The sequence below is a fragment of the Mus caroli genome, unplaced genomic scaffold (genome assembly GCF_978045245.1).
Source record: "Mus caroli unplaced genomic scaffold, Mus_caroli_1 scaffold_18, whole genome shotgun sequence".
NCBI classification, from domain to species: Eukaryota; Metazoa; Chordata; class Mammalia; order Rodentia; family Muridae; genus Mus; species Mus caroli.
Window position 1 is genome coordinate 74,561,192 of NW_028227273.1, and position 144,179 is coordinate 74,705,370.

A 144,179-nucleotide genomic window follows, 5' to 3' on the forward strand; every position below is an offset into this window, starting at 1 on the left:
TTCATATTATTGATTATATCATAACATGATGATTACTTATTTTGTTATTAGTTATATTTTTACCTCTTATTGTGCCTACCTTATCAATTAAACTTTATTACAGTTGTAAATATACAGAAAAAAACATCCTAAAAAGAAAAAAAAAAGCAGTCTCAGTCTGCACAGTAGAAACTGATAAGTTAGCTATACTGTGGCTGGGAGTCAATTACAGCTGAAAAAAAACCCTGCTGAGGGCCGATTGCAAATGTAGCTCTTAAAGGGGCAGGCAGCCTATTGCTTGTAACAAAAAGTTAACTTAAAATTGGGAACACAGGGTTGGAGTCATTCTAAACAAGATGAACGAACCCAAGAAAACAGGTCTTTAAGGATACTTCAAAATAGGGATAATCTTTGGGCCAGGACTCTGGCAGAGTGTTCAGATTGAGAAAAGTTTGCATTTGGGTTGAGGCTGAGCTCAGAGGGGAGCAGCCTCAGTGCAGCTTGTGTGGCACTTCTTTTGTTTTGCAAACCATGACTAGGGACACCTGGAACTTCAGCTCTCCCTCCCTTTCTTTTAGCTGCAAGAGCCTTGTTACAGACCTAGCCAGATGTTGTTCTAAATAAAATTTAAATTCAAAGTTTATAAAAGGTCAATCAGGCAGCAGTGAAAGCTTGGAAAGGATTGCCTGATGGAGGAGAGGTATCTGGTAATTTGACAAAAGTTATTCAGGGAGTTAATGAGCTGTTCTCTGAATTTGTGGCTCATATTATGGAAGCAGTAGGATGCATATTTGGTGATTCTGAGGCCGCAATGCCATTAATTGAACAATTAGTTTATGAGCAATTTACCAAAGAATGCAGAAATGCTATCACACCTTGGAAAGGGAAAGGACTACAGGCATGGATGAAAGCCTGTAGAGAAATAGGAGGACCCCTTTCAAATGCAGGGCTGGCTGCCGCAGTTTTGTGGCGCAAACAAAAGGAATAACCTGCTATAATTGTGGACAAACAGGTCATATGCAATAGCAGTGTCCAAAAAGCACAGTTAAATCGAATAAATTAGCAAGAACCTTTGTACCTATGCATATTAAGAACCATAAATTTGCCAACTGCTGTGTTATGGCAAGATGGCCCTATAGTAAGGAGACATCCACATATATCCCCTAATAAGACTATAGAGCATTATCCCACCATGGTGGCAAATATGGCCCATAAAGGTATAAAAAGTTCAATTACTTCCTTTGGAAAAATGCCTGATAGCATAATTATTCCATGTACTGCCGCACAAATGCAAATATTATGTGCTACTATAGATGAATGGGCCATTCTTAGATTCAGTTATTCTGGTTTAATTGATAATCATTATTCTAAACATCCTTTATTATATTTTGTGTTATTGCATCCAGTGATATTTCCAAAGGTAACAGCTAATACCCCTATAAAGGGAGCCATTGATAATTATACAGATGGATCCAAAACAGGAATTGGAAGTTATGTGATTAATGAAAAGGCTGTACAGTTGCAATTTACACCAGGAGCCCCTCAATTGGTAGAATGTTTGGTGGTTTTAGAAGTTTTTAAAAGATTCCTTATACCCATAAATATTTTCTCTGATTCTGTTTATGTGGTTAATGCTGTATTAACATTAGAGTCTGCCGGAAATTTTAAGCATTCTAGTCCAGTATCTGAAATTTTGATGAAAATACAAGATTGTATTTTCATGCATGAGCACCCCTTTTATATTCAACATATTAGAGCACATACATCATTATCTGGCTCCTATTCAAGGGAGAAATTCCTAAGCTGAAGTTAGCCACTGGCAAGAATGACTAAACAGATAAGTCCTAGCTGTTTATTTTGTAAATCTAAATAGTATATATGACTGATGCTTCCTAAAAGCTCTATGGTTTTGGGCTGGAAAGCCACCCTGGAAACAAATGTTCTGTTCCTTTTAGGCAGAAACACTCATGACCAACATCAGAAACCTACACCTGGCATCAAGGCAACTGACTCCCACAGGCTCTGTCCTGGGGAGGACACTGAATGTATATGAAGGCCTCTATCTCAAACCGGTTATTAGGTAACTAGGAGAATTAAAACTTCTTTGAAAAACAAAAACAAAAACAAATTCAAAATTCCTATAGAAACAGCACTTTGGAGTGACCAGTGTTAGGTGTTAGCATCAATTAACCACAGAACAGTACTTTCCTTCCCACTTAATTTACCAAACAAATCAACACCATCACACATTAGAAATACCATCCTATAAGCTGCTTGGTTTCACTAAGACTGGTCACAGCAAACCTATAGAACACCAATGAGGAGGTGAAGTAAGGAGTATCCAAGGGAAAGGACATTGGTTATTCTAACAATATAAAACATAGCTAAGTACATGATAATCTAAGCCAAAGGGGAGGATTGAGGTTGCAGTATCCAGCAGGGCTAGGTGCAATACCACAGTAGATGGGAGTCTTCAGCCATTCCTTCCTGAAGCTCTTGTGCTAACTCCCTGCCTGGATTCACATACAGCAGGATAATCTTATAATGACAGGACACACAGACACAGAGACACACACTCTTAACAGGAAAGTCTTAAGTCCTTAATTTGGGCCACAGCACAGAACTTCTACTGCTTCCTGTGCTGTTTCTGGGGTAGGTTACCATTTAATAAAAACCTACTCTCTTCTACTGGAGACTGCAGGACTACAAAAACACTCTTAAGACCAATAAAATAATGAAATACATTAGCTGCTCCATTTTCATTCCACTGTTTTGAAATCTTGGAATCATAGGTGTCGATACCCACAGGAAAGGCAGGACCTTACTGTGACGTCCCAAAAGAAGCCACTGCTTTCCTAGGTGGTACTTGAGTAAGAGCCTGGCTCATGGGTCCTCTGAAGCCATGGCAGGGAGAGATGTGCATTAAGGTGGCTACGTGGGCAGAAGAAATAGAAACAAATTCCCGGAGGATGTTTTTAGTCATCTCAATGTTGTTGTGGGCAATGACCAAAGCTCTGAATGTCCTGGTAGGAATATCCCTGACTCATGAGGCAATCAAACTCACTTGAGAGCTGTGGTGACGGTGCTGTGGCCACAGGGTTAGCAGTGGCACCTCTGCCTTGTTGATAGCTACTGGCTTTTCGTTCTGAGTTGATTACCTGGACCTGTGGTTAAGGGAAATGCAATTGCTGATTCAGCCACCAGAGACATGGTTTTCCTATCACAAAGTTCTATAGAAGGTGCTAAGAATTTTCATCAACTTTATCATGTCCCTGCTTCTACATTGGGAAAGAAGTTTAAGCTCACATGAACAGGAGCTCTAGATATTGTCTTACAGTGTGGTAAATATGTAGAATTTATTAATGCACCTTCCGCGGGCATTAATCCTTGCAGATTGCGAACCCTAGATATTTGGCAGATGGACGTCATGCATATCCCAGCTGTTGGTAAATTACAATATGTACATGTGTCCATCCATACCAGTTCTGGTGTCCTACATGGCTCTCTATTAACAGGGGCAAAGGCAGTCCATGTCATATCCCACTGCTTAGAGGCTTGGGCTGCATGGGGCAAGCCCCTGCTGCTAAAGACAGATAATGGTCCTACATATACTTCTTCTAAATTTAGTCAATTTTGCAAACAAATGCAAGTGAAACATATTACTGGGTTGCTCTATAATCCACAGGGCCAAGGCATCATTGAAAGAGCCCATTGTACTTTGAAACAGTATTTGCAAAAACAAAAAAGGGGGAATAGAGGCTATGACGCCAAAAGATGGCTCTATCTCTTACAATTTTTACTCTTAATTTCTTGAAATTGGATGATGCTGGAAGATCACCAGTTGAAAGACATGGACAATGGCCTCAACCGCCCAATGAAATGGTCAAATGGAAAAATGTCCTTGATAATAAATGGTATGGCCCGGATCCCATATTAATCAGATCCCAGGGAGCTATTTGTGTTTTTCCACAGGGTGAAGATAATCCACTTTCGGTTCCAACGTGACTGACAAGGACCGTGAAAGATCAAGATGAATCCCAGGATGATCCTGTTATTCTTACTCCTGATGATTGAGACAGGGATAAATATACCTTTGTAGGCCGTAGTGAGATCTTGGCCAGTACCCTTACCTGTACATTCCAATTCCTCTACCTTGCCTTTGTTTTTTGCAACTGAATGTTTTTTGGATGTGCCTTGTGCACAACAAACTCCTCAAGAGCCATGGGTGTATAATAGCACAAGTTTTCATTTAAATTATACACTATGCTTTATCCATAATGTGGATAAACCTTTTACACCCTGTATGTTTTTAAAGAAAAAGATTATATCTAATTGGGCAGATCCCATTAGCCAAAATAAAGTGAGCTCTGGAGTGTTATTTAATGTTTTAAAGCAACTTGTTCAAGAAGCGCAATCAGGCTCAGGTGATGTTGGAAATATTGTAACTTCACCTATAAACATCACCATTATTATGATAAAGGGAAATGTGACTATTCCCAATAGATCACGATGGCCTGTTGGCAATGCTACTGCTATACGCAGCATGCCTTGGTGTCATCCAGTCCTCACATTTCCTATAGTTTTTTCACCTTGTCCATCAAAAATTTTTTCTCGGAAAGAAATAGCAAAGGGTTTTGTTTTGTCACCTCCATTAGATTTTGCTGTAATGAATCATAAAGGAGATGCTACAGGAAAAGAAAATATTTGGCCATATTACCAATGAATTTTAAGTAATGAGGCAGGTGCTAGTACCAGTTTGTCAGCCTTAGCATTGCTGACTGGAACCTTTTATGAGATATTGAATGTTTCTGCCACACTTTCCAATACCTCTGCTCATTAGATAATGTGACATCTAATAGAGTTATCAGAAATATGACTACTTCTCCAGTAGAAGTTTGGGTTAATCCTCCATTTTTCTTTATATTGGCTGAATTTCAAAATAATACAGAATGGTTAGATTGTACCAATGTCACTTGTCTTTTGATGCAATGCTGGAATGGAACCAAATTCTTAGCCTTAGTGGTACATCTACCAACCTTTGTCCCTGTGCCTGGTGAGGCAGATCCAGAGAAGTTCCTAATAATGAGTCTTGTTCGGCAAAAGAGAGGTTATGGATACTGCAGCACTGCGTGAAAGTAACTGATAAAAGACCTAGGGCGAACTCTACAAAAGAGGCCAGCCAAGTTTTAAGGAAATGAATTAGTGGGGAAATCATGATCACACTACTGCATGCAATGAGGAAACCTCAGCGATGTACAAGGGCTGATCAATGATCGCTGAGTCTCTCTCATTCCAGTGCAATGGATCCATCAATCCGTGGGGTGTAGTAGTATGACTACTACTGGAGAAGTAGTCATATTTCTGATAACTCTAAATTTAGTTATATGACACTGTGAAGGTAGAGATTGATTACTTTTATGTTTTGTTTTATAATTATTCTTATTTATCATGATTTTATTTTTAATTATTAACTTTAGATACTGGTACCCCCTCCATATCACCCTCTCCCACAATCCCACTCACACTCCCATTCTCCTCTGCACAGGTGTGGGCAACCTGTTTGTACTCCCACCATAGCACTTCAAGCCTCTACAAGGCAGGATAAGGTAGCCCACTTAGAAGAACTTATTCCACATATAGGCAACAGATTTTGATCCAATTTTTCTGGACACACATGAATACAAATCTGCACATCTGCTGCATATGTACAGGGAGGCCTAGTTTAAGGCCCTGTATTCTTTTTGCTTGGTGGTTCATTCTCTGACAGCCCCATGAGACCAGGTTAGTTCACTCCATTGGTTTTAATGTGGAGTTTCTATCCCATTGGGGCATGCAATCATTCTTCCTATTATTCATTTAGTTCCCTATTTCCATCCACTGTATGGCTGCACATAACTGTATCTGTGTGAGTCATCTGCTAGGGCTAAATATTCAGAGCACAATATAGTGGTCATGGGGAAGGGATAGATTTTTAAGTGTAAAGTATGTGGAAGGATAGGTGAGATGGCTAGATGGCCATGAAATATGCAACTGATAGGATGGAGGGGGACATCTCCAGGAAGATAAATGGGATAACAAATCTGGAATAACAGAAGCCCTCAAGAATCAATGGGCTTATATTGTTGTTCCACCTATAGGGTTGAACACCCCTTTAGCTCCTTGGGTACTTTCTCTAACTTGGGCCAAAAAGTAAGAGTACATGGGGAGTGGAGGGTATGGGGGACTTTTAGGATAGCATTGGAAATGTAAATGAAGAAAATACCTAGTAAATATAAATAAATTAATTGATTAATAAATAAATAAATAAATTAATTAATTAATTTTATAAAAGGAATAAATGGGCTTACCTTATATGTGACTCACTCTACTGGGGAAATGGAACCTGAAGAGGCCACCACTTGTTATCAGTCAGGATCCTAAGTACTTTCAACCCAAACTATGTACTTTTAAAAAGAAATGAAGACATGAAGAATGGAGCAGAGATTAAGGGAATAACAATCCAATAACCAGTTCTAATTGAGCAACATCCTATGAGTAAGCAATAATCTTTGAATCTACTAGGTATACTCTGTTAGAAACTTTAGTAAAGCTCAAAGCACACATTGCACCTCACACAATAATAGTGGGAGACTTCAACAGATCACTTTCACCAATGGACAGATCATGGAAACAGAAACTAAACAGGGACACAGTGAAAATAACACAAGTGATGAAACAAATGGACTTAACAGATATCTACCGAACATTTTATCCTAAAACAAAAGGATATAACTTCTTCTTCTCAGCACCTCACGGTACCTTCTCCAAACTTAACCACATAATTGGTCACAAAACAAGCCTCAATATATACAAAAATATTGAAATTGTCCCATGCATCCTATCAGATCACCATGGACTAAGGCTGATCTTCAATAACAAAATAACTAATAGAAAGCCAACATTCACGTGGAAACTGAAAAACACTCTTCTCAATGATAACTTGGTCAAGGAAGGAATGAAGAAATAAATTAAGGACTTTTTGGAGTTTAATGAAAATGAAGCCACAACATACCCAAACTTATGGGACACAATGAAAGCATTTCTAAGAGGAAAACTCATAGCTCTGAGTGCCTCCAAAAAGAAACTAGAGAGAGTACACATTAGCAGCTTGACAACACACCTAAAAGCTCTAGAACAAAAGGAAGCAAATTCACCCAAGAGGAGTAGAAGGCAGGAAATAATCAAACTCAGAGCTGAAATCAACCAAGTGGAAGCAAGAAGAACTATTCAAAGAATCAACCAGTCAAGGAGCTGGTTCTTTGAGAAAATCAACAAGATAGATAAACCCTTAGCCAGACTCACTAGAGGGCACAGGGAAAGCATCCTAATTAACAAAATCAGAAATGAAAAGGGAAACAACAACAGATCCTGAAGAAATTCAAAACACCATCAGATCCTTCTACAAAAGGCTATAGTCAACAAAACACGAAAACCTGGATGAAATGGACAAATTTCTAGACAGATACCAGGTACCAAAGCTAAATCAAGATCAGGTTAATGATCTAAACAGTCCTATATCCCCTAAAGAAATAGAAGCAGACATTAATAGTCTCCCAACCAAAAAAAGCCCCGGAACAGATGGGTTTAGTGCAGAGTTCTATCAGACCTTCAAAGAAGACCTAATTCCAGTTCTTCACAAACTATTCCACAATATAGAAATGGAAGGTACTCTACCCAACACATTCTACGAAGCCATAATTACTCTGATACCTAAACCACAAAAAGACCCAACAAAGATAGAGAACTTCAGAACAATTTCCCTTATGAATATCGATGCAAAAATCCTCAATAAAGTTCTTGCTAACCGAATCCAAGAACACATCAAAACAAGCTTTCTTCCTGACCAAGTAGGTTTCATCCCAGGGATGCAGGGATGGTTCAATATATGGAAATCCATCAACGTAATCCAGTATATAAACAAACTCAAAGACAAAAAGCATATGATCATCTCGTTAGATGCTGAGAAAGCCTTTGACAAAATCCAACACCCATTCATGATAAAAGTCTTGGAAAGATCAGGAATTCAAGGCCCATACCTAAACATGATAAAAGCAATCTACAGCAAACCAGTAGCCAACATCAAAGTAAATGGTGAGAAGCTGGAAGCAATCCCACTAAAATCAGGGACTAGACAAGGCTGTCCACTCTCACCCTACCTGTTCAACATTGTACTTGAAGTCCTAGCCAGAGCAATAAGACAACAAAAGGAGATCAAGGAGATACAAATTGGAAAGGAAGAAGTCAAAATATCACTTTTTACAGATGATATGATAGTATATATAAGTGACCCTAAAAACTCCACCAGAGAACTCCTAAGCCTGATAAACAGCTTCGGTGAAGTAGCTGGATATAAAATTAACTCAAACAAGTCAATGGCCTTTCTCTACACAAAGGATAAACAGGCCGAGAAAGAAATTAGGGAAACAACACCATTCTCAATAGTCACAAATAATATAAAATACCTTGGTGTGACTCTAACTAAGGAAGTTAAAGATCTGTATGATAAGAACTTCAAGTCTCTGAAGAAAGAAATTATAGAAGATCTCAGAAGATGGGAAGATTTCCCATGATCATGGAATGGCAGGATCAACATTGTAAAAATGGCTATCTTGCCAAAAGCAATCTACAGATTCAATGCAATCTCACATCAAAATTCCAACTCAATTCTTCAACGAATTAGAAAGGGCAATCAGCAGATTCATCTGGAATAACAAAAAACCTAGGATAGCAAAAACTCTTCTCAAGGATAAAAGAACCTCTGGTGGAATCACCATGCCTGACCTAAAGCTGTACTACAGAGCAATTGTGAAAAAAAAAACAAAACTGCATGGTATTGGTATAGTGACAGACAAGTAGACCAATGGAACAAAATTGAAGACCCAGAGATGAACCCACACACCTATGGTCACTTGATCTTTGACAAGGGAGCTAAAATCATCCAGTGGAAAAAAGACAGCATTTTCAACAAATGGTGCTGGCAAAACTGGCGATTATCATGTAGAAAAATGCGAATTGATCCATTCCTATCTCCTTGTACTAAGGTCAAATCTAATCGGATTAAGGAACTCCACATAAAACCAGAGACACTGAAACTTATAGAGGAGAAAGTAGGGAAAAGCCTCGAAGATATGGGTGCAGGGGAAAAATTCCTGAATAGAACAGAAATGGCTTGTGCTGTAAGATAGAGAATCGATAAATGGGACCTCATAAAATTGCAAAGCTTCTACAAGGCAAAAGACACCGTCAATAAGACAAAAAAGCCACCAACAGATTGGGAAAGGATCTTTACCTATCCCAAATCGGATAGGGGAGTAATATCCAATATATATAAAGAACTCAAGAAGGCAGACTCCAGAAAATCAAATAACCCCATTAAAAAAATGGGGCTCAGAGCTGAACAAAGAATTCTCACCTGAGGAATACCGACTGGCTGAGAAGAACCTGAAAAAATGTTCAACATACTTAATCATCAGGGAAATGCAAATCAAAACAACCCTAAGATTCCACTTCACTCCAGTCATAATGGCAAAGATCAAAAATTCAGGTGACAGCAGATGCTGTCGAGGATGTGGAGAAAGAGGAACACTCCTCCTTTGTTGGTGGGATTGAAAGCTTGTACAACCACTCTGGAAATCAGTCTTGCGGTTCCTCAGAAAATTGGACATAGTACTACCGGAGGATCCCGCAATACCTCTCCTGGGCATATATCCAGAAGATGTCCCAACCGGTAAGAAGGACACATGCTCCACTATGTTCATAGCAGCCTTATTTATAATAGCCAGAAGCTGGAAAGAACCCAGATGCCCCTCAACAGAGGAATAGATTCAGAAAATGTGGTACATTTACACAATGGAATACTACTCAGCTATTAAAAAAAGAATTTATGAAATTCCTAGGCAAATGGATGGTCCTGGAGGGCATCATCCTGTGTGAGTAACCCAATCAGAAAGGAACTTGCACAATATGTACTCACTGATAAGTGGATATTAGCCCAGAAACTTAGGATACCCAAGATATAAGATACAATTTGCTAAACGCATGAAATTCAAGAAGAACGAAGACCAAAGTGTGGACACTTTGCCCCTTCTTAGAAATGAGAACAAAACACCCATGGAAGGAGTTACAGAAACAAAGATTGGAGTTGTGACGAAAGGATGGACCATCTAGTGATTGACATATGCAGGGATCCATCCCATAATCAGCTTCCAAACGCTGACACCATTGCATACACTAGCAAGATTTTGCTGAAAGATCCCAGATATAGCTGTCTCTTGTGAGACTATGCTGGGGCCTAGCAAACACAGAAGTGGATGATCACAGTCAGCTATTGGATGGATCATACGGCCCCCAATGTAGGAGCTAGAGAAATTACCCAAGGAGCTAAAGGGAACTGCAACCCTATAGGTGGAATAACAATATGAACTAACCAGTACCCCGGAGCTCTTGTCTCTAGCTGCATATGTATCAAAAGATGGCCTAGTCGGCCATCACTGGAAAGAGAGGCCCATTGGCCTTACAAACTTTATATGCTCCAGTACAGGGGAACCCCAGGGCCAAAAAGGGGGAGTGGGTGGGTAGAGGATTTGGGGGGTGGGTATGGGGGACTTTTGGGATAGCATTGAAAATGTAAACGAGGAAAATACCTAATAAAAAATAAATTAAAAACATAAATAAAAAGTAATGCATACATGGAGAATGGAGCAGAGATTAAGGGAATAACAATCTAATAACCAGTTCTAATTGAGCAACATCCTATGAGTAAGCACTAATCTCTGAATCTACTAAGTATACTTTGTTAGACTGCACACAGGAGTATATTGTGCTCTGTGAGGGTCCACCCAGCATTGACTCATTTTTTCCCAAAACTTAGATTTTATACTTTTTTTTACTAACACATGTGTTCTGATTTTGTTTTGGTCATAAGTATATAAGTATAGTCATTATTTATAAACCGTGGTTGAATACAGTTATCATTTACAATGAAGTCTGGAGTCATACATTTAGTCATCATTGATAAGCCATGATAGAACAGAATTATCTTTTATAATTATTTTTCCTCAACAAACACATATTTCAACATTTAAGAGTATGGAGGCATTCTTTATAAAGGAATAACATCCCACTCCTGGGTAGGGAAAAATTTGTGCACAGAGTGAAGAAAGTTTGATCAGGGAAGGCCCAACTTGGAATGCATTCCATGAGAAGGCACCAAATGCCTGACACTATTACTGATACAAATAAGTGCTTAAAGATAGGATCCAGCACTGCCTGGTCAGAGGCCCCAGACACAAATATAACTGGACTACCTTGTGAGAATGAGAGAGGAGAACCCAATAATTGTAAAGACATTATGCCCATGGAAAGGGGTATTACTGGGGGGGGGGGAATGAACATTGTGTGAGAGGTAAAGGGAAGGAGGAATCGGGTGAAAATATTTGTGAAGTGAGAACAACAGGGGTTCATCATTTAGGTAGTAAATTCATAAATATATATTTTTAAAGGTTCTAGAAGCATCTTTTCCCAAGTATTGCAGCCTGTTCTCTGGCTGGCAGCTTTCTAGGTTTCTAGGGCACTAGACATAATTAAAATCTCCAAACTAGAGTGTGAAGCTTGCATGTCCCAATGGGTGTATTATGCATTTTGGATATCCAAATTACCAATTGTCATTTGGGTCCAAGAAAAACCTTCAGGCCAATGCTACTGTCATTATTTTTCAATTTCTGTCACAATACAATATTTATTTTTCATATCTTGGTAAAATTTCATTTGTCTAATATTGGTCTTATACTGTTTCTTGGTCAGTAAACGTCACAGTGGCCCTTTGTAAGCTAACTTCTCCAAGAAACAGAGGTCCTGATAACTTGGTGCTTTTTTAAAATTAATTAATTAATTAATTAATTAATTAATTTATTTATTTATTTATTTATTTATTTATTTATGTTTATCATTCTCTCAGACCATTGTTTTTCTCTCAGTATAAGCCCTGTGCAAGAGAATATAAATGTTATCCATTTTAAATTTGTTGGTGAATTTTTTTTTTCTGAAGAGGCTTACCATAGATGAGACTAGCAATCTCATATGCCAAGTAATTGCCTGAATGCACTGTAATTAGAGGCTTGTGATTTGATTTTGGTTTAACTTCTCTATCCCTTTGAATCTTGCTGACTTTTTCAAAATTTGCTTTGTTTTGATTACTTTCTTAAATTGTTAGTCAAAAAGCAGATCTTCCAAGAATATCTTGAAACCATATCATCATAGGGAAATCTGTGACATATTTATATGTGTCATAAACTGCACAATGCTAGGGAATCTTCAAGTACACCAAGATAAGGACATCTTCCTAAATGCAGGATATATAGTATACTTTGTAAATACCTGGGCAAGCTTGGGATAGTACACATGAAAGGTGGCATAAATGATTCTTAAATGATCTTCCACCTATCTAATATCCCCAAGTTTTACAAATAATTAAGCTTCCCTCAAGCCTGCAACATGTGCAGATCTAGAATACAACTGAAAAACTGTTGACCATTATCTTAACAAGGACGTCTCCTTTATTGGATCTTTGTCAGAAAGCTGTGCTGGATTTTTGATTTACTGTTCCCTTTAGATATGGGTGTGCCAATGTTATTTTAGTAATGTGGGAGGTGTATCTTCCCCTCCAAGGCTCCTGGCATTTCTGTCACTGGTTAGACTTTTATAGACTTCCAGTGAAGATATAGATTCCCTCTAGTCATCAGACAAATAGGTAAGTTACCAAGAAAATCTTAAAAGTTTATAGCCAAGGATATAGTGATAAGAGAAAATATAGTCTATGACTAAGAGTCATAATAATAAACAAATTCTTATGCTATTGTTCTAACCATCTTATATTTGTTTTCTTTCATATAACAAGGATGACAGAAAGAAAAGCTTACTTTAAGCATGTCTATTATTTTTACAAAATTATGATGAATCATGTAGGAATGCGTAGTAACAAAATAGAAGGCTATATATGATTTTGGATTTTGATTGAGTATTTTATAGCAATTTAGAGAAAATTAGGTAAGATAATAATAAATTAATAAAAACCAAATGAACATTTTATATCAGAGAACATTACAAAAATTCAAAATGAAAAAGTTGTGACATCAGCAATTCTCAAATGAGTTGATTCACCAAAAATGGAAATACTACAAAATATATGTATAAATCTTTAAATTTATTTGCATGTGAAAGTATCTGCCTAACTTAGAAACAGCTGGAAATGTCAGAAATTTTGTCAAACTATGAATATCAGTGCTAAGTAGATTGCTCTGGTGGACTCAAATTTTACTTCTTGTAGTAAACAACATTTCTAAATGAACTCTCAATGAAGTTAGTATGCAAAACATAATGTCTGGATCTAGACTGCTATAAAATTATAAAAATTTTCAATTAATTTATGAGAGGTGGTAGTTTCAATATAAAAATATAAATCCAAAGAGAAAATTATAAATTAACTAAATGCCAAGAGAACTTTACATATATTATTTTGTTCATTTTCAAATATGGTTCATTGAATATATAATAATTTAAACACAAATTATATGGCAACTGTGTTTTTAGTATGATTAATTTATGTACATTAAAAATTATATCCCAATGGACTTTCCAAATTAAATATTTTGTTATTTCAGGCAGAAGGAAGAATACTCATGAAGTTTAAACAATTACAACAATACATAAAAAAAAAGAATTTCTATCCAGAAAAGACTGAAACATTTGCCATGATACAGGAATTATCATTAGGCCTTAGACTCAGAGCACTTGAATCACCAGAGCAAATGTAGTTGTCAAATATGCTAAATAAATGTCTCTCATGCTATAACACTATAATATAGTTGAATAAAGGAATAAAACCTGATAAAATTGCATTCATATTATGATTGTATACTATATTTTAGAATGATATATAAATTATACATTTTATGAAGTTGTTAACATAAAAGCTACATTTATCTTCTTGAACTATATTTTAGGAAAATTCTTCCTTCTTGAGTGTGTTTTCTTCTGGATATGAGTAAATGAATTCTCCTCTGGTCTCAACAAGATAATGTAACACTTGGGTCCAAATATGAAGGCAAGGAGTGCTGTGGTGGAAGCCAAGATTGAGAATACTTCCATAGCCACCATGATCTTCCCTTTAGTGCTGTGGAAGACAGGAAGAAAAGTGACCCAGACACAGAAGAACACCAGCATACTGAATGACAGAAATTTGGATTCATTGAATGTATCAGGCAAATTTCTAGACAGGAAGGCCATGGTAAAACTCCCAAGAGCCAAGAAACAGAGGTATCCCAGGACAGAGTGGAAGGCAACAGCTGAGCCCTTTTTGCATAAAATGATGATGTGTCCATGTTCAGTATGAGCATCTTGGTCAATGAATGGTGGAGAAGTTGTCATCCATATTCCACAAATAAGAAGCTGGATCAGGGTGCAAATAGGAATGATGTAGTTTGGACCTCTTGATAACATTAGCCACCTTACTATTTTCCCTGGAAAACTGATCTTAAAGGCAAGGACCACAGTAATAGCTTTGGCCAACACAGTAGCAAGAGCCATAGTGAAAGTAACTGCAAAGGTAGTCTCCTGAAGGATGCAGGTAGCTGTGCTTGGCTGACCAATGTAGTTCAAAGAACATAAGAAACAGAAGGTGAGTGTGATGAGCAAAATGTAACTGAGAGCTTGATTATTTGCCTTTACAATAGGGGTATCTCTGTATTTCACAAAGATGCCAATAACAAAGACTGTGAGTGCAGATAAGCACAAAGCGATGCTGGCTAGAGTCATCCCCAAAGGGTCTTCATAGGCAAGAAAAGTCACAGATTTTTGGAAGCAGTCTTTCCTCTCTGTATTTGCATATTGACCTTCTGGACACTTCACACACTGGTAAACATCTGGTCAGAAATATAGGTTATCATAAAAACAGGAATCCGTTCCATAGTAATTCCTTTTATTATGAGACATTTCTAACTACTAGACCTGGCAAGAAATCACTATCTTTTGTTTTCTCGGGGCCAAAGTAATACATATAATAGTATGTAGAATTCTTGACTGATAAAGTGAACTTTGTTCCTTCCATATTTCTTTCCACATTTATCTTCACATATAGGATTTTATGAAATCTTTTATAAATACAACTATCTTGCACCTTCCTTTCCCTCAGTTTTTTCCTTACAACTCCTTCTCTCTATTTCTAACTTTTACATATTTATTGCCACTTTGTTCATTCAGTAGAGCCACTGTATGTATAACTGGGAATGGCTTAAATGGGAAAATAGGTAGACTTTCAAGCCCTCCCTTTTTAATGAAAAGTACTGTAGCTTTTCAGCTAGTCAACAACTTTCAATAAATTCCTTAAAAATATTCTTGACTAACAATTAAATTTGAATACATATGCCTTTATTCTCTTTATACACAATATTTTTCTGCCTTTATTGACATTGCTGTAACTCTTTTGATAGTAACTATAATACTAAATTACATTGCAAAAACCTACTGTTGCCTTGATAGTACTCATAATTCACAAATCCTTCTTAACTTACACATGGAAAATCTAGATTAGAAGAAAAAGTTTTGCAAAAATTTTCAGGTTAGGTTTTCTTATACATGAACACTAAATTTACTTTCCTGTTTAAGATTCCTTATGTTTTGAAATTCTGTTCATTCTCTGCTAGAGATAATGGAATATAACTTATTACATTGTATAGTGCTTAAAATCATTCAAAAATATATTTTCATAAAATCTGAATGAAGCACATATTTTCAGGTATTATGAATAATTTTAGAAAAAGTGAGGGATTTTTGAAAAAAAATATTATTATGCTCCAGAACCTATTAATATTTTCATAAATATTATGATTAACATAAAATAGATGCTCCAAAATTTATAAGATACATAATCATTGTATGACAATTTGAATATACTTGATTCAGATAATGGCACTCTTTTGAATTGTGGCCTTGTTGAAAGATGTATGTCACTATGGAAGTTGGCTTTTAAACCCTCATCCTAGAAACCTAGAAGTGATTCTTTTCCTAGAAGATTTCACCTGATAATATAGAACCCTCAGCTCCTCTTGTTCCATGCCTGCATGGATGCTGTCATTCTCTATACTTGAGGAAAATTAACTGAACTTCTGAAACTGTAAGGCAGTAACAATGTAATATTGTTCATATATATATATATATATATATATATATATATATATATGAAGTTGACTTTGTCAAAGTGATTGTTCACAGCATAAAACCGTAACTAACACACAAGTTAGTACCTTTAGTGAGATATTTTTTGATAGATCTGATGATGGCTTTGGTTGGGAAAATGTGAGTTTTGAGATTTTGAATTGCTAAAGAGTAGCATTCTTTAATTTAAGCTTAATGGGACACCCTTGAATGAGTATGGAAACCTTTGCTGCTAAGGGTGATTTGAACTGTGGAAGACTGGTTCTAGATGTTTCAGAAGAGAAGAATTTCTATATAGGTCTGCTCTTGTTATATTTTGTTGAAGGAGGTGGCTATCTTTGACCCCTTTCTAAAGAGCCTACCTGAGAGTAAGATAAAGATATATATATTAACTGACAGAATTAACAAAGTAAATCCCATAAAGCTGAACAGAGACTTTGATCTCTGATTAAGTCTCATGAAGAATATTCTCATATAAGCATAGCAAGTTTAAAATGGAAAAATAGAAAATATATGGTTCAAGTAAGAAGAGATGGCTACCAGGAGACAAAATGAAGCTGGATGCTAATTTCAAGGAGAAAATATAGTAAAGAGAGTGGTGATCTCTGTGCAAGATCTCACCCAACCAAACTATTTTTTGTATTTTCATTTGCAAAGGGAATAATTTGGAGTTTTAATAAGGAATGTTGTCTAGAAATTGATGACAAATGTGTGATCCATATTTTCAGGTTGGAAGACACAGTCTTTTGACCTAGATGATGGATAATAATGATCATGAGAAGCTTGGACAAATGCATGGTCTTACATTCCTTTAATCCCAGAAGACAAAGACAAGCAGTATGGGGCTATGCCCTGTGCACAGACAGTTGGCTACCTGGTTGAGCACAGGTCTGGAACTCCAGTAAGCCTATGAAAGTTAAGTGTTCAGCCATGCCTCCTGGGTCCCTGCATCCTCTCAGAGCTATGCCTCCCACAGACCCCTGCAGAGAGGTACATGTCCATCAGTCATGTAGGCAATGCCCCAAGATCCTGGTATACTGTCTTCACTCCACCCTTACATGGCAACAACCATGTACCCTAGAGATACCTAGCAACTGCCAAGATAGTGCAGCTCACTATAAAAGAGTTGCTTGCCCACTCCTTACTCTCTTACCTCTTATTTTCATGCTCTCTTGCTCCCCCTCTCTCTGCCTTCCCTTCCCACATGTCTTCACATGGCCACCATGTCTGGCCTGTATTTCCCTACTCTCTTTCTCTTTCTGCCTTTCTAAAATTTACACCCGAAAACCATGGACCACCTCTTCTTGTTGAGATCTACTGTGCAGGAGCAAGGGAGTATATTTTCCCCTAAAGACCTGTATGTCTAACTTTCCACCAGAAAGCCTGCACTTTAGCCAAGGCTGCCAGCAAAGTAATCTTAAGAAACCTGCCCACTTACCAAACAAAGATTCTCTTCCATGTGGGAATGCAGCAAGAGATCTTCTCCTGCCCTTTTCTTCGGCCCTGGGTCAGAGTCTGCCCACAAATTCCCAGTCCGTTCTCAGTCCATCCATGACATAGAGCAGTATGAGGTATGACTAACAATGAGAACCTGTCATCTCTGGCCTCCTTTTACCCAGAGCCTCTAGAACCTGCTCTTCTATGGTAACATAAGGCATCTTTGGTGGCCAATAATTGGAGCCCGAATACATCTGGTTAGAGGGGACCCAGACAGTGACCTCCCTCACCCCCAGAGTGACATCTGCCCAGCAGTTCTACGGAGATATAGACAGTCAAATTTCAGGAATCTCACATCACCCAGTGGACATAGCCTGAGCAGATATTGGACCATACTTTTTTTCCTGCAAAGCAGATCCTTGAGTTTAAGGCCAGCTTGTGACAGAGCAAGTTCAAAGTATGGAAAAGCTTAAATCCAGATGTGATATAGTACATGCATTATATCTAAGTATTGTGGGGACAGAGCCATACAGATATTTGAGTTCAAAGCCAATTTAAAGAACAAGTCGAAGGAGAGCCAAGCTTATGCAGTTAGAGAATTTTAAAACAAAAGCTGGTAATAGAACAAGCTTAGAAGCACTGGCCATGTGGCTCTGGCTTGTTATTAAATAAGAATTAGGGACTAACAGAACAATTGATGCTGGTTAGCTAGACCTAGGAAATTAGCAATAATTAAGAATTGAGCAGCATCACTGAGGGAAAATCATCTGCAAACTCATTTCTGAGAGTAAAAAAGATGTGTTCCTGAGAGGGCCATGGTTTTACCTTGATCTGCCTCTTGACTTGGTGTTAAAGTTACCCAGGTGTTACTGGATTTCAAATTATGATAGGCTCATGGAGAGTAACTGAGGCTTGGTACTGTGAGAAATCTTGAGATGGCATTGGAGATTGTAAAGCTTCAGTTGCAGTTCATGTCCTAGGACTAGAGGGGATACAAGGAAGTTGAGTCTTGGCAACATGAAGAAAGCCTATGAGAGGCTACTAGTAAAGCCCAGCTGAACTGCAAGACCCAGTGTATTGGAGATGTCAATAGCATCAGATGATCACCAAAAACATGAGCATGAATAGAGTGGAATCATCCAAGGACTAGAGAGCTGTAGAGAGCAGAGCTAGAGATATATTGCAAGCCCTTTGGAGGAGCCTAGAAGATCATGTCTTTTCAACATCAGGGATGTTGAAAGAAGAAGCAATAATGTTGAAGTAGACTTGGAAACCCCAAAATGTTCATGATTCCAGACCCATGAGATATCTGCTGTGGAAAGCTGCTAACAGGGATTGAAACAAGCCCAGGAGAAAGAAGTTTGTTACAGTCAACAAAGGTGAAAAATTAGTGGAGATCTGAATATCTCCTTGATGTCAGACATGGATATCCAGGGTTGGAATTTGCCCAACTGGTTTGTGTCTTGCTTAAGAGTTTGAATTAATCTCAGAAGAGATTTTGAACTTGAATTTTTATTAATGTTCAAAATGTTATAAAATATGTGAATGTTGTAGTTTGGACAAAATGTAATTTTTCAAAATGTTATGCCTAGATATTGACTTCATAAATTCAAGTGTTTAAACATGCAAATGGAGCCAAGGGAGTGGAAAGTCCTAGTTTGAATACATGTGGCCCAGGGAGTTCTAACTATTTGGGGGTATGTATTGTTGAAGGAGTTGTGTCAGTGTGGGCATGGGTTTTAAGACCCTTATCTTATGTGCCAAGAAACCAACCTGTCTTTTATTAGCAGCCTTCAGAAGAAGATGGAGAATTCTCAGCTCCTCTGAATCATGCTTGACTGGATGATGTTATGCCCCTACCATGATGATAATTGACAGAATCTCTGAATTGGTAAGCCAGTCCAATTTAAAGGTTGTCCTTATATAGTTTGCCTTTTTCATGGTGGTTTTGTACAGCAGTAAAACTCCAAGACAGTGGATTACATAATATTTCTATATTTCTTAAAATATGATTGATAACCAGGGTGTTAATTTTACTGCATTAATAACATTGAATTGATATTTTAATGTATAATAGATAATATTAACTTTCTGTTCAACTTTATATCAGTATTCTTTTCCAATTTACAGTGTTTAGCATTCTTTGAGCTACATAATGTTGTACAATGTAATTAATTAAATACACTGGCCAGATTTGTTCTTAGTGTGTGAATGAATCTTATTACACATAAACAGGATACATTCAAGAATGCCTTTATATATTCGTGTGTGTGTGTGTGTGTGTGTGTGTGTGAAGATTATGCTTGGTTAAAATCTTGAGAGTAAAATTTATCATTATTTATCATTATTGAAATGTGGTATTAAAGGAAGATAGTATGGACACTTCATAAGAATCAGAAGTGTCCATTTGAAGTTAATTGTCTCAAAATTTGTGAAGAATTGTGTTTGAATTTTGTTGGAGATTGTAATGAATCTGGACATTGATTTTGGTTAGATGGCCATTTGCACTATGTTAATTCTACGGATCTGCAAACAAGGGAGATGTTTTCATCTTTTGATAACTTCCTCAATTTCTCTCTTCAGAAACTTGAATTTTGTGTCATACAGATCTTTCACTTTCTTAGAGCTACATGAGGTTGATGCTATTTGTATTTAAAATGAATGGTAGTGTTCTCTAACTTCTTTCTCAGACATTTTGTTGCTTAGGAATAGGAAGGCACTTAATTCTTTGTGTTGATTTTGTATCCAGCTACATTCTTGAGTGGTTATATCAGCTGTATGAGTTCTCTGGTAGAATTTTAGGGATACGGAGGTTGTTGAATATACAAAGTTTCACCAATGTAATCCACTACATCAAAAAACTCAATGAAAATAATATGGTTATTTCACGAGTAGCTGGAAAAGCATTTGACAATATACAACAAATTTTCATGTTAAGAGTATTGGAGAGATCAGTATTTAAGGCCCTAATGAAACATAGTAAAGGCAATATACAGCAAATCATTAGCCAATCTCTGATTAAATAGAGAGATACTTTTAGTAGTCCTACAAATAAAGGGACAAGGATGCTCACTCTCCAGTTACCTATTCAATATAGCACTTGAAGTTCTAGGTATAGCAGTAGGACAACAATAATAGACCAAGACGACACATATTTAAAAAGAAATACTCAAGATATCATTATTTGTGGATGATATATCAGTTTGCATAAGCGACCTCAAAAAAAATCTACTAGAGTTCTTCTATAGCTAATAAACAACTTAAGCAAAGTAGCTGGATAATAAATTAACTCACATAACTTATTAGCCTTCCTCTACACAAAGGATAAACAGGATGAGAAAAATATTTGAAAAACAACACCCTTCACAATAGGCAGAAATATTACAAAATATCTTGGTGTAACTCTTACCAAGTAAGTGAAAGATCTAGATGACAATAACTTCAAATTTTTCATGAAAGCAATTGGAGAAGACCTCAGAAAATGTAAAGACCAACCATGCTCAAGACTCCATCAAGATCCAAACATATTTCTTCACAAACATTGAAAGAGCAATTCTCAAAAGCAAAAAGCATAGCTTAGCAAAAACAGTTCTTAACCAGAAAGAACTTTTTGTGGAATTACCATATCAGACATCGAGCTGTACTACAGAGTAATACTGATAAAAACAAAGCAAAACATTGTATTGGTACATATATAGACAGGCCAGTAAATGTAATAGAAAAGAAGACCTAGCAATAAGCCCCTATACATATGGACTCTTTTAATTTCACAAAGAAGCTAAAAACATACAATCAAAAATAGAAAGAAAAGAAAAAGGAAAAAGAAAATATAAAAGAGAGCATATTCAACAAATGGTGCTATTCTAATTAACAGTCTATATTAAGAAATATAAAAACAGATCAATATTTATAACTTTTCTGAAAACTCAAGTCCAAGAGGATCAAGGAACTCAGCATAAAGCCGAGAATTCACAACAGAAAAAACTCTAAAATCTAAAACCCACTTAAAAAGTAAAGTTCTTATTGATCAGTGTAATGCAAATCCAAACAACCCTGAGATTCCACCTTATACAAATTAGTATGGCTAAGACTGAAAACTCAGGTGGGAGTACATGTTGGCAAGGATGTGGAGAAAGTCGAAAACTATGCTATTGCTTTTGGGATTACAAACTGGTACAACCACTCTTGTAATCACTCTTGCAGTTCCTCAGAAAATTGGAAATAGACCTACTTGAAGACCCAGCTATAACACTCGGGTATATACTCAATTAATTCTACAACATAACACAGGGATAAGTGCAATACTATGTTCATAGTGGCCTCATTTGTAAGAGTTAACAGCTGGAAGCAACCCAAATGCCCTATAACAGAAAAAAAAATGGATACAGAATATGTGGCATATTTACACACTGGAGTATTTCACAGTAATTGAGATCAAAGGCACAAGGATTTTTGAAGAAAAATGGATGAAAGTATAAAATGTCATCCTGAGTAAGAAAATACGAACCCCTAAAAATGCATCACATGTACTCACCTAATAAGTTGATATTAGCCAAAAAGCACAGATTACCTTGGATACAACCCACAGAGATTAAGAATTTTAAGAAGCAGAAAGGCCAAGATGGAGATAAATAACAGGTTAAAGAACAGTGGGAGGGTTGCCACAGAGAGGGGACCATTACTGGATTGCAAATAAATAAATGAATTAATTTCATATGGTGTGTGCTTATAGATTTAGAATATTTGTTCATTTCCATAAAAGCAGGAAGCATAGAAGCAACAAGGGAGAGATCTCACCGGAACCCACATTAACTGCTTAAATCCTGATTTGAAGGCAGCAGCAGAAAAAAACTAAATAGAGACCAGATGCCACATGGACTTTTAAAATCTAAAAACAGTTCCTATCAGTACACCACCCCCTAAAAGTCCACAACCCCTAATCTTTCCTAATGTGTCTACTAACAAAATAAAATGTTCTGTAAAACTAATCCCATAGAAGCCAGAAAGTTACCAAGACCTTCAGTGTACAGAAGACTACAAAATAATATTTTTTTTCTGAACACAGTGAAATTGTTCCCATGAATTCATAACACATGAGAAATGGTGTTAGATTAATACTGGTTTAACACAGACAAATTTCAGCATAGATATTGGAGATAGCCATGAAGACACCACTATCTACAGAGGTGTTAGGAATTGATAGATACTGGGAGGATAATCAGTTTTCTTTTTCAGTGTGCAGGAACTGGTTAGTTAACAACCTTTAAGTGTCATCCACACATGTAAGTATACATGAGTATCATTAAGTGTATTAGTTTTTTTGTTTGTTTGTTTGTTTGTTTTTTATTTCTACAGTAAATGTTAGGAAGGGTGCAATAAATCTGGGAAGAGTGTGAGTGGTAAATGTAATAAAAACTTATTGTATACAAATATGAAACAAGTAAAAATGACAAATAAGCTGTTATTGTTCCTTATAAAGATACAACATGTCTGAGCCTTAAATGGTTCTTACAAATCATAGAAATGCATTTTGAAAAACTATCTTTGATAGTTTATTAGTACGTGTTAAATTGTGCTGTGAAATGAAAAGCATAGAAAAGTACAGGAAAATATATTGTGTCTACAAATACCACTATTGGCACTGGATTAAAGATATAAATCATGAATGATCTTTAGTGGATGTGTTGAGCAATTTAAAGGGGATGGTATGAATATGACATTTTATGTCCTTTAAAGAAGTAATAAAATCTTCATATCTGACTTCAACTCAGATCTTTTTCATTTGCCAATACATTGTGGAATCCAGCAGAAAAACAGAAAATTTCCATAATATCTACCTGTCTCATTGAAAATCTCATTGTCTGCATAAGGAGTATACCTGAAGCAACAGATGGCCTTGCCCTCCAGGATTACTTTCCTGAATCCAGGCCCACAACTGTCACTGCACACAGACTGAGAAATTCAGACCAATTTCCCTTATGAATGTCAGTGCAAAATTACTCAATAAAATTCTCACAAAATGAATCTAAGAACATATCAAAATGATCATCCATCATGAATATGTAGGCCTCATCCCAGTGATGCAGGGTTGGTTCAATATTTGGACATTCATCAACGCAACTTACTATAAAAAAACAAAAACAAAAATAAACAACAACAACAACAACAAAACCCATATGATCATCTCATTAGATTCTGAGAAACCATTTGACAAAATCCAACACTCATTCATGTTAAAAGGGTTGGAAAAGTCAGAAATTAAAGACCCATAACTAATCATATTAAAAGCAATATACATCAACCCAGTAGTCAACATCAAATTAAATGGAGAGAAATTTAAGTAATCCCACTTAAATCAGGGAATAAATAAGGCTCCCCACTCTCTCGCTACATATTCAATATAGTACTTGAAGTCCTAGCCAGAGAAATTAGAAAAATAAATAAATAAATAAATAAATAAGAGATCAAAGGAATACACATTGGAAAACAAGAAGTCAAAATATCACTATGTGCAGATGATATGATAGTATTAATAAGTAACCTGAAAAATTCAACTAGAGAACTCCTACACCTGATAAACAACTTCAGCAAAGTAGCTGGATTTAAAATTAACTCAAAGAAATCAGAAGCCTTCCTCTACTCAAAGGATATACAGGCTGAGAAAGAAATAAGAGAAACAACACTCTTCACAATAGTCACAAATAATATAAAATACTTTGTTGTGACTCACACTAAACAATTGAAAGAACTGTATGATATGATCTTCAAGTCTCCGAAGACAGAAATTGAAGAAGATATCAGAAGATGGAAAGATTTCCCGAACTTATGAGTTGGAAGGATTAAAGTAATAAAAATGGCCAACTTGCCGAAAAGAAATCTACGGATTCACTGTAATTCCCAACAAAATTCCAACTCAAATTTTCAAAGATTTAGAAAGAGCAATTTTCAGATTCATTTGGAATAACAAAAAACCTAGGATATTGAAAACTAATGTCAACAATAAAATAACTACTAGTGTAATCAATATCCTTGACCTCAAGTTGTAGTACACAGCAATTATGTGGGAAAAACTGCATAGTATTAGTACAGTGACAGGCAGGTAGATAAATGGAATAGAATTGAAGACCCAGAAATGAATCCACACACCTATGGACACTTGATCTTTGACAATGGAGCTAAAATCATCCAGTGGAAAAAGGACAGCATTTTCAACAAAACGTGTTGGCTCATCTGGCAGATAGCATGTAGAAGAACACAAATTGATCCATTGTACAATGCTCCTATCCAAGTGGATCAAAGAACTCCACATAAAACCAGACACACTGAAACTAAAAGAAAAGAAAGTGGGGAAGAACCTTGAGCACATGGGCACAGGAGAAAATTCCCCGAACAGAACACCAATAGCTTTGCTCTAAGATCAAAAATTGACAAATGGAACATCGTAAAATTCCAAAGCTTTTGTAAGTCAAAGGACACTGTCAATAGGACAACAGATTGGGAAAATATCTTCATGAATCCTTCATCTGATACAGAACTAAAATTCAATATGTACAAAGAACTCAGAAAGTTAGATTCCAAAGAACCAAATAAACTTTTAAAAATTTGGGTACAAACCAAAGAAAGAATTCTCAAATGAGTAATACTGAATGGCTGAGAAGAACCTAAATGTTTAACATCCTTAGCGTTCAGGGAAATGCAAAAAAAAAAAAAAAAAAAAAAAAAAAAAAAACCTGAGTTTCCACCTCAAACCAGTCAGAATGCATAAGATTAAAAACTCAGGTGACAGCAGCTGCTTACTACATTGTGGAGAAAGAAGAGCCCTCCTCCATTGCTGGTGGTATTGCAAACTGGTATAACCACTCTGAAAATCAGTCTGGCGGTTCTTCAGAGAAGTGGACATAGTACCATCCGAGGACCCAGAAATAGCACCCCTGGGCATATACCCAGAAAATTCTCCAAATTTTAATAAGCATGGTCCACTATGTTTATACCAGACTTATTTATGCTATCCAGAATCTGGACTTGTCCCAGATTTCCTTTAATAGAGAAATGAAAATAGAAAATGGGCGACATTTACACAATGGAGTACTAGTCAGCTATTAAAAACAATAAATTTATGAACTACTTAGGCAAATAGATGTAGCAGGAGGATAACATCCTGAATGAGGTAACCCAATCACAAAAGAACACATATGATATGCCCTCACTAATAAGTGGATATTATCCCAGAATCTTGGATTACCCAAGATACAAATCACAAACCAAATGAAACTAAAGAAGGAAGACCAAAGTACGGATCCTTCAATCTGTCTTAGAAGGGGGAACAAAATATCCATGGAAAGAGTACAGAGTCAAAGTGTAGAGAAGAGACTGAAAGAATGATCTTCCAAAGACTGCCACACCTAGGGATACATCCCATATACAATCACCAAACCTAGATACTATTGTGGATACCAACAACTGCTTGCGGAAAGTAGCCTGATATAGCTGTTTTCTGGGTGGCTCTGCCAATGCCTGACAAATACAGAAATGGATTCTCACAGCCATCCATTGGATGGAGCACAGGGTCCCCAATAAAGGAGCTAGAGAAAGGACCCATGGAGCTGAAGGGGTTTGCAGTACCATAGGAGCAAGAACAATATGAACTAACCAGAATGCCCAGAGCTCCCTGGGACTAAACCACCACAAAATGAACACATGGTGGGACTCATGGCTCAAGCTTCACATATAGCCTAGGATGGCCTAGTCAGTCATCAATGGAAGGAGAGACCCTTGGTCCTTTGCAAACTCTATGCCCCATTGCAAGGAAATGCCAGGGCTAGGAAGTAGGAATAGGTTGGTTGGTGAGCACGTATATTGCTAGGGAATAAGGGATTTTAGGAGGTAAAACCAGGAAAGAAGATAATATTTGAAATATAAAAAAGAAACTATCTAATAAAAAAGAAGAAATTAAAAATAATTACATATGTCTCTACTCAGGTCTTTTTCATTCGCTAATGTATTTTTGAATCCAGTGGAGAAATAGGAAGTTTTTCATAATATCTTCATTTACCTGTCTCATTAGAAATCTCATTGTCTCCACAAGGAGTGCACTTGTAGCAGCAGATGGCCTTGCCCTCTAGGTTTACTTTCCTGAATCCAGGATTACAACTCTCACTGCATACAGACTGGGGGATCTGAGAAGAATGAGAAGAACGTTATCTAATGCTTTGTATTTTAATAAAAAAATCATATAAACAGATTTGAAGGTCATACACAGAAGACAGGAGTATTGTTATTTACACCTAGAGCTATTTATAAGATACTTTGTAGTAATAAGGAATGGGAAAATGGTGGTAGCTCCCATAAAGTCACAGATTCCAGGATCCATTGGTGATGACATTAGCTGATATGCCACATAAAGAGTAGAGATAACCTGTTGAGACCATATCCACAGGTTAGGCAATGCCCCGGGATGAAGGATGGTGGCATTAAACCATCTGAAAAATATTAACCCAGAATTACTCTTACCTAAAGAAAACACAGGGACAAAGAGAGGAGCAGAGACTGAAGGAAAGGTAATCCAAGACTGCCCCACCTAAGGGTCCATAGATATGCAACCTCCAAACCCAGACACTATTGTTGATGCCAAGATGTGCTTGCTGATTGGTGCTAGATATAACTGTCTCCTGAGAGGCTCCAGTATTGCCTTACCAATACAGGTGAGTATTCTTGCACCCAGCCATCTGAGTACAAGGACCCCCAATGGAGGAGTTAAGCACTGAAGGAGCTGAAAGCCTTTCAGACCCCATAGTAAAAACAACAATATCAATGCATAGGAACCCCCAGATCTCCCAGGGACTAAACCACCAACCAAAGAATAAACATGGATAGATCCAAGGCTACAGCAGCATAAGTAGCAAAGAATGGCTATATCTAGCATCAAGGGGAAGGGAGGCCCTTGGTCTTCTGAAGGCTTAATTCCCAGCTTAAGGGAATGCTAACTAGGGCAATGAGTTGGGATAGGAGGATATGAGCAGCACCCTCATAGAAGCAGGGGAAGGGCGATGGAATAGGGATTGGCATATGGGAAACCAGGAAGGGAGATAATATTTGAATTGTAAATAAAGAAAATAAACAATAAAAATGTTTAAAAAGATAGTGAAAAAAGTAATAAACTATTAGGACCTTGAGAAGGCAAACGTGTTAAAATTCCATCTGAGAATGATCGCAGTGTTAAAATATTTGGAAACTTAATGAGTTAAGGACAAGTTTTTGAAACATTAGTGATTAGCAACATGATTTAGGAAACAATGAGATCCGTCTACTCTAATACTACCTTTGTATTTTCTGACACCTGTGTTGAGCATCACAAGTTCCACCATTACTGTGAATCTTGACTGTCAATTTGAGGGGATTTATAATTATCATGGAAGCAAAAATATGTATTTGTACATATGTTTATTTGTAAAACATGTAGATAAATTTAGCTAAGGTGAAAATGTTCATTGAAATTTTAAATGTCTCTATTTATTTTACAAATGTCACAATTGCAGAGAAGATAGAAGAGATCTAAAGTATTCATTGCTTTTTGCATTCAGAGAATATCATATCATCTGTACCCTCTTACATGTTAAAATCATACATTTCCAAATATAATACTTTGCATCCTCAAATTGTCCTGTTAGTTCTTTCAAGATATTATTAAACATTGGATGAGGTAGGACATATTGAGAATCAAAGGACAATTAAGGGAGGTTAATGAAGTTCTTATATGATATTATGAAAGAAAAATATTCCATACAGGATAAAGCATGTGAATGTTTATTTCCTTTTTTGGTGACATTATATAGGAAGTTATTGAAACTGTAAGGGATCCAGATTTTCTGATGAAATTACGGCACAGTGTTTGGGAATTGAAAAAATTAAAAAGTTTCCTCAGTTCCAGGTTTGTAATTTTATTTAATGTTAGTGTATTTGGATAGAAACATTTTCTTTAAATTTCCTATGCCTGTCTCCAGTACAACCACTTGTTGTCATGCTTTTATCCTTGGTAGATTCTGATACTTCAAGAACCATAAAAACTTTTAGTCATTCTTATAAAGAAAATATTTGGTCATTGTTTTTCAATCAAACAATAAAAATAAATGTGATATTGTTTTATGACGTTAATCCCAAATGAAATTTTTATAGAGTACATTAACACATGAGTCAGTTGGAGATCCAAATTCCCTTTTACATTGTGTCACATCCCTAATTTGTTACAAATGGAGAAAACAAATCCTCATGTGAGTTAGCAGGGGAGAACTTATTGAACATTATATAATTCCATTGATCTGAACAAAGGAAAATCAAAAGCCAGTATACTAGAAATACTTTATGGTATTTATACTGATAAAGTGTCATGGAATTTAAGCAAATCATCATTATATTTGAAAACGTAATTGTGTAACTAATATAGGCACTAAGCATTTAGATAATATATAACCCACCTCTGAAAATATTTCTGGCCATTGTATCATGTGTTCAGATAATGACAACTGTTGACGCTGAGGAGCATTTGCAGAAAAGGATCCTATTTTCACTTTTAATCCAAGGCCTTTTGGTAAATTCCAAAGGTTAAGAATATCATAATCTGTATCTATTGTCTGTCTCCAATTTAAACTCCTTTTGTCTTTCAGTTCAATATCCTTCAGGAAAGTGTTAAGCTTAAAGAGAAATATAAATTTAGATTTAACTGTGCACAAGGGGAAGAATAAAACATTGGTTTTAGAAAGTTTCGTATTTTACTTAAATTCTTCTGTGAACATCAACATTAATGAAGATTTCATTAATGATGACTAAGTAAAAACCTAAGTGTTCAAAATACCATTATTATTGATCTTCAAGTGAAAACTGAGAGCCAAGCTCAAGTAAGCAATCAATGACCACTGACGTATAAGAAAATATGAACTTTTTTGAAACCTAGCAAGACTCATTTGCATTTAGAATATGTTCAGAGCTACAGAGCCAAAAATGAGGATACTGATGTCAAGGAATTAAATAAAAGGCATCGTTTCTATATAAATCAACCATCGTGGTTTCACTTAAGTGTCCCTGTTTTAATTTTTTTGGTAATAAATATATAAAGTAATGATTATATTAATTGCTACTATTTCCGTAAGAAGGCTGTACAGCTAGGTATTCATGACAAGAACTTGAATTTGACTAAGCATATTTGTTCCTGGTGTCTTACACACGACTTCACAACATCATTCACTTGAAACTATCTTGACTTCTAGGTAAAATTAGAAACACAAATAATTCTTGATTGTGGACAAGACAACTGAATTTTACAGTACCTAAGTTAGTGTTGTTGCAAATCTCTTATGCCAGAGTGCTGACAATAAAATACAATAGAAAGGTTATTACCTGCCATGGAAAGAACACCATCCCTTCTCCATTTTCATATGGTTGCATTTGAAGTTGCTGAAGTCTAATCTCATGGAGGCTGTGAGCCACAGCATACACACCATTGTAAATACTTGTGCTCTCTGCATTCATGACCACATCAAATATGTGTCGAGGTAATATATCCAAAGAAGCATTGGTTTGACAGTTGTTCAAAACTTGACAATTAGTGTCAGCAAATGAGCACTTGAAGAACAAATACCACAGCTTAGGAAGATAAATGTCTTCTGGGTATTTATTAGGATTAACTGTTTCAATAAATTTGGTAAACTCAAAATTCTCTCTATAATTGTGCTTAAAAATTAGGCTTCCATGGAATGAATCTAACATGAAATAGTCAGCTCTGTCAATAACATGATGTTCAATGTTCATGATCCAGACATTCCGTGTCAATAACCTTTGTTCAATATTCCGCATTACACCTACTAGCGAATCAACATCACCATAAACAATTGTTACATTTGTCTCATCCATATGTTCCCAGAATTTGGCAAAATGTGAAGTCCATGTGGCTGGGACCATTTTTACAAAAGCTAGGCAGATGCCTTTTCTCTCCATCTCCTCCCTAAAATCTGATACAATCTTATTTCCTTTGTGGTCATCAGGGAGTATGAGACCAACCCACGACCACCTAAAATGAACCATTAATGAAACAATGGCAAGTGAAAGATATGTGTCCTTGGGGGCCATCTGGTAGAGAGAAGGATACTGATCACGGTCACTTAATAAAGGATCATAAGGTCCAAAAGTAATCTTAAAGTAAATTGGATAGAAGAAGAAAGAATATTAATACCAATCAAAATTTCATTCCTGAAGCAATAGAAGAAGACAGGAGAACATTTTAAAGGGACATGCCAGTTACTACATTTAACAGAAATGTTTGTGAGGACTGTAAGTCTCTCCCAAGGATTTACTGTATTTCATTTACTACATTCAATCTTTATTTTGCAAGGAAGAGAATTCAGAATTTACCCCATGTTCTGAGTATTTCTTTGATGTTTAGATAATTGGACAGTCACTCTTTTAGTTTAAAGACAGCTCTAATATGAACAAGGAGAACTGACTCTTAGTTCCAACAATCCAAATTTTCTCACCTGTGGAAATTTAAAGAGTTGAAGCAATGTCCCTATTTGGGCGGATGTTATCCATGATGTTCCTGTGAGTGCAACAGTAAAATTTCTCTTTTTACAATTGTAATTAGGTAAATACTTTCTTTGCACAAGAGCTGTGAGCCAAATAAAAGCATTATCAAGAGTGTACTTCTCAGTGAATCTGACATTGTAGAAATCAAAACCAAGAGATATGTTGGGTAACAGATTGGGGTTCCCATTGATCTCCTCAATTGCAAATTGCAGAGCAAGAATATACTGGTAGTTCTTAAAGTTATACCTGTGTAAGTGGCATACAAACACAAAAGGGGATGATCAACTTTACCATACACATCTACATATTTAAGACAGTAAATTATATAGTTTAATTTTGAATCTATAAAATGTGTAATTTAATTTCTTCAGCATGACCAAATGTATTCCATTATGTAAACAAGTTTAGGTAAGCTCCTTTAACATTACTATCTATTATTTATAGGTCTTCAAAGCATATATTATTTATATTTCATAGATTGACTCTTTATACATTCTGTTTACAAGTTAGGAATCATTTTCCCCCCAAATGCCCATCTGTTGGAATGTAGATCTTTTGCCTTTTGCGATCTTCTTATATGAAAACCCACTATTTTATTATCAACTTAACTACTTCTTAAAAAGAGATCTTGATTAAATAATATTCTGAACTTCATTTCATTGCATGAGACCAAGGTAGATATTTATCTGATGTAATTTTTTGAGTATGGCAGCATGAAATTACTAATGTCATAGAAAGAAATAGGAAAGCCTGTTTCTGCGTCTGAATAGATGACATTAAATGAGTACAGTGCCTTGACCTTTCATTTTTATCATTGTGTATATTATGGTGATTTTATGTGTGACTGTGTGCATGTATGTCTCTTAAAAAGTATGTTTGTATATATTTCAGAAAGAATAAATTTAAGTCAAGAAAACAACAGGTTGATTCCTAGCTATTAACTTTACTTATAGTATATTATATTTATTTGATTATGTAGTTCTGTATTAATGCACTAATATATCTATGCATTTCATTCATTTACTGCTCAGTTGCTTGCTCCCTTTACTCAGTAACTCTGTATATATGACTTGACTATATGTTGTTTTGTTTATCATGCTGATATTTTTTATTAAGTATTTTCTTCATTTATATTTCCAATGCTATCCCAAAAGTCCCCCATCCCCTTCGACCCACTCTCCTACCCACCCACTCCCACTTCTTAGCGCTGGAGTTCCCCTGTATTGAGGCATATAAAGTTTGCAACAACAATGGACCTCACTTTCCAATCATGGCCAACTAGGCCATCTTCTGATACATATGCAACTAGAGACAGGACCTCCGGGGAGTACTGGTTAGTTCAGATTGTTGTTCCAACAATACGGTTGCAGACCCTTTTAGCTCCTTAGGTTCTTTCTCTAGCTCCTCCATTGTGAGTCCTGTGATACTTCCAATAGGTGACTGTGAACATCCACTTCTGTGTTTGCTAGGCCCTTGCTTAGCCTCACAAGAGACAGCTATATCAGGGTCCTTTCAGCAAAATCTTGCAAGTATACGGAATGGTGTTAGCCTTTGGAGGCTAATTATGGGATGGATCCACGGGTATGGCAATCTTTAGATGGTCCAGGCTTTCGCCTCAGCTCTAAACTTTGTCTCTGTAACTCCTTCCATGGGTGTTTTGTTCCCAATTCTAAGAAGGGGCAAAGTGTCCACATCTTGGTCTTCTTGTATCTTGGGTATTATAAGATTCTGGGATAATATCCACTTATCAGTGAGTACATATATTGTGAGTTCTTTTGTTATTGTGTTACCTCACTCAGGATGATGCCCTCCAGGTTCATCCAGTTGCCTAGGAATTTCATAAATTCATTCTTTTTAATAGCTGAGTAGTACTCCATTGTGTAAATGTATCACATTGTCTGTATCCACTCCTCTGTTGAAGGGTGTCTGGGTTCTTTCCAGTTTCTGAATATTATAAATAAGGCTGCTATGAACATAGTGGAGCATGTGTCCTTCTTACCAGTTGGAACATCTTTTGGGTATATGCCCAGGAGAGGTATTGTGGAATCCTCCAGTAGTACTCTTGTCCAATTTTCTGAGGAACCACCAGACTGATTTCCAGACTGGTTGTACAAGCTTGAAATACCACCAACAATGATGCACTGTTCCTCTTTCTCCAAATCCTCGCCAGCATCTGCTGTCACCTGAAATTTTGATCTTATCCATTCTGACTGTTGTGATGTGGAATCTAAGGATTGTTTTGATTTGCATTTCCCCGATGATTACAGACGCTGAACATTTTTTCAGATTCTTTTGAGCCATTCAGTATTCCTCAGGTGAGAATTATTTGTTTAGCTCTGAGCCCCGTTTTTTAATGGGGCTATTTGATTTTCTGGAGTCTACCTTCTTGTGTTCTTTATGTATATTGGATATTAGTCCCTGATCTTATTTAGGATAGGTAAAGATCCTTTCTCAGTCTGATGGTATCAGGCTGATATTTAACTCAAAATTATCCACCTGTCCCATTTTCCAGACTACTGGGGATAAAGACTTGCACTAGCATATCTGCCTGCTCAATTTCTTAGTTTTATTATCACATATGCCTAGATCTCTGCACAGTCAACCTAAAGATATTATGTTGTTTCTTTCTCATACCCCCCATATGATCACAGGATTACAGGCATATACTCTTATTCTTTTGGGAGGTATAAACTCAATAACTCAGACTTCTTGTGTTCTACTCTCTGAAACAAATCTTTATCTGTTTATTAATATATTTTGTGGAAAAATACATGTTACCTTGAAAGGCCCCAAATACATAACAACAAAAGAATATTACTTAATATATATGTCAAAGTGAGTTGATCACAGAAACAAAACAAAACAAAACAAAAGTTCATTAAGATTTCATTGTAGACAGAGCTTCTAAGGCAGCCCCCTTTTCGGGCCCCAGTCATATGGCCTCTTTCCCAGCCAGAGGATAGGGTTCTGCCCGGCTTGGGAGCGCTTTGCCTGAGCATCAGCAGCAGACATCTTAGTTCTCGAACTCCACCGAGAGTATTCTGCATATGTGAGAGTGCGGAATACAGAAGCTAGCAGCTTCAGGGACAGGCAGGAGCCACAGAGCTTCTAAGGCAGCCCCCTTTTCAGGCCCCAGACATCCAGCCACTTCCCGGCCAGAGGATAGGGGTCCACCCGGCCTGGGAGGTCTTGGCCTGAGAATCTGCTGCAGACATCTTGGTTCTGGGACTCCTCCAAGACTGTTCTACACAGGTGATAGTGTAGAATACAGACGCTAACAGCTTCTGGGACAGGCCAAAGCAACTCAGGGACTGGTCCTGTTTTGAGCCTTCATCTTTGGCCAGAAGGGAGGTCCTAACGCCAGATATCTGTGCACCTCCCCTGTAAGAGGAGAGCTTGCCTGCAGAGAGTGCTCTGACCACTGACACTCAGAGGAGAGAACTAGTCACCCAGGTATGCTGATAGAGGCTAACAGAATCACCTGAGGAACAAGCTCTAACCAGAGACAACTACATCAACTAAATCTAGAGATTACCAGATGGTGAAAGGTAAACGTAAGAATCTTACTAACAGAAACCAAGACCACTCACCATCACCAGAACCCAGTACTCCCACCTCGCCCAGTCCAGAGCACCCCAACACACCCAAAAAGCTAGACCTGGATCTAAAAGCATATCTCATGATGATGGTAAAAGACATCAATAAGGACCTTAATAACTCACTCAAAGAAATACAGGAGAACACTGCTAATTTGGTAAAAGATCTTAAAGAGGAAGCACAAAAATCCCTTAAAGAATTACAGGAAAACACGACCAAACAGGTGATGGAATTGAATAAAACCATCCAAGACCTAAAAAGAGAAGTAGACACAATAAAGAAAACCCAAAGTGAGGCAACGCTGGAGATAAAAACCCTAGGAAAGAAATCTGGAACCGTAGATGTGAGCATCAGCAACAGAATACAAGAGATGGAAGAGAGAATCTTAGGTGCAGAAGATTCCATAGAGAACACTGGCACAACAATCAAAGTAAATACAAAATGCAAAAAGACCCTAACTCAAAATATCCAGGAAATCCAGGACACAATGAGAAGACCAAACCTATGGATAAAAGGAGTAGATGAGAATGAAGATTTTAAACTCAAAGGACCAGCAAATATCTTCAACAAAATTATAGAAGAAGACTTCCCAAACCTAAAGAAAGAGATACCCATGAACATACAAGAAGCCTAGAGAGCTCCAAATAGACTGGACCAGAAAAGAAATTCCTCCCGACACATAATAATCAGAACAACAAATTCACTAAATAAAGATAGAATATTAAAAGTAGTAAGGGAAAAGGGTCAAGTAACATATAAAGACAAGCCTATCAGAAATACACCAGATTTTTCACTACAGACTATGAAAGCAAGAAGAGCTTCAACAGATGTTATGCAGACACTAAGAGAACACAAATGCCAACCCAGGATACTATACCCAACCAAAATTTCAATAACCTTAGATGGAGAAACAAAAGTATTCCACGACAGAAACAAATTCACACATTATCTTTCCATGAATCTAGCCCTTCAAATGATGATAACAGAAAAAAACCAATACAAGGATGGAAATCACGTCCTAGAAAAAGCAAGAAGGTAATCCCTCAACAAACCTAAAATGAGACAGCCTCAAGAACAAAGTGACAACTTTAACAACAAAAATAATAGGAAGCAACAATTACTTTTCCTTAATATCTCTTAATATCAATGGAATCAACTCCCCAATACAAAGACATAGACTAATAGACTGGCTACACAAACAGGACCCAACATTTTGCTGCTTACAGGAAACCCATCTCAGGGGAAAAGATAGACACTACCTCAGAATGAAAGGCTGGAAAACAATTTTCCAAGCAAATGGTCTGAAGAAACAAACTGAAGTAGCCATTCTAATATCTAACAAAATCTACTTCCAACCCAGGGTCATCAAAAAAGACAAGGAGGGGCACTTCTTACTCATCAAAGGTAAAATCTTCCAAGAGGAACTCTCAATTCTGAATATCTATGCTCCAAATACAAGGGCAGCCACATTCATTAAAGAAAATTTAGTAAAGCTTAAAGCACACATTGCACCTCACACAATAATAGTGGGGGACTTCAACACACCACTTTCTCCAATGGACAGATCATGGAAACAGAAACTAAACAGGGACAGAGTGAAACTAACAGAAGTTATGAAACAAATGGATCTAACAGATATCTACAGAACATTTTATCCTAAAGCAAAAGGATATACCTTCTTCTCAGCACCACAGGGTACCTTTTCAAAAATTGACCACATAATTGGACATAAAAAAGCCTCAACAGATATAAAAATATTGAAATTGCCCCATGCATCCTATCAAATCACCATGGACTAAGGCTGATCTTCAATAACAAAATAAAAAATAGAAAGCCAACATTCATGTGGAAACTGAACAATACTCTCCTCAATGATACCTTGGTCAAAGAAGGAATACAAAAAAAAATAACGACTTTTTGGAGTTTAATGAAAATGAAGCCACAACATACCGAAACCTATGGGACACAATGAAAACATTTCTAAGAGGAAAACTCATAGCTCTGAGTGCCTCCAAAAAGAAAATAGAGAGAGCACACATTAGCAACTTGACAACACACATAAAATCTCTAGAACAAAAGGAAGCAAATTCACCCAAGAAGAGTAGAAGGCAAGAAATAATCAAACTCAGGGGTGAAAAAAACAAGTGGAAACAAGAAGAACTATTGAAAGAACCAACCAAACAAGGAGCTGGTTCTTTGAGAAAAATAAAAAGATAGACATACCCTTAGCCATACTCACTAGAGGGCACGGGGAAAGCATTCTAATTAACAAAATCAGAAATGAAAAGGGAGACATAATAACAGATCCTGAAGAAATCCAAAACACCATCAGATCCTTCTACAAAAGGCTACACTCAACAAAACTGGAGAACTGGATGAAATGGACAAGTTTCTAGACAGATACCAAGTACCGAAGTTAAATCAAGATCAGTTTAATGATATAAACAGTCCTATATCCCCTAAAGAAGTAGAAGCAGTCATTAATAGTCTACCAAAAAAAAAAAAAAAAAAGCCCAGGATGAGATGGGTTTAGTGCAGAGTTCTATCAGACCTTTAAAAAAGATCTAATCCCAGTTCTCCACAAACTATTCCACGAAATATAAACCGAAGGTACTCTACCCAATCATTCTATGAAGCCACACTTACTCTGATACCTAAAACACAAAAAGACCCAACAAAGATAGAAAACTTTAGACCAATTTCCCTTATGAATATCGATGAAAAAATACTCAATAAATTCTCACTAACCGAATCCAAGAACACTTCAAAACAATAATCCATCCTGACCAAGTAGGTTTGATCCCAGGGATGCAGGGATCGTTCAATATATGGAAATCCATCAACATAATCCAGTATATAAACAAAATCCAACACCCATTCATGATAAAAGTCTTGGAAAGATCAGGAATTCAAGGCCCATACCTAAACATGATAAAAGCAATCTACAGCAAACCAGTAGCCAACATCAAAGTAAATGGTGAGAAGCTTGAAGCAATCCCACTAAATCAGGGACTAGACAAGGCTGCCCACTTTCTCTCTACTTATTCAACATTGTACTTGAAGTCCTAGCCAGAGCAATTCGGCAACAAAAGGAGATCGAGGGGATACAAATTGGAAAAGAAGAAGTCAAAATATCACTTTTTGCAGATGATATGATAGTATATATAAGTGACCCTAAAAATTCCACCAGAGAACTCCTAAGCCTGATAAACAGCTTCAATGAATAGCTGGATATAAAATTAACTCAAACAAGTCAATGGCCTTCCTATACACAAAGGATAAACAGGCTGAGAAAGAAATTACGGAAACAACACCCTTCTCAATAGTCACAAACAATATAAAATACCTTGGCGTGACTCTAACTAAGGAAGTTAAAAATCTGTATGACAAGAACTTCATGTCTCTGAAGAAAGAAATTAAAGAAGATCTCAGAAGATGGAAAGATCCCCCATGCTCATGGATTGGCAGGATCAATATAGTTAAAATGGCTATCTTGCTAAAAGCAATCTACAGATTCAATGCAATCCCCATCAAAATTCCAATTCAATTTTTCAACAAATTAGAAAGGGAAATCTGCAAATTCATTTGGAATAACAAAAAACCTAGGATACAAAAACTCTTCTCAAGGATAAAAGAACCTCTGGTGGAATCACCATGCCTGACCTAAAGCTGTACTACAGAGCAATTGTGCTAAAAACTGCATGGTACTAGTATAGCGACAGACAAGTAGACCAATGGAATAGAATTGAAGACCAGAAATGAACCCACACACCTATGGTCACTTGATCTTTGACAAGGGAGCAAAAGCCATCCAGTGGATAAAAGACAGCATCTTCAACAAATGATGCTAGCACAACTGGCAGTTATCATGTAGAAGAATGTGAATTGATCCATTCCTATCCCCTTGTACTAAGGTCAAATCTAAGTGGATGAAGGAACTCCACATAAAACCAGAGACACTGAAACGTATTTAGGAGAAATTAGGGAAAACCCTCGAAGATATGTGTACAGGGGAAAAATTCCTGAATTGAACAGCAATGGCTTGTGCTGAAAGATCGAGAATCTACAAATGGGACCTAATAAAATTGCAAAGCTTCTGCAAGGCAAAAGACACTGTCAATAAGACAAAAAGGCCACCAACAGATTGGGAACGGATCTTTACCTATCTTAAATCAGATAGGGGACTAATATCCAATATATTAAAAGAACTCAAGAAGGTGGAGTCCAGAAAATCAAATAACCCCATTAAAAAATGGGGCTCAGAGCTGAATAAAGAATTCTCACCTGAGGAATACCGAATGGTAGAGAAGCACCTGAAAAAAAAAGTCAACATCCTTAATCATCAGGGAAATGCAAATCAAAACAAACCTGAGATTCCACCTCACACCAGTCAGAATGGCTAAGATCAAAAATTCAGGTGACAGCAGATGCTGGCGAGGATGTGGAGAAAGAGGAACACTCCTCCATTGTTGTGGGGATTGCAAGTTTGTACAATCACTCTGGAAATCAGTCTGGTGATTCCTCCGAAAACTGGATGTAGTACTACCAGAGGATCCATCAATACCTCTCCTGGGCATATCTCCAGAAGATGTTCCAATCCGTAAAGAGGACACTTGCTCCACTATGTTCATAGCAGCCTTATTTATAATAGCCAGAAGCTGGAAAGAACCCAGATGCCCCTCAACAGAGGAATGGATACAGAAAATGTGGTACATTTACACAACGGACTACTACTCAGCTATTAAAAAGAATGAATTTATGAAATTCCTAGGCAAATGGATGGACCTGGAGGGCATCATCCTGAGTGAGGTAATCCAATCACAAAGGAACTCACACAATATGTACTCACTGAGAATTGGATATTAGCCCAGATACTTAGGATAATCGTTACCCTGGAGAGTTCTATCACAGCTCTTGCACCTTCAACAGCATGAAGTATTCCAGGCTTCTCCTTTGGAGTTTGACATAATGGCCCCTCTAAGTCTCCATACACAGATATTCCTTATATAATCCTGGCCTTAACTGATGTACTTAGTTACAGACAATGAAGCCAAAGTGTTTCAACAATACTTGACTCTTAGTGCCAGAACCAGATGTCAAAACCTGCCAAGATATGCTACATGCTAGGGCATTAACTTGGCTCCCTTGTAAAATTAAATCTTTACCACTTTTCTATTCCTGTTATTTTCCTTTACTTTCTCAATTTTGATATCCTGAAAAACTATATATAGTCAAGGCTGGTATCCTTAAATTCCTTTCCCAAATTGGAGGCATAGCTCGGTAGAATTTTTGCCCAGAAATTTTTGTTCCCTTTATTTCATTTAGCATCAGGCTTTCCTTTAAGATCTTCATGTGGTTGAACACAGGAATTAGGTCAATGGCAGTTTTTAGTCCTATTTTCTCCTCAATCTGCTGTATTTTTGGTTCTAAGATTTGTATTTTTTCTATTTATCTTTTTCTTTTTCTATTTCTTTTTCTTTTTCTCTTTTTCCTTATTTAGAGACAAGGTTACTCTGTGTAGCCCTGGATGACCTGGAACTCACTCTTGTAGAACAGGCTGGCCTTGAACTCAGAAATGCACCTGCCCCTGCATCCCAAGTGCTGCGATTAAAGGCACGTACCACCACTGCCCAGATGTGTGCTTTTCTTTATATATCTTCATATGCTTAAATACTAATAATTACATGGCAATATCAATAAGAGGCTGTGTTGGGATTTTCTTTGCTAATGGAATAAATATATTACCACTTTATCTTCAGGGTCACTTTTTGATCTCAGTTAAAATGCAGCATCATTCTTTACCAAGATATTAAAGAGCAATGTCTAGTAAAGACTAGCATTCATTTCCTCTCTGTCCACTTGAGCCAGGAACTCATAGATCAAATTATAGTCAGCAATCCTTTCTTTCACATTCTTCCTTGATTTGCTTATTAAGCAGCACTTAAAGGATTTCACTACTTTCCCAAAAATCAAACAAAAAAAAGTCTAATATCAATATTTCTTCAAACCAAAAACATTACCCTTAAAAGCAATAACCCTTTCTTTAGTATCAATTTCTGTCTTCTTTGCATTTGTTAGAAGTGAAGACAGAATGAGCATAAAAATTATGAAAAAAAAAACCTTTAAATTACAGGTAGCTTCTCTATTTCATACTAGAGGAAAGCATTCTAGTGTGCAGGCAGTAATGGTCTTGGATAAGGAACTGACAGTTCTACATTTTTATCCACAAATAGCAGGAGTGAAGACAATGGGCAAAACCAAGCCTCATTGTGTTCTAAACCACTCATGTATAGGGACACACTAATTTTACTAAGGCCACACCTCCTCCAACAAGACCACTGACTATGGGCTAGGCATTCACACACTTGCGTCTATCGGGCCCATTTCTACCAAAAGCACAAAACAATTGCTATTTGATAATGTTTTTCTGTGAGTGCAGAGATGATTTGATGATGTTTTAAGATTTTGCTAAGTTACCTTCCAAATAAAAAGGAGGGGGGGCAACAGTTTTTCCTTACATTCATGCATAGGACCAGAAAACATAGAAGGAACTTAAACACGTCCAATAGAGAAAAGAAAATTTCTAAATTGAAGCAAGATTTGTAATTCTTTAACTTGGGGCTACCATTGTAAAATAGCTATAAAACAGTGACACAGATTTTTTAAAAGGAGCTCGTCCTTAGTATTTAAGAAACAATAATTTGCTCCATTTGTTATGCAAAGGTTCCTTGTGTGAGGAAAATCATTTTAAGATCTTAACAATTAATGTAACTTGTTTGAAAAGTAATCATGTATAAATATTTCTGTGGAGGATCAGTCCTGTACTGCCAGTGGTTGATTGATGAACCTGTTAGAGAGTTCTCCATTAACAAATTGATTGGTTGCCTGAGACTATTGGATTACCTCTATTTTATGAGAGGCCTGAGGTAGGTTCCTCATACAGTATGATAAGATGCCTGTATTATTACATGTTATAGTAACACCAGGTAAGGCAGTGCCATTTTTATGAAAGCTATTTTGGCACTATTTATACCAGTGATACCTTTCAGACAAGGAGGATACCCTGTTGTATTTCTGCTCTGAGTTGGACCAGGAGCATTAAAATTCATGGTACCTCCTTTCATTCTGGGATATTATGTGCTGATGAGTCCAGGGTTGTTACTTGAATAATTTTTTGAGCCAAGCCTGATTTATTAAAGATTTTCTGTCTTCGATTATTACAATTTTGGATAGTCTTCTGGCCTTGTGAGGTTGTTGTAATGGATATAACTTGAAAATATGAAGTAGCACATGCTTTAAATAAATTTCCAGAGTTTTTCATTGTCTTTAGAAGGGATTGACAAGTGGGTATAGCATTCTCAAAGGCCAAATGTTTTCCAGCAATATATTTTGCTTCAGAGCCTCTATCAGTTAGGCAACAGAGTCCTCAAAATATTTTTTTCTTGTTTCTGTATTATATTAGCAAGCGTTTTGCTATCTCTATCTCCACTAGGCAAGCATCTCCCTGCTTCTAGATTTGCAGCTGCTAATTTTTACTAGAACTTCCTTTGTCATTTTTTGGTTAGTTGTTTCTTCAAATTATTCCCCCATTCCCATAAACATTTCATATGTTATCTCTTTCATTCTCCTCTTTTTTTCAGACACCTTAGATAACTCCTTTTGTGTATAGTTCATATATATGGGAGGCTATGGCTATTTTAAAATAATCAGGAGGAATCATAAACAATTTAAAGGGTAATATTTCCATAAGAAATCATTATACTCTTTGTTATTCTCTATAATCACTGTAAAACAGCCTGACAATTTACCCTGTTCTGCATTTTGGAATACACCTGCAGAAAATCCCGTAGACCTCTTTGGTTTCATTTTATATTTTTCAGGAAGTCTTCTGGAATGACTTATATTTAAATGCTTTAGGGTGGGGCACTTATGTTTATTATGTTTTCTTAATTTCTTTTCTGAGTCAGTTTCCTCTTCAGAGATTGATTTTTCCAGTTTTGATTTATTACTACCCTCTTGTGAGCTACTTTTCACAGACTTTTATGTTGAGGAATAAACATTGTTCTTAGATCCTGATCAAGACAGTAGTCATTAATTCCCCCCAAAAGAAGGTGAATTGAATGTCTCCTGAGCACATATGCCTTTTTTGTCATTTGTGAATGCCTTTCTAAGTACAGTCCAAATAGTAAATGCTGTAAGGGACATACCTAATCCTCCATTCTCTGTAATCAAGTTGTTAATATCTAAACCTGTTTTCTCCCATACATCTATATCTAAATGTTTCTTCATGGAAACCAAGGAGTGACTGTTTATAAAAACTAAAGAAAGTCAGTCAGCTGGCTATTGCTAAACTTAATGACTATTTTCTTTAAGGGTATGCTTAATAACATCTGTAAAACACTCTCTCTCATTATAATTACTTTGTGTCATCCTGAGAGATACAGGAAATGATCACAACCCAGACCTGAAGGCTCTTGATCTAAGTTTGGCGCTGACAGCACCCACCAAAAATGCTGAGAGAAGAGCCTGGTGCCATCAATCAATTTTACCCAGAGCTGATGGCACTTTATACCCTGGACTCGTATGGTACTCAACCAACCCAACCGAGTGCTGATGGTCCCCATTATCAGCCTCTGCTGATTGTATTAGTCAATAAGAACTCTTATTTCTCACACTCCGTAACAACTTACTCCCTGGCCAATGGGTTTCTAAGGTCCAGTTGAGAGTCCTGTCTGTGTGGACACAACTTCTTCACAGTTTCTGTTGTAAGATGCCAATTTAGATTACAGTAGCCTCCTGACCTAGAGAGGGTAGAGAGTAAGTCTCCAGCGTGGCGTTAAACTCTGAGGGTCTCTGGACATTCTAGCTTTCCAGATATAATGAAATGCTGATGATAACTTCCAAAAGTTCTAAAAGCTTTCTTACTCTTTTGGGGGGTAAAAGGCTGCCGTTTAGGAGAATGACAACTGTAACCTGGCAACAAGGGATTAAGTAATGTGTCCTTTGATCTATCTAAGCAAGACCTGCACATGTTTAATCTGCTAGTTCAATGTCTCAGGAAGGAAAACGGACACTTTGAAAAGTGATTTTATAGTTTATTTCTAAGTTATAAAACATTTCTGATGCTAGCTATCTATAAACTAAGGAAAACCATAAAGATGCTAAGTGGGCAAGTGAAATTTTTTCTTTCTCTCCTTTTCTTTGTCAAAGAAGTGTTCTGTCAATAAATAAATAAATAAATAAATAAATAAATAAATAAATAAAAAATTTCCTTAGCTCAGTTCCTCTGACACTTCTCTTGGTCATCATCACTTATACATCTTTCAGAATAATTGATCATATATTAAAATGTTTATCACAATTCACACAGAAAATCAAATCATAAATTAAAATAGCAGTTTACAGAAGAGAATGTCTACATGTGTATCCATTAGGAGTAATTATCTGCCTAAACATTCATCACCTGTCATAGCTCCACAGGTTCATTGAAAGTTAAAAAACATAACTAAGTAACTAGTTAATCTTCTATAGATAAATTCAGTCAATGGTTTATCTTCTGTCCTTCACCTATAATAAACCACATTTCCCTTTTTATGACTTTGCTTATTTGTTTTAAAACTTCTTGGAATGTACTCTGAATATTACAAAGTCTGTTTACTCTCTAGCAGCAATTAACTGGTGATACATGGAACATTAGCAGAGTTCTCATTTCAGTTATGACTATCTGAAAAGGATCTAATAGGTGTCCAACTGTGAAAAAGCTTAATAAACAGATTTAATTTTATGAATTCTTATAGGATCATCATTAAGAATTAAGAAGTCCTCCATTTTTCTATATAGCATTACTACAAGACAGTACATCTTCCTGGATCTACAGAGATCTGCTCAAATAATTGAGCAAATACTTACCGATTGTTATGTATGTTTAATAGTAACAGTAAAAGGATATTTATAGCAGGAATATTCCCTAAAATGATTTATTCCTAATCCTTGACTATTGTAGCTTCATCATATATTTAATCTAAAGCAAAATCATTTCAAGAAGATCACTTGCAAGTTATAAGCTTGTCCTATAATAGATCCAGTCAAAACTTGGTATTAGGCATGAGAGATATGGAAAGAAAGGGTGGGAACTGGACTATCTGGGAGCTCTGGAGAATATGACCAATGAACTGAATTTTTTAAAAGTTTAAATATATTATCATTATTAAGGTTTTCAGGGAAAATTTTTATGGTGGGGAGAAGTACTTTCCATGGAATTAAGGGTGTCCTTTTTCCAGAGAATCCAAGGTTGAATTCCAGAAATTCAATGTGTACAAACATGAAAGGCTCATATATTCACACATAAACAAAGACACATTCACATACAAAAATAAAGAGAAAACATAGTCATAATAATATCAATATGATGACAAGCAATAGAGGTATTTGAAAGTAAAAAGCAAGATCAACAACCTAGCAGCCTTGGTATAGGACAATTGCTTATTGAACCTACTTGAGAACATCGTGATGGAGTTCATCAAAAGACCCTCACTCACAAAGACCACAGAGATCACCATCATTGCACACCTCATGAGGATTTTTTTATTGATACAACAGGTTGGGGACTCCCATCTTAGCACACAGGCCAGACAAAAGACCCAGAACAAAAAAAGAACAATGTTTATACCTTGTAAGGGGCAGATCTGAGCAACAGGGTAACTGGCTTATTATAACTGGTGTAACAAGTAAACTTTTCAGACATTGGTTGGTTTGTATAGTGACTACCTCTGGCCTAGTAACTCACTTTGCTTGCCCCCATGGTGGGTTATTATGATTTAGTCAGCAAAGTTATAGTACATTTTGAACTTATGAGTCAGCTATTACTGTCACAGGGAATCATATCAAGGTTAGGGAAGTTTGTGTTTTGTTTTTCTCAAAATTCAGTGTGGAGTGTGAGTAAGAGAGTTCTTCTGAGAACTGTTATTTTTGTTATGATTATTTCTCTGAGAACAGCTAATGTTTTTTTTTTTTGACAGCTGTAGGCTTAATTATTTTGACCACTAAAACTATGTTTTTACATTTGTTTAGTCAGCCAACTTCCTTATCTGGCTCTGCACTTGCCCTGCAGGTACAGTTGGGAAAGTCTTTTCTGAAGTGGGAAGGTACTAGGTGGTCTTTAATTCATTTTTTATATTACTCTCTTTGATATTAATTATAAAGCTCCATTGTGAATGCATGCATGTGTTTTGAAATTAAAGTTATTTTTTTACTGAAATGATAAAAATACTCTTTGATATCACATACAGAAATGAAAAAAAATTAGTAAATGGTAATTTTAAATGAAAGCAGACAGATAAAAATACAAATAAAGTAATATAGTTCATAGGGAAAATTTATATGTATGATATAGAATTTAAGCAAAAAGATCAATGACATTTTTCATGTATAAATATTATATACTCAAATAAATACATACAAAAATTCAAAGATATATATGATTTTTGAAAGTTCCATACATGTGAGGAATTAAGTAATAACTGTTACTAATAGAGCAAAGGAACTCAAAATTTACAGTCACAGATTAATGATCAGAGGCAACATCAAACTCTTTTGCAAACCTAATTTTTAAAAACCATGCTTTATAATAAATATATTTAAAACTTAAAAATATTTTTTCATTTTTCTTAAGATCACAAAATGCATCATTTCCCTCTTCCATTCTTTATGCAAATTCTTGTGCACTTCATTTCTTATTTTAATTTCAAGAACTCAACATTCCTAAGTTGCTTATATGGACTGAAACTTACACAACACAAACACGTGTGCATATACACACACACAAACACACACACTCACAATTGCAGGTAACTAAAGGATGCTGTGAAATAGTTTACCAAGGTATAATATACTTTCATAAGAAATATTATAACTTGCACAAGTAAAAATTTACTTAATGAATATGAATTTTTGAGTTGGATGCACTCATTCACCTCTATACGATGAATGGTAAAATAATCCTTTCAGTGCTAATAAAAAGGACCATGAGTCCTTACCACAGAGAGAACTTGAAAAACAAACTTATGCTGCAAAATCTGCCATACATGCTATGAGCTGCTTTTGTTTGTACTTTTAAATTTGATCGAATACACCTCTGGAGATTATATTGTCCTTAGAATACACACAAAGAAAAAGAGAGCTCACAAAAAAAGACATTACTGCCAATGAAAAGTATAAATGGGATTAATCAAGCTGATACAAACAGGGTAGATTAAGTCGAGCTTGGATAAAATCAACTTATTTACTTGATTAAGAAACATACATGAACATTTCTGTCCAACTCAGCAATATATGTCTGACACTATCCATTAACCTGGATTATTTAACTAACACTAAGAATCAGCAGCAAAATGAAAATCTCATAGCCAGTAAGTCTTGGTAGGTACATACATAAAAATCAGAATAAATACTGCAAAATGTCTGAGGAAAAAAAATTAATTTATCAAACAAACACATAATAAAACATGAGATAGATGACATAACTATGGAGCCCAGACATATTCACAACTTCAAACTGTGACACTGTTAATTCTGGAATCAGCTGCATGTAACACACATGGCCTCTTTACTGAACTATCACAACAGAGAACGTACAGCTTTTAGTGACATCACCTAATATCCCAGGCACAAGCAGGATTTCCAAAATGCTAAAAGGAGCAATGTAAGGCTTAGAATAAATCATCATTCCTTGAAATCAAAACACTGAAAATTATTCAGATATTGTGGCATAACAAGAATGGCAAATAAGAGGTTATGGTTAACAATCAAAGAAGAAACTAAAATGAATATAGTCGATGTTTCCATTTCCATTCTGGCTGAGTGAGGAAAATATTCTAAAAGGAAGATAAAACTGATGAAAATATTTTAGAAACTCTAAGAGTGAATTTGTCAAAATAAAAAATAAAAGAAAGTAAATTTTAATTACTACACCCTCTAAGTCATAAGAATTCTGAAATTGGGAAAGAAATATATGTACTTACTGTATTTGATTGTCCAAATATTCATATGGTACAGTTGAATGTGGCATTTTCTTTTCCGTGTAGAAAGTATGAAGAGGGAAAAATGCACCAACCACAACATCTCCTTCATGGTGAAATTCTTCAGTGATTATGAAATAACATATACTGATATTATAGGTAGAAGCAGAGACAAATTTGGGAATATGCAAAAGCCTGAAGATAAAAATCCAGAAGAGCATCCTATTGGTACATGGGTCTGCTTAATGCAAAACTGTGTTCAGTACATATATGTTTGGTTCATGTTTTGTGACCATGTATGTTTTGTATTTGTTGTTGAGTCACTCTGTCACAATAATTATTCCAAGGGATTGAGAATGCCATTAGGAATTTTGAAACTATTTTTTTCACATGGACTCTGGTACTTAGGCCCTATATTCAAGTGAAAAAAAAAGTTCAGATATATGTTTGTTCATATTCTTCACTAGCCAAAGGCACTATGACTTCAGCACAGACTAAAAACAGCAAGAGTTTAGGGTTGATCTCTTGGGATGAGTTAGCTAACCATATGAAGCAAGAAACTTTTAATATGAAAAAAATAATATTGGCTGATCCCCACAGGTTCCATCACAGGAGGCCAAGCTACTGAAAAAGGAAAAGACTAAAAATAAAGCAATGCAGGTATAACCACTCAAAATTAATATATTGAAGGGTTTTGGTGGCAACCAACAAGTGAGAACTTTGGGGAACAACTTCCAAGATAATTTATACAATATCCATTGGTTTAGGTTATCCCAACATTTCCTGCTTTTAATTCAAGAAATGGACTTTATCTCTAATATCTGTAAACTTTATACAATAAGAATACTTTTGAGAATTGTCAGGGTAATGCAATGAGCTTCCAGCTCAGCCAGTGAAGTGGTGGATTCACAGACTAGCACTCTGGTGATGGCTTTCAAGTCTGAGGGTCTCCAAGCTTTCTAGCTCTCTAATTGTACTGAAATGATGATGATAACTTCTAAAAACTGACAACTTTCTTGCTCTTTCTGAAGGTAAAAGATTGCTGGCTTAGGCGATTAACTGTAGCCCAACAGAAGAGGATTAAGTAATGTAGCCTTTGTTCTATCTCAGCAGAAACTGCTGGGCTCTACCTTTCAGCCTGCTAGTCAGAAGATGCAGGAAGAGAAAACACTTAGAGAAGAGATTATAAAGTTTATTACCAAGTTGTAAAAAAAATTCTTGTGAAAGCAATCTAATGGGATAAGCAGAGAGATCCTAAGTGGGTAAAGGGAAAAATTCTCTAAGTGAGGAAAGGGAAAAGATTCTAGTCAATGTGGGGAAAGGCAAAAAGGTCTCCTGTATTGATTTTTGCTCTGTTTCATCTCTTTGTTCTTATCCCATCCTATGGGATTCATTTATTCGTGGGTGCGAGGGGGACCGGCAGAAGACCAAGCAAAGAGTTGTCAAGGTCTCCGTTTATTAGGCTGAAGTGCCTGGTTTTAAAGCATACATTGAGGGGAATAGGGAGGGGTCGAAGGGGATTTTAACAAAGAGCAAAAAAAAAAAAAAAAAAATGGGCATCTGCTGACATGAGGGCCGAAGTCAGGCTCCAGGCAGCAGGCACTCTGTGTCTTATCTCCGGAACATAGATCCTCCATGACAGCCTTGGGGTGTCAGGCCGGGCTCAAGCATAGCTCATGTCCTTGGAAGTCATAGGAGTTCAGGAAGATATAGGGAAGAGAGCTCTATAATTCAGCTTTTATAGCCTCAGGTGCCAGGAAGGGAACAGGGAGGAGGGAGTGACAACCGACTCCAAGCACTAGGCCATTTGGCCTGTCAGGGTGGGAGATTGTGAAAAGCTTGCTTTCTCAAGGTATGGTCTCTGACATGCTCTCAGTACTTAAATATCTTTGAGAATACGTGATCACATGCTACAAAGTTCATCACAAGTTCACACAAAACATAAAATCAAGAATTGAAATAGAAGTTTACAACAGCAAATGTTTACATGCATATTCATTAGAGTAATTATCTAGCTAAACATCCATCACCTGTCTGAACTCCACAGGTTCACTGAAGGTTTAAAACCTTAACTAAATTATTAGTGAAGTTTTGTGTAGATAAACCCAGTCAATATTTTATTTTCTGTCCTAGCACCTATACTAAATAGTTAGTTCCCTTTTACTGACCTTTGGTTAATTGTTTTACAACCTCTTGAAATGTGCTCTGGGTACGGGAAAGTCTGGTTACCATCTAAAAGCAATTAACTGGTGACACTTGGGAGACTGACAGAGTTCTCATTACAGATTTGACTATCAGAAAATGACCTATTAGCAGTCCCATTATAAAAAAGCTTAATAATCACAGATAACATTTTAGGAATCCTTATAGGGTCATCATTAAGGCTTAGGTAGTCTATATGTCAATATATCATCAACAAAATAGTACATCTTTGAGTATCTGCAGAGATCTGCTTCAAAGGGGGTGTGCTCCTACTTAGTGAGTATTAAATATGTTTAATAATAACAGGACGCATATTAATAGCAGGAATCATTCCTAAAATGAGTCCCTTATAGCCTTGCTTAATGAGGGCTCACCTGTTGCAGATTATATAATAATCTGAAGCAGGCCAATTTAGGATGATCACCTGCTACTTATTAGATTGTCCCATTATGACTCCTGACAGGGTAAGAATTATTATTAAAATGTCTACTTCATTTGTATTTACAATTTTCAGGAAATTACTTCTATTCTATCTTATTTAGTGCAAAGTTCTGAAAAGGATTTATGTCAAATTAACACCATTAAAAGTACATTTAAAGTTTATAATTAGAAGATAATCTAAGGAAATCTTATTTTGGGGGTATATGAATATAATAATATTATTAGAACTTAAGTGATTGATGTTAAACTCTGGACTTTGGCATGCCTATCATTAATCTACTTTTCAAACTCATCAAATACTTGAGAGGAAAAAAATTTTTCTGAGTAAGCAGGATGTGCAAACCAACTAGCTTCTACTTGAAATAAAAAGACAGAGATATACTGGCTCCTAGAACAATCGCCCATCTGTTTCAGTGGAGACATCCACTTTAGCAGCCATGCCTAGAAGTTCTGACTGTAAAGCAGAAATTTGGAGGAATTGCCTACCTTGTCTAGGAAATGTTGGGTAAGTTCCTATCAAGTATCTTGCTTGTCAACAATTTGGACTCTGTACTGTCATCAGTAAAGGTAGAGAGCACTTTTTAGTCTAGTGGACAGTTTTCTCAAATTTGTAGCAAAGTCAGGGGAAAGATTGATTTTTGCCCATCATCTTTTTTCTTTTTTTTTTTTTTTTTTTTTTTTTTTTTTTTGGTTTTTCGAGACAGGGTTTCTCTGTATAGCCCTGGCTGTCCTGGAACTCACTTTGTAGACCAGGCTGGCCTCGAACTCAGAAATCCGCCTGCCTCTGCCTCCCGAGTGCTGGAATTAAAGGCGTGCGCCACCACGCCCGGCTTTGCCCATCATCTTCTTGGGAGGAGATTCAGAGTGTTGCCTTCCTTGATGTGTATCTTTATCACAAAAAAAGCTTTTTTTTAATTAAAATATCTTAAATGCCATGATCCCAAGTTATCTGTAGTCTGTCTAAATTCTATCTGGATAGAAAAAGCTTTGCTTGTTTCTTGTTACTCATTCTAAGCTTAAGCACACAATGTTAGGCTTATTCACTTAATTAAGTACATCAGTTCTGAGCATGGCTACAGTGGTAATTCTGAATGCACTAAAGGATTTGAGTATTCGTAAGGTGACTGACTTCCAACATGAATTTCTTAATTATTACTATCAGTTTATAATAGTAGTTTTTATACGTGTAGAAACTTAAACTAAGGATTTTAAATTCAAGCTCTTTTATTATCAAATTAAATATGTAGTCATGGACATAGTCTATATGGTAACAGGCCACTAAACTGAATATGAATATAGGAAAATTTTTTTTTAAAAAGTCCATGCATGGGTTAAAGAGAAGAGGGTAATCTAATTTTCCAAAACTGTCTTCCAGGAAATCATAGAGAAGTCTTAGTAGCCAGCATTGACTTTTACATAGCAATAAGTACCAGTCATATATTAATGGAAGAGACACAAGTTGTGCTTCTCAGAGATGGGAGAACTACGCCCCTTTTAGACAGTAGTCACCTTCTTCAACCTTCTGATAGATTGGATCTTCTGTCTAAATTACTGCCATTAGAAAAGGATTTTCTTGGGGGACCAAAAAATTCGGTTGTTACTTATGTAACAGCTTGGTGATGAACAGCTGGCAAAGAGATAAGTAGTTAGGCATAAATCTTTAATTATTGTTAATCTAATTAGGTGTTTATGACATTAAATTTTCAATCATCTCCAAAAATCCTTACCAATCTATCTCGAGACATTTGTCCCTTTCATATTCTAAATGGGGATATTATATTCTACCCTTCTTCTCCTTTTCACGACAAAATTACCTTCTGTTTCACACCCTAACACTAGACAGAAGAGAAAGGAGAGAGGAGAAAGAGAGACACAAAGAATCACTGGATATTTTTTTCTTCCATCCTTGACCATCAACAAATTGCAACCAATCTCCCTATATGACCAAATATTGGCAGCAGCAAATTTCACCCCACCTCTCACAGGAATGAGAGAATTGTTCTCTACAGAAAGCTTCTTCAACAAAATGTTTGGAGACACAAAGTAAATAGGGATATTGGCAAAGTGTTGGGAGCACTACCTCTTTCATTCATTATAAAGGCCTTTCGGAAACATCTGACCAGTAAACGACAAGCCCACATGATGCAGACATTGAATCTGGAATAACTAGGGCTAGTATCTTTGAAGCTGTCTTGGAATGCAGATTTTGAGGGAACAGCTCTACCAGGTAGGACCCTGGAAGAGTTGTTGATATTACCATCTTCGAAGTGATTCTTGTCAGGATATTAAATTTAATGGTGTCTGTGTGCTTTTAGTTTGAAAATCTGCAGTGCTTTAAAAGTAACAATGTAGGTACATGTTTGTAAGGATATATTATGAAATGTGTGGTGTGCACAAAGCAGCTAATATTTTCTCTGCTCTGTGCATGGACATGTGAATGAAATCTGTTGATCTTTTTAAGCCATTTTGGAGTGCATAAAGTAACTGCAATACTGGGTCATATCATCAATTGTGACTTCTGAGTTGATGATATGTAACAATAAATCAAGGATTCCAGGTTGCCAAAAGCTTCATTAGCTACTGTAGAGACATTTATGTCTCCTTCAGTTATCTCACTGATTGTTGCAAGTGTTCTGGGAAAAAAAATGAGCATTGTGACCTATATTGTTATCATTAATACCTAAACCAGGAAGAAGTTTCAAGCATTCAGATATTTTTGACGTCTCTTCCTTTTGAGTTGTTCCCATGTAATGGGTTCAGCTTTTTTTTTTATTTAAATGTTTTTTATTATGTATTTTCCTCAATTATATTTCCAATCAATTACATTTCTATCCCAAAAGTCCCCCAGACCCTCCCCATCATATCATCTGCAGAAAGTGATATTTTGACTTCATCTTTTCCAATTTGTATCTGATTGATCTCCTTTTGTTGTCGAATTACTCTGGCTAGGACTTCAAGTACAATGTTGAATAGGTAGGGAGAAAGTGTCTAGTCCCTGATTTTAGTGGGACTCCTTCCAGCTTCTCACCATTTACTTTGATGTTGGTTACTGGTTTGCTGTAGATTGCTTTTATCATGTTTAGGTACGGGCCTTGAATTCCTGATCATTCCAAGACTTTTATCATGAATGGGTGTTGGATCTTGTTAAATGCTTTTTCCGTATCTATCGAGATGATCATGTGGTTTTTGTCTTTGAGTTTGTTTATATGATGGATTACTTTGATGGATTTCCGTATATTAAACCATCCCTGCATTCCTGGAATAAATCCTACTTGGTCAAGATGGATGATTGTTTTAATGGGTTCTTGGATTCGGTTAGCAAGAATTTTACTGAGTATTTTTGCATCGATATTCATAAGGGAAATTGGTCTGAATTTCTCTATATTTGTTGGATCTTTCTGTGGTTTAGGTATCAGAGTAATTGTGGCTTCATAGACTGAGTTGGGTAGAGTACCTTCTACTTCTATTTTGTGGAATAGTTTGTGCAGAACTGGAATTAGATCTTCTTTGAAGGTCTGATAGAACTCTGCACTAAACCCATCTCGTCCTGGGCTTTTTTTTGGCTGGGACACTATTAATGGCTGCTTCTAATTCTTTAGAGGATATGGAACTGTTTAGATCGTTAACTTGTTCCTGATTTAACTTTGGTACCTGGTATCTGTCTAGAAATTTGTCCATTTCGTCCAGGTTTTCCAGTATTGTTGAGTATAGCTTTTTGTAGAAGGATCTGATGGTGTTTTGGATTTCTTCAGTATTTGTTGTTATGTCTACCTTTTCATTTCTGATTTTGTTAACTAGGATGCTGTCCCTGTGCCCTCTAGTGAGTCTAGCTAAGGGTTTATCTATCTTGTTGATTTTCTCAAAAAAACAGCTCTTGTTTGGTTGATTTTTCTATAGTTCTTCTTGTTTCCACTTGGGTGATTTTGTGCCTGAGTTTGATTATTTCCTGCAGTCTGCTCCTCTTGGGTGAATTTGCTTCCTTTTGTTCGAGAGCTTTTAGGTGTGTTGTCAAGCTGCTAATGTGTGCTCTCTCTACTTTCTTTTTGGAGGCACTCAGAGCTATGAGTTTCCCTCTTAGAAATGCTTTCATTGTATCCCATAGGTTTGGGTATGTTGTGGCCTCATTTTCATTAAACTCTAAAAAGTCTTTAATTTCTTTCTGTATTCCTTCCTTGACCAAGGTATCATTGAGAAGAGTGTTGTTCAGTTTCCACATGAATTTGGCTTTCCATTATTTATGCTGTTATTGAAGATCAGTCTTAGTCCATGGTGGTCTGATAGGATGCATGGGAATATTTTAATATTTTTGTATCTGTTGAGTCATGTTTTGTGACCAATTATATGGTAAATTTTGGAGATGGTCCCGTGAGATGCTGAGAAGTAGGTATATCCTTTTGTTTTAGGATAAAATGTTCTGTAGATATCTGTTAAGTCTATTTGTTTCATAACTTCTGTTTGTTTCACTGTGTCCCTGTTTAGTTTCTGTTTCCACGATCTGTCCATTGATGAAAGTGGTGTGTTGAAGTCTCCCACTATTATTGTGTGAGGTGCAATGTGTACTTTGAGCTTTACTAAAGTGTCTTTAATGAATGTGGCTGCCCTTGAATTTGGAGCATAGATATTCAGAATTGAGAGTTCCTCTTGGAGGATTTTACCTATGATGAGTATGAAGTGTCCCTCCTTGTCTCTTTTGATAACTTTGGGTTGGAAGTCAATTTTATTCGATATTAGAATGGCTACTCCAGCTTGTTTCTTCAGAACATTTGCTTGTAAATTTTTTTCCAGCCTTTTACTCTGAGGTAGTGTCTGTCTTTTTCCCTGAGATGGGTTTCCTGTAAGCAGCAGAATGTTGGGTCCTGTTTGTGTAGCCGGTCTGTTAGTCTATGTCTTTTTATTGGGGAATTGAGTACATTGATATTAAGAGATATTAAGGAAAAGTAATTGTTGCTTCCTTTTATTTTTGTTGTTGGAGTTGGCATTCTGTTCTTGTGGCTGTCTTCTTTTTGTTTGTTGAGGGATTACTTTCTTACTTTTTCTAGGACGTGATTTCTGTCCTTGTATTTTTTTTCCTGTTATTATTCTTTGAATGGCTGGATTCGTGGAAAGATAATGTGTGAATTTGGTTTTGTCGTGGAATACTTTGGTTTCTCCATCTATGGTAATTGAGAGTTTGGCTGGGTATAGTAGCCTGGGCTGACATTTGTGTTTTCTTAGTGTCTGTATAACATCTCTCCAGGCTCTTATGGCATTCATAGTCTTTGGTGAAAAGTCTGGTATTGTGGGACGCCTGACTCACCAGCAAGTAAGACGCCACAGCGGGATCCTTCTGCAACACATTTATTGCGAGAGCATTGACTGCATAGGCGAAAAGACCCCGAGCCCTGGGCCTCTCACTCTTATATACTATCAGTTCCCATCCACTCACAGCAGGCCACATCACATCACCAGGTACACAGCTTCAGCTAATCAGGGCAGCAGGGGCATATCTCCACCAAAATGGCTTTGCCAGTAGCCTGGTATACCTGCGCAGCTCTCATGATGTTTGTGGTTTATGTGAGGAAGTCAGGTGCAAGTCATACCACTTAGCTGTAGTCCCTGGCGCCTTCTTGGGACTGCTGCCACACCTGCTCCTCACATTTCCCCCTTTTTTCTTTTTTGGCAGAGAGAATGTCTGTCTTAGATTGCCCCCTGCAGCAATGTCCCCTACCTGTCCTTGAGAGACAAACAGCATTGGTTTGATCCTTGTCTTAGGTTGGTGACATGCCCAGGGAGTCTTATCCGTCACTGACTACTTCTCTGTCATGCCAAGCCACACTTGGGGAGATTGTGTTTTGCTTGCAGCAGGTGCATCAAAAGGCCAGGATGTTGATTAATCTATGGCCAGATCTTAATTGCAGAAAGCAAGCCTCATGGGTGAAGGTAGAGGTCTGAGCCCCAGTGTGCAAGCATAGGGGCCCTACACAAAACCATCCCTTGGGCTCATCACCCAGAGAGGTCTTGGCCAGCTCCCATGTCGTTTTTACTGGGGGAAGGGAACTAGGACACTGAACCTTCATGCAATCAGACATGCCTTCCACAGGATGCCAACAGCAAGCTATCCTCTGTGCAGTGCTTAGCCTCGCAACCCATGGCATAATGCAGCATAATTTCTTTTAGAGTGGCAAACCAAATCTGAGGAGATTGTCCCGCCTCCACTGCAGCAAAAGCTTACGCTACCATGGCGAAAGTGTGGGCCTGCACACACTGCACCTGACACATGCGCCAAACACACAACTCACATACTATTACAAGCATACATCCCAGGGCTCCCATCCCTGCTCATCAGCCCTGAAGCAAGGGATCTTATAAACAATAAACACACAGAAGGAGGTCACATACAAACAGGCATAGCCAGAAAAGAAACATTCCTTCCTCCAGCAAATTGAAATACAGAAGTTTCAAACACATTAGAACCATTCCAATAAAATTTGCATTACCCCAGGCCCCTCCTGCCACCTGGCTTAAGGGGGAAAGATCAGTGCAACTACCATTCACCCCACATAACAACCATACATATAAGGGGCACTGCCCAAGGTGGAAGGGAATCAGGAACACTCCTACAAAAAGGAAAGGGGGGCCCATCAAGGTTGGGAGGGTATAGTGCCAATGCCCTTGGATATACTGGCAGGCCACACCCCTCGAATCCAGGTAACATTAACTTTAGTAGATACAACTGAACACAATCACACATCTGTGAAATATTTTGAATCATCTGAAAACATAACAATCCCTTTAGCTAAAGCAGCATAGAAAAAAGGCAATTGTAGCGAAGCATTAGATATAAAGAATTGAGGAAACACTTGAATGCCTCAATGACATGGGTTTCAGGAACACAGCCCCAACGTAGCTCTTCAGTTCTCACTAGCCGGAGCATCTCCAGCCACAGGAACATCCAAGTCCTCACAGCTCCACCTGCCCTGAATTGCTCTGGTCAGCTACTCCAGGACCTGCAGCTGTTGTCCATGATCCTGAGGAAACACAAACAGACCCTCTCTCCCAAACCAATTGAGAGCGCTCCTCTCTAACCTGATTCAGTGCCTCATTACCTCTCTGGAGTTCTGTGCCACATCTTTCTCTATTTTCTATGCAATTTCTCACTAACTTCCAGATTAGCAAAACGCCTTTTGGTAAAACCCTCTGTTCCTCTGCAAACCTCAATTCCCCATGGTGCTTGGTGCAACTTGTCCCAAAACCGTGAACCTTAACTTGTTCCACAACCATGAACCTTAACTTGTCCCCAAATCAGGAACCTTATCATTACTTTGTGCCTGCTTCCTGGCAACTTTATATTTGCCTCTAAAACAACAAAACAAAAACAAACATGAATTGACAGACATATGGACAATTTGGTGCACCAAAAACAGATAATAGGCAGGGAATAGAACTTGGTGTCTCAAAGGAACCCAGGTATCCTAACCAGAGCTAAGAATATCTCCATAGGAGCCAGAGAGGAAACAGTATGTCTCCCGTTTTCCTTCTGGCCCTAGGAGAGCTCTGAAATAGCTTATTTTCATTTTTCTCTTCTTATATTTCTTATTTTACTTATATTTCTGCGCATGCCTTCTTTTTCATTTCTCTCTGTTTCTGATATGCTTCCCTGGTGCTCCTGCAAAAGTTGCTACCCTTATCAAGGCAAGCGACAATTACCAGACATACTGCATAAGAAAGCATACCTCTCAGAGACTCACATTAATTTCTTTTTACTTAATGGTACCACTGTTCCCCAGATGAAGAGTTCTGAATCCACGCAGTTGAATCCTTCTCAACAGTCTGTGTTGTGGGAACACTTCATTAACCGTTCCTTCCCCGTTATGCAGTTCTGAATCCTCCCTGTAACAGGGGGTCTTCGCTCATGCCTGAAGATGTTACTTCCCGGGTTTCGGCACCATTTGCGGGATGCCTGACTCGCCAGCAAGTAAGACGCCACAGCAGGATCCTTCTGTAACACGTTTATTGGGAGAGCATTGACTGTGTAGGTGAAAAGACCCCGAGCCCTGGGCCTCTCACTCTTATATACTATCAGTTCCCATCCACTCACAGCAGGCCACATCACATCACCAGGTACACAGCTTCAGCTAATCAGGGCAGCAGGGGCATATCTCCACCAAAATGGCTTCGCCAGTAACCTGGTACACCTGCGCAGCTCTCATGATGTTTGTGGTTTATGTGAGGAAGTCAGGTGCAAGTCATACGACTTAGCTGTAGTCCCTGGCACCTTCTTGGGACTGCTGCCACACCTGCTCCTCACATGGTATAATTCTGATAGGCCTGCCTTTATATGTTACTTGACCTTTCTCCCTTACTGCTTTTAGTATTCTCTCTTTTTTTTCGTGCATTTGTTGTTCTGATTATTCCGTGTCGGGAGGAATTTCTTTTCTGGTCCAGTCTATTTGGAGTTTTCTAGGCTTCTTTTATGTACATGGGCATGTCATTCTTAAGTTTGGGAAGTTTTCTTCTATAATTTTGTTTAAGATATTTGCTGGCCATTTAAGTTGAAAAATCTTCATTCTCATTTACTCCTATTATCCGTAGGTTTGGTTTTCTCATTCTGTCCTGGATTTCCTGGACGTTTTGAGTTAGGATCCTTTTGCGTTTTGTATTTTCTTTGATTGTTGTGCCAATGTTCTCTATGGAATCTTCTGCACCTGAGATTCTCTCTTCCATCTCTTGTATTCTGTTGCTGATGCTCGAATCTATGGTTCCAGATTTCTTTCCTAGGGTTTCTATCTCCAGCGTTGCCTCACACTGGGTTTTCTTTATTGTGTCTACTCCCCTTTTTAGGTCTAATATGGTTTTCTTCATTTCCATCACCTGTTAAGATGTGTTTTCCTGTTTTTCTTTAAGGACTTCTACCTGTTTGGTTATGTTTTCCTGTTTTTCTTTAAGGACTTGTAACTCTTTAGCAGTGTTCTGTATTTCTTTAAGTGAGTTATTAAAGTCCTTCTTGATGTCCTCTACCATCATCATGAGATATGCTTTTAAATCTGGGTCTAGCTTTTTGGTTTGTTGGGGTGCCCAGGACTAGATGGGGTGGAAGTGCTGTGTTCTGATGATGGTGAGTGGTCTTGATTTCTGTTAGCAGGATTCTTACATTTGCCTTTTACCATCTGGTAATCTCTGGAGCTAGTTGTTATAGTTGTCTCTGGTTAGAGCTTGTTCCTCAGGTGATTATATTAGCCTCTATCAGCAGATCTGGGAGACTAGCTCTCTCCTTAGTTTCAGTGGTCAGAGTACTCTCTGCAGGCAAGCTCTCCTCTTGCATGGAAGGAGCCCAGATATCTGGTGTTCGAACCTGCCTCCTGGCAGAAGTTGTATTCCACTCACGAGAGGTCTTAAGATCTGGTGGAGGATCCTGTGGTGGTCCTTGTGGGTGTGTGGTGACTCACAGGCAAGGAGCCCTGGTGCTGGCATGGACCCGAATGGATTTGTGACCCTGATCAGTCTGGGTTTTCTGCTTCCCTAATTAATGATGGGTTCAGCTTTTATACCTTCACCTGCTATGTTGGCTTTTTCGTCTCTTCTTTGTACTTTCCATGGTAGGAATCAAGAGATTTTTAGACTGTGTTGCTGACATACAACATTTTGAAGTTAATAAATCATTATAAAACACATCTCTAACTGGGCAGTGGTGGCTCATGCCTTTAATCCCAGCACTTGGTAGAGGCAGGCAGATTTCTGAGTTCAAGACCAGCCTCATGTGCAGAGTGAGTGTTCCAGTACAGCCAGGGCTATACAGAGAAACCCTGTGTCAAAAAAAAAAAAAAAAAAAAAGGAAGAAAGAAAGAAACAAAAGAAACAAAGAAACAAGGAAAAAATGCATCTCTAGGAGATCCCATTTCCCTCTTTTATTATTATCTTGTTTAAAATACAGTTATATTTTTCTAAAATTGTTTGATCTCTAGGATTGTACAGAATACTCATAATAGGTTTTATGTTATAATATAAAATTTTTTTATTTAACTGCATACATAAACCAGAACATTATTAGCTTTAATGTATAAATGTACTCCCATGATAGCAATCAGTAAGACTTAAGGAATTAATTCAATGGTGAGCCAAAGCCAATTAATATCACCCAGTAATTTTCTAAAATAATTAGTAGTTGGTAACTGATCTTGTATAATCTCTATTTTATGTTACTGAATTTTCTGAAGATATAGCTAACATTCTAAATAGTTGATAGAATCTCCTCTTTGTATTTTTCAAGGAAAAAAATTGCAATCTCAAGTAAGGCAACATATTTTTACTTAATAAGTATTTTTTTAAGGTATCAATATTGGGATAAATCAATAGTATATCATTCATTTCATGATGTGAAAAAAATTGGGAAAACTGTTTATTATTATTTACAGTATCTGCTTTAAAATTTTTGGAAAAAAGTAACAGCTATTTAGAAATCCTTTTGCCAACTTTTCCTTGACATCTTTTTTTTTTTTTTTCGGGGGGGGGACAGTTAAGAGTAAATCTCTTTGTCCTGTTCTTTTAAGGGTATAGTAAAAGAAAATAATCTTTTAACTTAATCACTAAAATGTTTCATGACTTAGACACCAAAAATTTTAAGGATAAATCATGTTGCAGAGAACAAATGGGATGAATTTATTTATAGCTTCTAATTCTATTCACATTCATTATTATATGAATTTTTAATAAAAATTATTGGAGATTTCTAAGCATAGGTGGACTCTTCTATACATCCAGTTTCTTTCTCTTCTTGGCCCAACTCTTATAAGGCCTGTAACTTTTTTTTTTTTTTTTTTTTTTTTTTTTTACTTAAGTGCCACTGTTCTACATGACCATATTTGTTAGTTAACCATTTCAATGGCATAATGGAGTGACCCATTTCAAACATTTGGAGAGTCAAAACATGTTGTTAGTTGTTTTTTATAATATTTTCCAATCTCTATCTGGAACATGCCCTTATTTGTGGCTTCTATATGAAGTTGAAGAAACATTAGTCTATTTGTTCCACTGGTATAATAGATTCCTTCCACATAATTCCAAGACTATATCTGCTACATATAGCTTTCATCTCAACATTTGAAATTCTGGACCAATACATTTAATCCATTTTAGACTCTGTTTTATCTGAGGAAATGTCCCAGTCAGGTATACTTTTTGAGATGACCAAGTTGAATTCCAAGAGTCATGTGAAATTATCATTACATTTGTCCTGGCATTTACTAGGCCATCAATCCCAATTCCATCTAACTGTAACTTTAACTTTGGTCTAAGATCTAGTTTAATATTTATAGCACTTACAGTTTGCAAAATATGTTTTTCCGATATTCGTAAAATTTATTCTATGCATTAGAATTGGTTTGCCCCTTTTAAATGAGTTACATGTGGGTAAGTTTAGAGCAAATCGTTCTGTCATATCAAGCATTAATTTTTCAATTTGCTCTCTAGAAAAGTATCTCAATGAATAGCAGAATAAATAGCTCATTTAATTTTATTTGGGGGAGGGGTCCAGAGTAAGCCCCCAAGCTATTTTATAATAGTAAGCAATGTCCTCATATTCCCATGATGAACTATATTCATAATCTCTGTGTGCCTTTTTGATTTCTTATACTTGGGCCAGGAATCCTTCTCTTTGATAATTATAAACAATGACTTCATGAAATTTGTAAGCAAATGTTGGAACTAGAAAATATCAACTTGAGTGAGGTAACCCAGACAGAAAACTACACACATGGTATACACTTACTAATAAGTAGATATTAACCCAAAAGTTCACAATGCCTAGGAGTTCTTATGCCTATGGATCATATGGAATATATAAGGAAGGAACAGAAAATAAGGATGACTGTATCAGAAACTGGAGATGTCAGAGATGTACAAAGGATCAGGAAACTGAACAAAAATCGGTAGCAGGGGAGATGAGGAACTGGGTTTGGCCAATAGAGGGTCCCAGACACCAGAAAAATGTGAGGTTCCCATGACTCAGAGAAAGGGACTTTAGCCATAATGCACAAAGAAGGGGAGAGAGAACCTGTGAAGACTACCTCCTGTAGATAGAAACTGTCCCATGTCGAGGGATGGGGCTACCAACCTGTCTAAAAGTTTTTTAATCCAGAAATGTTCCTGCCCAACGAAGAACAGGGACAAAAAAAAAAAAAAATGGAACAGAGACTGAAGGTCAGGCCATTAGGGGACAGCCCCAACTGGGGATTCATGATGTTTGCAGACAGCAAACCCAACACTGTTGCTGTGGTCAAGTGGCATTTGCTGACAGGAACCTAGTGTTATGGGCCCTTGTGAGGTCTAGCCAGTAGTTGACCAGTGCAGATGCAGATACTTGGAACCAACCATTAGACTGAACTTAGGGAACCTGGTAAGGAAGCTGGCAGAAAGACTGGAGAAGTGTAGGGGGATTGCAACCCCATTGGAAGAACAACATATTTTGGCTGGTCTACCAAGTTCTCCCAAAGGCTAGACCACCAACCAAGGAGTACACTTGGAGGACTTCATGGCTACAGATGTATATGTAGTAGAGCATGGCCTTACCTAACAGCAATAGGAGGGGAGGACTTGATCCCTGGGAGGTTTGTTGCCCCCGAGGAAGAGGATGCTGGAGTGTTGGGACTGGAAAGTGTGGGTGGGTAGGGAAGCACTCTCATAAAGGCAAAGGGGAAAGGGAACAGCAGATGTGGGATGCTGAGGTTGGTGGATAGGATAACTGGAAAGTTCAATATCATGGAATGAGAATTTGATGGAAGGGGTAATATGGAAGTGGTATATCATTTAAGATGTAAATGAATGTTATGATGAATAAAAATAAAAGATGACAGGAAAATGCTAGTATCACTGTACTAGAAACAAAATGATCTAACTAGGCTGAGCTATTTTGCTGGCCATTCGGGTCGCTTTTAAATAATTCTAGGTAGCTATGAAACAATGGGGTAATTTTGTTAAAATTTTCATTTACATTCCATTTCTGTCCCTTTACCCAGTGGATTCTTCACTGAAATTTATTTGTTTATAAATTGGGTTATTTGGTTTGTTGGTGTCTAGTTTCTTGAGTTCGTTATATATTTTGGAAACCATCACTCTTTTATATGTACGAATAGCTGCTTTGGGAAATATTAAAAAGAATGGCAATATCCTTTACTATGCCCACCACCAGCTGGCCACCTGGCACCAGTGGAGTATTTTCATCTAGGAAGACAATCTGTCCCAGAGCTCCTGATGTCTCTAAATCCAGCTCACTAAGATCCCACTGGTGGGTCACAACCATGACAGCTTCAAACTACAAAACCCCTGTGTCCTTTTGATACACATCTGGCAAACCCATGCTTTGCCAACATACTTTTCTATCTGGACCACAGTTGTACAGCCATGTGAAGGAAAACACCACACAAACATAGGTCAGAAAAGATGGTAACTCTATTGTTGGGTGCAACAACTAGAATCCTAATCTTGTAAGCCATATTAAATCTAAATCCTCTGGTAGTAAATCCTGGGGAGTCCATCACACAAACCTGGAGACCATAGAAGCTACATCTTATCCATATGCTATCCCCATCTAAAAGCCCCTAATTATCTTCTGCTTCCTTTCTTCATCCAACCTGGAAATCCTGTCTCCTCACACAGGGATTGAACCCTTTATTCATTCTGGGAAATGTTCAGTAATAGTCACCTGAGTATGTGACTCATTCTCCTTCTAGGAAACCCCTCCTGGGAAAGCAGAATTAGCATCAAAATATATGCAGTACCAGGGCTATTCATGGCATGCAGATAGTAAAAATTTCTCCCCATTAGTGTTTAGATTTTCTGGTATTTCTTTTGTTGTTGAAGTCTTGCTTTAACCCAAGGGGGTCTGATAAAACACAAAGCATTACTTTAAAATTTATTGTATTTCTTGAGGATAGCTTAGTGACCAAACGATCTACCATGCTCATGGATTGGCAGGAATAATACAGTAAAAATGGCTATCTTGCTGAAAGCAATATACAGATTCAATGCAATCCCCATCAAAATTCCAACTCAATTCTTCACTGAGTTAGAAAGGGCAATTTGCAAATTCATCTGGAATAACAGAAACCTAGGATAGCAAAAACTGTTCTCAACAATAAAAGAACATCCGCTGGAATCACCATCCCTGCCCTCAAGCTGTACTACAGATCAGTTGTGATAAAAACTGCAAGGTACTGGTAGAGCTACAGACAGGTAGATCAATGGATTAGAATTGAAGGCCCAGAAATGAACCCACACACCTATGGTCACTTGATCTTTGACAAAAGAGCTAAAACCATCCAGTGGAAAAAAGACAGCATTTTCAACAAATGGTGCTGGCTCAACTGGCAGTTAGCATGTAGAAGAATACAAATTGATCCATTCTTATTTCCTTGTACAAAGCTCAAGTCTAAGTAGTTCAAGAAACACCACATAAAACCAGAGACACTGAAATTTATAGAGGAGGAAGTGGAAAAGAGCATCAAAAATATGGGCACAGGGAAAATTTATTGAACAGAGCACCAATGGTTTGTGTTGTAAGTTCAAGAATCAACAAATGGGACATCATAAAATTGCAAAGATTCAGTAAGGCAAAAAACACTGTTAATAAGGCAAAATAGCAACCTACAGATTGGTAAAATATCTTTATCAGTCCTAAATCCGATAGGGGCTACTATCCAATTTATATAAAGAACTCAAGAAGTTGAACTTGAGAAAAACAAATAACCATATTAAAAAATAGGGTACAGAGCTAAACAAAGAATTCCCAACTGAAGAATACCAAATGGCTGAGAAGACCCTAAAAAAATGTTAAACACCCTTAATCATCTGGAGAATTCAAATCAATACAACCCTGAAATTCCACCTCACAAGAGTCAGAATGGCTAAGAACAAAAATTCAGGTGACAGCAGGTGTTGGCAAGGATGTGGAGAAAGAGAAATACTCCTCTATTGCTGGTAGGATTGCAAGCTGGTACAACCACTCTGGTAATCAGTTTGACAGTTCCTCAGAAAATTAGTCAAAGTACTACAGTAAGATCCAGCAATACTGCTCCTGGGCATATACCCAGAAATGTTCCAACTGGTAATAAGGAAAGATCCTCAACTATGTTCATAGAAGCCTTATTTATAATAGCCAGAAGCTAGAAAGGTTCCAGATGTCCCTCAACAAAGGAATGGGTACAGAAATGCTGGTACCTTTACACAATGAAGTACTATGCAGCTATTAAAAACAATGAATTTATGAAATTCTCAGACAAATGGATGGCTCTGGAGGATATCATCCTATGTGAGATAAGGTAAGAATGCACATGATTTACACTCACTGATAAGTGGATATTAGCCCAGAAACTCAGGATACCCAAGATACAATTTGAAAATCGAATGAAATTCAAGAAGAAGGAAGACAAAAGTGTTCATGTTGTGTTCCTTCTAAGAAGGGGAACAGAATGCTCATGGGAGGATTTACAGAGACAAAGTTCAGAGCAGTTACAGAAGGAATGACAATCAAGAGAGTGCCACTTCTGAGGATCCATTCCATAAACAGCCACCAAACCCAGACTCTATTGCAGATGCCAACAAAAGCTTGTTATCAGGAGCCTGATAGGCTGTCTCCTGAGAGGCTCTGCCACTGTCTGACAAATACAGAAGTGGAAGCTCATAGTCATCCATTGGATAGAGCAAAGAGTCCCCAAAGAAAGAATTATAGAAAGTACCCAAGGAGTTGAAGTGCTTTGCAGCCCCATAGGATGAACCACAATACGAATTAACTAGTATCACCAGAGCTCCCTGGGACTAAACCACCTCTAAAGAAAACACATGGTGGGATTCAAGCTCTAGCTGCATATGTAACAGAGGATGTCATAGTGGGTCATCAATGGGAGGAGAGGCCCTTGGTCCTGTGAAGGTTCTATGTCCCACTATGGGGAAATGCCAGGCCCAGAAATTGGGAGTGGGTAGGTTGGTGCACAGAGGAAGGCAGTTGAATAGGAAATTTCAGAGGAGAAACTAGGAAATGGGATAAAATTTGAAATGTAAATAAAGAAAATATTTAATAGAAATAAATAAAACTTAAAAAAAGAAAATGCTTACTTTTTTTATACTTTTTATTAGGTATTTTCCTCATTTACATTTCCAATGCTATCCCAAAAGTCCCCCATACCCTCCCACCCACTCCCCTACCCACCCACTCCCACTTTTTGGCCCTGGCGTTCCCCTGTACTGGGGCATATAAAGTTTGCATGTCCAATGGGCCTCTCTTTCCAGTGATAGCTGACTAGGGCATCTTTTGATACATATGCAGCTAGAGTCAAGAGCTCCGGGGTACTGGTTAGTTCATAATGTTCTACCTATAGGGTTGCAGATCCCTTTAGCTCCTTGGGTACTAAGAAAATGCTTTCTTTTCTTCACTGTATATTTATGACTTCTTTGTCAAAAAAAGTCATGTATCCCTAGGTATTTATTTCTGTGTCTTCATTCAATTTTATTAATCAAAGTATCTATGCATATACCAATATCATACATATAATTTTTATTGCTCTATAGTTCAGCTTGATATCAGAATTGTCATACCTCTTTAAGTATTGTGTAGTATTGTAAATGTCTTCAATTATTTGTTTTTCAAAGTGACTCATAATGTTTTTCAAGGCATATAATAAATTGTGCTGGAATTTTTGTGGGAATTGAATCTGTAGTATTCCCTTGGTAGTAAGACCATTATTTCTTTAAATCCTTTCAAATCATGATGGGAAAAACTTCCCATATTCTGATATCAATACTTTCTTTCTTCAATGACTTGAAGATCATTCCACACTTGACTTAAACTTCTTTGGTTAGACTTCCAACAGATACTTTCATATTATTTGTAGCTACTGTGAATGGTGTTCTTTCATTGATTTCATTTACAGTCCATTAACCATTTGTATAAAGAAGAGCCACAAATAATTTTGAGATAACTTTGTATCAGTATACTTTACTGAAAATGTTTTTCAGATGTGGTAGGTCCTTTGTTGGATTTTTGCTTTGGCTCATTTATATTATTATACCATCTGCAACTTGCTGTACTTTGACTCATTTTTTAAAATATTTGTATTTTCCTTGTCTTATGGTTCTATCTAAAACATAGAGTTCTATATTGAATGCACATTGTGTGAAAAGACTTTTCTTATCCCTGATTTTGATGGAGTTCCTTTATGTTTAATTGATGTTGGCTCTTGGTTTGTTGTATATTGCCACAATTTAGAATAGGTATGTACATTTTATCTCTAATATGTCCAAGAAGTTTATGATCAAATGGATTTAATTTTCACAAAAATTTTCACCATCTAATTTGATTGTCATTTTCTCAAGTTTGATTATATGGTGGATTACATTGACACATTTTTTTTCAACCTACATCTGTAGTATGAGGAGCTATCCTTGATTATGGTAGATAAATTTTTATATGTTCCCAGATTCCATTTGTTATTTTTTATTGAGTAATTTTCTATCAATATTCATGAGGACAATTAATCTGAAATCCCACTTTTCTTCCCTGATTCTTTGTGTTGTTCAGATATCAGTGTAAATATGCCTTCATGAAATTAATTTGGCAACTTTTCTTTGGTTTCTGTGTTATGGACTCATTAGTGGGTTATTTTGTTAGGCTTTCTTTAAAAGTCTAGTAGAATTCTGTTCTTAAACATTATGCCCGTGGTTTTTCTTGGATATATGACTTCCAATGACTGCTTCAATTTTCTTACAAGTTATAAGTCTACTTAGATGTTTTTTCTGTTACTGATTTAAATTTTGTAAGTGTTATTGTCCAAGTTTGGGTTTAACTGCTGTGAGCAGAAACCAAGCATATTTAAACAACCACATTCCACACCCTGGCCCCCATAGGCTTGTTCAAGCATATGAGTCTATGGCAACTGAACCTAAACATAGCATAATGCAAAATAAATTTAGTGTATCTTCAAAAGTCTCTATAATCTAAAGCAGTCTCAACAATGTTAAAATTCCAATGTTCCACGTTTCTTCTGAGATTCATCCATTCACTGCAATCCCCAAATCAAGAGAGGAAACCAGCTGGGCAAACTCCAAACGCTGTATCTCTTTTTATGCTGTCAAAACTGTCTCCAGGTATCCAACTCCTTTTTCATCTTTGTTGAATACAACAAACCATTTCTTCTGGGATTGTTCCACACCCTGTTAGCTGCTTCTCTCAGCATATAGTCCACATATCTGGCTTCTCTAGCATATTGGGGTTTCTAATACAACTACAAAGTTCCAGCATCTTGTTTCAATGTCTGGGATACACATATGATCTTCTGTGCTCCACTAAATGGCTGGCATCATTTCTCCAGTTCTTCCATCTATAGTGCTCTAAACTTAGTTTTATGCATTCCACTGTTCCTGCTTTCTTTGTGATTGTCCCATTGTACTGGCATCTAAAATATGCTAGGACCTTACACTTCAAGTAGGTTTCACCAATAGCCTCCTATAGGCTTGCTTCATGGTGCCAAACCTCAACTTCTGTACATTACCTCTTCAGTCCTGGAACATCAACTGCAACTGAGGCTTCACTTTCACCAATGGTCTTCCATGGCCTCTTACAGTGCTTTTCCTCAGCTACTCTTCTTGGATCCTTCATGACTTCAAACACATACCAGCAAGGTGACTATTACACAATATCATGAACATTTGCAGCACAAGGTACAACTTTGACTTTTTCTGTAACACAGCTTCTTTGAGCTCTCAGAAAATATTTCCCAGAAGATTCCACCCACTGACACTGATCTCTGCTAAAATCATCACTAATTTCTTAGCTCCAGGTAACCAAAATCGATTGTCCCATCAGTTTCCTCTGCTCTTGACTATAAATCCAGAACCATATGACCAAAGGTACTGTGTTCTGCTGCTTCTAGGGCATGTTCGATGGGCCCCTTCTTATATTTTATATTATATTATATTATATTATATTATATTATATTATATTATATTATATTATATTATATTTTGTTATGTTATGTTATATTATGTTATGTTATATTATGTTATATTATGTTATATTATATATCATTAGCTTTCAGTTTTCCAGCTCTTTCAAAATGTAAGCTTTGGTGTACTTAAACCTGACCTGTAGATTTAATTTGAACTTATGCCCATCTTCTAAGTGCTGCTTTTGAAGGTTTGTTATACTACAAGTGGATCTAAAACAGTAATGCAGATCTGCTTACTACAGGCTCCTAGAATTTTGCGCATATACTGCCATATCTTGTCCAAACTTACCCTAAAGTCACCACTCCCTTACTTTTATTTAATATCCTTGAACAAAGAATTCAGCTCCATTTGACTTCATGGTGCCCTTTTAATACTTGAAACATATCTTTTATATTCTTTTATTTTTATTCTTGCTATGCAGCTTCAAAATGCTTTTACGAGACTTAACCTGAGAACAAAGTTTCTTCTGGTCTTTTTTGAGATTTTGTTTGTCAATGCAATTAATATAAATCTCTATACATTAGTCTCAGTAGACGCCTCAATAAAGAGCAGAAAGCTGGAAATTCTTCAGCAAAATATCACAAAACAGTCACTGGATCTCATACTGAAATTCTTCTCCACTGAACCATCTTAGGCCTTGACTGCACCACTCAAATCAATCTCAGCAACAAATGTTTTCATATTCTTACTTGAATAGCCCATTAATCCCCGTTTAATGCATTCCATTGATTTCCAAATCCAAAGTCCCCAAATCCACATTTTTCCATACAAAAGCATGGTCAGGCTTATCAATACAATCCCCAGTCCCTGCTAACAACTTCTGTATTAGTTTGAATTTTACAGCACTAAACAGACACAAGACCAAGTCAACTCGTTTTTATTATTATTAATTATTTTATTTGCTTACATTTCAAATAAAACCCCTCTTCCTGGTTACTTATCTACCACTACCCGCTACTTGTTTCCCCCTTCCCCCCCTCCTCTTTGCCTCTATGAAAGTGCACCTCAGCCCACTCACCTACTCCTGCCTCACTACTCTAGCATCCCATTATTCTGGGGCATCAAACCTCCTAGGACCAAGGGCTTCCTTTCACTATGATGTCATATAAGCGTGTTCTGCTACATATATATCTGGAGCCATGGATCCCTCCATGTATGCTCTTCGGTTCCTGAGTTCTGGGTGGCCTGGTTAGATAATATTGTTCTTCCTATCATGTTGAAATCCCCTTCAGCTCCTTCAGTCCATTCCCTAGCTCTTCCATTGGGGTCTGCAGGCACAGTCCGGTGTTTGGCTGTGAACCTGTGCATCCATATTGCTCAAGTGCTAGTATGACCTCTCAGGGAACAGTCATACTAGGCACCTGGCAGCAAGTATTTCATGGCATCAGCAATGTTGTCTGGGTTTGGTGTCTGCAGAAGGGATGGATCCCTAGGTGAGGCAGTCTCTGGATAAACTTTCCTTCAGTATTAGTTCCATTTTTGTCCCTGTCTTTCCTTTGGATTGGAACATTTCTGATTTAAAATTTTTAAGATGTTGATCTGATAGGATGCATGGAATTATTTCAATCTTCTTGCAACAGTATGTTGAATCTTGCTTTGTGACCGATTATATGGTCAATATTGGAAACAGTACCATGAGGTGCTAAAAAGGTAGTATATTCTTTTGTTTTTGGAAAAACAAACAATATCATCGAACCAGACTGCCCTGAGCAACCAGGTACTAAACCATGGAGCAAAGGATGCTCATGGAGGCATCCATGACTCCACTTGCTTCTGTAAGAGATGATGGCATTATCAGGCATCAATGAGAGGAGAGGCCCTTGGTCCTGTGAAGACTTGATGCCCCAGCATAGGGAAATTCTAGAGCAGTGAGGCAGGAATGGGTGTGTGGTTGGAGGAGGCCCTCATAGAAGCAGAGGTAAGAAGGTGCTGTATAGGGTTTTCAGGGGGGAAACTGGGAAGTGGAATAACACTGGAAATGTAAATAAATAAAGTAGAGAATCAAAAATTAAAAAAAATAAGATGGGAAGTTGGCTCCACCCCTCGTGTGGGAGCCATGCTTATCTACTACAGGTAGTCTCTACAGGTTCTATCTCCACTTTGTTGTGTATTTCGGCTAAAGGCATCCCTGTTTTGTTTTTTGTTTTTGTTTTTGTTTTTGTTTTTGATTTTGTTTTTGTTTTTGTTTTTCCTAGAGACTTTCTTCTCTGGGACTTTCTAGTAGCTAACCCCAGTTACCCATTCCTCTTTGCAACATATTTTTATTCAATTTCTTAACCATCTGTAATTTAATTGTTTCTTTCAACACCTGGCACATCCCTCCTTTTCTTCCATCCTGCTATACATTGCCTCCCTGGTCCCTCCCTTTTTCTTCATCCTGTGATTACTTTTTCACCCTTTCTATATAGGATTGAAGCATCCACATTTTGTCTCGATTCATATAAAGGTCCATATGGTTTGTGTGTCCATATGGTTTGTGAGAAAATGGACATTCTGGCTTTTGCACCAATATCCACATAATATAAAATATTATTGTATTACTCTAACCAAGCAAGTGAAAGATCTGCATGACAAGAAAGTCAAGTCTTCAAAAAAAGAAATCTAAAAAGACATCACAAGATGGAAAATTCTCCCATTCTCATGGATCAGCAGAATTAACATAGTAAAAATTGATATTTTACCAAAAGCAATTCCTCACAAAGTTAGAAAAAGCAATTCTCAACTTGGAATTCCAAATATCCCAGGATAGCATAAACCATTCTCAATAATAAAATAACTTCTCAGGGAATCAATATTCCTGACCTTAAGATGAACTACAGAGCAATAGTGATAATACCTGCATGCTACTGGTACTAAGCAAGCAGGTATCTCAGTGAAATAGAACTGAAGACCCAGAAGTAAATTCACACTCTTATGGTCACTTGATCTTTGACAAAGAAGCTAAACCCATCCTGTGAATAAAGACAGAATTGTCAAACAATGTTGCTGATTAAACAGGATGACATCCTATAGAAGAATGAGAATTGATCTATACTTATCTCCTTGTATAAAGCTCAAGTTCAAGTGTATTAAAGACCTCAACATAAAACCACATATGCTCAGTCTAACAAAAGACAAAAAAAAAAAAAAAAAAAAAAAGGAATAGAGTGGAAAAAATCTGCACAAGGGAAATATTTCTGACCACAACACCAGTGGCTCATGCTCTAATATTAACAATTTACAAAGGAGATCTCAAAAAAAAAAAAGAAAAACTTTTGTAAGGCAAAGGGCACTGTCAATAAGAAAAAACGGCAACCCACAGATTGTGAAAAGGTCTTTATGAACCTACATCATTTACAGGTCTAATATCCCAAATACACAAAGAACTCAATAAGTTAAACGTTGAAAATAAAATAACTCTATTAAAAATTGGGTACAGAGAATAACTTTGTCAGGAATAATTTGATACGGAACCAAGGCCTGATTGGTAGTGATTTTTGCAATGCTGCTCATCTGCTGCTTTAGAAACTGAATGAGACAGGGTGCCAAGAGAAGTAAGGATCCAATGGCCAATATGGGGCCAAGGAGGGGAAAAACCCAGGCTACCAAGGGATTAGAGTACCATGGGGTAAGAGTGTTGGGATTATAGTGTGCCTGGAGGTTCCCTCAGAGTTCTTTGAACATTTGTATATCTTGTTCTACCAGCTCAGATTCATTGACATAAAAGCAATATTTCACCCCCAGCAAAACCCAAGTTCCTCTCTGTTCAGTAGTCAGTAAGTCCAGGGCTGTCCGGTTTGGAGAGTAACTCCTGCTAAGAAGGTTGTCTGGTGTTGAAGAGACTCAAGAATCTCTGTAGTGGAAGCCATTGCCTGGTCAAGCTTGTCTTGGAAGCAACTGGCCAGAAGTTGTATTTGGATGAGGGCTGCTCCAGTGGTTCCTGTTGCACCCAGTGAGACAGCAAGGCCTAGTCCAAAGAGGAGACTGATGAAGATCTCTATCTTCTTTTGGCTTTCTCCCATTTGCAAGGAGAGTTCCTGAGGGACAATTATCACAGGGGTGCAGGAACCTTGCAAAGGAGAGGTAATAGAGGCACCTGTAGTGCCTTTACACCAGAGGAGGGCAGGAGTGTTAAAACACTTAATTGATGATGGAGATGTCATGGACACATGTAAGATGGGGTATTTAGGATGGTCCTACAAGGCAAGGGGTTGGGAGGTCAAAAAGAGGAATGTCCTGTGCTTTCCTCATGGGTAGGGTTCCATGGAGATTATGAAGGGAAATGTTAATGGAAATAGCTGCTAGTAATGGTCTGGAGAGAGAAGTACAGAAAAAGCATTGGGAGGATTTGGAGTGGGTTGTTAAGGGAAGGGGCCTTTATTGTGTGTTGGATGTGGCCAGGCGAGTGTAGCTTGCAACTCGTTCTGAGTCTAATTTTCCTGTTGGATAATATTAGCATGGATAAATGCTGATTTGGAGGCAGGAACAAGCTCTCAGGAGATGTGCAGGTCAGCAACTGAGTATTTGGTATAGTCATTGGGTAAAAGTTTACCCATGACTCTTGTCTGCCAACATGGATTGCTGATGGAAAGCTGAAAATGAGTTTTAAGATTGGTGATCACGATGCCACCATGACTGGTGGATTCCATTCTGCAGCTCCAGTATCTGCAACCTCCCTATGTGGAGACCTCCTGGAGACATTCACCTGTGTTTAGATAAGGATAGCAGAGAAAAAGCCTGAGCATAGTGGAGATGGAATCTGTGTGTAGAGGAATTTCAATCCTGCTTATACATCCTTTGAGTGGACAGTCCTGGGTTACTATAACTTTGTTGTGTCCATTGAAGGTTTCCCGAGCATAGAATCTCCAGTGGTAGGTATTGGGAAGACTAAGGAGAGACTGATCAGCAGCAGAGTTAGGATGAAGGATGACAAAAACAGCCAAGAGAATAGAGGAGAGGGGGCCTTGTGGAGGGCACAAGACCCAGGCAGCAGTCACCAGGTCATGGATGTCCTTCCAGGAGATCTTCTTGTGCTTCTGGATGTGGTGTTTCCTTTGCGTCCTCCTCTTCTGTCCTTGTTCTGTTAGCAAGAGGAGGGCCATCTTCTTGGTTGGTGGGGTGGTGTCAGACATTTCTGGCAGGAACCCAGATAGGCTTAGGCTGGTTCTGTGGAATGACACAAGCAAAACCCCTCTTGGTGGTAAGCAGGTGTTCTGGTCTCTTCCAGATTTCATCCAAAGGATCTAACCATTGTACTAGAATGGGTGGGGTGGGGGTGCTAATTCTGCACCTGAGATTCTCTCTTCCATCTCTTGTATTCTGTTGCTGATGCTCGCATCTATGGTTCCAGATTTCTTTCCTAGGGTTTCTATCTCCAGTGTTGCCTCACTTTGGGTTTTCTTTATTGTCTACTTCCCTTTTTAGGTCTAGTATGATTTTGTTCATTTCCATCATCTGTTTGGATGTGTTTTCCTGTTTTTCTTTAAGGACTTCTACCTGTTTGGTTGTCTTTTCCTGTTTTTCTTTAATGACTTCTACCTGTTTGATTGTGTTATCCTGTTTTTCTTTAAGGACTTGTAACTCTTTAGCAATGTTCTCCTGTAATTCTTTAAGTGAGTTATTAAAGTCCTTCTTGATGTCCTCTACCATCATCATGAGATATGCTTTTAAATCCAGGTCTAGCTTTTCAGGTGTGTTGGGGTGCCCTGGACTGGGCAAAGTGGGAGTGCTGGTCTGATGATGGTGAGTGGTCTTGGTTTCTGTTAGTAATATTCTTACGTTTACCTTTTGCCATCTGGTAATCTCTGGAGTTAGATGTTATAGTTGTCTCTGTTTAGAGATTGTTCTTCTGGTGATTCTGATTAACGTCTATCAGCAGACCTGGGAGACAGGCTCTCTCTTCTGAGTTTCAGTGGTTAGAGCACTCTCTGCTGGCAAGCTCTCCTCTTACAGGGAAGGTGCACAGATATCTGGTGTTTGGACCTCCTCCTGGCTGAAGAAGAAGGCCCAAAACAGGACCTTTCCCAGATGCTGTGTTGCTTTGGCAGGTCACAGAAGCTGTCAGCTTCTGTGGTGCACACTCTCACCTGTGCAGACTAAGTTCCTAAGTTCAGCGGAGTCCCGGAACCAAGATGGCACTCCCTGCTCCTGAGGCAGAGGGCTCCTGTGCAGGGCGGACCACTGTCCTCCGGCTGGGAGGGTGCTGGATGTCTGCGGCCCCAAAAGGGTGCTGCCTCAGCGGCTCTCTGGTCCTGCCTGTCCCAGAAGCTGTCTGGCTCTTTGGTGCACACTGTCACCTGTGCAGACTAAGTTCCTAAGTTCGGTGGAGTCCCGGAACCAAGATGGTGCTCCCTGCTCCTGAGGCAAAGGGCTCCTGTGCAGGGAGGACCACTGTCCTCCGATTGGGAGGGTGCCGGATGTCTATGGCACCAAAAGGGTGCTGTCTCAGCGGCTCTGTGGCTCCCGCCTGTCCCAGAAGCTGTCTGCCTCTGTGGTGCACACTCTCACCTGTGCAGACTAAGTTCCTCGCCCTCAGCTCTTATAATAATCTCCATCCCCCTGAGCTCTTTTTTATAGCAAACACAGAGTTATTACATAGACTTCGAGAGTGGCAGAGGTATTGTAGTAACAGTCGTTCTTCTAACAGATGTGTGAGGGCTCTGAGCTTCTCCCTTGATAGAGGCCATGGTTGGACTCAGATGGCTTCATTGGAGAGCCAATCAAAGCAGGGAGTACTAAATCTGAGAGAGGTCCCATTTATCAATTCTTGATCTTAGAGAATAAGCCACTGGAGTTCTGTTTCAGAAATTTCTCCCTGTGCCAATGAGTTCAAGGCTCTTTCACTGTTACTCTCCTATTATATTCAATGTATCTGGTATTATGTTGAAGAACTTGATCCACTTGGATTTGAGCTTTCTGCCAGGTAACAATTGTGTCTATTTTCATTTTACTATATGTAGACAGACAGACCAGTACAATATATTGAAGATGCTTTATTTTCTTTCCATTGTATATTTTTGGCTTTTTTGTCAAAAATCAAATGTCTCTAAATATTTAGTTTTGGTTTTGGTTCTTCAATTCTATTCCATTGATCAATATGTCTGATTCTGTACTAGTCCCAAGCAGTTTTTAATCACTATTTCTCTATAGTAAAGCTTGAGGCCAGGGATGATGATTCCCCCATCTGTTCTTTATTGATAAGAATTTTTATTTTTGCCAGATACATCCATTTGCCTAAGAATCTAATAAATGCATTGTCTTTAATAGCTGAGCCAGCAAGCTTATGTTGAAAGGACCCTGATATAGCTGTATCTTGTGATTCTATTCCAGTGCATGGCAAATACAGAAGTGCATGCTCATAGTCATCTATTGGATGGAACACAGGGCCCTCAATGGAGGAGCTAAAGAAAGTACCCAAAGAGCTGAAGGGGTCTGCAACCATCTAGGTGGAACAACATTATGAACTAATCAGTACCCCAAGAGCTCATGTCTCTAGCTGCATATGTAGCAGAAGATGGCCTAGTCTACCATCATTGGAAAGAGAGGCCCCTTGGTCTTGCAAACTTTATATGCCCCAGTACAGGGCAATCCCAGGGCCAAGAAGTGGGAGTGCATGGGTAGGGGAGCAGGGGAAGGGTGGAGGATATAGGGGACTTTTGGGATAACATTTGAAATGTAAATGAAGAAAATATCTATTAAAAAATGAATTGTTTTCACTTCCACTTCCGTATTTGCTAGGCACTGGCATAGGCTCATAGGAGATATTTATATCAGGGTCCTGTCAGCAAATCTTGTTGGTATGTGCAATAGTGTCTGGATTGAATGGAACACAGGGTCCCCAATGAAGGAGCTAGAGAAATTACCAAAGGAGTTGAAGGTGTCTGCAGCCCTATAGGAGGAACAACAATATGAACTAACCAGTAGCCCCAGAGCTCTTGTCTCTAGCTACATATGTAGCAGAGGATGACCTAGTCAGCAATCAATGGGAGTTGAGGCCTTTGGTCTTGTGAAGATTCTATGCCCCAGTATAGGGGAATGCCAGGGCCAAGAAGTGGGAGTGGGTGGGTTGGGAAGTAGGGAGATTGGGGAGGATATAGTGGATTTTCAGAGAGGAAACTAGGAAAGTGGATAGTATTTGAAATGTAAATGAAAAAAAAACTTCTAATAAAAAAAGATTTATTTTTGCTTTTCTGGGTGTTTTTCATTTCCAAATGAATTTGAAAATTGCTCTTTCCATATCTTTCAAAAATTGTGTTGAGATTTTGATGGAGATTACATTGAATATATATATTGCCTTTGGTAGGATGACCATTTTAACTATGTTAGTTCAGCCAATCCATGAGCATGGGAGATCTCTCCATTTTCTGAAATCTTTGACTTCTTTCTTGAGCAACTTGAAGTTATTGTCATACAAGTCTTTCACTTGTTTTGCTAAAGCTACCCCAAGATATTTTATATTATTTGTGGCTATTGTCAAGGGAGTTGTTTCCCTAATTTCTTTCTCACCCTGTTTATCATTTGCATAAAGGTGAGGGAAATGGACTGAATCTCTGAGGGTCAGAAGAAAGAATGGAAACAGGCAACCTCAGGTTGGGGGAACCCTTCAAAATGCAAAAGAGATCTGGGAGGTATGAGCCTCACAGCAATCAAAGGGAGAGACCTTAGATGAAATGCCACATAGTAGGGAGAGTGAACTTATACAGACTGGAAGACAGGACATCAGTTGAGGGATATGATTGCCACCCACCCACCCACACACACACTTCTGAGCAATAATTGTTCCTGTCGGAAAGAATTACAGGGAAGGAAATGGAGAAGGGCCTGAGGAAAAGAAGGTCAAGGGATAGAACCAAAGTGGGATCCAGCTCAATGAAAGGTCTCAAGGCCTGACACTATTACTGAGGAGTGCTCACAGAGAGGAACCTATAATGAAGAGAGGCAACTTCAATAAAACAGATTTGATCGTTCTCTTGCACAGCTAATTTTTAAAGAACATGCTTTATAATCAATATATTTTGGAAATGAACACTAAATTTACCAATTCTATTTCTGGGATTATAACATGATTATGTCATTTCTCCCTTCATTTTTCTCTATGCAAATTCTTATGCACTTCCTTTCTCATTTTAATTTCATGGAGTCATCTTTCACTAATTGCCCAGGAGGATTTAAACTTAAAAATCACGGACACAAACATGCAAACACACACACAGAGACATATCCACACATACCCACACAAACATATATGCACCCATACACACAATTATAGGTAACTAAAGAATGATGTGAAATAGTTTACCCAATGTGTAATATTCTTCCACAGGAAAGATTATAATTTTCCCCCAGAAAGATTTTACATAAAATCACTCTAAAACTGTCTCAATAGTTATGAAATGTGAATGTTTTAGTTGGATATACACATCCACCTCTATAAGATTAATAAAATACAATAATTACAGTGTTGACAAAAGGACCATCAGTCCTTACCACATTGAATACTTGCCAAACTTATGCCACAAAGCCTGCAGCATATACTATGAGCTACTTTTATATTATATTTTTATATGTGATACTATATAACTCCGTGGTTTATATCTTCTGTACACACAGAGGAAAAGAGAGCTCACAAAAAAGACATTATTGCCAACGAAAAGTGCAAATTGGATGAATGAAGCAGTGGTTAGTTACAACAGGGTAGACACCAAGGAAGAACTTCTGTAGTTAATTCAAATAAAAATAAGGCCAGGAAGTACTTGTGTTTGCATTCAAAATCCAGTCAATGTTTTTGTACTGAAAAATTGTATTGCTGAAATTCAAAGAGAGAGTGAGATTAATTATAAAGCTAATAAAGAATTGCAATATAGTGAGGAATGGAGCCATATCGATTGCTAATATTCATGAGGAAAAGAATGGTAGAAAGAATACAGAATGGGATTATCTACATGAGAAATATTTTGGAAAATTGGCTTGTCTTTTAATATGTAAAATTGTTCAGAATGGTGCATAACTCCAGTAATTAATAAAGGCTATTAAATTTTTTGCCTAGAATTAAATCTTGGGGATACATCAATTTTTTATCAAGCCAGGAACAGTAAAAATGTATATATTAGATGAAATTAATTTGGAAATAAATATTGAAATCCATATTTTACTTAATGTGAAAAAAAAATATTTCACTCTCATAAACCTTGAGAGAAAATTGTTAGTTTGACTTTAAAAGATTCAAGATAAGTCAACCAAAGGATTGAACATATTGGCCAATAGTATGAATTATGCATTTCAGGACACAAGTTCTGGACCTGGGGATTTGATCTTAATCTTACCACAAGCATAGCAGGATGAGAACATTTGTAAGAAAAGTTTTACCTTCACCTGCAAATGTGGGCAACATCAAAAGTATGGAAATAATGGACATGATAACAATTTTGTAAAGACTGTACCAAGAATATGAGTATAAAACAAGCTACTTCTCTTAAAATTATTCCATACTCATTAGGAACACTCTAAACAATAAATATCCTTAAAAACTATGATAAATGCTACTAAATTTCATCATTAATTTAGCTTATATTCCTCTGAATATTTGCAAGTTCAATCTTTTTCACATCAAATACAGTACTAATATTAACTGTAAAATCAGAGGAAAATTTGGGAATTTGCAAGAGATAGAAACTAGAAATCCCCCCAGAGCTCGTGTCTCCAGCTGCATATTTAGCAGAAGATGGCCTAGTCGGCCATCACTGGGAAAAGAGGCCCCTCAGTATTGCAATCTTTATATGCCCCAATACAGGGGAATGCCAGAGCCAAGAAGCAGGAGTGTGTGGGTAGGGGAGCAGGGTGGGGGGAGGGTATATGGAACTTTCAGGATAGCATTTGAAATTTGAAATTTGTATAAAGAAAATATCTAATTTAAAAAGGAAAGAAAAAAAAGAAAAGAAAAGAAAAACAAACAAAAACAAAAAAAAACAAAAAACAAAAGAAAACCAACATGTAACCTCCGGTCTCCCTGAACCCTAAAAGCAGGAGGTTGGACCTGCTCCTAAATTTTTCATAGGAAGAGTCCCAGTTGGTCTTTTACCAAAAATTTATTAAAAACAGCATTCAAAAAAAGAAAGGAAGAAAATAGAAATCCAGGAGGACATCCTTTTATTACATAAGTCTGCGTGATGCAGAACACAGTGTCCAGTACATATATGCTTAGATCCTGTTTTTGTGACATGTTTGTTTTTAATTTTCTGAACACTCTATCTGTCATACTAATCATTCCAAGGCATTGATAATGCCATAGGGAATTTTGAAAGTATCATTTCCTTGGACTCTTCTTCTGAGGCCCTCTATTTAAGTGAAAAACAAATTTGGAAGTAGGTTATTACTTATTATTCAGCAAAGAGTACAAACGGCAAGATCTCAGGGTTGACCTTCTCTTTGGATGAATTGGTTAACCATATAAAGCAAGAAACTTTCAATATGAAAAAATATATAGCCTGATCCCCACAGGTTACATCAGAGGAGGACAACTAAGTGAAAAAGGAAAAGGCTAAAAAGAATGCATTACAGGTATATCCAGTCAAAATTAATATATTACAGAGATTTTGGTGGAAACTGACAATTTGAATTATGGGAAACAACTTCCAAGCCAGTGTACACAATATGCATTGATGGAGTTTATCCCAACATTTTTTGCTTTAGTCCAAGAAAGGGGCCTTATCTCTATTATCTGTAAACTTTAAACAATAAGAAAACTTATGAGAACTGTCAGGGTAAGAATTACTGTGAGAATGTCCAGTTCATTTGTATTTAACCACTTTCAGCAATGTACTTCTACACTCTATTCTATCTTGTTGAGTCCAAAGTTCTGTAGAGGATTTGTGTCTAATGAGTTAATTAGTACAATTAAAATTAGATTTAAAGTTTATGCTTAGAAGGCAAGCAATCACAATGTTAGATTTGGGGCTTGTGACTCTCATTATGCTATCAGAAATCTGCTGATTAATTTTAAGCTCTGGACTTATGAAATCTACCATTATTCTAGTTTTCAAAACTATCAAAGTCCTGAGAGGGACAAAGTTTACCTGAGTAAGCAAGATATTCAGAATGAGGAGCTTTTGGGTTAAACAGAATGACAGAGATATACTGGCTACTTGGACAGTCAACCAAAGTTTATCTATAGCATTGGGGACATCAATCTCTAGCAGCCAGGCCCAGAAGTTCTGAGTGAGATGATATTGAAGCAAAAAGTTTGGAGGAATGTCCTACCTTGTCTAGGAGTTTGCATGTTGTATTGTCATCAGTCACGGTACAGGGTACTATACATTCTAGTGGACAGTTTTGACAAATTTTTAGCAAATTCAAAGTGAAGGCTGCTTTTTGCCAATCATATTCTTTTGAGTAGATTCAGAGAGCTTCCTTAATATGATGTACCTCTCTATCCCAAAAAGCTTTTTTCTTTAATTAATATATCTCAAATGTCCCATTCTGAAGATCTAAGTCTGTGAGAACTACATGTCTATATAAACTCTATCTGAATAAAAAACTTTGCTTGTTTCTTATTAATCCACCTAAGCTTAAGCTGAGAAACACACATTGCAGACAATCTTAGGCTTATTCAAGTAACTAAGTGCACCAATTCTGAGCATAACTAAAATCGTCATTCTGAATGCATGAAAGGATTTGATCATTTATAGGTTACTGACTTTCAACATGAATTACTTAGTTATTACTAAGGGTTTATATAGTAGCTTGTATACGTGTAGAAATGTAAATTAAGAATTTTAAAATAGAGCATTTTTATTATCAAAATAAATCTTTAATCAGGGATAGTCCATAAGGAAACAGGACACTTAACTGACTATGAAAATAGGCACAATGAAGAAGCCTAAATAATAATTCCATGGGTTAAAAGGGAAAGAGTAATTATAATTTGACAAACTATCTTCCAGGAAATCATGAAGAAGTTCTAGTACCAGCATTAATCTTCACATGGCAAGAGGTACCAGTCCTACATTAATGGAAGATATATGGCTTCCTTTTTCCAGAGATAAGGAGAATTACTCTCTTTTTAGCAAACAGGAACCTTCTTCAACCTTCTGATAGATTGGGGCATTTGTTTAAATCGCTGACCTTGTGAAATAAATTTCTTGGAGGACCAAAAAACATATATTATTACTTTTCTATATTATTTAACAGCTTGGTGATGAGCAATTAGCAAACACATAAGGAGCTTGGCATTCATATGAAATTAATTATTGTTAATATATTTAGGTCTTTATTAAATTGTAATCATCTTCAAAAAATCCTTAATAATCTATGATATTCCAGATTTTTTGTGACTTTTTTTTCTAAAAGGAGATACAGTATTCTACCCTTCTTTTACTTTTCACCACATATTTATGCCAAATTTCATACTATAACACTAGACGGAAGAGAAAGGAGGGAGGTGGGAGAGAGAGAAAGAGATACCTGAATATATTTTTGTCTTTTTTCCCTGACCATTAACAACATCCTGCAAACAAATCCTATATGACTGAGAACAGGAACTATCTACCCGATCTATCCAAGGAAAGAGAGAATTGTTCTCTATAGAAACCTTCCTGTTCTCTGGCTTCAACAACATGCTTGGAGATATAATGAAAATTGGAATGATGTCTGAGTCTTGGGAAAGGTGGCTCTTTCTTTCATGGTACAGTAGTTTTTGGGATCATCTGTTACTAGGAAACTGCAGACCTACCTGATACAGTCTATGAGACTAGAACACCTAGGGCTAGCCTCTTTGAAGCTGTCTTTATCCAGACTTGGAGGAAACAACTGTAACAAGCAAGACTCAGAAAGTAATGTTGATCTTACCATCTTCAAGCTAAATCTTTCAGAAAGATATTAACTTTATTGGTATCTGAAGAATATGCTCTGAAAATGGACAAACTTTTAAAAGTAACATTGTAGGGATGTTTTTGTATTAATGTAGTATGAAATGTGTGTTATGTACCAAGCAGCTAATATTAGCTCTGCTCTATGTATGAGCATACAAAAGGCATCTGTCCATTTCTGTAAGGCATTTTGGACTATATAAGGAAACTGTAATAATGGGTCATATCTCCAATTATGCCTTATGATTGAATGACATGTAACAATAAATCAAGAAAACAAGAGGTGGTCAAAAAGCTCCATTAGCAACTGTAGAGACATTTATGTCTCCTCCACTAATCCCACCAATAGTTGCAGATGTTCAGGAAAAAAAAAAGTTTTGACAATTGTTACATGTATAATACAACAAATACCATAACCAGGAAGAGGTTTAAAGTACTCAAATGATTTTCACCTCTCTCTCTTTGAGCTGTTCCCATGTGAGGGGGCAACTTGCACATCTTCATCTGCTTCATTTTCTTCTTTGTCTCCTGCTTTATACTTTTCTTGTCAGGAGTCAAGGTTTTTATGACTGACTTACTGATATTCATATTTTTTAAGTTAATAAAGTATAAAATAATCCATCTTTAAGAGGTCTCATTCCTCTTGTTTTATTACTATCTCATTTAAAGTATAGTTAGATATTTCCACAATTATTTGATCTGTAGAATTGTACAGAATTCACATAGTATGTTTTATGTTATAATATGTAAAAATTCTTTCATTTTACTGTATACATAAACTAGAGCATTTTCAGGTTTAATGTGTAAAGTTATCCCCATGGAAGTCAACATTAACTCTTGAGGATTTAATTAAATGGAGAGCCAAGTCCAACTGATAACTCCCAGTAATAATTAATAGTTTGTAACTGATCTTGTCTAAACTGTACTTTACATTACTGAATTTTCTGAAGACCTATCCTACATAGTAAATATTTAATAAGATCGACACTTTGGACATTTTCTGTAACAATTTATAATCTCCAGGAAGGCAAAATTGTTTTATTTCAGTTAGTAATTATTTTAAAGTATAGGTATTGGGATTATTCGATACTATCACATCAATTTCATTATAAGTTATAGATTGGGATAAATCTTAAGTCTTTTTTCTAAAGTCCATTTTAAATATTATTGGAAAAGTCAAGGATGTTTAAAATTCCTTATGCAAAAATGTTTCATTTATATCTATTTGTGGGTTTTTGTTGTTGTGTTTGTTTGTTTGTTTGTTTGAATGTGGGCACAGTGGAGAGTATCTTTTATTTATCTTGTTCTTTGAGGGAAATAGTACAAAGAAAGAAATAAACAACTACAAAAAACAAAAATAAAAACAAAAATAAAAAAACCCAACAATCTTTTGAATTAATCACTAAGATATACCATGACATGGACAATAAAAATGTTTAGAATAATCCATGCTACAGAGAACAAATTTGTTGAATTACCTTATTTATAGCTCTTAAGTCTGTTAAAATACAAAACTTTCTGAAATTTATAGTGATAAATACTGGAGTCTTCTAAGTTCAGGTGGACTCTTTTATATGTTCAGTCTCCTGCTCCTCTTGGCCCAGCTCTTCTAAGGACTGTAACTTTTCCTTAGTTAAGGATCATTGTTCTATATGACCATGTATGTGTGTGCAGGCATACATGACGCAGGAGGATCGGAGTGTTCTATCTCTTCATCTGTAAGTTTCTAGGGGATGATTGACTTCAAGGCAGCTAGAATGAGTGCCTGAAAGTCCATGACCCCAGTTACACAACTTCTTTAGCAAGGTCACAACTACTCCAACAAGGCCACAACTCACAATAGTGTCATTCCCTGGGCCAACGATACCCAAACCATAAGAGTAGATAATATTACTCACATGAAAGTATATGTTATATAGTCTGTATATGATATGGTTCTACTAATAAATAATAGTACTTTAAGCAGTCACTTTATCTATGGGCCAACTGGAGATTGTTTATCTATAAATACCGTGTCATGAGAACTGAGTGTCTCAGCAAGACACATTGCTCTTTTACCGTGACAATCCTTAACAGTTGTAAAGATACATTTAAAATAGTCAATATGGATTCAAATAACACAGAGAATTTATTGTTACATCTTCCCTGGTATCCATTAGGGCTACTAAGTCTTAATCCTAATTTTAATTTCAATATAGGTCCCTGATCATTTATAGCAGTTAGCCAAAATACTTGTTTCCTCATAACTTTAAAATCTCCTTTTAAATTTCAATCTGTTGGTGTTGGATACACATCTATTACACATCTATTACAACACATTTATATATATATGTTATACACAAGGACATACTGTGAAGATGACAAATATAAGCTTTAGCTTCATTATTTCATCATATGTCCTTTGTCCTGCACACTCTTTCTGTTGAAAGTTGACAGTTGATTATGTGGAAATAGTGGAAGATGAGCTAATAGAATGGGACAGTCTGAAGCAAGTCATATCATTACAGAACATCTGGATTGAGGAGAAGAGGGATATTATACACTAATGAAAGTCAATTGTTCTGGTTAGAAAGTCATTGGTAACAAACTAGGGTAGGCCTAGGGAAGATGAGTAAGAGAGGAGAAAGATAGTCTATACAACAGACTCTGTTTAAGACAAGAGAGAATAGTACTGAGGTAGAATAAGTTTCTCTCTGTGCCTTTGACTGGTGACTTGATGAATTAAGAGCCTGCCTCCTTAATTTCTTTGTCATGATATACTATAACCCACAATTCTAAACCAAATCAACAACTTTCCCCTATCTTGCTCAGTTTTAACGATTTTCTTCACAGCAACAAAATTGGACACCACTCTATCAAGGTAATATGAGATAAGAGTAAAGTCTGACTCTCTTTTTCACAAAATAATCAAGAATTACACATCATTCATCATCACTCATTTATTTTTCACCCTTCATGATAGACAAGATGCAATGTCTATCTTTGCTAATGTTTTTTCTTTCTTTCTTTCTTTCTTTCTTATATGTACTGATTGAAAGATCCTATTTCACATCTATTCTTTTAGCCTGTGTCTTTTAATTGGGAAATAGATTCTATTGATGTCAAAGATTTTAATGAACTGTGATTGTCAATTTAAATGTGTGTGTGTGTTTGTGTGAATGTGTATGTATGTATGTATGTATGTATGTATGTATGTATGTATGTATGTATGTATGCCTCCCTTGATTTGCAGGTATGTAATTAGTTATTTCCTGTATTTTTTTTTTTTTGGATGTCATTTTCTTTGTTGGATTGGACTTTCCTTTCTAGTATTTCTGTATGGCCAGATTTGTTTATTGTTAATGTTTGAATTTGTATTTGTCTTAAGATACCTTATTCTATGTATTGTGACTTTAAGTTTTTCTGAGTATAATATTATAGTATGCCTCATGTGGTTTTTTAGAGGTTACAAGATATCTATTGAGAGTCTTCTAGTTTTGAGAAATGGGGTGTAATTATCATTTATCTGCCTAGTATTTTTCCTAGACTTATTCCTGTGTCTGTTTTAATACTCTTTCCTTGTTGTGTAGGTTTGATGTTATTATTTTATTATTATTTTGTGGCAGTTTCTCTTTTCTTGTCCAACATAATTGTTCTTCTATAAGTCAAAGTATATAGGCATCTGTTCTTTTAGCTTGGAAATGTTTTCTTCTATGATTTTATTGAAAATATTTTGGGGCCTTAGATTTAGGTCTTTTCATGGTATACAACCCACAAAATATTTGATTTCAAATTTATCTTGTTTACAAGGATATAGGAATGAGAGATGGTGCAGAGACTTAGAGAATAGTGAAACCTGCACAAATCGATACCCATCCCATTGACAAGCATAAAGAGCTAGTACTGTTAATGACATTTTGTCATGCATTCAGACAGGAGTCTAGCTTCACTGAACTGTGAGAGGCTTCACAGAGAAAGTGAATCAGACAGATGCATAAACCCACAGCCAAAGAGTAGACAGAGCTTTGGGACTATAGTGGAAGAACAAGAGTAAGGATGGGGAGCCCCTCAACTGGATAGGAACTCCACAGGAAGACCAATAGAGTCAAATAGCATGAAACATTGGGGCTCTCAGAGACTGAACCACCAAACAAAAAAGAAACATGGTCTAGATATTGTCCTTTCTTCATATCTATAGTACATGTGCAGCTTATTCCTGAACAATTGGAGTGAGTGGTATCGCAAAAGCTTTAGCCTGTTAAGGATATGTTTTTCTAACTGGGCAAACTTGGATGTCTTAGATGGGAAGAGTCCTATCCTCCCTCCCCCTGCTTTTATGAGGAAGTTGTGGTCCACACTTTGTCTCTGTATTGCCTTGAGAGTATTTTGTTCCCCCTACTAAGGAATGAAATATCCACACTTTGGTCTTCCTTTTTCTTGAGCTTCACGTTTTCTGTGAGCTTTCTTTACAAAGATCCACCTCACAGGTTCTGGCCATCAGGAAGAAAGGCTTGTGGGAGGAGAAATCAAGACCTGAGAAACTTCTGATCCTCCAAGACTCTTCAACAGCAGTCTTGTTACCCCAAGATCCTCTTCATCCAAATCTCCCTACCCTTGACCCATGGCCCTGCCAGAGCCAGTACTGGTTCTAGAATTCTCAGCCCATATGAGACCAAGGCCAATGCAACTCCCTTAACCAGAAGAAGGAACAGGAAGAGACCTGAGAGCCACCCCTCCCCTGATATTATGGTGGCTCTCTTACTGAGGGCATATGGACCCCTGGAAAAGGGCAATCAGGCTATGTAATATTGACCCTTCATTTTAGCTGACTGTACAACTGGAAGGCGAAACTCTAGTTCCAAAGAATTGGTTAATCGCTATGAGACTGTTTTATTTATAATATATGAAGCCAGAAGTCAGAAAGAATACCCCCTCAGATTCGGGGGCACAATTGATTGACCAGGTTGTCACAGACAGTGGGCTTTCCCTGACCAGACCTGACTGGGACTTTAATATGGCAAAAGGTAAGAGGCACCTAAAGATTCATAACCAGACTCCACTGGCAGGTATCAGGGGGCTCCATGATAACTCACAAATTTGACCAAAGTATGTGAGATTAAACAGAGACCAGAGCACCAATATACACCTTATGACTCCAGCAGCAAAGAGCATAAAACTACTGTGACAATGGCTTTTATAGACCAGGTGAGTAGAAATATCAGGAAAAAGTGTCAGAGGTTAGAAAGACAGGGTAAGTCATTGAGGGATTTAGTGCGGGTAGCTGAGAAAGTCTATCATAACAGGGAGACAGGATAAAAAGGAGCAGAGAAAGAGAAAGAAAGAGACAGAGAAGGAATATGCAAAGTCCTGGCTCTCAGACTATAAGTTGTTTGAGACCTTGGACAGGGCACCCTAGGACCTCGACTGGTGGTTCGAGTGCCAATCTGTTTGTAATACTCCTGCCTGTGAAGAAACCTGGGACCCAAGACTAAGCAGCGCTGTCTAGAGGGGACTAAACACCTCTTAGAGATGCTGAGAGGATTGAGATACAGATCTCAGACAAGAAGGCCCAAATCTGCCAGAGAAAAGTTATCTGGGCTACCTGCTTAAAAAATTCCTGGGCACCGCCAGGTTCTGCTGGCTATGGATTTCAGGATTTTCTGAATTGGCTGTCCCTCTCTACATCCCGACTAAAAATGGACAGCCTTTCCATTGGGGTAAAGAAGAGCAACAAGCTTTTGATGCGATTAAGCAGGCTTTACTGGAGACCCCTGCTCTACGACTGCTCGATGCCAGCAGACATTTCCACCTTTATGTAGGAAAAAACAGGGGGATAGCCAAGGGAGTGCTCACTCAGTGGCTGGGCCTCTGGAATCCACCAATTGCCAATATGTCAAAGATTCTGGGTGGCCTGCTTGTCTACTGGTGATGGTGTCGGTTTTTATTTAAAGATGATGATAAATTAACTCTGGGGCAAAATCTGACCGTGACAGCTACCCATGCTTTGGAGAGCATTGTTTGCCAGCTCAAGGATCAATGTCTGACCAATGCCCCCATGACTCATTTTCAGACTCTGTTTCTAAACTCGAATAGTTAGACCTTCCTGTCACCAGGGGCACTCAACTCCGCTGGCCATTCTGCTAACCAACCCTGACCTCAATCCACCAGTTCATGATTGCCCATCAGATTCCAGCTGAGGACCAGGGATAGGGAAAGGACCTGTCTGATCAGCTGCTCCCTAATGTTGCAGAGACCTGGTGAACTGATGGCAGCAGCTACCTGGTAGAGGGACAGCACAAGTTGGGGCCACCATTGTGGAGAGACGCCAGATGGTCTGGGCAGAACCGCATCCTCCCGGATGTCAGCCTAAAAGGCAGAGCTGATAGCTCTGACCAAAGCCTTGGACCTGGGGTAGGCACAAAGATCAACATCTACACGGTTAGCAGGTATGCCTTTGCCACAGCCCATTTCCAAGAGGCTGTATACCAAAGAGAGGACTGCTCACATCAGAGGAAGAAGGGATAAACAAGCAAGAATTCTTGGATCTGATGAAGCCAGCAACTGTCAGCATCATTCATTGCCTAAGACATCAGAAGGGAATAAACTCAATGTCCCATGGAAATAACCAGGCAGATCAAGTAGCTCAAGAAGTGGCTATGAAAGAACCTATCCTGGTTATGGGCCTGCAAGAAACACTTCCTGGGAAATTGGGCTGGACTAAGGAATGGCTTCACATAAAATATATAGTTGAAGAAAGGACTCAGATTTCTAGCCACCCTACCAACTATTGCCAAGAGAAGGTAGGCCAATGATGCACACAAGAAGAGAGAACTATACTCCCCAGAAAGCAAGCAAAATGCAACGATAGATTCATTTAGGGGATAAAATACTTGTCCAAACACTTAAGGGACCTAAAGATTATATAATAGACCTCAGGTTCTGGGCCAGACAGATAGTAGAACAGTGTAAGGTATGCCAGCAAGTAAATGCTTATGCATCTAAGAGTAGACAGAGCAAATAGGGGAGAACATCCTGGAGTTTATTGGTAGGTCAATTTTACAGAAGTTAAGCCAGAAAAATATGGTTACAAATACCTTCTAGTGTTTGTAGGTATTTTCTGTTGATGGGTTGAGACATTCCCCACCAAACAAGAAACAGCTACCATGGTAGCTAAAAAGATATTCAAAGAAAAATTTCCAGAGATTTAGAGTGCCCAATGTAATTGGATTGAACAATGGTCCTGCTTTTGTTTCTTAAGGTAAGTCAGAGATTGGCAGAGATATTGGGGACTAATTGGAAGTCCCATTGTACCATCCTCAGAACTCAGGGCAGGTAAATAAAATAAAAAAAAAAAAACCCTAGAAGAGACCTTGACAAAATTGACCTTGGAGACTGGCTAGGACTGGTTGGTGACCACCCCCGGGCCCTGAACACCCTCTACCATTTTAATCTGACCCCTTTTGTTATCCTGCATGGGATACCCAATTCCTTTGACCCTGGCTCTCATTACCCACTGAATGACTTTTCAGGCTGACAAGGATCTTACAATTTCCTACCTGGAAATGTGGCCTAAACTTAATGTCCAGTATAACATAGGTACCCCAGAGGTTCCACACAAGTACCAAGTAGGAGATTGGGTATATATTAAGAGACATTGTGCTGAAAACTTGGAAGCAAAGTGAAAAGGGCTGTTCCTGGTGTTCCTGACCACCTGGGCCTCTGTTAAAATGGATGGAGTAACTGTCTGGGTTTATATCAGATCAGCACCTGTGCCTGATGCCAACTAGATGGCAGCCAGACACCCAAACAACCCCCTTCTGCAAGGCCAGAGAAACTGTGAGATGGCTATTGTATATCTTCCAGCACTGAGCCTCAGCAGCCCCCACAACCCTAGCAGATGCTCTCAGCCACTGGTGATGTGGCTTTGTCTACTACCCTAGTTTATCTGGTGGCAGGACCCTCTCTTTGATCTCTGTGATTTCGTGGTGGGCCTTGACTTTTGGGGGTATTGCTGCCCTAGAAACACAGGGGAAAGTATTGCGTGAATGTGGGAAACAAGGGACTTGTAAATCTAGACCATGATCCCAGAAGTGGCCTTGGAGGGTGGGATTAGGGTGCAGACACCCTGTCCCGAGCTATTTTTCTCGCCCCGCAGGAACGCACACAGGACACAAGGATCCTTCTGCAGCCAAACTTTATTGCATATTGATGAGGAAGACAAAGAAGCCTCAGAAAGGTGCTGCTTAAATACCCCCTGGTGTGGCATGTCCATGCCTGACTGGTTGCTTATCCACGATCTCATACACCCCGGGGGTTGGGCTTGTGACTTTGGCGTGCTTTTACTCCTGCACATGTGCATGTAGCTTGTTCTTTGTTTAGGTGGCATAAGGCACTGTGGAAGCCAGCACCATCTTATGATGGTAAATCTTATTGCGGCTCTCCACATCTCCCCGTTTATGTTTTATTAAAATAAGGCTGGTCTAGGCCTCTGCAGTTACGTCCATCTGCTGTGGCCCCTGTGTTAGGTCGTTCCTCTAATGTCACAGCCTTACCCATTATCCGGTAACCCTATCACCACCGGACCCCATTGTCTTAGGTTGGTCTGTGTACTAGGAAAGTTGCCCGTCTCTGGATACCACAGTGCTGCGTGAAGATAACTGTTAAATGGCCTAGTGTGAACTCTACAAAAGAGGCCAGCCAAAAAATGAATTAGTGGGGAAATCATGATCACCCTATCGAGTGCAATGAGGAAACCTCAGCAATGCACAAGGGCTGATCAATGTTCATTGAGTCTCTCTCATCCCAGTGCAATGTATCCACAAATCAGTGGGATGCAAAAGCAGAGAACTCAGATGCCGACTAATTCTTGAGAATAGATAACCAAATTTCAGGGGAGGTGCCTTGCTCTATGGCAGCAAGTGCTTGAACAATCACTACCTTGTCACGTCTCTGCTGAGATCTGAGTTTGCAAACCAGCCATAGCATGAACACTAATCTACAACACAGGGCTGCTCCAAACAGAGCCACCACCACCCATTCTTTGAAGTAAGAAAAATGCAGAAGTAAGCCAAGAGGTGAAGTCTCCAAGGGTCACTGGTTCCACTCTGGTTCCAATAAGGTTCAGAATATGTATCTGCAGCTTCATCTGCAACCTTTCCAGCTTCTGCGACCAGTTCCCCTTCAGATAATTTGATAAATCTGTACTTTTAATAAAAGAATTATTAATATACCTAACAGGAGTAATGTACATATGCAGAGTTGATGACACACAACTCATTTGTATGATATCCATCATCTGTTCCACATTATGTTGTAAAATATCTACTCTTTGATTCACTAACATTAATCCTGAGGCAATAAGATAATTCACACTATGTAGGGTAAGCAATGCCTCAGACGTTTTTTCTGTTATCTGACTTATAGTATCAGCAGTATTGACTTGATAGGCTATATGATTTTCTGTGGTAACTGCGGATGCTGCGGACACTGCAATGGCAGTAACAATGGCGGCTGTGATTCCAAAATCTCTCCTCTGCCGGACAAGACTCATGATTGGGAATTTCTCTGGATCTGCATCAAGAGGCACAGGGACAAAGGTTGGTAAATGTACCATTAAGGCTAAGAAATTAGTTCCATTCCAGCATTGTGTCAAAAAACAAGTGACATTTGTACAATCTAACCATTCTGTATTATTTTGAAATTCAGCCAATATAAAGAAAAATGGAGAATTGACACAGACTTCTACTGGAGAAGTAGTCATATTTTTAATAACTCTATTAAATGTCACATTATCCAAATGAGTAGAGATATTGGAAACTGTGTCAGAAACATTCAGTATCTCATGAAAGGTTCCAGTCAGCAGTGCAAAGGCTGACAAACTGGTACTAGCACCTGCCTCATTACTTAAAATCCATTGGTAATATGGCCAAATATTTTCTTTCCCTGTAGCATCTCTTTTATCATACATTACAGCATAATCTAATGGTGGTGACAAAGCAAAACCCTTTGCTAATTCTTTCCAAGAAAAAACATTCGATTAACAAGGTGAAAAAACTATAGGAAATGTGAGGTTTGGATGGCACTAAGGCATGTTGCGTATAGCAGTAGCATTGCCAACAGGCTATCGTGATCTTTTGGGAATAGTCACATTTCCCTTTATCATGATAGTGCTGATGTTTATAGGTGAAGTTACATTATTTTTAACATCACCTGATCTTAGTTGTTCTCCTTGAGCAATTTGCATTAAAGTATTAAATAACACTCCAGAGCTCACTTTATTTTGGATAATGGGATCTGCTCAATTAGCGATAATCTTTTTCTTTAAAAATATACAGGGTGTAAAAGGTTTATCCACATTATGCACAAAGCATAGTGTATAATTTAAATGAAAATTAGTACTCTTATACACCCATGGCTCTTGAGGAGTTTGTCGTGCATAAGGCACATCCAAAACACATTCCTTTGCAAAAAACAAAGGCTAGGTAGAAGAGTTGGAATGTACCAGTAAAGGTACTGGCCATGATCTTACTATGGCCCACAACCAGAATAAGCACATCTAAGAATGGTCCATTCATCTGTAGTAGCACACAATATTTGAATTTGTGCAGCAGTATATGGGCTCATTTATACAATTCAACTGTGCCTTTTGGATATCTGTTTCTACCTTCCTAAGAGTTTCAGAAGCCCCAGGTGTTAGTTGTCTCAATGAGGTAATATGTGATTCTTCTAAAATTTGAAATAAAGGTTTTAATTCCGAAGTAAGGATCCTTAACAAAGTCTAATCCAATTTATATCTCCTAATAATTTTTGAAAATCATTCAATGTCTTTAAATGATCTTTTCTTATACTAATCTTTTGTGGGGTGACATACCGTAAAGTAATGGTGGCTCCTAAAAAATGACTAACATTAGACTGCTGTACTTTTCTGGTGCAATAATCAATCTATTATTTTTTGAAGTTTCATTAAGCAAGCCATAAGCTTGCTGTATACTTTCTTCTTTAGGTCCAAAATTTACAATATCCTTCATATAGTGACATACCTTTAAAGAAGGGAAACCATCTCTAACTGGCTGCAAAGCTTTTCCCACATATAACTGACATATGGCAGGGCCACCCGCCATTCCTTGGGGCAATACTCACCATTGATACCTTTAATCAGGCTCCGTATAATTAATAGAAGGCAAGGTAAATGAAAATCTAGGTTCATCTTTTCCACTTAATGGAATGAAAAAAAAACAATCCTCAACATCCACCACTATAATTCTCCAATCCTTAGGTAGAGCTGAGAGTAGGGGGAGTCTTCTTTGTACAAGACCTATAACTTGCATTTGTGCATTAATAGTTCTTAGGTCATGAAACAATCTACATTTACCTGACTTCTTTTTTTACAACAAAAATAGGGATATTCCAGGGTGATTGCGTGGGTACCACATGTCCGAGGTCTCATGCTTCAACGAGGAAACAGACACATGGCAGGAGGGCCCCTGCTAGAAAAACTGTTCATTATAGGGAAAAAAAGTGGGGTGGGGGGGGAGTCTACAGCCTCTTAGTTTGGGGGTAAAAAAGCTGACAAATGTTTTTGTTTTTATTTTTGTTTTTTTTTCCTGGAGGGTTCTCTACAATCGTGATTAATGTGTTTGGCAAATGATAAAGTGCTTTTTATTCTATGATTGTAGCTAGAAAAATTAAAATTCTCTAATTGGTCTAAATGTAACTGCTTCGTTTGGGTTTTTTATTGGTAATGTGCTCTGCATGTTTTCACTATCAGCTCATAGGTTATGGGTTAATATTAATAATTGTTACATTGCTACAGATGGTTAGTCTTAAAATTGATAACTCAAGTTTAATGTCTTTCCAACACGTGGCATAAGGTAGTCCAAGAGGCTGGGACTCTAAAGATATTTCTAGTTGAGATAATAATTAATGTGGTTCCTATCCTAAAAAGTAAAACTAAATATAAGATTTAAAGCAATGTCTCTTTATTAAAGAATTAAAGCTTACATGTATTCATAGGTATTAATTGGCAGGAAAACTTTGTCACATGATAGTAATGGTTCTAATATTGATTTTAAAGATGATACATTGTTTTAAACTTGGGTTTTGCTTTCCCAAGGTTGTACATATTATCCTAACGTTGCAAAAGAAACTTGAAAATTATGGTTTAAACGGCCAGTGTTCCATTGACTGCAGCTTGCAGTTTGAGCGCAAATTTAAGATTTTCTACTCACCCATATATTGTTAATTAAGATTGTTACAAGAGTAATCTTCTTATGAGAGCACTGATACATCTCTCTGTGGCCATACAGTTATACAAAGCTCAGAGCAGCCTCAGCAGGGCTTGTGTGACTTTCATTTGTCTTGCAAACGGTGCCTAAGGACACTCTTGAAACTTGCCTATCCCTGCCTCCAGGGGAATTTTGTTTTAGCTAAACAAACAGAATTGCAGATCTAACCAGATGTTGTTCTAAATAAAGTTCTAATTCAAAGTTTATAGAAAGGTCAATCAGACTGTAGAACTTATAAAGGCATTACAATCTGGCTTGACTACTTCATGTAAAGTAATTATAGGTTTAAAGTTTCTGGGTTTTTTTTTTCCCCTTGCATGATAAAGGGTTTGCTTCTAGTGAACTGGTAATCACTGGAAAATTTTGCCTCTAGGTATGGCTAATATAGCTTTACATTATGTAAGAAAAAATTTTATTGTCTCTGCTTCTATACAAGAAGCTAAGAGTTTGAATCTTTCAGTGTATATTGTTTCCTAAGTGGAAAGTATTTTACTAACTAATGCTTCTCAAGGGAAGTTTACCTTAAATCCTTGCTCTAACCCAAAAGATTCAGAGACAATATCTTTTTATTACTTAGGGTTTTAGTTTACTACAAAAGATTTTACAAAAAATAAGAAAGCTTTTATAATTGTAATTAATTATATTCATTGGTAATTAAATATTAGCTGTGCCCAAAATAATTCCTTGGCCAGAAAAAACATTGTAAAGTCATATTTCTCATCCTCCCAGACAATTGTTGGCCCACGTGGACCCAGCTAGCTGCTGGCTGCTGTGGGGGGGCCTTGAGACACACAGTTTCCCAGAGTTATAGTACTGTGAGAGGCTGCCATAGGCGGGCAGCCTTACAGCAAACTGAGGCATTCACCTTTGCCCTGAGCCTCCACCTGTCCTGACCAGAGTAGCCATATTTTCAAAGTAGTCATATTTTTCCCACTAAGGCCTGGGGTGCTCCGTCACCCTTGTTTGAGTTTTCTAGCCTGAGAAGAAGGTCAAGGTGGCAGTGGTCGTGACAAAAGTGGCTGTGGCAATAGGGCCAGCTCTGCCCCAATGCCAGGACCTGAGCTGCCACTTGACAGTGTCTCATCAGGCACGCACCGCCTTCTCTGCTTCAAAATTACAGGGATCAACAGCGAGTTAAAATCCAGAGTCCTTTTCAAAGTGACTCCACATGCCAGGGCATCAGGCAATCAGGGCTAAAGAAGACTTAGGGCAAATGCCTCCCCCCCGCCCCGCCCCTGCTCCCAGGTACCCTGTGGGTGTCAGGCCCTAGACCACAGAGCCATGACTAGACAGGTGGTCGGAGCTGAGATAGCACTCACCTCAAAACACAGTTTCATCATCCTATTAAAACCACTGTGATACTAATAAAAATTGTAAGGTATATTCGTGTATTTTAGAAAACCTATAACAAAATTGTGTCTTAAAAACCTAAGTGTCTGTTCCTTGTTCCAAACAGCAATTAATTTGGTTATTACAAAATATTAATGATTAACCTGTTATGTACCATCATTTTAAATAGATTAACAATCAATATCCCAAAGATGAGTTGATTGTTTTTATACATACTTTTTATAACTTCTATAAGTTCATGCATGCATACATCCCAATTATTGTGTTTAATAACAACCCCTATATAAGACATAAGTAAATGTAAATTAGATCTCATGCTTTTCTCTAAAGTTTCTCCATGTTTCAGTGTAGTGTGCTGTAGATGGTGTTTTAAAATGCTGAACAATCAAACCTTAATTTGTATATTAATAGTCAATGCTATAACTCAGAGTTCACAATTGCTTAATATTGTTCGTCCCTCAGATGCTATTAATTCTCAAATTTACAATTGCTTATGCGTATACAACTCATAAAAAAATGATGTCCTTTTAAGAAGGTGGGTTTTAGACATTTATTTAATTGTTCTAGATTGCCTAGACATTTTAAAACAATGCCAGGCTAGATTTATATCTCAGACAGTCTATAGGTCGTCCTTATAAGGTAGATTAGATATATAACCTCATTCTTTGTATATTCATAACAGTTATGGCTTAAGATAATATTTTAGTATTCTTAATAATTGTGCATGTATAATTATTTCCTTTTAGTGTTCTCAGTTAGTACTTGAATCCACATAATAGGGTTAATTATTGAGGATTTTTACTTAATAATTTGCTACAAATGAATGCTCTTATTTCTAGTTAATAAATAAATTATGCACATGTGACTCTTAATAACTTTTCAAGCTTTCTAGTTACAACCGCTCCTTAAGAAAAATGATTAAATGTGCAATTAGTCACTGCCCCTTTACAGCCAAGTATTTAAAATGTTTTGTCAACAAGTTATTAATTCGAATGATTAGATATTGAGAACTTTAAAACTTTAATTTCTTAAAAGACAAAGAAGGGGAAAATTGTACCCCCGTAATACTATTTAGTGCATTCCCATGCACACTATTTAAATCATACATTTAAATGTCAAAGAATTTAATAAATGCTTTATAGTATCTTAAAAGGATCTACTTATAGATTGATCCTAAACAGCTACATTATTAGGGAAGGGAAAAACAGGTTCTCTCCACAGAATGCTGCAAAAGCATGATGGTTAATTTGTGTGACAAGCTGGCAGGTAAGTTGACTCAATGCCCTGATTGAAGTGACAAGGAAACTAAATTGAGTACATGTTTTAGATCCATCCTTGCTTACCATTTTTCCAGTTTAGACTAGCTTCAAGCCTTTTTAACTTTATGGCAAAAGAACATCAGAGACTGTATATGCTGACTTAGTAAGATTAGTCATTTAATAGAGTCATAATGATTTTTCTCTTTTTTTCAGTGTGACCAGTCATTCTAACTCAATGTTAGACTGGCCGAATATTTAGTCCAATATTAGAGATTCCTATTGTAAATAACTATATTCTTAATTACCTAGCAAAGTTAATTCAGAGCACATCCCCCACTTCCAGAGAGTCTCTGGCCTCTTTACTAATTCTAAAACCATCCCAGAGACTGAGCTTGAGCCTTGCTAAGTTGCAACTGAATAAAATACCTGGACTTCCCCAAAAGAAGCTTTGTGACGTTACTCTTCACTGTCAAAGATTTTTGTCTTTCTTTCTTTCTTTTTTTTTTTTTCAAGAGAAATTTGTGGTTTTATTTCCAGTGGCAAGTATTTTATTATAATAACAAAAGTGGGTAAATACAATTAGGTGCATCTTTTACATATTTATTCTTTGGCTGTCTTGAGCATTGCTTCAGTTTTTATTGACTATTTTGTTTATTTTCATTTAAAATGTTATCCCTTTTCCTCATTTCCCCTCCAGAACCCCCCTCCCATCCCACCCCTCTCCCCCTGTTTCTATGAGGGCTCCCCCACACACCTACCTAGTCCCACCTCACAACCCTGGCATTCCCCTACACTGGGAAATTGAGCCTTCACAGGACCAAGGGCCTCTCTTCCTATAGATGTCAGACATGCTGTCTTATGCTACATATGTAGATGGAGCCTTGAGTCCCTGTGTGTGTACTCTTTGGTTGATGGTTTAGTCCATGGAAGCTCTTGGTGGGGGGGGGGGTGAGAGTCGGGTTGGTTGATATTGTTGTTCTTCCTATGGGATTGCAAACCCCTTCAACTCCTTCAGTCCTTTAACTCCTCTACTGGGGACCCCAGGCTAAGTCCAATGGTTGCTGAGAGCATTCACCTCTGTATTTGTTAGGCTCTGGCAGAGCCTCTTAGGAGACAGCTATAACAGGCTTCCATCAGCAACCTTTGTCTTTTAAGCAAGTCAATCTACACCTTCAGCTGGACTGCAGTGGGCATGCATCCCCACCCCCTAGAGTGTGGTAGAGGCAGCTGTTATTTTCATTCTAAAGACATATTGTGGCTTTTGGTCTGACTTTAAATTTAGGTTTGCTATGAGGGCTAGAAAGGCAGAAATTTCAAATATTAGAAGAGATTGGTTTTTATTCTGATAGATGGGCTTAGTCCCTTAGCTGGTCTCTGTTTTTCCACCCTTGCTGTTATTTCAAGGTCCCCTTAGTTCTTTAGGCTGTGGGAATAACAGAGATGAGGAGGGTGACCTCCAGCTCCTACTATAGCCTAAAGCCACAAATTGTGGTGTTACTAGTGACATAATTCTTGTTGAGGCCTTGCTAAATCTGAGGTTGACAATTCTCCTTTAGGAGCTGCACAGTACTCAGAACTGTGCATACTGATTCGTGATCATATGAATAGAGTATGGGTACCTCTTGGGTGCAGAAATTTACTGCAGGGGAAGGTCCAGCTTGACCATTTTTGGGTTCCTTGTGAGATACACCCAATTTGGAAGGAGGTTGGTATATAGTTCCAGTTACAACCAAAAATATCTTGCTAAGGCACTGCATCCCCTCCCCAAAAGATACCAAGAGCCACAAGTGTGGGTCGTGATAGCACCCACGGGAGGAATTGGGTCAATTTCCGCCCAAGCCATGGTTAAAGCCTACTCATCTACAGATGAGAAAATCATTTGATCACCTCAGTTAAGTGTGGCCCTATTAAACTTAATTAATGGGGGGGTGGGGGTTGGAGACTGTACAGCTAGAAGGGCAAGCCCTTCACAGCCTCCCACCCTAAAAAGACAATTGGCCTTGCACTATGGAGATGGTCCTCCTTGTTCTCCACCTGTAATCCAAGAATGCAGAGGAGGATCCATGTGCTCTCCTTTAGTGTTATCTTATTATAGTGCTTTTTAAAATCAAATCCTGATATAGTTAAGTCTTCACCAGAGTTCCAACATCTTGGTATGACCGTAAAATTCAGTAGGAATTCAGCAAAGAAGTTACTATAACAGAAAGGTCAGTATTATCCAAATAAGGGTTTACTGTGAAAAAAGTTAGGGATTCCCACTGAGACAGGTTTCTTCATTGGACCCTAAGAATTCTGGCAGAATTATAGAGCATAAATAATTTTTTTGCCTCAGTCCAGTTTTGTTTAATATTATTTAAACAGGGGAAATGTTACCTCCTTCCAGCCTAGCAAGGCTGGCTGTGACCATCCTCCACTTAAGCAGAGCCAACTGCTGTGCTGCTCCCTTGATGTGCACTACCTGCCTGAGGCCAAAACCTGTTCTCTTCCAAGATTTTCCGGAGTTTACACTGAACTGTTATCTTCGCTAGTTCCCACTAAAAGGTTGATCTGTCTACTTCAAAAGAACTTTACTTGTCTAGGGATGAGCCTCCCCTCTTCTTTATAAAGGTGTTTGCTGACATTATAATTGAACTTTGATCAGAATGACTGTCTTGGTTTCATCTTTCTTTTGTCTGCCTAGCTCCCTCTTCTCTTCCAGATTCCAAGATGCTTTTCCAGACTAAACCCCACACATGTGAGCCGCTGGCCGGCCACAACAGTCCAGGAGTGGTATCACTGTGTCATCAGGTAGTACTATATCCAAATTTCTGAGGAACTGACAGACTGATTCCAGAATAGTTGTACCAGCTTGCAATCCCACTAACAATGGAGGACTTTTCCTCTTTCACCACCCAGCATCTGCTGTCACTTGGGTTTTTTATCTTTGTCATTTTGATTTGTGTGAAGTGTAATATCAGGGTTGTTTTGATTTTCATTCCCGTGATGACTAAGGACACTGAACATTTCTTTAGGTGCATCTCAGTCATTTGCTATTCCTCCATTGAGAATTCTTTGTTTAGTTCTTCACCTCTTTTTTAAATAGGGTTATTTGTTTCTCTGGTGTCTAACTTCTTGAGTTCTTTGTATAAATTTTCTTTTTAAACTTTTTTTACCATGGCTATTTTTCAATTTTTTATTAGATATTTTCTTCATTTCCATTTCAAATTCTATCCTGAAAGTCCCCAATACTCCCCACCTCCCACCCTGCTCACCTACTCACCCACTCCCAATTCTTGGCCCTGGCATTCCCCTGTACTGGGCCATATAAAGTTTGCAAGACCAAGGAGCCTCTCTTCCCAATGATGGCCGACTAGGCCATCTTCTGCTACATATGCAGCTAGAGACATGAGCTCTGATGATACTGTTTAGTTCATATTGTTTTTCCTCCTATAGGGTTGCAGATCCCTTTAGTTCCTTGGATACTTTCTCTAGCTCCTCCACTGGGGGCCCTGTGTTCCATCCAATAGATGACTGTGAGCATGCACTTCTGTATTTGCCAGTCACTGGCATAGCCTCACAAGAGACATCTATATCAGGGTCCTTTCAGCAAAATTTTGCTGGCATATGCAATAGTTTATGCATTTGGTGTCTGATTATGGGATGGATTCCCTGGTGGGGCAGTCTTTGGATGGTCCATACTTTTAACTCAGCTCCAAACTTTATCTCTGTAACTCCTTCCATGGGTATTTTGTTCCCTTTTCCAAGGAGGAATGAAGTATCCAAGCATAGGTTTTCTTTCTTCTTGATTTTCTTGTATTTTGCAAATTGTATCTTGGATATTCTAAGTCTCTGGGCTAATATCCACTTATCAGTGAGTGCATATCAAGTAAGTTCTTTTGTGATTGGGTTACCTCACTCAGGATGATATCCTCCAGATATCATCCTCCAAAAATTATCTGTATAAATTTTATATTAGCCCTCTATGGGATGTTAAGTTGGTAATGATCTTTTCCCAATCTGTTGGTTGCTGATTTGTTTTATTGGCAGTGCCCTGTGGGGCTGTGAGTGTTGGGGAAGAGGAGGGAGGGAGTAAGGCCATGTCTGGCCAGAGTTCCTTTGCTCAGGGCAGGCAGGCACTGGAAGACTGCAGGATGCTTTCCACTCGGCCCTGGGTGGGCATCTTGCTCTGTGAAGCCACTGACCCTACTTGGCAGGGTGTGGACAAGGGGCAGCCCTCATACCAGGTTTTCAGTCTCTGGCATCCCACACTGGATACAGCAGAGGAGATGAGAACAGAATATGGGCCCCAAAGCAGCATCTGGACCCAGAGATACAGGAAGAGAGGGCAGGGGGAGAAGGTTCCCAAGCAAGTGAGAGTCCTTAGTTTGATCTCTGGCTGGAGTACAGGAAGGCCTTCTGACAGGAGATTAGGCACAGCTCATTAGGAGAAAGCCTATCCTATTTTCCAAGTACAGTGGGCCTTAATGAATAGAGACAGTCTATAGTTTTAGAGCTTTATTGTAGAAAGGCAGGGAGAAAGAGAGAAAGTGGAGAGAGAGAGGGAGGGAGGGAGAGAGAGAGAGAGAGAGAGAGAGAGAGAGAGAGAGAGAGAGAGAGAGAGAGAGAGAGAGAGAGAGAAAGAGCAGCCCTGGCCAAGAGGAAGGAAGGGGGAAAGAGAGAGAAAGAGGAAAGGCAAGAGAGATAGAGATAGAGTAAGGAGAGAGCAAGGTGGGGTCAAGCAGACCCTCTAATAGTGGGCTTGTTATCTTGTTGTTGCTGGGTAACTGGGAGGAGTCTAGCTTGAAGGTCAGAAGCTTGGAACATTGTGTAGTTGATTAAAAGCCACACTTCTGTGTGGGCTGTGGGGTGGTAACTTTGACACAAGCCAGGGTTCCAGGAGATATGAGGGAATGCCTTTCGTCCCATGTAAGTAGGAATTCCCATCACCTGTGTTCTACCTCTCAGCACAATTGGAGACCAGCCTCTTTGTGAATAGACCATTGCCCCACAGTGTCCTTTGAGTTACAGAAGCTTTGCAATTTTATGAGGTTCTGTTTTCAAATGTTAATCTTAGAACACAAGCCATTGGTGTTCTGTTCAGTATATTTTCCCATATGCCCATATGTCTGATGCTCTTTCCCATTTTTTCTTCCATTAGTTTCAGTTTATATGGTTTTATGTGGAGGTCCTTGATCCACTTGAACTTAAGCTTTGTACCAGGAGATAACTTCCAAATGGAGAATGTAGATAAAGGACAGAAGGAGCTGAAGGGATTTGCAACCACATAGGAAGAACAACAATATCTATCAACAAGAACCACCAGTGCCCCTAGGAACTAAACCACTCACAAAAGAGTACAAATGGAGGTACTCAGGGCTCCAGCCTCAAATATAGCAGAGGATGGCCTTGTCCTGCATCAATGGCTGGATAGGCCCTTGGCCTTGGGAAGGCTATATTCCCAAGTATAGGGAAATGACAGAACAGAGAGGCAGGAATGGGTGGATATGTGGGGGAACACCCTCATAGAAATAAGGGAAAGAGGAGAATGGATAAAGAGCTTCTGGGGGGACCTGGAAAAGGGAATACCATTTAAAATGTAAATAAAGAAAATATCTAATAAAACTAACCAACAAATAGATCAATGTGTGTTCTTCTATATGCTGACCACGCACCATTTGTTGAAAATGCTGTCTTTTTTCCATTGGGTGGTTTTAGACCCTTTGTCAAAAATCAAGTGACCATAGGTGTGTGGGTTTGTTTCTGGGTTTTCATTTCTGTTCCATTGATCTACCTGCCTGTTTCTGTACCAATACCATACAGTTATTATTATCATTATTGCTGTGTAATCCAGCTTGACATAAATGATGGTGATTCCCCCAGAAGTTGATATACTGGGTTTTTGGTCATTTCAAATGAATTTGCAAATTGTTCTTTCTTTCAACTCTATGGAGAATTGAGTTGAGGTTTTGATGGGAATTGCATTGAATCTGTAGGTTGTTTTCGGCAACATGGCAATATTTACTATATTAATCCTGCCAATCCATGATCATGGGAGATCTTTTCATCTTCTGAGATATTCTTCGATTTCTTTCTTCAGAGATTTGAAGGTTTTGTCATACGGGTCTTTCATTTGCTTGGTTAGAGTCACACCATGTTATGTTATATTAGTTGTGAATATTGTGAAGGATGCTGTTTCCCTAAGTTCTTTCTCAGCCTGTTTATCCTTCCAGTTGAGGAAGTTTACTGATTTGTTTGAGTTAATTTTATATCCAGACATTTTCTTTGCATCAACTACAACTGAGGTTGCACATTCACCAACAGCCTTTTACAGCTTCTCACAATGCCAGATCTCACCTACTCTTCATGACTCCTTGATGCCTTCAAAACCAGTACAACCTGGGTGACTCTTACTCATTACCAATTACATCTGATGCATGAGGTATAACCTTGGCTATCCCTGGAACACCGCTTCTGTGAATACTCAGAAAATACTTCCCAGAAGATTTCACCTGAGTGATGCTAGTCTCTTCTTAATCAGCACTAATTTCTTAGCTCCAGCTGACACTCAAAAATTGTGTCAGTAGTCTTTTTTCTCTTCTTTAATATAAAGACAGAATCGAACGACCAACATTGCTGAGTTCTACTGCGTCCCGTGGCTGGACTTTGCCCCCTTGTTATACTACATTACCAACAGCTTTATGTATTCCAATTCTATCACTGCCTAAGCTTATCTGTAGTTGTACTTGCTCTGTAGATTGACTATGCACTCATGCCCATTTTCTAATTGCTGAGATTAAAGGTATGTACCACTATTCCTACATCTAAAACTTGTTTTGTCCCAGATTGACTTTGACCTCATAGCTGCTTTCCTCACTCTCCTAGAAATAAAAGCATGTCCTACCCTTACCTAAACGTAACTTGGTGGGATCTTGCCCCAAGGTCACCACTCCCTTACTTTAATTTAATATCCTCAAACATAGGATTCTTCCTCATTTCACTTCCTATTGCCCCTTTACAACTTGAACCATATACTTTATATTATTCCTTTCTTAACCATACTATGCTTGTTTAAAGTGCTCTTCATGAGACTTAACCAGAGAACAAAACTTCTGATGGACTTTTATGAGATTTCCTTTACAATGCAATTAATATAAATCTCTTAACTTATTCTTAGTAGACTCCTCAGACAAGGGCAGAAAGCAACCAAATTCTTCAACAAAATAGTCTAAAAACGGTCACTAAGCCACATATTGAAATTCTTCAACACTGAATTCTCTTGGGCCAGGTCTGCACCATTGAAATCAATCTCACCAACAAGGTCTTTCATATTCTTACTTGAATAGCCCATTTAGCCTCGCTTGAAGCATTTCACTGCTTCCCAAATCCAAAGTCCCCAATTCAAAATTCTTTCAGACAAAAGCATGGCCATGACTATCATAGCATTACCCCAATACCTGAAACCAAGACATCTTAGTTTGTATTTTACTGATATGAACAGGAACCATGACTTGAGGAATCTCTTATAGAAACAACATTAAATGGGTTTTAGCTTACTTGTTCAAAGGTTAAGTCCATATTCATAAACGCCAGAACATGACAGCATCCAGACTGTCATGTTACAGGAGGAGCTGAGAGTTATACATCTTCATCCTAGCAATATACTGGCTTCCAGGCAGCTAGGATGAAGGTCTTATAGCTCATACACACAGTGAAACACCTACTCCAATCGATCACACGTTCTATTAGTTCTCCTCCCTGGACTTATTCTATACAAACTATCACAGTGAGGTAATCCAGACACAAAAGAACATGCATGGTATATACTAACTGATAAGTGGATATTAGTCCAAGACAACTCTTATAATAACAACATTCAATTGGGGTTGACTTACAGGTTCAGAGTTTTAGTGCATTATCATTAAGGCAGGAACATGGAGGCATCTAGGTTGTCATGGTTCAAGCAAAACTCAGAGTTCTGTATCTTGATCTGAAGACTGCTTGCAGAATTACTGGCAGACAGCTAGGACTAGGTACTAGAGCCCACACCCACAATGACACACCTACTCCAACCATGCCAAAATTCCTAAATAATACCACTCCCTGGACTGAGGATATACAAACCATCAGAGTTATCTAACAATAAAATTGTCCATTTTTTCAATATTTTCCAAGTGTGTGAACTACAAGTTTTTGAAGTAATACCAAAAGTTTCTTAGAATTCCCTTGGCATCTAATGCTGTTATCAGTTTCATTTCAGATTTTGTTAGTTTTGATTTATTCTCAATTACTTTTAGTTAGTTTAAAGATTGATATATCATGTTGATATTTTCAAAGAACCAGCCTCTTGTTTGGTTGATTCTCTGTGTTGTTCTTTTTGTTTCCATTTTACTATTTCAGCCCTGATTTTGATTATTCCCTGCCATCTTTTGCTCTGGAGATTGTTTAACTCTTTTCATTCTATAGCTTTTCAGTATACTGTTAAGTTGCTAGTGAGATGCCAAAACTTTTAAATTCAGACTCCATTTAGAGAACCTGACATAAGGTTGAACTCAGGTAAACTAACAAGACGGTAACTAGCTTAAGTTTCCAAATTGCCCCCAAACAAAACCAGAGCCTAGTTTCAGTCTAATCCAGGTGTTTCCAGGTTATACCTTCAACAAGACCAATGTCACCAGATTATTCACCCAAAAAATCTACACAAGCCCAACCCTTGCCTAATAACTACCAATGCAGAAGAGAACAAAGATTAAGTTTATGATATGATTACCAACACCAACAAATTATGTAACTCCACAGTTTCTTTTCAATGAGATGTTTGCATGTTGATGTATTCCTTGCTGGCTGCTTATTATAAAGCCTTGTTCTGATAGAATTTCAGCACTCTTCTCTCCACCAAAATCATCCTGCATGAAGGAGGTGTTTGGGTTATGTGGTGATGGTTAGAGGGAGAGCTGGCTAGGATTTTATAATGACCCTGCTGTTGCTTCAGATAGGCTCCTGTCTGCTTTTGGGGGATCACTAACATTTTCCTGGCAAAACACTAGTATATGTCTCTCAATGTTTTTTTTTATGAAGGCTGTTGATGTTTTGAACTTTGATCACATCACTGCTTTCATTGTGTGACATAAGTTTGGGTATGCTGTGCATTCAATGTCATTGCATTTAAGAAGTCTGTAATTTCTTTCTGCATTTCTTCCTATATTAGAGTATTATTCAGTTATATGTGTTGTTTGACTTTCTATTGTTTCTGTTGTTTAAGTACAGCTTTAATCCATGGTGCTCTGATAAAATACAAGGTATTATGTCAAGCTTCTTGTATCTGATTAGATTTTTGTTGTGTCTCAGTACATGGACATATTTGGAGAAAACTATTTGAGGTGCAAAACTGAAGGCACTTTTTTTTGTGTGTGTGTCTGGGTGAAATCTTCTGAAAGTATCCATTTTTCCCATTTGATTAACAAGTTTTGTTTATTAGTCCCATTTTTTTTTCTAGTTTCTGTCTGTATGACCTGTCCATTTTTAAATGTGAAGTGTTCAAGTATCCTATTATTAATGCAAAAGTTTAAGCATTAGTAGTGTTTCTTTTTATAAATTTGGATTCCCTTGCATTTGGAATTCATTTTATAAGCAGGCACACACCCTGACACTATTGCTGAAACAACTTTGTGCTTGAACATAGGAACCTACGCTGCATGGTCTGAGGCCTAAAACACATATTTAGCAGAGGACTGCCTTGTCTGGCCTCAGTGAGAGAGGAAGAGCCTAACATTGAAGAGACTTTATGCCCCAGGAATGGGAGATGCCTGGGGCTGGGAGAGCACTATCTCAGAGGTAAAGGAGAGGGGTAATATGGTGAATAAATCTGGGAAGGAAGAACAACAGGGGCATCTTTTGGGATATAAACTAATAAATAATTTTACAAACTAATCTAGAGGCATGTTTTTCCAAGACGTGACAGCCCATTCTCAGGCTAGCAACTTTTGAGGTTTCAAGGGCAGTAGATACAAGTAAAATCTCCAAGCTTGGGTGGGAGCATTCATGCCCCAACTGGTGCATTATCAACTTTAATGGCCAAAGTACCAGTTGTCATTTGAGCCCGAGAAAAACTTTCAGGCCAATGCTGCTGTTGTCATTTTTCAAATTCTGACATAATTCAATGTGTGTGTGTGTGTATATCTTAGTAAATTTTTTTTATTTGTCTGATATTGGTCTTATGTTGTTTCTTGGTCATTAGACACCACAGTGGCCCTTTGCAAGCTAACTTTTCCAAAAAGGAGAGGTCATGGTAACTTGATGGTTTTGTTTTGTTTTTTAATCATTCTACCACACCATTCTTTCTTAATCAGTATTAGTGCTATGTAAGGGAGGTTTGTGTGTGTGTGTGTGTGTGTGTGTGTGTGTGTGTGTGTGCGCGCGCGCGCGTGCGCGCACGTGTGTTTCCTTTCTTTTTTTATTAGATATTTTCTTTATTTACATTTCAAATGTTATCCCTTTTCCTAGTTTCCCCTCTGAAAAATTCCCTAACCTCTCCCCTCTCCCCCTGCTCCCCAACCCACCCACTCCCATTCCTGGTCCTGGCATTCCCCTATACTAAGACATAGAACCTTCACAGGACCAAGGTCCTCTCTTCCCATTTAGGACTGACTAGGCCATCCTCTGCTACATATATAGCTAGAGCCACATGTTCCAACATGCGTTTTCTTTGATTGTGGGTATAGTTCCAATGAGCTCTGTGGGGTACTGGTCAGTTCATATTGATGTTCCTTCAATGGGGCTTCAGTCCCCTTCAGCTGTCTGGGTATTTCTCTGGCTCCTTCATTGGGGACCTTGTGCTCTGACCAATGGATAACTGTGAGCATCCACTTTTGTATTTTTCAGGCACCTGCAGAGCCTCTCAGGAGACAGCTATATCAGGCTGCTGTCAGCAGAAGTTTTAATGCCAGCCATTTTAACTTTGTTCGTATATTTTTTTGTTATAGAGACATACCATATATGAAACCACCAGTCTCATATGCCATCCAATTGCCTGAAGGCATTTTAAGAAGAAGCTTGAAATTTGATCTAGTTCCCCCTTCTCTAGCCCTCTCAGTCTTGTTTGAAATTTCAAAATTTACATTGTTCTGATCACATTTTGTTCCTTTGTAAGTCTAAAAGCAGATATTCCAAGCAAATCTTAAAATCATTTCATCATAGGGAGATCTGTAAGATACTTATATGTGTCACAACCTCCACAATACAAGGGAATCTTCAAGTAGACCCAGATAAGGATGACTTTTTTAAAGCAGAATACATTGGTGGCATACTTAGAAAAGTCCTGGGGAAACTTTGGAAACTATACTTGGAAGGTGGCATAAATGGTTCTTAAGAAATTTCCCATCAATCTAATATTCCCAAGACTTACAAATAATAAAAGCTTTCATCAGGCCTGCAACATGTGGAAATCCAGAACAAAATTGAAAAACAGTTGATCATGATCTTAACATGGAGGTCTGCTTTATTGGATCTTTATCAAACAGCTGTGCAGGCTTTTTGACTTTCACTGTTCAAAATAGATATGGGGGTGTCAATGTTATTTTAGTATTATGGGAGGTGTATTTTTACCTCTAAGTCTCATGGTGTTTCTCCCATTGAGTAGACCTAAATAGATTTCCAATGAAGACATGGTTTCATCATCAGTCAAATAGAAAAGTTACCAAGAAAATCTTGAAACGGTATAATCTAGGATATAGTGATAAGAGGAAAGAATGACCATGTCTAAGAGAAAAGTCATATCGTACTTTTCTAACAATTTTATATTTTTTCTTTCAGATAACAGTGGGGATAGAAAGAAGGCAATTTTAAGTAAAATATTTATTATTTTTACCAAATATTAATGAATCATGGAGGAATGAGTAGTAATAATATAGAAGGCTATAAGTGATATTTGATTTTATTTAGTATTTTATACAAATGTATAGAAAATTAGGTGAGAGCAAATTGAATGAATAAAAATGAGGTGAATAGCTTGTAATTAAAAATGAAACAAAATACAACATGAACAAATTGTGACACCAGCAATTCTCAAATGAGCTGATGCATCAGAAAAGTAAATACTACATAGTATATATGTAAATTTCTAAATTTAAATGCATGTGAATGTAGTCAGCTAACTTTCAACCAGCTGGACATGTCACAAACTTTGTCAAACTTTGAATATGGGCTCTAAGTGGATTGTTCTGGTTGACTCATATTTCACTTTGGGTAATAAAATACACTTTGGGAAACAAAATGAACCTTCACACTAAATTAGTATACAAAATATAAAGCCATGAACTAGAATGTGTTTATATTATACAAGATTTCATTTAAATTATGGCAGATGGTGGATTTCAATATAAAAACATAAATTCAAACAGATCATTTTGAATCAATTAAACACCTATATATATATAATGTTGATTGTTTTTAACATGGTATATTGAAAATTGAATATATAATATATTTACATACTACTTATATGACAATTATGTTTTTAGTATGATTAATTAATAAACATTCCAATGGATTTTAAAACTAAATGTTTTTCTATTTCAGACAGACAGAATACTCATGAAGTTCAATAAACTTAAAACAATACAAGAAAAGAAAGAGTTTATATCAAGAAAGGACACAAATATTTGACATGATCCTGGAATGGAGCCATCAGGTCAAGGTGAATCACCACAGAAATTGTGGTTTTCTTTCTTTCTTGTTTTAAAATTGAGATAGAAATTTATTAAAATCCAAAATAATATGACTATAGTTAGAATTATATAATATGTATCAGAAGGAATATAATCATTGGCTCTGAGACATTCTAAAGGTGTCATTGTTCTGGACTAAATTCTTTAGTAAGAATGCACAGGAAGCAAAATTACAGAAGCAAGCTGGCTGAGTCTGAAAGCTGTAACAGGAGGGTGCACTATGATATTGTAACAATCAAAACAGGAAGACAAGTGTCAACAAACTTTCTTACCTATCAAGCCCTGGACAGTAAGTCAGCAACCCAGAATGAAGGAATAATAGCAAGAGGTTAACAGGGCAAATGTCCCTCTAATTTCTCTCTATAACTGATTTCTTTCCTCTGTACCGTGGGTTCCATCATGTTGACAAAACATTTGGTTTTATTTGTAAAGTTGAGTATATAAAATGTCCTGATCAGAGTGCTCAGTTTTGTTGAAGGTTATCAAGGTTCAAACTTTAAAAAGGTCAACTGGGCTAGTTAGTGGAAACCATCAACTGGAATATGAAAGCATCAGCATTTAAAATGTATAAGAATTCCCTGGGATTGCTGTGAGTGATGTAGACAAGTAAAAGCAGACAGATGAATTTTTATTAAACCCATTATTTCTAGAGTGAGCTGGAGGAAGTTCAGGACAGAGTTTGGTTCCTAACACTGTCCAGGTCCCCAGGGCACAGTCTGAAGGTCTCCTCCTCCTTTAGATAGTGGAAGACAAATGAGAAGACTTTTTTTGAGTAACTTTTTGAACACATCATCCTGTATGTCTGATGGGCCAGGCATCCTAGGAGAAATAGGGTCTTGGTGCTGTGGCAGAGTCTTGAGCCAATCCCAGATCCTTAGCCATGAGTGTTGTTCCAAATCTACCTTGGTAGTTATTAGAAGAAGGGACTCCATGCATAACCCCAGGTACAGGGTTCTACGTGTCCCTGGACCAGCATCATTCAGAACTCATACTCAGGATGTTAGCCAATCGTTTTGGGTCAAGGCCTGACCTGATTCCAGGGTTCATAGCTTCAGCAATTCCAATCATACTTATAGCCAACAGCGTGTTGTTGCATATCTTTGCAGACTGCCCAGTCCCAACAGTTCCACAGTATACCACATAGGAGCCCATACACCGCAGCAACTATTGAGCAGCAGCAAATTCATCTTCAACTCCTCCCACTATAAATGTAGGGTTTCTAGACTGAGCAGGTCCTACACAATCGGAAACAGGCAGGTCCATGAAAACAGCTTCCATTTTCTTAACTTCTTTTGCCATTTTTTCTTTTTTCTTCTTTTCCTTTCTTTTCTTTTCTTTTCTTTTCTTTTCTTTTCTTTTCTTTTCTTTTCTTTTTGTTCTTTCTTTCTTTCTTTCTTTTCTTTTTTTTTTTTTTTGAGTTTTCTGAGACAGGGTTTCTCTGTGTACCCCTGGCTGTCCTGGAACTCACTCTGTAGACCAGGCTGACCTCAAACTCAGAAATCCACCTGCCTCTGCCTCCTAAATTCTGGGATTAAAGGCATTTGCCACCACTGCCTGTCTCTTTTACCAATTCTTTTGGAACTGAAGGATCAATAGTACTGGAATCTATTAATAATAAGCCTTTCTTTACTTTTATTTTTAGAACCCAATTTGCCCCAGAATAATCTACCGAATTCATACTGGAGAGCAGCATTGTGATAATCCTGTCAGGCTTTTCCACTACTTCTGCTAAAGAAGACACTACCTATTCACCAGCCTCTTTAAACTATTTGCATAAATCAGGGAACACACCATAAAGGATGAGTGGTTAGCCATGTTTCACATGATATTTTTGCCATAGGATTGCCCATGTTTCCCAGTCCAATGAATCAAATGAATCAAACTGGACTCTTAGAAGCCATTGACCTAGTACACATCACCGCAAAGCTGCCAACAGTCTCCTGGCAGCTGTTCCAGTACCAGAGGTCAGAGGCTGTTATGCGGTCCCCCGCCCTGCCTCTGAGCCTTGACCATCTCTGCCTCAGAAACAGCCTGTGGACTGTGGATGTGTGCATCAGAGATGGCCGGCACCAGGGCAAGAACCACAAATGTGGCTTTCAAACACAGAAAATGTATGGCTTTGCTACTATAGCACTATAATATAGCTATATTAAGGAATAAAGCCTGATATAATTTCCTTCACACTAAAACTGTATAACATATTTTATAAAGATAGATGAATGACCCCTTTTATGAAGTTGTTAACATAAAAGCTATATTTATTTTTTCAACTATGTTTTAGAAAAAATCTTCCTTCTAGTGTGAGTTTTTTTCTTGATGTGATTAAAGGAATTCTTGTCTGGTCTCAACAAGATAATGTAACACTTGGGACCAAATATGAAGGCAAGAAGTGCTGTGCTGGAAGCCAAGATAGAGAATACTTCCATAGCCACCATGATCTTCCCTTTAGTGCTGTGGTAAACAGGAAGAAAGGTGACCCAGACACAGAAGAACACCAGCATACTAAATGACAGAAATTTGGATTCATTGTATGTATCAGGCAAATTTCTTGACAAAAAGGCCATAGTATAACTCCCAAGGGCCAAGAAACAGAGGTATCCCAGGACAGAGTGAAAGGCAACAGCTGATCCCTTGTTGCACAAAATGATGATGTGTCCATGTTCAGTATTAGCATCTTGGTCAATGAATGGTGGAGATGTTGCCATCCATATTCCACAAATAAGAATTTGGATCAGGGTGCAGATAGGAATGATGTAGTTTGGACCCCTTGATATCATTAGCCACCTTACCATTCTCCCTGGAAAACTGACCTTAAAGGCAAGGACCACAGTAATAGCTTTGGCCAACACAGTAGCAAGAGCCATAGTGAAAGCAACTGCAAAGGTAGTCTGCTGAAGGATGCAGGCAGCTATGTTGGGCTGACCAATGAAGTTCAAAGAACATAAGAAACAGAAAGTGAGTGTGATGAGCAAAATGTAACTCAGAGCTCTATTATTGGCCTTGACAACAGGAGTGTCTCTGTGTTTCACAAAGATGCCAATAACAAAGGCAGTGAGTGCAGATAAGCACAAAGCTATGCATGCTAATGCCATCCCCAATGAGTCTTCATAGGCCAGAAAGCTCACAGATTTTTGGTAGCACTTGCTCTTCTCTGTATTTGCATAATGACCCTCTGGACACTTCACACACTGATCTACATCTGGTTAGAAATGAAGGTTAACATGAGACCTTGAATCTAGGCTAAGGAGATTCATTTTATGCTGAGACTTTTCTAACTACAGCGACTGTCACAGAAGTGACTGTACTTTGTTTTCTCAGGGGCAATGTAATTAGTACACTGATATGTAAAATTCTTGATTTATAAACTTCACCTTGTTCCTTACATATTTCTTTCCATATTTATGTTCACATACAATAGGGTTTGATGCAACCTTTCTTTAATTACTACCATCACATACTTTCCTTTCCCTCAGTTTCTACTCACAACTCCATGAGCTCTGTATTGTTACTTTTTACATTTTAATAATCACTCAGTCCATTCTGTTGAGCCAGTTTATGTAAAATTGGGAATAGGTTCACTGGGAAAAAATGTAGACTTTCAAGCTATACTTTTTTTTTTTAAAGATTAGTATTTTATATTTTCAGGTATCCATCAACTTATAGTAAATTCCTTAACAATGTTACAATTGTGATTTAAATTGTACTAGGAAATACCTCTGTTCTCTTTTCCTACAATATTACTCTGCCTTTAATGACAATGCTGTACCTCTTTTGAAAGTAACTGGAATACTAAATTAGATTGCAAAAACCTACTGAGGCCCTGATAGTACTCACGATTCACATATCCTTTGTAACATAAATATGGAAAATTATCTAGATTAGAGGAAGAATTTTTTGAAAACCATTTCTGATAATTAATTGTTATATGTAAATAATAAATTTCCTTTTCTCCTTAAAATTCCTTGTGTTTTGAAATTCTGCTCATTTTCTGGTGGAATTTATGGACTATACCCTATTATATTAGATAGTGATCAAAAATCACCAAATAATAGGTTTTCAAGCATATGACTGGAAATCTGAACTAGTAACCCAGTCCCAATTAAATGTTTTCCTTTTAGGAGTTGCCTTTGTCTCATGGTGTTTGTTCTCAGCAAATCCAAAACCAAAACCAAAACCAAAACCAAAACCAAAACCAAAACCAAAACCAAAACCAAAACCAAAACCAAAACCAAAACCAAAACCAAAACCAAAACCAAAACCAAAACCAAAACCAAAACCAAAACCAAAGCCAAAACCAAAACCAAAACCAAAACCAAAAACAATTAAAAGTTTTGTAAAACTCTAATCCAAGAGTAGACAGAAAGTTAGGAAGACCTTCAGTGTACAAAATAACTCTATTTTTTGAGCACAGAGAAATTGTTCCAATAAATTCATAATACATGAAAAATGTGTTACATGCATGCCAGCTTAACCTAGACCTAATTTCAGCATAGATATTGGAGGTATCTATGAAGACACCCCATCCCTAGAGACTGAGGTATGAGCAGTTGTTAGCTACTGGGAGGAGAATTAGTTTTCTTTTTTAGTATACAGTACCTAGTTGGTTAACAACCTTTAAGTGACATGTACAGACCTAAGTGTGTACCTAATAGATGAGTATCATGAAATGTATTAGATAGTTTAATTACAAATTTTGGGACTTATGGAAGGGAGTCATAAATCTGGGAGGAGTGAGAGTGGTGAATGTGATGAAAACATTATATGAAATTATCAAACAAGTAAAAATGAGAAATGAACTGTTAATATTCTCTATGAAGATACAAGAGATGGTTCTTAAAAATCATTGAAATACATTTGGAAAAAACTAACATTGATATTTTATTAAAATGTATTAAATGGCAGAGTGAAATGAACATCATGGAGAAGTACTCAGGAATATATTGTATCTTCAAATACCAATATTGGCACTGTATTAAAAATATATATCAGGAATGATTTATAATGGTTGTGGTGAGATCTTTTAAGGGATGGTGATGAATTATGACATTTAATTTACTTTAAAAATAATATAAAATTTATATCTGACTTCCCCTCAAATCTTTTTGATTTGCTAGCACATTGTGGAATAAAATGGATAAATAGGACATTAACTATAAAATCTGCATTTACCTGTCTCATTAGAAATCTCATTGTCTGCACAAGGAGTGCACTTGTAGCAGCAGATGGCCTTGCCCTCCAGGGTTACTTTCCTGAATCCGGGCACACAACTCTCACTGCACACAGACTTGGGGATCTGAGAAGAATGAAAAGAATGTTTTCTAATGTTTAGAGTTTTAAGAAAAATCATTATAATAGAGTTTTTGAAGTTCATGCACTAACGGGAAAAGTATTGTTATTAAAACCTAGAGTTATTAAAAGATTAATTATAGTAATCTGGGATGGGAAACTGGGGGTAGCCACCTGAAAGCCCCAGATGCCAGGAAAGCAATAGATTCCCATGATCCTACTGGGATGACATTAGCTGGAATTCCCCACAAAGGGGCAAGAGAACCTGTAGATATCATATCCATAGGTTAGGTATGACCCTCAATTGAGAGAAGGGGCCACCCATCTTTCTCAAATATATTAACATAGAATTGCTCCTATCTAAAGAAAATACAGGGACAAAGAGTAGAACAGAGACTAATGGAAAGGTCATCTAGAGACTGTCCCACGTGGGGATCCATCCCTTATGCTACCATCAAACCCAGACACTACTGCTGATACCAAGAAATGCTTGCTGACATAAACCTGATATAGCTGTCTCCTGTGAGGCTCTACCAGAGTCTTACCAACACATATGTGGATGCTTACAGCCAACCATTTGACTGAGCATAAAGACCTCAATGGAGGAATTAGGGGAAGGACTGAAGGAGCTGAAGGGTTTTGTAACCACATGGGAATAACAACAATATCAACCAACCAGACCATCCAGAGCTCCCAGGGACTAAACCACCAACCAAAGAATAATCATGGAGGGATCTATGGCTCCATCTGCATATGTAGCAGAGGATGGCCTTATTAGGGATCAATGGGTGGGAGGACCTTGGTGTTCTGAAGGCCTAATGCCCAGAATAGGGGGATACTAAGGAAGTAAGACAGGAATGGGGGTAGGTGGGGGACTCATAGAAGTATGGTGAGGGGGGACAGGATAGGGGCTATGTACACAGGAAAATGGGAAGGGGGATAACATTTGAAATTTAAATGAATAAAATAACCAATAAAAAATTTCAAAGAAATTTTTAAAAAAGTAAAAAAGAAATAAAAGTTTATGCCCTCATGAAGGTTAATGTGTTTAAATTTTGATCTGAGAATTATCATACTGTTAAAAAAAACTGGAATCTTAATGTGTTATAAACAAATTTGTGAAACATTAATGATTAGGCACATGATATAGAAGTCCATGGTGTACATCTGTTCTAACACTATTGTACTTTCTAATGCCTGTGTTGAGCATCTTAACTTCCACCATTATTGTGAATATTGATTGTCAACAAGAGAGGATTTAAAATTATCATGGAACCAAACAAATGTATATTTGCAGGAAGAAATATATAGATAAATTTAGCTAAGGTGAGGTCCCTTAAATTTGAAATGTCACTATTGTACAACTATCATAAATGCAGAGGAGATAGAATGCTGCAGTATTCATTGTTTCCTGCATTCAGAGAATATTATATCATCAGCACCCTCTTACATTTAAAAATGATGCATTTTCAAATATAAAGCCCTGCACCCTTAAATTGTTCTGTAAGTTATTTCGTTATCATTAAACATTGGATGAGATAGTACATATTGAGTATCAAAGGATAATTAAGGAATGCTAATGGAGTCATGCTAGAGTATTTTGAAAGAAAAGTATTCCATAGAGGTTAAAGCATTTGACTGCTCATTTCCTTATTCAAGACATCATATGGGAAATTGTTGAAACTTTAGGGGATTCAGACTTGCTGATAAAATTATGACAGAGTGGTTTGGAATTGAAATATTATAATATTTCCTCATTTCCAGGTTTCTAATTTTATTTACTGTTAATACATGTGGATAGAATCATTTTCTTTCAGTTTCTTAGTCCTGTCTCCAGTATGACCAATTTTTGTCATGCTTCTATCCATCGTAGACACTGATACTTCTGAGACCATAAAACAAAATATAGTCGTTCTTATAAAAGTCATTTTTGGTCATGATTTTTGAACATAGAATACAAAATTAATTTGATATTGTTTCATGATATTAATCCCAAATGAGAGCTTTTTCTCTAGCACATGAACATGAGTCATTTGGAGATGAAAATTTCCTCTTACTACATGTCCCAACCCTAATTTGAGACTAATGGAGGAAACCTAATCCTTATATGAGTTATCAATTGGGGAGTAATTTAACACCATATACTTCTATAGCTCTGTCAAGGAAACTGAAAAAAAAAACCAGTATACTAGTATTACTTTATGTTATTTTATCCTCAATGTGTAATGGAACATAAGCCAATCATCATTATTTCAGAAAACATAATTGTGTTCGTAATATAAGCACAAAGAATTTAGATAATATATAACCCACCTCTGAAAATATTTCTGGCCATTGTATCATCTGTTCAGATAAAGACAACTGTTGACCTTGGGGTGCACTTGCAGAAAAGGATCCTATTTTCACTTTTAGTCCAAGACCTTTTGGTAAATTCCAAAGGTTAAGAATTTCATATTCGGCATCTATTGCCAGTTTCCAATCAAAACTCCTGTTGTCTCTCACCTCAATATTCTTCAGAAAAGTGTTAAGCTGAAAGAGAAACATAATTGATATTGCATTGTGTCCAAGGGGCTAAATAAAATGTGAGTTTTGGAATGCATCTTATTGTTCATAATTTCTGAAGTGAACATCAACATTAATGAAGATTCCACTAATGATTGGATAGTGAAAATGTGATTATTGAGAATAAAATTCTGCTTATAAGTATTATTCATCTTCACGTGAAAACTTTGAACCAAGCTCAAGAAAGAAATCAATGACAACTGATCTTTGAAAAGATCAACTCTTTGAAACCTAGCAATACCCACTTGATTTTAGAATATCTTCTGAGGACCAGAGTCTAAAATGAGGATGCTAATGTCTAAAAATTAATTAAAAGGCATCATTGATAAATAAACCAAACAACATTGTTTCACTTAAGTGTCCCTGTTTTAATTATTCTTGTAACAAATATATAAAGCAATGGCTTTTTTAATTGCAACTATTACCATTAGAAGATTGTACAGACTAATAGTGATGACAGGAACTTAATTGTGACTAAGCACATTTTCTCCCTGTATCTTGCACACCATTTTGCAACATCATACACTTAAATCCACCTTGCCTTCTACATAAGGTTATAAATACAAAATATTCTGTGATTATGGACAACATAAACTGAATTTTACAATACCTAGTAGTGTTGTTACAAATCTCATATGTTAGAGTTTTGAAAATAAAATATAATAGAAAGGTTATTACCTGCCATGGAAAGAACTCCATCCCTTCTCCATTTTCAAATGGTTGCCTTTGTAATTGCTGAAGTCTCATCTCATGGAGGCTGTGAGCCACAGCATATACACCATTGTAAATACTTGTGCTCTCTTCACTCATGGCCACATCAAATATGTGACTAGGTAATATATCTAAAGAAGCATTGCTTTGACAGTTGTCCAACACATGACAGTTAACATCAGCAAATGAGCACTTGAAGAACAAATACCACAACTTAGGAAGATAAATGTCTTCTGGGTATTTACTAGGATTGACTGTTTGAATAAACTTGGTAAACTCAAAATTCTCTCTAAAGTTGTGCTTAAAAATAAGGCTTCCATGAAATGAGTCTAAGAAGAAATAATCAGTAATTAATTTAATATTGTACTCAATGTTCATGACCCAAACATTCCATGTCAATAACCTTTGCCCAATATTTCTCACTAGACCTTCTAGAGAATCAATGTCACCATAAATAATTATTACATTTGTCTCTTCCATATCTTGCCAGAATTTGGTAAAATATGAAGTCCATGTAGCTGGAATCATTTTTACAAAAGCTATGCAGATTCTTCTTCTCTCCATCTCCTGTTTAAAATCTGATAGCACTTTATTTCCTTTGTGGTCATCAGGAAGGATGAGACCAACCCAAGACCACCTAAAATGAACCATTAAAGAAACAATTGCAAGTGTCAGAGATGTGTCCTTGGGGGCAATCTGGTAGAGTGAAGAATACTGACCATGGTCACTCAAGAGCGGATCATAAGGTCCAAAAGTAATCTGAAGAGATGTGGAAAGAAAAATAAGAATATTAATAGCAAACAAAATTTTATTCCTAAAGCAGTAGATGATATCAGGAAAACATTTTAAAGAGACATTCCATTTACTACATTTTACAGAAATTTATGTTAAACCTCTAATTTCCAAGGCCTTACATGGTTAAATTTACTTCATCAACCTTTTTCTTACAAGCAAGAGAAAGCTGGATTGAATTCTATGGGTCTCTGTATTGCTTTGATGTGTGGATAATTGATCAATCACTCTTTCAGTTTAAATATACCTATACTATGAAGAAAGAGAACTGACTCTTAGTCCCCACAATCAAAATTTTCCCACCTGTGGAAATTTAAAGAGGTGAAGCAATGTCCCAATTTGAGCAGATGTTATCCATGATGTTCCTGTGAAGGCAGCAGTAAAATTTCTCTTTTTACAATTGTAATTAGGTAAAACCTTTCTCTCCACATGGGCTGTGAGCCAAATACCAGCATTCATAAGAGTGTCCTTCTCAGTGAATCTGACATTGTAGAAATCAAATCCAAGAGATATGTTGGGTAAAAGATTAGGGTTCCCATTGATCTCCTCAATGGCAAATAGCAGAGCCAGAATATACTGGTAGTTCTTAAAGTTATACCTGTGTAAGTGGCATAAAAACACACAAAAGGATGTTGATGTGAACCACATACATATTTAATACAGTAAATTTTATAGTTCAAATTTGAATTTATAAAACATGTAAATTAATTTCTTCACCATGAATAGATGAACAAGATTAGTAATATAAGTTTAGGCAAGATCTTTTCCCCTACTACTCACTATTTATAAATCCTCTAAGCATATATTATTAATATTTCATAACTTGATTCTTTGCACATTCTTTAAACAAGTAAGGAATCATTTTTCCCCAAAAGGCAGATCTGTTGGAATCTAGATCCCTGGCTTTCTGTGATCTTCAGATATGAAAACCCACTACTTTATTATCAACATAACCAGTTTTTAAAGACAATATCTTAATTAAATAATATTTTATAGGTAATTTCATTGCATGAGATCATTTTAGCAATTTCTCTGAAATAATTTTATTTTTTGAGTATGGCAGTATGGAATTACTAGTATCATAGAACAACTGTAGAAAATCCTGCTTTCAAGGGAGCTCTGGAGATATTGGTTAGTTCATATTGTTGTTCCTCCTATGGGGCTGCAAACCCCTTCAGCTCCTTAGATACCTTCTCTAGTTCCTTCATTGCAGACCCTGTGCTCTGTCCAGTGGATGGCTGTGAGCATCCACTTCTGTATTTGTCAGACACTGGTAGATCCTCTCAGGATACAGCTATATCAGGCTCCTGTCACTATGCTCTTGTTGGCATTCACAAGAGTGTCTGGTTTTGGTATTTGTTTATGGGATAGATCCCCAGGTGGGGCAGTCTCTGGATTGTCATTACTTCTATCTCTGCTTCAGACTTTGTCTCTGTAACTCCCTCTAAACCACCAAGCAAAGAAAACACATAGCTGGACTTATGGCTGCAGCTGCATATGTAGCAGAAGATGGCCTAGCTGGTCATAAATGGGAGGATAGGCCCTTGGTTCTGTGAAGGTTATATGCCCCAGTATAGGAGAATGCCAGGGCAGGGAATCAGGAGTGGGTAGGTTGGTGAGCAAGGTGAGGGGCGAGGGGATAGGGAAACTAGAGGGGAAACTAGGAAAGGGGATAATATTTGAAATGTAAATAAAGAAAATATCTAATAAAAATAAAATAAAATAAAGAAAAGCTTGTTTCTGCTTCTGTATATGAATAGATGTGATTAAATGAATGTAGCACCATGCTATTTATATTTGTATTATAATGTCTCTTTATGGTGATTTTATGTGATTCTGTGTGCATGCTTGTCTCTTAGTATCTACAGTTATATGGAGCTCAGAAAATATGAAATCAAAACAAGACAACCCCAGGTTCATTCCTAGCTATTCACCTTTTGTAGTATATTTTATTCATTTTATGTATTTATGCATTTATGAATTTCATTAACTTAGTGCTCAGTTGCATGCTTGATTTACTCATCAACACAACATCTATGATTTGACTGTAAGGTTTTGTGTATATCACACTGGTCTTGAACTCAGAAATACCTGTCATTTTTTTTTTCTAGAGTACTGAGAATAAAGACTTGCACCATAATATCTAACTGCTGTATTTTTTTTTTTCTTATCACATATGCCTAGATCTCTACACAGCAAACCATTGTAGATTCCCTTGTTTCTCTCTCCTACCCTCCATATAATCACTGAATTACAGGCATGTACTCATAATCTTTTAGGGGCTATGAACTCATTTTCTTTCACTTGGAGAGTTCTACTCTCTGGAACATCTCTTCATCTACTTAATAATAACTTTTGTGAAAAAAATACATTTTACTTCAAAAGGCCCCAAATCCCTACTCACAAGAATGTATAACTTAATTTCTCTGTCAAAGTGCGTTGGTCACAGAAAACAAACTTCATTAAGGTTTAATTGTATTTATTTTTCTCCTTCCCCAATGGTTAAAAATTTAGTGCAAAAGCAGTGCAAAGTAATTAAGGACCAGAAGTTATCAATAACCTCAGGGGAAAAAATGTGTTCTCAAGACAACTGGAAAGTTTTATTTATGATTCCACATTGAATGTTAAAAATGGCAGTTACCTGTGAATGGTCAAGTGAATCAAAGCACCAGCAAGAAGAATGGAGTTCACCAAGAAATCCAACCCCTATCTAAGAGGGAATTCTTCTGAGTGTTTTATTGCTGTGAGGTAACACAATGAGTATGGCTAAAGGTAAAGGTAAACATTTAACTGGCCTAGCTTACAATTTCAGGGTTTTAGTCTATTATCATCTTAGTGGGAACAGGTAGAAAGAAATGGTCTTCAAAATTTATCTGAGTGTTTTGCATCTTAATCCACAGGCAGCAAAAGTAGAAACTGGGGCACGCTGGCTAGACTTATTTTTTTCAGACATGTAACCCCACCAATGAGTAAAACCTGTCCTCTAACATGTCCATGCCTATTCCAACAAGGCTACACATCCTAACAGTACCATTCAACATTGTCAAAACATCAAACAGAATTGTCTATTGGGTCATTCCTGTACTAACCACTAAATTCCACTCCTTGACCATGATAGTTCTACAGCCATAAAATATTGCAAAATGCATTTAATCCAATTTAATTCCTATAATCTAAAACAGCCTCAAGTTTTTTTTTTGAAGTACAAACTTCAAAGTCTATTCTAAAATTCTAAAATTCATACGACCATGCAATGTAATAGCCCTAAAAAAATTAAAATAAAAAACTACATCACATACTTCCATCATATAATGGCACAGAATTTACAATACCATTTCAAATTTGAGAAAAAGAATATAGTTAGAAAAAGTTAGAAAATACTAGATCAAAGCAAGATCAAAATCAAGCCAAACAAACTCCAAAACCTGCAATCCCATGTTTGATTTCAAAATGTTCATTACAGTTCCAATTTCTTTCATCTCTGTTGACACTTCTTTCTCTTGGGATTTTTCCATTCCCTGTTAGCAGTGTTCCTGAGCTGTTAGACCACAGCTCTTGCATCTTCAGCTTCATGAGGGAATTCAGGCTTTTCCTTTGGAGTTTGACATAATGGTTTCTCTAAGCCTCCTTGCACAGGCATTCCTAATATAATCCTGGCCTTAACACATGTCCTTAGTCTCACAGAAAGATCTTAAAACCTCTTCCTTCAATCTTTGATTATTAATGTCATAACTACATGGCTGAACCTGCGAGGTTATGCTGCATGCTAGGGCAGGTAAATGGTTCCCTTGTAAAATTAATTTTTCACCAGTTTTTTACTTTTGTTGCTTTCATTTACTTTCAAATTTGGATATTGAAACTCAATCTGTAAACAAGACTTGTGGCTACAAACTCCTTTTCACAAATTGGAAACATAGCTAGATAGAATTATGCCTAGAGATTTTCACTACCTTTATACCATTTAGCATCAGGCTTTCCTTTAAAATCTGTATGTGTTTGAACACAGGAATTAGATCAATGTTTGTTTTTAGTACACTTTTCTCTTCAATCTATACATTGTGAATTTTTGGTTCTCAGCTTTGTAATTTTCTTTATGTCTTCATATGCTTAAATATTAATGACCACATGCAACTGTCAATAAGAGGCTGTATTGAGATTTCCTTTGCCAATGGAGTAAATCTATAGCTCTACACTTAAGCTTCACAGTCATTTTTTTACTAGGTCAAAATGTAGAATTGTGGGGCAATGGGCTATGCAAAGACAGTCTGGTCTCCAGTTGAGACGAGGTGTGGAGCCCCAGTACCCGGTGGTAATAATTCACCTACATGTGACAGTAGGATTTTCCTCATGTCTCCTGGACTCAAAATTCCTATTGAAGTTACTGCCCTCACAGCCCCCACTGGAGAAGCATGGCTTTTAGTCACGTAGACTATCTCCCACTAGACTCCTCCTCGTTACCTAGCAATGATAAGCTTGGCCCCGCCTCACTCTTTCTCTTCTCTCACTCTCTTACCCTCTCTCCCTTTTACTCTCTCTTTCTTACACTCTAATCTTTCTTCTCTCTCTCTCTCTCTCTCTCTCTCTCTCTCTCTCTCTCTCTCTCTCTCTCTCTCTGTCTCTCTCTCTGTCTCTCTCTCCTTTTCTCCTTCTCTCTTCTTGGCCATGGCCAGTCTCTCTCTTTTACCTTCTCTCTTTCCCACTGCTTTTCTACAATAAAGCTCTAAAACCATAGACTGTCTAAAACCACAGACTGTCTCTGTTCATCAAGGCCCACTGTGCTTGGACGATGGGATAGGTTTTCTTCTAATGAGCTGTGTCTAACCACCCATCAGAAGGCTTTTATGTGCTCCAGCCACGGACTGGACTAAGGACTCTCACCTGCATTGGGAGCCTCTCTCCTGTAACTCCAGGAGAGAGGGTGTCGACCGGGGGTCCCTTGTATTGGGGGCTGCCCCTTGTCTAGCCCCTGTCAGTGAAGTCCAGTGGCTTCACACAGCCAGATGCCCACCTGGGACTGAGTGAAAAGCATCTGGCAGCCTGCCTGTGTCTGCCTGCCCAGAGCATAAGAAGAAATATGGCTTGATGCAGGCTCTTTCCCTCCACCTCACTCACCTACACTCCCATCTCTCAACACAGAATCATTCTTTTCCAAGATCTCTGAAGAGCAATCTCTAGGAAACACTAATATTAATCTCCTCTGTGTCCACTTGAGCCAGGATCACAGTGGTCAAATTACAATCAGCAACAACTTTTTCCACATTCTTTTTTGGTTGTTTCATTAAGCAGCACTTAAAGAATTTCACTGTTTTCCTAAAATTAAGTCCCAAAGCCAATATTCCGCCAAACATAAAAATATTGCCCTTCAAAGAAATAATCCTTTCTATAGTATCAATTTCTGTCTTTCATGCATTTGGTGGATGTGAAGGCACCCAGTGACCATTACAAATCTTATGAAGGAAAACTGACAATTCATAGTTTGTGTCCATTTCTTCATGGTGGGAAGCACTGCAGTGTGCAGGCAGAAATGGTCTTGGACAAGGAGCTGAGAGTTCTAATTTTTTATTCATAGGCAGCAGAACTAAAGACCTTGGGTACAATTGAGCTTCTCAGAGTTCTAAAACACCCCTACATAGGGACACACCAAGTCTAGCAAGGCCACAGCTACTCCAATACGGCCACTCATTATTGGCCAGGCATTCACACAAATGAGTCTATAGGACCCATTTCCACTAAATTAATTAATCAGGCTTGGCTCACAAAATTATTCAAGTAACAAGGAAATAATGCCCCAGTAAGGCAGGAAGTGCCATAAATGTTAATGCTCCTAGCCCCACTAAGAGCAGAAATCCAACTGGGTATTCTGGTCTCAAAGGATACCACTGGCATAAGAGTGCCAAACTGCTTTCATAAAAATGGCATTGCCTTATCTGGTGCTAATGTAATACCTAATAACACAGGAATCTTTTCAAACCAGGGAAACTGTAAGGAACCTATCTCAGTCCCCTCAAACAATAGAGGTAATTCAACAGCCTCAGGCCACCAATCCATTTTTGGGCTTGTGAGTTTGTTGTAATGGGTTCACCTTGAAAGTATGAAATTATAATAACCTCAGCACATGCTTTAAATAAATTTCATGATTTTTTAAATTATCTTTAGAAGAGATTGGCTAGGGATTGTAGCATTCTCAAAGGCCAGATATTTTAAAACAATATCTTATGCTTCAGAGCCTCTAGCGGTAGGGTAGCAGAGTCCTGAAAATATTTTTCTGGCTTTTGTATTATATTAGCAAGCCTTTTGATATTTGTGTCTATTGGGCAAGAATCTCCAAGCTTTTAGAACTGCAGCTGCTATTTTTACTAGTCCTTTCTTTGTCATTTTTTAGTGATTTGTTTCTTCAAACCATTCCCTCACTCCCATAAATATTTCAGATGTTAACTCTTCCATTCTCTCTCTTTTTTTTTCATCGTAGATATCTCTATTTGAGGCAAGTTCTTATATATCTATCCACTGAAAAAAATCATCAATATTTAGGAAGGCTATATCTATTTTAAACTAATCATGAAGAGTCACAAGCAATTTTAAGGGTTCCCATAAGAGACCCTTATTCTGTGTATTATTCTCCATACTTACTGGGAAACAGCCTAACAATCTACCCTGTTACAGAACTTGGAGCACACCAGTAGAAAATGTGATAGACCTCTCAGGTTTCCTTTTATATTTTTCAGGGAGTCTTATGGAATGAATTATATTTAAATTCTGCAAGGTAGGCCACTTATGTTTATGATATTTTCTTAGTTTCTTTTCTGTGTCAGTTTCCTCCTCAGAGATTGATTTTTCCTTTTTTGATTTATCACTACCCACTCCTGAGCTGCTTTTCTCAGACATTTATTTTTGTCAAGGAATAAACATTGTTCTTAGGTCCTGTTCCAAACAGTAGTCTCCTCACAAGGAGGTGAATCTAATGTTTCATAAGCACATATGGCTTTTTTGTCATCTGCCAATGCCTTCCTAAGTAAAGACCAAATAGCAAATGTTGTAAGGGGTACACCTAATCTCTCTCACATTCTCTGTAAATTTCTTTTAATATCTAACCCTGTTTTCTCCCATGCATCCATATCTAAAGATCTCCTTCCAGGAGACCAATGACTGTCCGTTTTACAAATGAAGAACATCAGTCAGCTGGGTAGTGCTAACCTTAATGCCTTTTTCCTTTAAGAATATTCTTAATCATATCTCTAAAGAACTCGCTGTTGGTAGATTCTCTTTGTTCCATTGTGAGAGATACACAAAATGCCCACAATCCAGAGTTGATGGATTCTGGCTTACCCTGGGCAGTGATGAAAATCAACCAACCCAACCTACAATCCACCTCTACTGATGGCAGCAGGCAATTTCATGTAAAATCTGATGGCTCTTGGCTTAACCCCAGTGCTTATGGTACCCAATATCAGTTTATGTTGATGCCAGTAAGTAATATCTACTCCTTTTTCTCACCTACCATAATCACACACTCCCTGGCCAAGGGGATTGCAAGGTCCAATCGATAATTTTATCTGTGTGGACTTACCTTCTTCAAAGTTCATGCTCCAATGTACTAATTTCGATGCCAGGAGCCTCCCAACCTAGATCGGGTAAATACAGAGCACAGAGTAGGATTCTAATGCGGCTTTAAAGTCTGAGGGTCTCCAGAATTTCTACCTCTGTAACTATATTGAAACACTGATCATAACTTCTAAAATGTCTGAAAAAAATTCTTGCTCTTTCTAAGGGTAAAAAGCTGCTGGTTTGGGAGATTTACATCAGTAGCCTGGCACCTAGGGATGAAGTGATGTGGCCTTTGATCTATATCATCAGGAACTGTGCTGCACTAAACTTTCAGTCTGTTAATCAAATGTCTCAGGAAGAAAACGGGACACTTTGAAAAGTGATTATATAGATTATTTCTAAGTTGAAAATCATATCTAATGAAAGGTATCTGAGAAAATCAGGAAAAGCAGAAAGATCCTAAGTGATGCAAGTGAATTTTTTTCTTCTTTTCCTCTTTGTCTAAGAAGAGTTCTGTCCAATAAACACATACATACATACATACATACATACATACATACATACATACATACGTACATAAATAGTCTCCTCAGTTCAGTTCCTCTAAACCTTCTCTTTGTCCTTAGAACTTATATATCTTCCAAGATACATGATCATATGTTAAAAATTTTATCACAAGTTCACACATAAGTTAAATCATAAATTGAAATAGACGTTTACAACAGAGAATGTTTACATGCATATCCATTAGGAGTAATTATGTGTCTAAGCTTTCATCACCTGTCACAGCTCCATAGGTTCACTGAAAGCTAAAAACCATAACTAAGTTATTAGTGAAGTTTTATATAGATAAACACAGTCAATATTTTATGTTCTGCTCTGGCACCTATAATATATTATAGTTCCCTTTTTATGACCTTTGCTTACTTGTTTTACAACCTCTTGGAATGTGCTCTGAGTAGTAGAAAGTGTGGTTCCTATTGAGAAGCAATTAACTGGTGACATGTATGAGACTGTCAGGGTTTTCATTGCAGTTATGACTATCAGAAAAGGACCTAATAGGAGTCCCAGTATAAAAAAGAAGTTTAATAAACAACAATATAATTTCATGAATTCTTATAGGATCATCATTCAGGGCCAGGAAGCAGGAGTGGATGGGTTGAGGAGCAGGGCGGGGGGAGGGTATAGGGGACTTTCCAGATATCACTCGAAATGTAAATGAAGAAAATATCTAACAAAAAAAAAAAGAATTAAAAGTCATCTATTTGTCTATATAGCATCATGACAAGACAGTACATCTTTCTCAATCTGCAGAGATCTGATCAAAGAAGTGGGCAAATACCTAGTGATTGTCATGTATGTTTGATCATAACTAGAAAAGCATATTTACAGCAGGGATTTTTCCTAAACTAATTTATTCCTAGACATTACTTGTTGGAGCTTCATCATACATATAATCTGAAGTGAAATCATTTCAGGAAGATCACCTGGTAGTTATTACCCTGTTCTATGATGGCTTCTGGCAAAATTTAAAGTTGGGGATGTGATATATGGGCAGAGAGGGTTGATACTGGATTTGTTGAGGGCTTTAGAGAATATGATCCATGCACTGAATTGCTAATACGTGTAAATATATTATCATTATTAAGATTTTCAAGAAAAAAATTTATGGTGGGGAGGAGGACTTGCTCAGCAATTAAGGGTGACATTTTCCTAGAGAATCCAAGTTTGATTTGCAGAAATAGTATTACGCAGCTCACAAACATCCAGACCTTGAGAATCCAATACAATTAATGGAATCAATGGGTGAAAATATGGAAAGCTCTATATTCACACATAAACAAAGACACAAATACACACAAAAGAAAGAGAAAAGGTAATCATAATAATATCAATATGATTTCAAGTAATAAAGGTGTTGAAACATAAAAAGGAAGATCACCAGCCTGGCAGCCTGGCTATAGGTAAATGGCTTTATGTACCTAATTGAGTATATCTAGGAAATTACCTATGCTGCTATATTGTGAATGGATGCATGTGTTTTGAAATTAACTTCATTTTTTACTTGAATGATTAATAAAGTTCTTTGATATCAGAAACAAAATGACAAAATATTAGCAAATATTAATTTTAAATAAATGCAGATACAAATATAAATGAAATAATATATTTCAAAAGAAAAGAATTGATAAATAGGATGTTTAATTTGATAAATAAAATCAATGACATATTCTAATGTATAAATATTACATACTCAAGTAAATTCATTTAAATCTTTAAAGAGACATATGATTTTTGATAATTCCATACATGTGAGGAATTAAGTAGTAATCACTACTAATAGAGCAGAGGAACTCAAAATCTACAGTCACAGAACAATGATCAGAAGCAACATAAAAAAACAAAACAAAACAGATTTTATCCCTCTCTTTTGCACACCTAACTTATAATGCAAATGCTCTATAATAAACATATTTTGAAAATAAAACAATTTTATCTTTATTTTCTTAAGATTATAAAATGATTGTATCATTTCTCTCTTCATTATTTATGCAAATTCTTATGCAGTTTTTCTCTCGTTTTGATTTCATGGACTCAACTTTCATTAAATGCTCAGAAGGAGCTTAAACTTAGAGAAGAAACACACACACACACACAAACACACAATTGCAGGTAACTAACGAATGCTGTGAAATAGTTTACTCGAGATAAAATATTCTTCCATAGGAAAGATTTTAATTTTCCCTAGTAAATATTTTACATAAAATAAAATTGCACATATCTTATTACTTATGTAATGTGAATGTTTTAGTTGGTTGCACAATCCACTCCTGTAAGATTAATGGTAAAATAATCCTTACATTGCTGACAAAAAGGACAATCAGTCTTTACCACAGTGAAGACTTGCGAAACAAACTTATGCCACAAAGCCTGCCGTATATGCTATGATCTCTTTTTCATTGTATTTTTAAATTTGATTGAATATACCTGTTCAGGTTATATCTTCATTAGAATACACACAGAGAAAAAGAGAGCTTACAAAAAAAGACATTACTGCCAATCAAAAGTGGAAATTAGATGAATGAAGGCCAGTGTTTATAGCAGGGTAAACTCCAAGGAGGAACTTTTATAATTAATTCAAATAAAAATAAGGCCATGAAGGAATTGTGTTTTCATGCAAAATCATTCTATGTTTTTGAACTGAAAAACTTCATATCTGAAATTCAAAGAAAGAGTGACATCAATTTTAAAGCTGAATCAGAATCACAATATAGTTATGAATACAGCCATATTTATCACTAATATACATGAGGGAAAACATGGTAGAAAGGATCCAGAATGGCATTTTCTGCATGAGAAATATTCTAGAAAATTGGCTTGTCCTTTAATATGTAAAATTATTCACATTGGTGAATAGCTCCAGTAAAATACTAAAATACTATATTAAAAACAAAATAGCCTAGAATTAAATAACTTATGATACATCAATTTTATCAAACTATGAAGAGTAAAATTGAATATATATTTTTGAAATTAATTTTGATGTATATGTTCAAACCCATATTATCTTTGCTGTGAAGGAAAATAATACACTCTCATAAACCACTAGAGAAATTTTTCAGTTTGACTTGAAAATATTCAGGATATATTAACCAATGCATTGAACAAATTGGCCAATAATATGACTTATACCTTGCAGGATCCTAGTGCTTTACCTGGGGACTTAGTCTTTATCTTAGCACACATATTCCAGGATGAGAAGATTTGTAAGAACAATTTTACCTTCACCTACAAATGTGGGCTACATCAAAAGAATGTACACTTATTCAAATAATGAATGTGATAACAAATTTGAAAAGACTGTACCATGCATATGACTATAAACTAAGCCATTTTTCTCTTAAAATTATTCAATACTCATAAGGAACAGTATATACAACAAATACACTTAATACATTATAATAAAAGTGAATGAATTGTGTCCTAATTTAGCTTAGGTTTTTCTGATTTTTGTGCAAGAACAGTGTTTTTCTCAGGAATCAATCCTCTTATTTATGACTAAACCAGACTAATTGCTCACATATCAGGAAGTAGAGTCTTTTCAGTGAAGGTCTTGCTGTTGCACAATATTAAGAGAAGCACATACACATACACATTGATACCAGAACTGCTGAGAAGATAAGGCACCAGAAATGTGAATTCATGAGGAGCATTAACTATAATAATGTAGAAGAGGCCCTATCCAATATCCAAAGTTGCCCTATCTACTAAGCATATGAGAAAACATTATGATTTCTTTTTAGTCAACATGTGGTTCCCTTAAAAATTAGAAATGCTATGAAATATTTTATTCAAATAACAACTTTTATATACCTGTATTTGATATGTTTTACAAATTCAGAATAAGTTTGTCAAACAAATAAACCATTAAGATTTAATTTGTATCTAAACATTTTTCACCTCCATTGTCTTTATTTCAATGCCTTAATACTTCAAAAAAAATTTTAACAACCACAGTGCATCATAGAGCATAAATAACCTTTACACCATATTTTTCTAATTATTATTTTGACAAATTCATTTTTGGAGATTCTAAAATCCTTCATGTATTTCCTTTGGTCATTTTCTACATGTTGATTTCTGACACATATTGTAATGGAGTTTATAAGTGGTATTGTTCTATTTCCATGCCTATCCATACAGATATAAGAAAGTATTCTTAGGAAAGGAAAAATCTGGTTTGCATAAAACATTTTATTTACTTTATTGAGAAACATACATGAATATTTTTGTACAGATCAGCAATACCTGTGTGACACTATCCATTAACCTGGAGTATTTAACGCTAAGAAACAGCACCAAGATGAAACTCATAGTCACTAAGTCTTGGTAGACACATACATTAAAATGAGAATAAGTACACCTGGAGTAAACAGGTGAACACAGGAAAGCTGAGAATAAAAAGTAAATTATCAAACACTAATAATAAAACAAGAGATAGACCAAATGTCTCCAGAGCACAGAAATATTCATAACTATTTGTGACATTGTTAACTCTGGAATCAACTGCATGTAACACACATGACCTCTTCACTCAAGTATCTCAACAAACACTCAGAACTTATTGTGTTTAGTGACATAATCTAATATCACAGGTACAGTCAAGTTTTTCAAATTACTAAGAACAACAAGGTAATGATGAGGAATAAATCATTCTACCTGGAAATCATAACACTGAAAAGTATTCAGACATTGTGACATAACATGAATGGCAAATAAGAGATTATGGTTAACATCCAAAGAAGAAAACTAAAGTGAATACAGTTAAAGTTTCCATTTCCTTTCCCCCGAATGAGGAAAATAATCTACCAGGAAAATAAAACTGATAAAAAGATTTTAGAAACCCTAAGAGTGAATTTGTCATAATAAAAAATAAACAATAAGTAAATTTTAGTGACTACAGCCTCTAAGTCATGAACATTCTAAACTTAATAAATAAATAATTGTACGTACTGTATGTAATTGTCCAAATATTGATATGGTAGAGTGGAATGTGGCATTTTCTTCTCAGTGTAGAAAGTATGCAGGGGGAAAAAGGCACCAAGCAGAACATCTCCTTCATGGTGAAATTCTTCAGAAATTATGTAATAACATCTACTGATATTAAACATAATAGCAGAGATAAATTTGGGAATTTGCAAGAGACAGAAGATAAAAATACAGGAGAACATCCTATTAGTACATGGAACTGATTGATTCAGAACAGTATCCAGTACATAAATGCTCAGTTTATGATTTTGTGAATATGAACAAATATTTTGAATTTGTTTATGACTCAGTCAGTCACACTAATCATTCCAAGGGATTGAGAATGCCATTGAGAATTTTTAAACTATCTTTTCCCATGGAGTCTACTGATGAGGCCCTCTCTTCAAGTGAAAAACAAATTGGGAAATAACTTTGTTCATATTCTTCACTACCCAAAAGCACTATGACTTCATAAAAGACTACAAACACCAAGAGCTCAGTGTTGATATTCTCTTGGGATGAATTGGCTAACCATATGAAGCAAGAAACTTTTAATATGAAAAAAAAATTATGCTGATCCCCACAGGTTCCATCACAGGTGTCCAACTAACTGAAAAAGGAAAGGGCTAAAATGAAAGCATTGCATATATAAGCACTCAAAATTAACATATTGCAGTGCTTTTGGTGGTGAATAACAAGTGTGAATTATGCAAAACACCCTTCAAGACAGTTGATACAATATGCATTGGTATAGGCAATCCCAACATTTCCTGCTTTTGGTCTGAGTCAGGGACTTTATGTGTAATATCTGTAAACATTTTACAATAAGAAAACATGAGAATGGCAAGAAATATTATTACAATGTGTAGATCATTTGTATTTACAACGTTGATCGAATTGTTTCCATTCTATCTTATTTAGTTCAAAGTTCTGTAAAGGATTTAAGTCAAATGAGCACAATGAAAAGTGCATTTAAATTTTATACTTAGAAGATAAGCTAAGGAAATGTTAGTTTTGGGGTTTATGACTATCATAATATTATCAGTACTTTGCTGATTAATGTTAAGCTCTTTACTTGGGGATGTCTATCATTAATCTACTTTTTAAATTCATAGAATTACTGAGAAGGAAAATTTTCACCTGAGTAAGCAAGTTGTGCAGCTTCTTTTTAACATAAAAAAGTCAGATACATAATGGCTTCTGTGCCAGGCACTGAAAGTTTACATGTGTCAGTAGAGACATCAATTTTGGCAGCTGTGTCCAGAATGTCTGACTGTGAAGCACAAATTTGGAGGAATCTCCTACCTTGTCTAGGAAATGTGGGTAATTGCCTATCCAGTACCTTGCTTATCAACCATTTTGACTCTGTATTCCATAAGTCAAGGTAAAAGGACTTTATATTCTAGTGAACAGTTTTCACACATTTGTAGCAAACTCAAGGTAAAGATTGACTTTTGCCCATCATCTTCCTTGGAGGAGATTCAGAGCATTGTCTTGACATGATGTGTCTCTCTATCACAAAAAGCTTTTTTTTTTTAATTAAAATATCTTAACTGCCATATTATCAAGATCTCTGTAGTGTATGAGAACTACCTAGCTGTCTAAAGTCTATCTAAATATAAAAATATTGCATGTTTATTGTTAGTTATCCTAAGCTTAAGCTGCAAAACATATTCAGCGATTAATGTTAGGCTTATTCCTGTAATTAAGTGCATCAATTCTGAGCATGACTACAGTGGTAGTTTGGAATGCACTAAAGGATTTGATCATTTATAAGGTAAATTAATTTCAACATGAAGTTCTTATTATGAGCAGTTTATAGTAGTAGCTTTTATAGGTATTGAAGCTCAAAATAAGGATTTTAAATTCAAGCTTTCTTATTATCAAATTAAACATTTAATCATGGGCATAGTATATAAGGAGACAAGCCACTTAACTGAACATGAAAATAGGCACAGAAAAGAAACGAAAATAGTCACTCGATCAATTAAAGGGAAAAGAATAATTATAATTTGCCAAAACTGTTTTCCAGGAAACAATAAAGAAGTCGTAGTAGCCAGCTTGACTTTGACATGGGAAGGGGTTCCAGTTCTATATTAATAGAATGCAAAAAACTTGATCTTCCCAGAGATAAAGAAAAATAAATCCTCTTTTAGCAAGCAGGCACTTCTTCAAAGTTCTAATGGATTGGGCAATAGCAGTGTCTAAATCACTGACCTTGGGAAAGGATTTTCTTGGGGAAATAACAAAGATATGTTGTTGTTTATCTAAATTATTTAACAACTTAGATCTTACAAAAATCATTACCAACCTAAGAAATTCCAGACTATTGTCATCTTCATATTCTAAATGTAGATACAATATTCTACCTTTTTTTCCTTTACCACGTAATTACCATTTGTTCACACCCTAACACTACACAGAAGAGAAATGAGAGACAAGAGTGAGACAGAGATTCCTTAATACTTTTTCTTTCATCCTTGACCATCAACAAACTGCAACCAACCTTCTTATAAGATGAAAAACTGGGGAAAAAATCTACCACACCTCTCACAGGAATGAGAAAATTGTACTCTACAGAAAGCTTCCTGCTGTGTGGAGGCAACAATGTGTTTGGAGACCCAAAGAAAATAGGGATATTGGTCAAGTCTTGGGAGAGCTGGTTCTTTCATTCAGTGTTCAATCCTTTTGGGAACATCTGTGACCAGACAGCTACTAGCCTACCTGATGTAATCATTGATGCTAGAACACCAACGTCTATCATCTTTGAAGTTGTCTTGGAGGAAGATTTTGAGGAAACACCTGTACTGGGCAGGAATCTGGAAGAGATGTTGATCTTACCATCTTTGAGAAGAATATTGTCAGGATCATATTAACTTAATGGTGTCTGGTGCTTTTGTTCTGAAAATCCACAATGTTTTAAAAGTAACATTCTAGGGACATTATTGTATTTATGTATGTTTAAAATTTGTGGTGTGCACAAAGCATCTAATATTGGTTCTGCTCTATGCATTAGCATGTGAATGCCATCTGTTGATTAAGCCATTTTGGACTGCATAAAGAAACTGCAATAGTGGGTCATATCCCCAATTATAAATGGATTGCCTGTAACAAGAAATCAAGAAAACCAGGTTTCAAAAAAGATCCATTAGCTACTATAGAGATATTGATGTTTCTTCCATATAATTATAATTTTAACTTTGCTTAACGATACCATTTTAAGCATTTATAGCTCTTCTGGTTTGCCAAAATATGTATTTCCTGATACCTTTAAATCTTGTTTTACTCATTATAATTTCTCTGCTCCTTTTAAATGTGTTACTTGCAGTTAAGTTTAGAGTGCATCACTATGTCATATTACACATTAATTTTTCAAGTTGCTTTCTAGAAAAGTCTCATCATGACTGACAGAATAAATAGCTCATTTCATTTTCTGGGGTCCAGATCAAGGCCCCCAGGAATTTTTGTAATAATAAGGAATTTCCTCATATTTCTCTGATGAACTACATTCATGAGCTGTGTGCCATGTTCATGTCTCTCACGTATTCCAGGATATCTTCTTTTGAATTATCGTTAGAGTTAATATTATACTAAGGTGTTATGGAAAAATAAAACATAGAGACATCTATACAAATATATTGTCAGACAGAAAATGAAAAGCTATTTTCTAATTACTAAAATATAGATATCTTAGGGTTTTACTGCTATGAACAGACACCATGAATGAAACAACTCTAAAGAGAACAATTAATTTGAGCAGGCATTCTGTTCAGAGTTTCAGTTCATTATCATCAAGGTGGAACATGGCAGTGTCAAGGTATGCATAATGCAGAAAGATCTGAGAGTTCTACTACTTCATCTAAAGGTTGCTAGCAAACGATTCACTTCACAGCAGCTAGGATCCTCATCTTAAAGTCCATATTCACAGTAATACACCTAGTCTAACAAGGCCACAGGTACTCCAACAAGGTAACACCTCCTAATAGTGTCACTCCTTGGGGCAAAGATATTCAAACCACAAGTTAAAATAATATTATTCACATGAAACTACCTGTTATATCATCTGTGTCTCATACGGTTCTAATAAAAATTAATATTACTTTAGTGAGTCACTTCTCTATGGGTAGATTATCTATAAATACCTCAAGACATGGGTGTCTCAGCAAGACACATTACTATTTTACCTGTGGCAATCCCTAATTGTTGTAAAGATACATTTTGAAATAGCCAAGTTGGATTCTAGTAACCTTGTGAAAACATTGTTACATTTGCCCTGGCATTCACTAAGTCTTCAATGTTTTAAACCTACTTTTCCTTTTAACATATGCCCCTGATCATTTATTGCAGTTAGCCAAAATACTTATTTCCTGGTAACCTTAAAATATCCATTTCTATCCCCTGGAGTTGGATACACATCTATTACAAGCATCTATCACAGCACAATGGCATACATGTTCGATGGTGTGTCTCAAGATGACACACGGGCATACAGGGGAGATGAGGAATTTAAGCTTTATCTTCATTATTTCATCCTATGAACATTGTTCTGCACACACTTTCTTAGGTAAGTTTACTGTTGGTTATGTAAATAGTGGGAGATGTGATGATATAATGGGACTGTGTGAGGCAAAACATATCATTACAGATCATCTGGATGGAGGAGAAGAGGCAGGAGTATTATACAGAAACCAAAGTCAACTGTTTTGGCTGCAGTTACTGGTAACAAACTAAGGTAATCCTATCATTGATGAATAACAGAGGAATGAAGACAGACTACACTAGAGATTCTGTCTAAGGCAAAAGTACTGTGGCAGGACAAACATCTTTCTGTGCTCTTGTCAGGTGACATCTTTTAAGACATGTCTCCTTAACTTCTTTGACATGAGGTACTATAACCTGAAATTCTAAACCAAATGAGCATTTTTTTCTACTATCCTTTTTGGTTGGAATTTTTTTTCATAGCAACAAAAAATGAAGCACCACCCTATTAAGCTAATCTGAGATAAAAGTGTAAACGTCTGACATTTTTTTCCTCTCTCCCCTGAAAAAAATCAAAGACTGCATATCATCCATCATCAGTCACTCATTTATTTACCACCCCACAATACACAAGTAAACAGGCATATTATTAGTCCCCAATCATAGAAAGAAAAAGACTGCTGTTGAGGAAATGGTAATAGTTGCAAATGGAACTTTATGAATGTTCAGAGGATCATTTAAGATTTCTCTCAGAAAGTTTCTGAAATTTACAAAAAAAAAAAATTAAAATTATGGCACAATATAAAACATGCAACTTTCCAAGGTTTATTTCATTTTATTTCTCATTTATGTATGTTTATGAATATTCTTCTTAGATGTGTGAGTAAGCCAAAGATTACTGATGTATGTCACTCTCAATAAATCTACAGTTTCTTTCTTCCATGGCCATCCTGCAGCTTTGGATCTTCAGGTCTGGACCTTTCATATACTCCAGCAGATTATAAAGTAAATATGTGAAAGGAGAAAATCAAGGTTCTGGATCTATCTATGACTGCATAGTAGCTGAGCCACACCCATAACCCAAGGGAGAGCTCCCCAGCTGTGTCCTGGCTACCTCATTGAATGATTCAACAATCAAGTGGCAGAGCCAACATTCCTGTTCTGATGTCCTAGGGGCTATCTGATACACAATATTCAAAGCCATGACCAACTCTATTGTACTTGTAAGAAGAGATGCTGGTCATGTTCTTCCAAGTGTTATAACCAGGTAGAGATAGGGAAAAGATAGCTTTTTTGCTCTCATTACCTCGGACCAGCCCTCTTGCCTGCCATACTTGGTGGGAATGAAGGAAAATATTGGAAGCTCTCTGTGGCTCACACTACTGCATAATAAACAAACTGCATGGCCAGAGGTCATATAACCACATCATCACAGTCTACTCAATTTTGTTCACACCAACAGCATCAAGCTGACTGTGCTGATCATGTAAGGTACAGGTTCTTCTTTTCAGAGTCAATAAGTGCTAAGGAAATCTCTACTGTTCTCATGAGCACAGGAATAGTTCTCCAGCTTACTGAAATTAGTGAATAAATTTTTATTTCTTTTTTTATGATGTCTTTGTTTTTTAACAAAAGCCATTTCATATAAATTATTAAAACTCTGATTTGGAAATATTTAGTTGAAGCTATGATATTGTTATATAGTGTTATTCTCTTTCTTTTTTGATGTTACATTGTATTAGTAAAATTATAAAACTTTCAAATCCTGATTACAGCTTCCTCTCCCTCCACTATTCTCAGTCCCTCCCTCTTAGCTCTTCTCCTCCATTGGCCACACATCTTCTTGTCCTCAGAAATGAAGAGGCTTTCCATGCATATCAGTGTGTCTTTGAATGTCAAGTTGCAATATGATTAGCCACATATTTCTCTATTAAGACAGAAACAGCTTTCCATTTAGTGGAAATGTATCCAAATAAAGCTGATATAAGTTAATTTTCCTTGTAATTTCATTAACTTCTGTCACATTTATAAACGATGGGGCAGAAACACTGTTTGCAACTCTCAAATTCCTCAGTCCCTTTTCTCAATAATTTTCTGTGTTCATACAATATATGATAACTAGCTGGCTTTACTTTTATTCTAGAATTGTAACACTGAGAAATAAATATTACCTAAGGTACCTGTTCTGTAAATTGTTCCTTCAATTTTTTTTTTTAGTTCAATATATTTCAGTTTTGTAGAAAAAGGGCAGAAAGCCATAGGACCTTTGGAAAGATATAATTGAATAGCCATGGCTGTTTCATTTGTTTTGGTCTTGACTGTGAAAGACTGAAAAACTGTGTTCCATTCAAAGAACCCATTTAAGCAGGTAAGAGCAACTGGGGATTGCATAGTTGTGAGACTTGTGCATACACCCACATAACTTTTTTTTTATGGACACATACACATACGTTAAGCAATTTTAAGTTGATTCAAGTAAAGACTTTATGCCACCACTTCAATCTCATAACCTAAAATATAACGTTATGCCTATCAATTGCCAGCCAGGTAAATAGTGTATCATTTAGATTTTCGTCTTTATTTCAAAAAAGATCTGATCACTGCATCTATTTTTTTTCCATGAATGCACATTCTTTTGCTTGTGGATATTTAATTTTTCTTTTTTTTTTGTTTATTACGTATTTTCCTCAATTACATTTCCAATGCTATCCCAAAAGTCCCCCATCCCCCCCCCACTTCCCTAACCACCCATTCCCATTCTTTTTTTTTTTATAAAGAGATATTGACTATTTAATAATGAAATAATAAATCAATGAAACATGAAGAAAGGACATGGTCAAGTAATTCCTAGAACCTTAAATATAACATCCCATAACCTGAACCCATGCATAAACATAGAACTGAGTCAGGAGAGTAAATCTCAGGCAAATAGGAAGAACAATTACATATTTATGAGTTAAATAAAAAGTATAGAATGTTATATTACAAGTAAGAGTAGGAGTTTCTTTTTTTTAATATTTTTATTACATATTTTCCTCAATTACATTTCCAATGCTATCCCAAAAGTCCCCCATAGCACCCCCCACTTCCCTACCCACCCATTCCCATTCTTTTGGCCCTGGCATTCCCCTATATTGGGGCATATAAAGTTTGCAAGTCCAATGGGCCTCTCTTTCCATTGATGGCCGACTAGGTCATCTTTCGATACATATGCAGCTAGAGACAAGAGCTCCGGGGTTCTGGTTAGTACATCATGTTGTTCCAACAATAGGGTTGCAGATCCCTTTAGCTCCTTGGGTACTTTCTCTAGCTTCTCCATTGGGAGCCCTGTGATCCATCCAATAGCTGACTGTGAACATCCACTCCTGTGTTTGCTAGGCCCCGGCATCGTCTCACAAGAGACAGCTATATTTGGGTCCTTTCAGCAAAAACTTGCTAGTGTATGCAATGGTATCAACATTTAGAAGCTGATTATGGGATGGATCCCTGGATACGGCAGTCTCTAAATGGTCCATCCTTTCATCACAGCTACGAACTTTGTCTCTGTAACTCCTTCCCTGGGTGTTTTGTTCCCAATTCTAAGAAGGTGCACAGTGTCCACACTTTGGTCTTCATTCTTCTTGAGTTTCATGCGTTTAGAAAATTGTATCTTATATCTTGGGTATCCTAAGTTTTGGGCTAATATCCACTTATCAGTGAATACATATTGTGTGAGTTCTTTTTTGATTGTGTTACTTCACTCAAGATGATGCCCTCCAGGTCCATCCATTTGGCTAGGAATTTCATAAATTCATTCTTTTTAATAGCTGAGTAGTACTCCATTGTGTAAATGTACCATAATTTCTGTATCCATTCCTCTGTTGAGGGACATCTGGGTTCTTTCCAGCTTCTGGCTATTATAAATAGGGCTGCTATGAACATAGTGGAGCATGTGTCCTTCTTACCGGTTGGGACATCTTCTGGATATATGCCCAGGAGAGGTATTGCTGGATCCTTCGGTAGTACTATGTCCAATTTTCTGAGGAACCGCCAGACTGATTTCCAGAGTCGTTGTACAAGCTTGCAATCCCACCAACAATGGAGGAGTGTTCCTCTTTCTCCACATCCTCGCCAGCATCTGCTGTCACCTGAATTTTTGATCTTAGCCATTCTGACTGGTGTGAGGTGGAATCTCAGGGTTGTTTTGATTTGCATTTCCCTGATGATTAAGGATGTTGAACATTTTTTCAGGTGTTTCTCTGCCATTCAGTATTCCTCAGGTGAGAATTCTTTGTTCAGTTCTGAGCCCCATTTTTTAATGGGGTTATTTGACTTTCTGGAGTCCACCTTCTTGAGTTCTTTATATATATTGGATATTAGTCCCTTATCTGATTTAGGATAGGTGAAGATCCTTTCCGAATCTGTTGGTGGTTTTTTTTTGTCTTATTGATGGTGTCTTTAGCCTTGCAGAAGCTTTGCAGTTTCATGAGGTCCCACTTGTCAATTCTCGATCTTACAGCACAAGCCATTACTGTTCTATTCAGGAATTTTTCCCCTGTGCCCATATCTTCAAGGCTTTTCCCCACTTTCTCCTCTATAAGTTTCAGTGTCTCTGGTTTTATGTGAAGTTCCTTGATCCACTTAGACTTGACCTTAGTACAAGGAGATAGGAATGGATCGATTTGCATTCTTCTACATGTTAACAACCAGTTGTGCCAGCACCATTTGTTGAAAATGCTGTCTTTCTTCCACTGGATGTTTTAGCTACCTTGTCGAAGATCAAGTGACCGTAGGTGTGTGGGTTCATTTCTGGGTCTTCAATTCTATTCCATTGGTCTATTTGTCTGTCACTATACCAGTACCATGCAGTTTTTATCACAATTGCTCTGTAGTAGAGCTTTAGGTCCGGCATGGTGATTCCACCAGAGGTTCTTTTATCCTTGAGAAGAGTTTTTGCTATCCTAGGTTTTTTGTTATACCAGATGAATTTGCAGATTGCAGTTTCTAATTCGTTGAAGAATTGATTTGGAATTTTGATGGGGATTGCATCGAATCTATAGATTGCTTTTGGCAAGATAGCCATTTTTATTATGTTGATCCTGCCAATCCATGAGCATGGGAGATCTTTCCATCTGCTGAGATCTTCTATAATTTCTTTCTTCAGAGACTTGAAGATTTTATTATACAGATCTTTCACTTCCTTAGTTAGAGTCACGCCAAGATATTTTATATTATTTGTGACTATTGAGAAGGGTGTTGTTTTCCTAATTTCTTTCTCAGCCTGTTTATTCTTTGTGTAGAGAAAGGCCATTGATTTGTTTGAGTTAATTTTATATTCAGCTACTTCACCGAAGCTGTTTATCAGGCTTAGGAGTTCTCTGGTGGAATTTTTAGGGTCACTTATATATACTATCATATCATCTGCAAAAAGTGATATTTTGACTTCATCTTTTACAATTTGTATCCCTTTGATCTCCTTTTGTTGTCGAATTGCTCTGGCTAGGACTTCAAGTACAATGTTGAATAGGTATAGAGAGAGTGGACAGCCTTGTCTAGTACCTGATTTTAGTGGGATTGCTTCAAGCTTCTCATCATTTACATTGATGTTGGCTACTGGTTTGCTGTAGATTGCTTTTATCATGTTTAGGTATGGGCCTTGAATTCCTGATCTTTCCAAGACTTTTATCATGAATGGGTGATGGATCTTTTCAAATGCTTTTCTGCATCTAACGAGATGATCATGTGGTTTTTGTCTTTGAGTTTGTTTATATACTGGATTATGTTGATGGATTTCCGTATATTGAACCATCCCTGCATCCCTGGGATGAAACCTACTTGGTCAGGATGGATGATTGTTTTGATGTTTTCTTGGATTCAGTTAGCAAGAACTTTATGGAGGATTTTTGCATCTATATTCATAAGGGATATTGGTCTGAAGTTTTCTATCTTTGTTGGGTCTTTTTGTGGTTAAGGTATCATAGTAATTGTGGCTTCATAGAATGAGTTGGGTAGAGTACCTTCTGTTTCTATTTTGTGGAATAGTTTGTGAAGAACTGGGATTAGATCTTCTTTGAAGGTCTGATAGGACTCTGCACTAAACCCATCTGGTCCTGGGCTTTTTTTGGTTGGGAAACTATTAATGACTGCTTCTATTTCTTTGGGGGATATAGGGCTGTTTAGATCATTAACCTGATCTTGATTCAACTTTGTTATCTGGTATCTGTCTAGAATCTTCTCCATTTTATCCAGGTTCTCCAGTTTTGTTGAGTATAGCCTTTTGTTGAAGGATCTGATGGTGTTTTGGATTTCTTCAGGATCTGTTGTTATTTCTCCTTTTTCTTTTCTGATTTTGTTAATTAGAATGCTTTCCCTGTGCCCTCTAGTGAGTCTGACTAAGGGTTTATCTATCATGTTGATT

At 37.2% G+C, this 144,179-nt stretch overlaps 2 protein-coding genes and 1 pseudogene across 5 annotated transcripts; all 3 read right to left on the bottom strand.

The window, feature by feature from the left end:
- Positions 1-12,812: 12,812 nt before the first annotated feature.
- On the bottom strand, positions 12,813-48,103 carry LOC110289072 (vomeronasal type-2 receptor 116-like). Of its 2 annotated transcripts, none has more exons than XM_085832925.1 (6): positions 47,853-48,103; positions 31,188-31,482; positions 30,055-30,783; positions 29,136-29,351; positions 26,717-26,840; positions 12,813-14,936 (listed from the first exon to the last, which is right to left on the bottom strand). In XM_085832925.1, exons 1-6 carry the CDS (start codon positions 48,068-48,070, stop codon positions 14,008-14,010), a joined length of 2,511 nt encoding a protein of 836 aa, XP_085689051.1. In that variant the 5' UTR covers positions 48,071-48,103; the 3' UTR covers positions 12,813-14,007. The 2 variants fall into 2 exon arrangements, with proteins under 2 accessions (XP_085689051.1, XP_085689050.1); XM_085832924.1 differs by having other exon boundaries at positions 12,815-14,936; positions 30,055-30,846.
- Positions 48,104-109,624: 61,521 nt separating this feature from the next.
- Positions 109,625-112,332, bottom strand: LOC147000502 (3-hydroxyisobutyrate dehydrogenase, mitochondrial pseudogene; annotated as a pseudogene).
- Positions 112,333-112,372: 40 nt separating this feature from the next.
- LOC110312721 (vomeronasal type-2 receptor 116-like) lies at positions 112,373-133,535 on the bottom strand. Of its 3 annotated transcripts, none has more exons than XM_085832855.1 (7): positions 133,289-133,535; positions 120,533-120,827; positions 120,157-120,196; positions 119,405-119,766; positions 118,478-118,693; positions 116,048-116,171; positions 112,373-114,077 (listed from the first exon to the last, which is right to left on the bottom strand). In XM_085832855.1, the coding sequence occupies exons 1-7, from the start codon at positions 133,504-133,506 to the stop codon at positions 113,149-113,151; spliced, it is 2,184 nt and encodes a 727-aa protein (XP_085688981.1). In that variant the 5' UTR covers positions 133,507-133,535; the 3' UTR covers positions 112,373-113,148. The 3 variants fall into 3 exon arrangements, with proteins under 3 accessions (XP_085688981.1, XP_085688980.1, XP_021042221.2); XM_085832854.1 differs by adding an exon at positions 130,763-130,991 and having other exon boundaries at positions 119,405-120,196; positions 133,289-133,410; XM_021186562.2 differs by having other exon boundaries at positions 119,405-120,196.
- Positions 133,536-144,179: the final 10,644 nt, after the last annotated feature.

Coding starts and splice junctions, on each gene's coding strand:
- LOC110289072 (XM_085832924.1), bottom strand. CDS start 48,070: ATGCTCTTCTGGATTTTTATCTTCAGGCTTTTGCATATTCCCAAATTT. Junction 30,847..31,187: donor AACTCTTTAAATTTCCACAG/GTGAGAAAATTT, acceptor ATTTACTTTAAG/ATTACTTTTGGACCTTATGA. Junction 26,841..29,135: donor GGCCAGAAATATTTTCAGAG/GTGGGTTATATA, acceptor CATTCTTCTCAG/ATCCCCCAGTCTGTATGCAG.
- LOC110312721 (XM_021186562.2), bottom strand. CDS start 133,506: ATGTTCTCCTGTATTTTTATCTTCTGTCTCTTGCAAATTCCCAAATTT. Junction 118,694..119,404: donor TGGAGTTCTTTCCATGGCAG/GTAATAACCTTT, acceptor TTTCTCTTTCAG/CTTAACACTTTTCTGAAGAA. Junction 114,078..116,047: donor TGAGATTTCTAATGAGACAG/GTAAATGCAGAT, acceptor ATTTCTAACCAG/ATGTAGATCAGTGTGTGAAG.